A 121,896-nucleotide genomic window follows, 5' to 3' on the forward strand; every position below is an offset into this window, starting at 1 on the left:
CTTCAGCGGCAAAGGGGCACGGAATCTGATTGTGTGCCTTTTGGGTAGGGACGAGGTAAGTTAGTGGTGTTGGAATGTCGATGTCGCCTAGATGGTTTTCTTGTGTGGGTTACTTCATCTTACTCCGGTAGGAAACGAATGCATCCGGAAGATTGAGTCTGGATGCATTTGCTCCTCACTTCCTAAGAGAGCAAACATGGATATATTGCCGAGAATGTTGCGCGTGTTTGCTTCTACCCAACTTCCCATAGAGGAATTTTAAAGCATCATTTGCTCAGTGATTCTATTAAGATCCATTACCATTAATCCGAAATGAATATTTAAACAAGCTTTGCCTTTGATTCCCGCTGGGATGTTGCAAACCACAAACAGGTGTGCAATATCCATTGTTATGAAAGATGCTGCCACGTGCTCACAGCAACTCGCAGCCATGTGCTCGCAACCACGTCCGCGCCTATCACTTATATTGGTGTACCTCTACAATGAACCCGTTTTCGGGTAAATTTTCAAAATATGACAAAATATGAACTTTATTTGAGTTAATATCGACAAGGGATGTATTTTGAGGCTTAGATTTTATATAGATGCCTCATTGTGATTTTTCGGCAGGAGAGTTTCTGAGGATGATACCTGTTGACTTTTTGGGGCACACATTTGAGTCTTCACTCACCTATGTCTCACCCGGTATCAACAATACTATTAGTTTAAAAAAGTACTAATTGAGCACTTTTAAATGTTTGGGGATTCACCCCTAAACTCAACCAAATGGCGCCATTTACTACATGTAAAGGGATTTATAGATTACATGCTCTCACGAAATTTCGTGACAAACGGTTCAATCGTTTCCGAGTAAATTGAGTATAACAGACATCGAATCGATTTGAATAAGTTTTCACACAAAACCATTAAAAAGACGCTCCACACTTCAATTCATTTACTGAAATAGTCTTGCTAACAGGAATATTAATTACAATTTAATCTTGGAAAGAAATTATTATCAAAACGGATAACACTAAAGTACTGAAGAAGGGAGTAAGTAGCTCCCGAAGTATGTACCTATGTGTTTCTATTATACTGGGTGGATGCATATACAGTGAGCAAAAGTGAAATGCGGACACCGTCGTATGAAATACGTAAGTAATCAGTAAGGGGCTAAAGCGAGTTGTACGTGTTTTATTTTTTTACAAGCACATTACGTACAGTCTGTTGGATACAATGTCAAAAAGTATCAATTAAAAAGAAAAAAAAAAACCCTTCCTGGTAGCCTTCGCGAAGGTAGAATTTGGAGCAAAAAATACTTGATAGAACGTGTTCTCGAATAATGGAGGACAATCCCAGCCGCATATACCCTACTTTTAGCTAAATCCATGCCACTGCCCACTGAAGGATGTATATAATGCTGAAATTCTCCATAAGAACTATTAACTAGTCATTTTTGAGTTTTTAATGTCATTATTACGGTTTTTTGGCACTGTCCGGATTTCAATTTTGCATTTGAAAATTTAGTTTCTTTTGTTTTTCGGCCTTAGGGAGGCTTATATTTTATCCTTTTTCGTTGATTCTTTTTGCATTGTATCCAACATACTGCACATAACGTTATTGAGAAAAAAACACATATAACTCCTTCTACCCCCTTTCTGAGCACTTATGTATTTTATACGCATTTTACATTTTAGTTTTATTTTTTTCGAATATCCCCAGTTCTGGTTGCCTAATTCACAGTATATCTAATAGGCAGTACCCACACTCAATGGACCGGACTTTTGAATGAATTGGGGAAGCTTATCCGTATACATCATAGGCCCTCAACACCTGGCAATATCTATCTCTGTGGTTTAGTGCATATGATGTGTACAGATAAGCTTTCCCTATACATTCGCAGGTCCGTTCCATAGAGTGTGGATACTACTTATTAGATGTACTGTGGCCTAATTGTCGAATCAAATACATGTTTTGGAACGACAACTGTCCGCTGTTTGTCAAATTTAGTTTTATTGGCATTAGTTTTGTGTGCTAAAGGTCTGTGAACATGTCGGAAGATAAAGAGCATTTTCGGCATATTGTGCTTTATTAGTTTAAGAAACGCAAACGATCTGCGAAGGCACATAGATAAAATAGAGGATAATGCCTTTAGAGAACGTTCTGCTCAGAAATGGTTTGCAAATTTCGGTCTGGAGAAATCCATCTCGATTTCTTTGTCAATCGTATCATAAAACCAATGCAGGGAACGCGTTTCAGCAATGTAGAGGAATTAGTTAAAAAATCGAAGATGGCTCTCTCTCTCTCGTTGGAGATTGGAGTACTATGAAAGGGACAATATCGATTTTGTTGAATAATCTTGTACTTTGAATTTTGTAAATTAATTTCAGGAAATTTCTAGACATGTGTAATATGACTAATCCAGTCCACACTTAATCAGTATTATTTATCCATATCCGTATATTTCATAATATATTAATTGAGTCCCATTGAAGATCCTTAAGAAAAAAATAGATTAAGAGTTATGGTATGGCCACGTAATTCGGGCTAATGAGAATTCACTCGCCAAGATTGGTCTGAACATCGAAGTCGATTCTAAGCTGGATGGAGATTTGGAAGCCTTGCGATTGGGCATTTGATAGAACCAAATGGCAAAATCACAAAAGATGAAGAAAAAAAAATTATTATTCATAAACTGTTTTACAGCAATTTGTAACCAAATGAGATATCATAACTTGATAAGTCCACTTAAAAGCTTCGTTCTAAACATCAATTTTTGAAACAGCAAAAGAATTGCAAAAAAAACAAATAAAATCGAACCTGGAAGCAAACAAATCATAAAATGGCAAAAGAAAGCTCATGGTATAGAAATGTGTAAAATTGTGTGTGTAAAATAACGAAATCAATTTTAATTGAATTAGTTTCCAATTCAAATCATGGAGCACGGCAAAATCGATAGTCCGTTTTTCAAAGAAATTTTATTCTTGCGAAAGTTTTAAGCGGCATTTTATTTATATTTTATTTATCTTCGCTAGAAGTCCATGAATGGATTCAATAACGAATAATGTGGGATGTTCTCAGAAATGTGGATTCACTTACTTTTATTCCATGGCCTCATGAAATGAAAATTTGATTTCAAATTATTGATTTTAGTAATAGACTATTCTAACTACTTCCAATTAAATTGATATAGCTTTCAATCTAGCCCATTATTATCAGTTTTCAGTAGTTGCACTCTGTTTACCAATAAATATCCCTTCCCCATTATTATAAGGAGTAGAAAAGAACATTTATTATTTTTTTCTTAAAGTCACCCTAGTTTTAGTCATATAAAGTCTGCCCACAAATAAAATTGTTCTTATTTTACGATAAAATGTGAAAGTTTCACTTTCTGTAACTTTGTTAGTAATAATTGGACTTCCTTCAAACTGGCCAAAGTTATACCTTATGTTATTTGAACTCATTGGAGCTTGTCGACTAAATTTCTAAAATATGGTAATATACTATTATTAACTTTATTTGTGCAGATATCGGAACGAGGCCTAGATTTCGTTTAGATACACCACTGTGATTTGCTTCAGATTTTTCGGTTCGACAGGTTCTGAAAAAGAGACCTGTTACACTTTTTGATAGTCATATTTTGAGCCTTCACTCCCTTACGTTTCACGCGATATCAAATATGGGATCAGTTTCGAAAAGTATTAATCAAGCCGTTTCATTTGATAGCCCACATGGCCATATTTTGTAAAAATTTTGCAATTTTTTTTTAAATGTTGCTTCTCAAATATGCTCAAAATATGCATTCAATATTGGTAGAATTTTCCCTCAAGTTGCAGAAACCTAGAATTCCTGGGCTCTCCAAATTATTGCCTAAGAAGGTGCGCATATTTCTGAAATCTGTCATAGTCCGTATCTAAAACAAGAGGTTTTAGCAGTAAAGTTCGTTCCCGTGCGAGGCACATCTGATGTCTCATTAGGAACCTAGCTTCAAATTTTACAGTCAAAGGGAAGAGTAATTTTATTGTTATTATAACAAGTATCATGCTTTTTATCCTTTCTTTTAGAAAAATACAGAAAAAATATTACCTAATCTGATTTCTACAATTTTTCGTAATGCAAGAAGTCGATTTTTTTCTCGTATAAGGCCGGCTTATGCACGTGAGATTAGAGTACTTTTATGAAAAAGATATGGGGCAAACTCGCAATATATTGACTCTGGTTGGGAAATATATGAGTAGATTCTATTTCAATTGTTATCGCAATGGCCACAATTTTTCAAAATTATCTAACAATACTATATTTGCTAAAAATTCAGGGAAATTCGATGACCAACTGTCGATAAGCATTGAATGAAAAATGTGCATATATATGTATATCTACGACTGTTGATTAAAAAGTAATGGTGATTGATATGTAAGTACAAAAATAAAATTATATAATTATTTTCTTTTTCTACATATTTTCCAACAGATCGATTCATATGGTTCATCCTTTTTTCCCATTTAACAAAATATATATACATAGTATAACATCTTTGTAATAGCGGTTCCATTGTTATTATTGCGAAACTGTTTTTTGAGGCGAGTAAACAGGTGAAAGTAGCTGGCGACTTCATATATATGTATATAAATGTACATATATTTGTACATACAAAAAATGCACTTTCAAGCTATCCTTACTCAAACAGTCAAATGAAAGCGAACAATACATTACTAACGAAAAATTGTAATCTTATAAGTAAACCTCTAAATTTTTAAGGTAATCTGTTATTTTTGTTTGAGCGGCTAGTTTCCGTCTTTTGTCAAACCAATTTCAAATTTTCTATTGGGTGTAAAGAATATTGATTCCACCCGGGAGAATCACTATTTGCTTGGGAGATTTCTTATCTGTCGGTATTTTTATTATCGTCATCAATCTGGACATAGTCCTGTAGCTGAGAACAATCGACATTATATCTAGTTTCTAATAGATTGTCAAATTGTTCCCGCTTTATTCTCGTTGTTTTCTGTTATGGATTGGAAAAAAGCAATGACAAAAAGTCGGTGTCATCGTAATCAAATTTCTCGAAACTTTTGAAACAATTTGCAATTATGGTAGATGTGGCGTCTTAAGGGCGGGCTAAAATCTTTTTGATTTTCCAACAGTTGCAGAACTTTCTTTAAACTGCGTTTCTGGTAACGCATTTTGAAGTTCTGAGTGCCCATTTCCCTTGGTTGAACTTTCTTGTTCTCACCGATGAGCCAACTTGTAAAACTATTTCTGTCATTCATATTCACGGTGGCAGATTATTTGTTCGACTTCAATTTCTTTGACTCAACCACGTTGGCTCCAATCAACAAAGTTACACTTTCTTGGCTATGCTTTCTGTCAAAATATTTATCTTTTTTTACGCCTAAAGTGAGGTTTGGTAAACATTTCATTTATGTCTTTGGCAGTCTAATTATAGGACAATATTGAAGCAAGTCCTTTGAGCCAGTCATCCACCGACATAGGCTCTGAAAGCAGGACAATTCAACCTTTTTATTAATTCTAACGCCTTTTCCTTCAATATTGGTCAGCCTTTGGTGGCTCTCACTAAACTGAGTCATTCGAAAACAGCTTTGTCAACTGTTTGGTATTCGCATGCTTTGCTCATTTCAACAGTCTTACACTAGCATTTCAACAACTCCTGCCTCACCCTAACAGGATATAAAGTACTAAAAAGAATTTGAAATTTAACGGCGGATTTTCCTCTTCTAGCACCTTTCAAAGTCAAAAGCATTTAAATCGCAAAAAACTAAAATTGCGATCGTGCATATGATACCATCGCTATAATATACGCAACATGTCCCAATAGACACCACATTTTTTAAACTTTATCGAGCATACGAATGCCAGCAGGATCAAAAGAGGAAGATACTTTCACAGAAGCTAATGTCCTTTAGAAACGCGAACGATATAGGACAGAAAATAAGAAACAGAAAATATATCAGACTTAGTCGTCGGAAGTTTTTACAGATGACGAATTGATTTTATGGAATATAGGATTAAACTACGCGACACCGGTCTTGAAGCTGAACGTCGGAGGCATGATTATAGACAACGAGGGAGCTGTTAGATATCTAGAAAAGGATGATCGAGACAAGACATGGTCTCGCGATAAAAACATTATCCAACAATACAGCAAAGGGGTAAATAAACAACACAGTAAGGAAGATCAGATCATTAAAAAAACTTAACCAGAAACCAGTGTTTTACCTCAAAGCAGATGAAGGTAACAAACTGGTAATACCAGACCGAACGACCTAGAAAGGCCTGGCTATCCAAAAATTAACTAACGGCAACTTCTTCAAGCTAAGAACTAATCTTCTACCAGACTTGATTAAAAGAGTGGAGAAAACACTAAGGGAATGTGTTGACATTGTTAAGAACATCGCCGCATTATGCATGCCTAATCCCTCTTTGCCTAGCTTCAGAATTCAACCCAAGGTACATAAAAATGGTAACGAAACACGAGAGATTATCGCGGACACTAATTCCCCTCCCTATAATACAAGAAGTCAACGGTATCGACGATTACTGTAGCAAATATACTGTAAAAACAACTTCTAAGTGGTCGAGAAACTGAAGGATGCTAAATTAGGTACCCGTCAAATAAGCCCAACACAATCTCGAAACGTGGCTTAACAAACACCGCACCCCAACCGAAGGAAAGAGGGAGAAACGCCAATATAAAAAGCTAGCATCAATATGTATGAGTGAAAACTACTTCGCCTTCTGGAACGAATATTACTAAAGTACCACAGGCACGGCAACGGGTAATCCACTTTTCCCTCTACTAAGCGCAATGTGTGTGGGAGGTCTCGAGGAACTAATGGAGCAGCGTGGGATAAGATCCACCTTATGGATTAGATATGTTGATGATGTACTAGCCATCGTGGACAAATCGCTGTTGAATGGATTGTTAGAAAAATTAATCAGATCCATAAAAATATAACATTCACACATAGAGACTGAACAAATGGGAGAAACACCATTCCTGGAAATCAAAATAAGTAGAAACGGGAAAAACGTTGAGTTCGATATTTTCAGGAAGCCCACAGTCACACAAAAAGTCATTCCTAACAGTTCTTTCCATTCGTACAGCGTAAATTTGCGGTTTCTCAGCATAATACACAGAATGCTAAACATTCCCTACACTAGATCAAGATATATTAAGGAACTGGCTTATATAAAAGATACCGTGAGAGAACGGAGAACGGCGACATTAAAGACACAACAATAAGGAAGAAACAAGTTGTCAATTACAGGAAAAAATTGACGTCGTTGCTAGGCAACAAGGACAAGAGAACCAAGAGATCCAGCATTACAAACACCTCGCCGTGGCCCAGGATCAGTAATACGCTTAAGGAATTTAAAATAGAGGCATGTGTAACATAAAACTCGACTTATGGGCGCAAAGGTTCCGAAATATAAGGAGGAAGAGAACGGGATTCATAAGATCACATACCCGGAATGCACCAGTATATATATAGACTAAGCGATTGGTAGAAATACGATTCGAAGAAGATACCAAAGAAGCGGAGCTAGCAGCAAAAAGCCATTACAGCAACCTGCAGTCGCAAAACACATAGTAGATAGCGTCCATAACATTTCCTGGGATAAAGTGGATATTATACAAAAAAAACATAAAGTCCACAAACTAGATGCCGCAGAAAGCCTGGAAATATTTAAACAGACTAATGCCACGTTGTTGAACACTGACATGGGCAACTGTTCATCTAGCTTGTTCCAGGTAATTAAGGAGACATTACAATTTCACATAATTAAATATTAGTTCGTTTTGAGAATGAAGGGGGTCCTAAGTCCGCATCAACTTAATGCAGGACCGGACCAATTGAGGAGCAACTTACTCCTTCTTTTCTGGTCCACGGACCCCTCGCAGGGCTTGCACCCAAACTTTTTTAAAAAAAGTCAAGCGACGACGGCTTTACGGTTTCTTACCAGGGCAGAGGCAAATCGTCAGACGCTGCCTCACCTCTGCCCTGGGAGCAGCGTGACCGTAGCGGCTCGCAGATGTTGAATGCTCCTTTATATAATTCGTAAAACACGACATGCCTACGAATTATATTGAGCGCAAATCCGCCTTGTTGACCAAAGCTGGCCAGGGCTGAAATATTCGTTTTGAGAATGAAGGGGGTCCTAAGTCCGCATCATGGTTCTGCCAAAGCGAAACTTCTCCATTTCCTCCGGAACCTAAACGTTTGACGATCTGCCAATCTCCAAATCCGCCACGATCCTCTCGAGACATCGTTGGTGCACTTTTTCAGGTTACTTCAAGCAATTGTAAAATCGGCCATGAACCGTAAAATGTTTCCATAAACACTAACTGTCGACTTGCCTTGCAGAAAACCTAACCAACTGACCAGCCCAGATCAAAGATAATGACACCAAAACAAAGCCTCGTTCACATCACTATTATCAGAGAGTACGGAGAACCTTCTCAAATTTAACCAAACTAGGCGCAATGGAACCAGCGAAAATGGGAATGACATTTTCAGCTGACCGATGACGTCACATGCAGTTTCTCCCCAAAGATTTTGAATTTAGAAGACGATGCTTGGTGGAACCTCAGCCAGCAGAACAGAAAACAGAGGAAACGAACCTTTTCGTTAAAAAATGAGAATTGTGGGGTCCTAAGTCTGTATCAACTTAATGCCGGACCGCTCTGGCCAAGCTTTGGTCAATAAGGCGGATTTGCGCTCAATATAATTCGTAGGCATGTCGTGTTTTACGAATTATATAAAGGAGCATTCAACACCTGCGAGCCGCTACGGTCACGCTGCTCCCAGGGCAGAGGTGAGGCAGCGTCTGACGATTTGCCTCTGCCCTGGTAAGAAACCGTAAAGCCGTCGTCGCTTGACTTTTTTTAAATATTAGTTATTAGGTTAATTGTTTGAATAGGTTAAGATATATAAGGCTATACAGTTATTCGAAACAAATTAGAACAGAACGAGCACTGAAGGACACATGTTGTGCCCGAAACACGTGTCTGCATTTTTTAAAAACCACAATAAACCTATAGTAAAACCGAAAAATTCAATGATCGTAATGAAAAGGCGAATACTTCATCAACTATTTCTTCATTTCACGTTTAAGTATTATTTCTTTACGTTGTTTTGTTCATTTCGATGTTCAGACCATTCTTGGCAAGTGAGTTCTCATCAGTGCGAATTACATGTCCATATCAACGAAGACGCTTCAGTGGCAATTTTCCCACGATGAGGGTGCGGATGTCCTTATATCTGACAATTCATCTTTCAACAAGTTGCTCGTGACGGGAGTGGTAATGCTTGCCATAGCCTCCGTCCATTTTTTCACAATTCCTTGATATTCGCATTGTGCAAAATTTCGAAGTTTTCTTTTTAAGGTTTTGTTTGCGAAACAAAAGCTTATTAAATTCGGTTCAATGTCTGTCTGTCTATCACACGCGTTTTTCACAGAAACGGCTATACCGATTAATAACTGTAAACACCCAGACATGCAGTGAATATCTTTCTACGTCGAAATTAAGGGGGGTCCCCTCACATGCAAAATGGGGGTATAAATTTGTTTACACCGAATATAGTCATGTTGGATATCAAATGAGAGGTCTCGATTAGTATTTTTTGATACCGGTTTTAGTTCTGACATTTGTTAGGAAGGCGGGAAGTGGGAGGAATGGAAAGTGATGATTTCTTCAACAGACCCATTCTCGGAAACTTCCCAAGCGAAAAATCTGAAAAAAACACGAAGCTGCCTCTATATGGTGCCCAGGCCTCAAAACACTCTCCATATCGATAGCTGCTCAAATTAAATTAATAATAGTACATTACCGTAAATAAACACAAACATTTTCGAGATCTCTTTTCGTTTTCGAAATATAGAAGGTTGAAGTTATTGAATTGGGCCATAGTTGAAATATGTACTTCGTCACGGTTCCGGTGGCCGCGAAATTACCTTCTCATTAGTTTGAAGTAATGATCAAAATAGCTTTGGGACACATATTTATTTTTAGCCCTTAATTTCATACGAGGAACATTTCTTCCGTCGAACCAAATAGGCAAATCTATGTAAGAGCGCTGACCCCTTTCAAAACCACTAATAAAATTTCCATTACCAAATATTAATGTCTTCCCAACCGTAGCCACCTGTCATATTTAAATACTCAATCAAAATAACTTTTCATAAATTTCCAAAAGACAGACTGTCTTTCATCAGCCACGAAAGTTTCGTTTTCTCATTCATTTTGTATTAATTCAAAATGCAGATCACCCACGACGAGCTAAATGGTTAAAAATAGATGGGTCAGTTCGAATGGCTACAGCTAGTATCAATGAAGCTGATAACAATCTAAAACGAATGCAAAAATTAATGGAAATGTGATCAGGTGCGACAGCTGGCCGGTGATATTGTTTATTATGTAAAAATGCAAAACTTAATTAGCGACTGCGTGTACGGTGCTGGTGTTGGGCGTGGGGCCGATAACGTGGTGATACGGAATATTGATATAAAGTGGTTCCGGATAATTAATTAATGAGCTGCGCAGTAATTACAAGCTAAGCATGATGATGTTAGTGCAACAATTACGATATGCGAATTAGATTTGGGGTGACATGGCCCCATTCGGCCAATCTACTCACTGTTCTTTTTGCCTGTTTGTAAACGACGTCGATAAGGGCCGTACGCTCAGTTTGAGCGCACTTTGGGACACTTTTAGCACTTGGCCTACAGAACTCATTGTAATTAGCTTATGTACCACTTTAGCAACACAAACTAGAAGAATCGTGAAGAGTTTAAACGTCCACCTTGCCTGGTTTAAGAAATGAACTGTGTTGGATTTCCGCGATATTAAGCCAACACCGCTCTAGCGATTGCGACCCGAATATGGATGAGAATGACCTTCATGAGCACACACGCTTTCAAAAATTTAGAAGTCACGATAAGAGGCGCTAGGCTCCCCCAAGGTTGTGTTGAGCTTCACAAGGCCATCAATTCTGACAGTTCTAGCAGGTCATGAATCGCCGCCACTCATAACAAACAGATAAACTCGGGAAATCCTCCGTCATACAAATCATCTGTCAACTGCCTCCCGGCGACTTTGCCACGACAGTGTACTCGAAACAGCTGACATACTATCAACAACTTCCATAGCATCAACTCGATTGAATTGGAATAAGATAAGGTTTGAGATGTTCCTAATCACAGAGATTCCAATAGGAATGATTTAAGGGTCTATACATTTGACTCTATTTTCATCGGTTGCACAGTAGCGTACACAAACATTATTTAAACTTACACGCGGGCATGATTACGATTTCCGTGGAAATTCGATTTGATGATTGATTTCGTTGAAATGAGTTAAAATAAGATGAAAAGAATAAACAATACTTTTCTATCTTTCCTAGCTTTCGAGAAATCGAGGGTTGGAATTTTAGACATATTTTTCTTTAGCCTTTGTTCTGTTCGCAAGCAAGGTCGGCTCGCCGTGATCGGTTGCTCTATCAAAGGCCTGACGGCCGAGTAGAGTTCTAATAACCAAATAAAAATTTAAAACGTGATTTTTTTGTCGACATGCACCTTTACTGAAAGTCAGGCTATTAATCACCATTACTAGCTTCATGTTATTGCGAAACTCCATTAAAAAAATAAGGTGAAAAGGATCCGAATTGTGGAAGGGCAAGTCATGGATTCTGTATCAAGAAAGTGCACCGACTCATTATAGTACAGAGTCCTAGTGTTAGACCATTCGCCTTATTCGCTGAATTCTGCACCGTGCGAATTCTGTCTGTTTCTAATATGAAATCTGGAGAAACACCGTGAAAAACATCGCCCTCTTTACATTGCATTTTCTGGATCTAGAGAAAGCATTTGACCGCGTGCCACACGAACTCATCTGGTATGCTTTAAGACAACACTTAGTGCCAGAAGAACTCGTGCGCTGGGTTCAATTGCTCTACCACGATCCGAAAACTAAAGTTCGAAGTATGGCGGGTGAATCAAAATTGCTTTATGTCTCTGTTTGGGTTCATAAAGGAAGCGCCCTCTCACCAATCCTCTTTGTTCTTGTTATGGACACCATCACACGGGGCATCCAACGTCCAGCGCCCTACACACTGGTTTATATAGATGATGTTTTCCTAGCATCTAATAGCAAAAATGATCTCGAGCAACTTGTCCAAAAATGGAATGACCGCCTCATACAACACGGTCTCAGATTGAATCTGAATAAAATTGAATTTTTGACAACCGATCCCCATGAAACAGGCACAATCACTGTTAATGGCAGCACCCAGAACTGAGTGACTTAAATATCTCGGATCAATGATATCAGCCAAAGGAGGACTGCGTTATGAAATTGCTTCATTGGCGCAACCTGGATGAAGTGGCATTCCATAACTGGTGTTCTTTGTGATCGGCGTATCAACCAATTTTTAAATCTAAAATTTACCGCAGTATTGTCCGCACTGTCGCCTCTATCATTCTGAGTTTTGTCTGCTTATACAAGACAATGAACAGCATCTTACGGTAATGGAGACGAAGATGTTGCGTTGGACTAGTGGCGTCACACGTTTTGATCACATCCAAAATGAGGATATCCACGATCGATATGGGGTTGCTCCTATCGTGGAAAAATTACGAGAGAGGCGTCTTCAATGGTATGGTCACGCAATTCGTGCTAACGATAATTCACTTGCCAAGATTGGTCTGAACATCGAATTCGATGGTAAGCAAAAGGCAGGCCGAAACAACGGTGGCCTGATAAGCTGGATTCGTATTTAAAAGCCTCTAAATTGCACCCAGGTCAGGCATTGGGTAGAGCCAAATGGCGAAACCAATTACGACGAGCCGACCCCGTTGTGGACAGGACAATGGCTGAAGAAAAAAAGAAGATTAAAGGGAAAATACCGGTTCCTAAAGCAAAAATCGTGTGTACTTTTCCATTCTTTATATAATTTTGCAGATGGCGTTGAAATGTAGCCGTCGAAAATTACATCACCACATGGTGCAGAGATAATCTCAGAATTGGCAAGTCTAAAACAGAAAATTCAAAAAGTTTTTCAAAGATGTTACGCCGATATAATTTTCCTGACCGCTTTTGAGGTGAATATTCGGACGCTACATGGTTGGAGAATTGGTTTTCGAAAGGGAAAAAAAGAAAGAAGAAGAAGAGAAGTGGGAGTCATATGAGGCACGTTTGCGTGAGTGGATGGAAAAAGTAGATGATGGAGTGAAAAAAAAGGAAAAAGAGATGTTTGAAAAAGAAATTGGTGAAAAGTGTAGAGTTCTCAATGCCGCCTTTCAAACCCCTACCAACATGGCACTCGTATAAGATCCGTGCACGCACATTTCTTCCATGGAATCTACAGCATTTGCTCTTGGCTGAAGTTGTTCAAAGTGCACAATAAAGGACTACAGTTGAAGGAGCTGCACACTTATATGATGGGTCCTTAATTTCAATTCATTTTGTTTGATGACCTGCTCCATCTTCATTCATCCCATGGAGACGGTAATAATCGGTAATAATCTTTGAATTCGTATTACTTCTATCAAGCAGCCACGGGGGGTACCATATCATCTGGCCCCCATCAAGAAGAAAGGAAGACGGGGGCCGCTTGTCGCGTAGATGTTCGAGTAGTTTACCCCGGGTGGGTTTAGTTTTGTTGACTCCTGAGTCAAGACACGTGATTAAATCTCTGTGTCCTGGCGGGGAGATAATATGTGAGAACCAAGAACCCCGGCCCACACCTCGCTGAACTGCTAGCATTCGGGCTAGCTCCAACACGTACCGTCCGGTATCATATATTATCTGGCGTAGTTGGTGTTCCCTGTTAGGGGAGTTTGGTTGGTTAGCAACCTTGGTGCCAAGGTAATGCAACGCTGGACTCTCATCGTAACAGACTTGGCGCCCACCGTGAAGCCATAGTTGTTGCGTACGTAACAAAGAGGAAGGGATCTTATAACAAACTGCCTCTTCAACGTCGAAAACACGCACGCGCTTAATCTGTTGTAAATTTCTTAACTTTTCGAATTTCTCTATAAAAATTTAGGAGATGATTTCTGAAAGTATAAGAAATCAAAATATGTATTCTTTTAAATTATAACCGGTACTAGTCCCCTAAAAAGAACAAGGTCCGAGTCCGTTCAAGATATGAAAAATGGCAACACGCGTCCTTAAGGAGCGTTGTAGGTCTAGAGCATGGATATATATTTAAGGTAATAATAAGTAAATATATACGAAATTAAAATAAAATGTTTTACAGTGTCTGTCTCATTATTTATTTATTTATACATTTTATATATTCTAATACATATTTTAAGTTAAAAAACATCTCTCTTTGCCATTTCTTCAGAGAATTGTTTTCAAATGACGAACAAGGCTTCCCTATTCTTGGGGAAATTGATTTGACTTCTGCACGAGAATCAATATCACCTGTGTGAAGTCCCAATGGGTATCGAAAATGTTACTCATAAAGAATTAGGATGAATGGAAAGGTATACTTTAAAAGCATTGAAGAAAAAGAGTTCCGTTTGTAGCCGTAGAAGTGTTTTTTGCATATATTTTTAGTTTGCATTTAAAAATTAATAAAAAAAAGCAAGCGGAAACTGCGACCATGCATTGTGTGTTAATTTATTAATATTACGAATAGGCACCGATAGCGCAAAACAATAGGAAGGCGCTGAATAAATGTTTGGCCCAGTACTATCCATTTCGACACCAATCATAGTATCGACGACATGCATTGAAGAATCAAATCCGGTCAATGCCATCAATGATTTATATTTAACATGAAGTTAATAATAAAACTAGCATATATATGGTCATAATTGCAGACGTTCAAAGAACGAAATATATTGAAAATCTGTCATTTCAATCTTCGATATCTCGGAAACAATGTGCAGCCCTGGGGAGATCGAAATCTCCCCTAGGCACATTTTACAAATTAAATTAAAAGCACTTACTAGAAAAAGTGGAGAACAATTAGAAACCACTTGCAAATTATAATACAAACTAAGAATTGGAATAATTTTATTTTTTACTGTAAATCAACTTTACGTTCAAATTACATGAGTTCATATTTTCCAAATAAATTATCATTCCAGGTATAATTTTGAATTTTATCTACCAATATCTAGGATAAAAATTGGGAGAAAAGTGGAGGAAGGAAGGCTGCTAATCTTCGCGGTTCAATGACCATTTTCTCCAGTTGAAGAGGCTTAGAAACGAACTGGCGTCCTCGTCCATTGAGCCCTGCCTACGTGGCGGAAGTCTAGTCTGTTTTTCTGAAATTCTACAAATAATGGAGTCAATGGGACGGTAAAAGCTCCAGGTCTCGGAATATCTCTAGAATGAGAGTGTTTCTTAGTTCATCACGGTAAAATTTGAATTTGGCGGTAGCCTCGGAAGGGGAGGGAGTGGTATTGGTATACAGGACGAAGAGGGAGAGATCCCCCGCTCTCTAATCCTTAACCTAGTCGAAATGCCCTAACTACGCTATCAAACGCCGCCTTGAAGTCAATGAAAGAATGGTGCAATTAATGGCCCTATTTCAGCAGTTTTTCCATTGACTGCTGGAAGGCGAAAATCTGGTCTGTTGCTGATTTGCCTTGCCCGATGCGACTGATTTGCCTTGGCAAGGGTCGATGATGTTCTGTGCATATGGGGCTATCAGGCCTAGTAAGATAGTGGAAAATATTTTATAGGTGATATCCGACAACGCGATATAATTGCTGCATTGAATGCGATGGATAATACATCAGGAATTGATTATATTAACGAATGCAGCAGAGAAGAACTTCCTACGTCAGATAAAGTGTCACAAGACAGTTCAGATAGTTTTTATATACAGGGTGCGGCAGCATATCTTCCTTTTTTCAAAACTCAATAAAAACTATTGTATGCATCGGAAAATATTTATTTATTTTTTATAATGTAGGTACAGGTCTAAAGTTTTTATTTACATTGTTTTGAAGATCAAATCTGTTAGGTGACGTCCCCCATTCTCCATATATTGCGTAAACCGATTTCTGGCGTTTGTCATGACTCTTGTTAGCATAGCAGGTGTTACGTTGGCAATTTCTTCTTGGATGTTGGTCTTTAAATCTTGTAACCGACCCACACAAATGAAAATGGGCTTTATCGCTAAAAAAAAACAATAGCACCCTCGGGAACGACATCAAGAAGAAGCTCACAAGCGTTCATCCGAGAATTGAAGTCACGTTCTGAAAGTTTCTGCACTATCGCCATCTTATAGGGATGAAAATGAAGATCATCACGAAGAATTCTTCTCACAGAACGATCGGATAGTCCAAGGGCAGATGCGTGTTTGCGCGCAGAACGCCGTGGCGATCGCAACATTGACGCTCTCACTGCTTCAATGTTCTCAGGTAATCTAACGGGCCGAGGGACTCCAGTTCTTCCTTTTGTCGCATTTGCAGTTTGCCTGAATGTAGTGACCCATGTAATAATTGATTTGCGGTCTGGGACGGGAGCCAACGGGGCTAAATTAAAGCGACTTCGAAATGCATGCTGTGTTGCAATAACCGAACATCCGCTTGAAAAGTAAACCTCAACGGCAAAAGCACGTTCCTCACTATTCCAACGTATGATGGCGACTGAACCGTGTCGGGACAAAACTTTACAGTATCCCCTCTTGAACCAGACCGCTAGCGCTTCGCTATGACATCAACTAACTGAGTGGCGCGCATTTTAAAAAAGGAAGTTATGCTGCCGCACCCTGTATAATTGTAATTATATACATTTCAGAGGGCTATGTCCATTTTAACTGGAATTCAACTGTTTGCGTCACAGTTATACCAGGATTGTATTGCATGTATGTTGAAATGATATATTGGCTAAGTTCGCTTCTGAAATTATCAAGAGTTCTAAGGGAACGTTTGCTTTTTTATAAGCATCTGATTTGAGCGTATTTACGGTATAAATCTTTTCTTCTGCTTCGATTATGGACCCATATTGTTCCTTTAACTTTATCATTTTCCCTAATTTTTTTCCATTTATTTTCGTTTTAAGGCAAGAATACAGCGACAACAATTTGAGTTGGATACCGAAGGCACTGTAGCAAAGTCGAGGTCAACTATGATGACAATATCAGTGTTAAAGAAAAAAAGCAGGGATAAACAACGGTCAAAGGTTCTCCTCATCAAGCCGAAAGAAGGGAGATCTTCGGCGAAAGTTTTTTGAGAACTTCGCAACAACGCCAAATCAGAAGACATCAAATCTATAGGCTGCCATCTTACCCCATCATTTATGTTTGAACATTTCGCAATTAACAGGTATTTGCAACGTGGATGAGATTTGGCAGGACGCCAGTTTGGGCTATTCAGATGCCCGGTGATCGATTGAAAAACGATTCGCTTTCCGGCCGGCCGTAAAGGAGATAAGGCAAATCGGTACGGTACGTGTCATACAAAGGTTGGAAAGGACGAATCCTGGTTGGCGGTGATTTTAATGCCAGGGCTCTTGAATGGGGCATGCCTCAATCAGACTCCAGAGGGAAACGGATTCTGGAAATGGCGGCGAGAACCGGGCTCGTAATTTTAAACACCGGATTCACGCCAACGTTTCGGCGCCCAGGTTGTGAAGGAAGCATTCCTGACATCACTTTTGCGTCGGAATCTCTGACATCATCGGTGGACGGGTGGCGAGTCCTAGAAGGCTTCTCGGCAAGTGATCATCAGTACATTGCGTTCGAAGTGTTTGACGCTACTTGCCGGCGAGCGCCAACACGACGTTTCCCCTGCGTGTGGAATGTCGCGAGGGTGAACATCCGAAGGTTCGTCGAAGCTCTTGGAGCAGGTAGGGCCGCGCTGGGGGGCACTCCGGGGGTGGTGGTGTCGCAGCTGACACCGTCGTAAATTCAGTGATGAATCTGATAACGATGGCGTGTGAGGCTTCCATGCCCCGGAGAGGTCCCAGGCGCGCAAAGCCTCCTATGTACTGGTGGACGGCAGAAATTGCCGACCTACGGAAGGAGTGTCATAAGCTCCGCTGTTTGGCACAACGTTTTTACGCCAACGAGGAGGCAGGTGCCATAAAGGCACAATATAGATCAGCAAAAAGGAGACTCCGCAGCGCTATAAATAAAAGCAAAGTTTGGGGCTGGCAAAATCTTGTTAATGAGGTGAATGATGACCCGTGGGGACTTGGCTATAAGCTTGTCACTCGGAAAATCAGGGCTCTGCGAAAGCCCTGCATATTGAGCACCGACCAGATGGACCGCATTGTGCGGGCATTGTTCCCCAGGCACCCTGTACGGGTTGATGTAAATAGCGCGGAAAGCGTCGTGGATTGCCCCCTTTTCACAATGGGAGAACTCGAAGAAGCGGTTCTCACTATGAAAAACAGGAAGGCGCCAGGTCCTGATGGCATCCCGGCGGAAGTTTTCAAACTGGTTTTTCGCCAACGGCCAGAATTGCTGCTGGAAGCGTTCAATGCGTGCTTGAAGGAGGGCATTTTTCCTTGTCGCTGGAAAGTGGCCAGACTCGCGTTGATCAGTAAGGGCAAAGGAGACCCGGAGCTCCCGTCTGCATACCGACCGCTATGTATGCTTGACACGGCCGGAAAACTGCTCGAGAAGCTCATCAGGGGTAGACTCGCTGAAGCGATCCGTGCTGCCGGGGACTTATCCGCAAGGCAGTTCGGGTTTAGAACAGGGAAATCTACAGTGGATGTTGTTATGGAGGTCGTAGATGCGTTTAATCGAGCCGGGGCACACAGCCGCCGATCTCGACGGATAGTGCTCCTCATAACGCTTGATGTTAGAAATGCCTTCAATTCCGTAAGATGGACAGATATGCTAGGCACACTAGAGAACTCCTTTCACGTGCCAAGCTATCTCTTGTGGATATTGAGGGATTATCTGAAAGACCGCTCCCTGTTCTATGAGACGCTAGAAGGCCAGAGGAGGATGGAAATCACGTCGGGAGTAGCGCAGGGATCCATCCTAGGGCCGGACCTCTGGAACGCTTCCTACGATAGTCTGCTGAGACTCGATATGCCCGAAGAGTCGCGCCTGGTCGCTTATGCAGACGACGTTGCGGCACTTGTTGCCGGACGCACTGTTGAACAGGCGCAAAGCAGACTTGGCATATTGATGCGACGGGTAAGCGGATGGATGACTGCTCACGGTTTCAACCTTGCGCTGGAAAAAAAACCGAAGTAGTCATCCTGACCAGAAGGAGAATCCCGACCTTGCGTCCCGTATCGATCGGCGAGTTGACTATAGAGTCAAAACCAGCGATTAAATACCTTGGTTTAATGCTCGACTCGAAGATGAGCTTCTTCGAGCAAATCAAAGCAGCCGCGGACAGGGCTGCAGCAGGAGTCGCGGCCTTGAGTCGGCTAATGGCGAATGTCGGCGGCCCTATATCAACTAGGAGACGTCTCCTCATGGGAGCAACGCAGTCCGTCCTTCTCTATGGTGCGGAGGTATGGGCTAATGCCCTTGACAAGGAGGTCCATCGTAAACGCCTCGCTCAAGTGCAGAGGCGGGGAGCTTTGCGAGTGGCGTCTGCTTATCGCACCGTCTCCGAACCGGCTGTGATGGTGATTGCGGGAGTGATCCCCGTTGCCCTCCTTGCCAAGGAGCGCAAAGCTATCTATCGCCGTAAGGGCGAAAACTTAAGAGAAGTGGTTGCCCGTGAAGAACGTCAACGCACCCTTAACGAGTGGCAACTTTCTTGGCAGAATGAGCCAAGGGGCAAGTGGACTGCGCGGCTCATCGACAAATTAGACCCATGGTTGAACAGAAAGCACGGTGAGATTGATTACTTCCTTACCCAACTTCTAAGTGGGCATGGAGGTTTTCAGTCTTACCTGCACAGGGTTGGGAAGGCGCGATCTCCTGATTGTGTGTTCTGCAATAGAGTGGCGGATGACGCTGAACACACCTTTTTCTCTTGCGAGAGGTGGGTCGACCTCCGCCAGCAGCTTTATGCAGACACAGGGGGGCTCTCTCCAGACAACATTGTCAGAGAGATGCTGAAGAGCGCTGGCAGGTGGAATCGTATTGCGCATTATGTTCGGGCTCTTCTTACTACGAAGAAGATTGAACTCGACCGGTAGAGGGATCGGACGGTAAGGGGTTCCCTGAACTAACAACTCCTTCCTCCCCTCCCCTCAGTTGGTGAAAGAAATTCCCTGACTTGAAGGCTCCCAAAGCCGGGAGAGCGGGAGGGCTAGCCCGAAGTAATGTGTCAAACGGTTACAGGCTAGTTCCCTGATGACAGGGAGGTGTTCAGTTGGTAGTTCGCCAGCGTGCTGTTGCGGGAGTCCAACACTTTGTGCATAAACGCATTCACCTACCCTACTCCCAAAAAAAAAAGGATGTTTAGGCATTGAGCGAGAATTCGATGTTTATCTTCATCGGTAGCAAACATTTTCTTTTAAATTCTCAAATTTGCGTCTCAACGTCTTTCGCGGCCAGAGTTGAATACATGGTGTCATCCGGCTTGCAGGATGGATGATATTTTTAGTCCAACAGGGTGCCAGATGGGGTGTGGACTGTTCAGGCACGACTGACAAGCATGCTTGATAGTGGCTGGCCAGTGGATGGCAGATATTGACTGCATCGAAGCACTTTCTCGTCCTGCTGGTTTAACGAAAACCACCACCGGAGAAATCCAAGCGCCTTGCGACTTTTCAACGACCTCCATTTCCAGTTTGTCAACTTTAGCTTACAAAAGCTTCTCCACAGCTGGCGATATCAGACAGTGACGCTGTTTTATCGGTTTGGTATCTCCTACATCAATGTGATACGATGCCAACCATGTGCCTCCCAGACCTGGCTTATGGAAAGAGGGAAGAATGGACATCGCAGCTTGCAGCTGAAGCTCCTGCACTGCGACAGAATATTCTTCTGGCCATAGGTGTCATCGGCAGTCTCCAAAGCCCTCGAACCTCGCGAAGACGAAATACCGTTTGTCAGAAAAAGGCCAGGTGCTTTCAATTTAGCAAAAAAATAAACAAAATCAACTCTCAAATACAAGTTTTGACTTTGGCCGGGGACGATCCAGGGCTTCAGGTCAGCTGTAGATCCCCTAAACGGGACCGTAGCATAAACCTTTCCTAGGGTGGAATGAGGAGTCCCATATGCTGTCTTTAAAGTGGGGCGTAATTTTCATATGGGACCTAATTTTTCAGGCAGGATTTGCTCAGCCAGTTCAGCGGAGGTACAACTAATCGAAGCTCCGGTGTCTACTAAGCCCAGCACATCTTTAGCCCAGAGGGTGATGTTCGCATATGGTCGTAAGTCCCCCCTTCGGCTTGTCCGCTAACACTACTGACGAAAGGAATTGATGACAAGCAGTGCAGTCAGCTTTGTAAGAGTAGCAAAATACCTTACGGTAAAATAGCCTCGAGCTTGTTATCAACCTTCTCGGGGCTGGAAGGTTGAAATTCCGAATCACTGGAGATCTCGCTCCCAATAGGTTCGAGAGCTGGACGAGAGGAAGGATGGAGTGAATTGTTCGATCTCCGAGAATTTTCAAATCTTCCCTTTCATCGCTTTTCCCTATCCAGAAACTCTAGTTCTCCAGGTGAATGCCCATTCCTACTTGCAAGTACATCGAGCAGTTCGTCGCTGGCTAGAGGCCTAGAATGGCCTGGGGATACTCGTCGAAAGGCTCGCCTTCTCTCAGAAAGCGGCTGATAATGACCCTCCGGATATCTCCATCGAAGGCACGCTGACCGAACCGCCCTAGCCTTTCGCGGCACAGTAGATCCCACGGCAAAGGACCAGCCTCCGGCGACAACGCTAATACCATTCCAGTGCAGGTCCTGCTAACAACAGGTGGATATGGCGACTAAGGTATTTTCCGTCAGCCTTGCTACCCATTCTAGGAATCACAAATAAGTTACTACAGCTTTAGCCTATGTACATTGTGTGCTTTATCTTGGAAGCATGTGCAAAGGTTGAACCCTGACAGTAAATGACTAATCTTTTCTGAAATGTAAAATCAGTTCCCGATGTTAAAGACAAGTGAATGAGTGAGTTAATTTAGCTGAAAGATGAAAACAACCCCGTGCTTTTGTGAATAACACTTTGAATTCTAAGGAAATATAACCGCATTGCCTGCTCGTTCATAGTATCGTCAATTCAATAAAACCAAAAATCGATAAGAACACTCCCGAAATAGATTGAATGTGAAATAGATTGCCGTAATGATTCCGACCAATAGCTTGCGATTGATATTTCATATTACAAAGAGTTTATCTCTTACGTGTATCTTTTTTATTTCTCCAAGACATCATCGCACAAGCTACTTTATCATATCCTCCCTGCATAGTAGAAGCATTCAACCTACGCGCTAATCATCTTTCAAAGTTTTCTTAAATTGATAAAGCAATTTATCCAATTTATCCGAAATGAGAGTATCAATTTTGTTGTTATCTCTAGGTTCTGGCCGGAATGTTGAATTCTCTCATTCCACAGGCAAACTCTTACTTTTTCACTTGTCTTGTTTTGCTATATTTCTGCTGACTATTTCCATAGGGCTTCCTAAAAATGTACACAGCGTACATACGTAGATTGTCTAGCGGAGAAGAAAACAGCTTCTTTGCCGCCATTAACCGCGGGTGATACCAAACTTAGCTTGATAGCATTAAAAAACAACTTGCAGTCTCTATGCCCACTGCCGATGAAGGATATGTCTATGCCCACATGGAAACATGAGTATCGATAGCACGAAAAAGTTGTAATAATAATCAAAAGAAAATCTAATAATTTTCAACTTAACAACAAGCCAAGCCGAGTACGAAAACAAATGGGAGCGAGAATGTAAACGAATGATCATCTTCAATGGCTGATAATTATTATAATTTGCGAACGCGAAGCCAATTATGGGTGTCCTGCTGCTTTATCATTGGAACACATTGAGGAAGCCTTGCATGTTATCAGGGTGGCTGAGACAGTGAATTAACATGGTTTTGTGACGTTTCATTTTCTTGTTTGCTTGGTGCTATGGACTAGAGGGTATGCTTTGAACAATAAAGTCGTAAGGATTTTAATGAGAAAAACTATAAGCAAATAAGGATGATTTACAAATATGGTTATTTGCATCATATATGCACAAAGAACTTGCTACTTAAAAATTTCAACGGTATACGATCTCTAAATGTATAACATTTTTAATTTCATGGAAAAGCTCAATTTTCCTGTATCAACCAGGCTTTTGAACTCGAGTCCAAGCTTAGAGTTTTCATTAACGTTCACTGTCTCTCTGTCTGTCTATCTGTCAGTGTTCTTTTTATGGAGGTGGAAATCTTCAAAAGAAAACGGCCTGGACCAGTTGTGGGATTTGTACCCACTAAAACTAAATTAAACCTATATAGGTATTGTCGGTATCCACCATGGCCAGTGAAAAACTGGGTGAGATTATAATTGATTTTCACATGTTTTCTCTCCAGCCACTCCCTGATGTGATCAACTTGCCTGTCCTAAGACCCTCGTTTGAGTGGTCTCATCTATGTTGTCATTTAATTACAGATTTCTCTCTTTCGGCTTTTTTCGCTTTCGATAAAGGAGAGAAACTCCGCCATGCTGTTAACATAGTATGCTGGTCCCATGCCCAGGTAAAATAGGAGGGTTTGAGGCAACGTACTCTGTACTATCCTCAGTAAAACAAAAATAAAATGCTCAGATCAGGGAAAGAGATAAATAGAGTATAGTTGGAGTTATTTTACTATGCTAAATCCTACCTGATCTCTCTTGGTAACAGGGCCCGCGACAGGTCGACCAAGAAAATGCATACAATGTCGTTACAAACATGGTGACCGGATTGAGTCACAAGCCTCGGAGAAATGCTAGGGCGTCCACCTCAGTCGAGGCGGCAGGACGGGCCCTGGTCCTGTTGAGAAATGGGCAAGGGTTCTTGACGCATGTACGGCGTCAGGACGTAAGCAAGTTAATCCGCACACAACGAACAAAACAAATACGTGTCTGCACGCTAAATGTTGGAAAGACGGAGAAACTCGCAAGAGTCCTTCGGAAAAGGTGCATTGACATCTGCGCTCTGCAAGAAACCCGATGGTCTGGTGCCAAAAGTTGAGACATTGAACGCGAACGCGGTAAAAATGGCTACAAACTTCTCTATTTTGGTAATCCACACACTCAATATGGTGTTGGCATTGCGATCTCAGAGGGTTTCCGTGATGCCATTAAAGAAGTCGAATGATTTGATGATCGGCTGATGAAGCTCACCATTATATCAGCTGATCGCACTATTCACTTCTTCACCGCGTATGCACCACAGACAGGTCGACCTGATGCCGAAAAAGATGCCTTCTGGCAACTTCTCGATGAAAAGACTTGTCGCGTGCCTGCTGACGACTACATAATCATTGCCGGCGACCTTAATGGTCATGTGGGTGAAAAGGCAGACGGTAACATGTGCCATGGGGCAAAGGGGTTCGGAGCGCGCAATGAAGGTGGCGAGCGTATAATCGATTTTGCGGACACCCATGACCTTGTACTTATGAATACATGGTCCATCAAACGATTGTCTCATCTTCCCACATTTTATAGTGGAGACAATAAAACGCAAATCGACTATATTCTCATAAGACGCCAACATTTTACCACTGTCACTGATTGCAAAGTCGTTCCCCATGAGACCATCGCACCTCAACATCGGCGATTGCCGTCCTGCGAATTAAGCCACCGATAAAACAGTGTGAGGAACGCACTGACCCGCCGCACATTAAATGGTGGCGATTTGGTGAGAAGAAAGAAGAAACGGTCTCACTCATACGATTGCCAACCATTACGAATGTGGAAGAATCATGGAACCAAATGAAAGACACGATCCACAAAGTGGCTTCTGCAACCCTCGGGGTCACCAAGCCGGGTAAGCGGTACATCAACCGAGATACTTGGCTTTGGAATGATGATGTTGAAATGAAGGTCCGTGAAAAGAAACGCTTCTACCACAAATTTCTCGACGATAAAACGCCTGCTAATTGGCAAATTTATAAGAATGCCAACCGGGAAGCAAAGAAAGCGGTCGCTGTCACCCGAGCGAACCATTTCAAAAATCTTTACGATAAACTGGACACTCGGGATGGCGAGAGAGATCTGTATCGACTTGCTAAAAGCCGTGATGAACGCACAGCGGATATCGAACATTTCTGTTGTGTTAATGACAAGAACGGTACTTTGCTTACCAACCGTCGAACCGCAACGGATAGATGGCGAGAATACTTCGAGCAGGTTTCAACTGAAGAATTTGCTCATCCTCCACTTCCACAATCATTGCCGACATTTGGAGCAGTTCCACCAGTCAGCGCAACTGAAGTCGAGGAGGCAATAAAACAAATGAAATCGGGGAAAGCAACAGGACCTGACGACATCGCATCTGGGCTCTGGAAAGCGAAGAGTTGGGACCCAACACTGTGGCTCAGTGAATTCTTTAACCGGGTTATTCAGGAAGGAAGAACACCATCTGACTGGCAAGAAAGTACCACTGTTCCAATATGGAAAAAGAAAGGTAGCCCAGCAGAATGTTCAAATTACCGTCTGATCCGGTTACTTTCCCATACCATCAAGATTTTTGAACGCATTCTTGACAACCGTATTCGCGAAATCGTTGAAATAACCGTGAATCAAGCCGGATTTGTCAAGAACTGCGGAACTACTGACGCAATACACACTGCGCGGTTACTCATGGAGAAACACCGTGAGAAGCATCGCCCTCTTTACATTGCCTTTCTGGTTCTAGAGAAAGCGTTTGACCGTGTACCACACGAACTCATCTGGTATGCTTTACGACAACACTTCGTGCCAGAAGAACTCGTGCACTGGGTTCAATTGCTCTACCACGATCCGAAAAGTAAAGTTCGAAGTATGGCGGGTGTATCAAAACCGCTTCGTGTCTCTGTTGGAGTTCATCAAGGAAGTGCCCTCTCACCACTTCTCTTTGTCCTTGTTATGGACACCGTCACACGGGATATCCAACGTCTAGCGCCCTACACACTGCTTTATGCAGATGATGTTTTCCTAGCATCTGATAGCAAAAATGATCTCGACCAACTTGTTCAAAAATGGAATGATCGCCTCATGCAACACGGTCTCAGATTGAATTTAAACAAAACTGAATTTTTGACGACCGATCCCCATGAAACAGGCACAATCACTGTCAGCGGCAGTGATCTGCCCAAAACTGAGCGATTTAAATACTTCGGGTCAACGCTATCAGCCAATGGAGAGCTGCGTCATAAAATTGCTTCACGCATTAACGCAACCTGGATGAAGTGGCGCTCCACAACTGGTGTTCTTGGTGATCGACGTATCAACGAACGTTTCAAATCTAAAATTTATCACAATGTCGTCCGTCTAGTCGCTCTCTATGGTTCTGAGTGTTGGCCGACCATAAAAGACAATGAACGGCGTCTTGCGGTAATGGAGACAAAGATGCTACGTTGGACTAGTGGCGTCACACGTTTAGATCACATCCGAAATGAGGATATCCGCGATCGTTATGGGGTTGCACCGATCGTGGAAAAGTTGCGAGAGAGGCGTCCTCGATGGTAAGCTCACGTAATTCGTGTAAACGAGAATTCACTTGCCAAGATTGGTCTGAACATCGAAGTCGATGGTAAACGACCAAAAGGCAGACCTAAGCAACGGTGGCTTGATACGCTGGATGGGGATTTGAAAGCCTCGAGATTGCACCCAGATCAGGCATTCGATAGAGCCAAATGGCGAAGCCGATCACGACGAGCCGACACCGCTTGCGAACGGGACAAAGGCTGAAGAAAGAGAAGAAGTCTAGTTCTTAGCGCGTTCACGTGTTTTTTTTTCAAAAATAGCGTATTTTTCTGTCTCAAAAACTAGAGTGAATATAGTAAAGGACACTCACGCGATAAATGACGAGAGAAAACCACTTTGCTCAGGCGATGGAATTCATGAATGACAAAATTTGGAATATATACTGGATCTGAGAAATTAATGAAATATAAAGTTCTCTCACAGGCCCATGGAAATATGGTAGCCTGGCCTCGAAAGTCAAAAAATCACTAAGGTTAATTTACAATTAACGATTTATTTATTATAAAACCATTTCATACGCTTTGATAATGGTGAGGCATGATAAGAAAGGGTGGAATAGGGGGGCGGGGATATTCTCATAGGCCAGGAGTCGTCTCGATGACCCGAGATAGAAATTTCAATGAAAAATGGAGAACCGAGCTCAATTTTTTCGTATAATTTTCACCCCGGGATCCGGGTCTGCTGTCTACTCCAAATATCTGATAATGAAATTACCTAGGCCTGATTCACAGGAACACTGTGGATATAAGGAGTTGTTAGATGGAAATAAGTTGAATAAAATGCAAATTAAGTCATTTGACCTTCATGAAGATGCTGTAGAAAACCCTATCTATTGAAAGTTTTTCATTCTAAAAATTGAAATTTTTCATTCTAAAACGTACATATGTGCTTACTTCTATGATATATGTGTTTATTTAATGCATGAATATTCTAAGATTGATTCCGAAACTAAAAAAAACCCACAACAATGTATTAATAGGTTAATCTGCGTTAACTACGTAGCTTGATTATTTAGATATTCTACAGGTTTGGAACGAATTGAAACATGCGTATTTTTTCAATCACTGTATTATCGTATTTACGCATGATTATCTCCTTCACTTTCATTTCAAACTTCCACTCCACAAAAAAATTTCACGTGAACTTTGGAATTCCTTCGGATCATCAACTTTTCGTTGTGATTCAATTATTAAAAAGAGAATAAAAAGCAACGAAATAAACGTGGTAAATGAAACTTCTTTGATGAGTTTATTATCTGAGTAAATTAAAGATTTGCTACCTTTGAGATCAGATGAAATCTAATTCTGTTAAAATTAGTCTTTTTCATTCCATCACAGATACGTATCTATCGGCACCATCGCTCGGTCTGGCAATAGAAAAGTAAAAATTAAAGTAAGTTGACGCTTAAATTGGGAGCATGGACAGGCCAGAAATATTAAAAAAATTTCATCAGACGAATTCAAAGAATTGTAATTATACTTGGAAAGTAGATTTTTCCTAGAATTTTTTCGCTTTAAATGACACAAATTAAATCATATGAAAAATGAAAAAAAGTCATGTGAAATTTCGTGACAACCATAAGCTTTCAAACAAGCAAGTTGACTGAAAAACGTGCTGCTCATTCTAATTTAAATTTTTACCAATTCTTTCCACCTAAGGAGTTCAAAGAACTTCGGAAGTAACTGACCATGAACAATTCTGCAGAAATTTGGAGGAAAAATTCATGAATCCTCCATTTCTCGGTAAAGTGTTCACAGGATGATTTTATATTAATTTATATTTGAAAATAAACCAAAAGAGAGCAGAAATTAGAAATCCCCTGGGGAGTATATGCATATGATTTGTTGGGAATAGCTTTTGAGCCTAGCAATTCCGATTACCGATGGATTCTGTCTACGTGGAAAACGAACATATTTAATTCCGATATCCAAGAAGCATATTTTTGGGTTATTCAGACAAATGTTATTACAGGATGTCTTCAACATTGGGTATGTAATTAATTCAGAGAAAATTAAATTAATTGCAAATGAGGAAAATATTACATGTTGTGTGTCGGTAGAAATCTTAGAATGGACAAAAAATCTCAGATATTTTTATTTAAGAGAATTCAGGTTTTTTTTTTGTACTCAAACTCAGATTTTCATCTAAAACAATTACTGCATTAGGCTGTCTACATTAGATATCAGTCTGCCAAGTGTAGCAACTTGTTGCGTACGTAACAGAGTTTTGCGCTCAACATCGGGTCCGAAACGGGGCATTCTCGCTATCTTTTCGGGTTTACAGCCACCGGGCTTATTTGAATTAGGATCAGAGCTCCCTTTGCTTGCAAATACTCTGAAATTTAAAGGAACTTAGAAGGATTTTGTTCACCACATCCAACACAACATCCTCTTGTAAGTTCGAGCTTAACACTTAAAACAGGGCTCTTCAGCGGATTCCTCTGCATAGCCGCTGAAATTATTGCCAAGGTGCCTAAGCGGAGGATGTAGAAAGAAGTAGAACGAACTTTGTCCATTCACTTGTTCATCTGAAACTCACAAGCTCTACCTTTTAAATGTTTGCCAAGGAATTAGCCCAAATTATTGACTCAACATATATCAAAAAATAAGACATAAGATTGGAAAGGTAGCCCGAGTCACCTTTTCAGCGCCTTCAGTGGATCTATCATCAAGCGCTGACTTAAAAACACTTCTCATGCCCTCTCGGCAAATAAATACCGCACGTAACATACACACAGAACGATCCTCTGTGTTCGTCCATCAGATTGAGCGGTTACGGGAGCAGATCTGGAAGCTTAGGTTACCACCGGAGCATCGCACGGTTCGCTCTTCGGCAACCGTATCAAATGAGGACTCGCCGTACCGTAATTCCTCTACTGGAGCTGGAGCATCGCATTTGCCATCTACGAATTCGGGTCGAAGAACAATTACCGACCTGAACAGATTCTCCAGAGGAGGCGAGTACCCAGACGACCGCGTAAGTAAGATATTGTCAGGATGGGGCCTGAAGTTCTGTGGAGTCCCTGACTCGATGCCGAAATACAGTTTCCTGGATCGGGTGGTAATGCTGACGAAAGATACCCTGGGAGGGCAGTTTCACCCCCTGAGTCGGCATCTTCACCTGTTGTTATTGGGATCTGCACTGGAATGTATTGGAATCCTCCGCGCAACAATCTGCTAGAGCGGTTCGGCCACCCTGCCTCCGCTGGAGATATCTTATGAGCAGCCGATTTCAGGGAGGGGGCGAGTACCTCTAGGCCATCCTACAGCTGAAGTGCCCTTAGCCAGCAACGAACTGCTCTGTATGATGCGAGCAGGGATGAGCATTCCGCTTCGGAGAGAAACGTTTTAGCACTGTAGCTCAGCTTCGTCGGGTTTCTGAGTGTAATTATGCGGTGTTTCCAACGATTAATTATCTGAAATAATAAAAAAATTGTTGTTTTTTTTTCGTTGGTGTAGATATTTATTCTTGGAAATACGGGTATTTTGGCAACCACTTGTTTCCTTCATTAATGCTAACAAGTTTGGTGGGCAGCTGGAGAACTGGAGTTCCTGGATAGGAAGAAGCGATGGAGGGGAAGGTTTGGAATTTCTCGGAGACCAAACCCTTTACTCCATCCCTCCTCTCGTCCCACTCTCAAACCCATCGTGAGCGAGGTCTCCAACCATTCGGAATTTCCACTTTTGAGCGTCGAAAAGGTTGAGAACTAGCTGGAAGCTATTTTTCCAGCTGCACTGTGCTGAAATTGCCGAGAGCCGGGCCGTCGCTGGGATATGTGGTATTTTGCTACGGATGTGGCGCGCCGGGGGTAGGTAGGTAGGTATCAGTGGCCGCTCCGAGGAGCCCAATTAGTGCTTTGGTGCGCCGTTTTGATGCCACAAACTCCTAAGACCGTGACTGTTGTTATAGGGACAGGGAAGCGGAGTCCAGCTGGCTCGGATCTTCAGAGCCAGCCCGTAGCATTCACGAAGGAAAGCAGCTCTCCGACCCTGTAACCAGAAATCTTACTGAGGTCCCCAAAGAATGGTTTACCCAGTGTCCGCAGCCTGACTCGAGCCAGAGCCGGGCAATCGCAGAGAAAGTGCATGAGGGTTTCCCTTCCTTCTCCGCAGCTTCGGCAATGCGAGTTGTAGGGTAAGCCGAGCCTAGCGGCATAGTCCCCTATGGGCCAGTGCCCCGTGCAGACCGCCGTAATCTTGAATGCATTTGCGCGCGTCTGGCACAGGAGCTCTCGTAATCGGGCTATGTTATAAGCGGGCCAAATTCTCCTTGATTTGGCACAGCTTGTAAGCTTTCGCCATCTCAGGCCCGCGGCTGCTAGGTAGTGCGAGTAGACTCGGCCCCCGACAGCCGCCAGCGGAACACCGACTGTGTTCCCCGAGGGACTGCCAAGAGCAGAGCCTTGCCTGGCCAATCCGTCAGCCCGCTCATTCCCCTCTATGTTCCTATGCCCGGGAACCCAGAGGAGAGTGATCTTGAGCGTGCCGCCCAGATGGTTGAGCGTGTCTCTGCATTGCCCCACCAACCAGGAAGATGTCGTCGTTGAGTACAAGGCCTTGATGGCCGCTTGGCTGTCGGTCAGAATGGCTATGTTACGCTTGGGGCTCGAATCACGCTCCAGCCATCGACAGACTTCCAATATCGCCAGTACTTCCGCCTGGAATACACTGGTGAAACCTGGGAGACCATATGACTTGGATACACTGTGTGTATTCGAAAAACCCCCGCGCCGACTCCATAGGCCATCTTTGATCCGTCCGTAAAGAATACCGTGTCATAGTCTTGCAACACGCCGCCGGTCTTCCACTTTGCCCTGGTTGGAAGGTCCACAGCAAAGTTTCTCGTGAAGTTCAGCTTGCGTGTGACATAGTCCGTGGGGGATGCCCAGATTTCTCGAGGTATTTCATCTAGAATGTTGCTGTGGAAGTAGGACTTCGCTGCCCAGCATCCGGACTCACGTAGTCTGACGGCACTGCACGTTGCAACATATTTGATGTGGAGGTCAAGGGGGAGGAGATGCAGGAGTACATTGAGAGCATCTGCCGGGCAAGACTGCAGAGCCCCCGTAGCACCTGCACACGCGGTTCTTTGAATCCTATTAAGCTTCGTTCTATTTTATTTCTTCTTCAAAGCCTGCCACCATACAATAGATCCGTACGTCAGGATCGGACGCACTACAGCGGTGTACATCCAGAGAACCATCCTCGGCCGGAGACCCCATTTCTTGGCAAAGGTTCTCTTACAGGCATAGAAGGCTATACAGGCCTTCTTAACCCTCAGTTCTATGTTCAACCTCCAATTTAGCTTAGGATCCAGGATTATACCCAGATACTTCACATTAGAGGAAAGAACCAGTCTTTGTTCATTCAGCCGTGGTAGATGGAATTCAGGTATCCTTGTCTTGGTGGTGAATAGCATCAGTTGCGTTTTGGTTGGGTTTATGCTGAGTCCGCATCTTGCGGCCCACAGGCACACTTATAAACCTGATTGCACTGGGGTGGAGGGGGGGATTCCTCCGGGCCCGGAATGGAAATTTCAATGATAAAAATGGGATAATATGGGGTCTCGCATAGTTTTCACTCCAGACTCGTATAATTTTTGCACATATGTAATTCGATAATCGGCGAATACTGAAGAAACGACATTGCAGATAGCATTCGAACTGCTTGATAATGGTGGAAACAGTGAGCAACTTCAGACTGTAGGAATAGTAACGTGTCTCTTTATATGGCTTCGAAAAATCGTCGATGATTTCAACCTTGTGTAATGCACACTTTGTGCTGAGGAACGGGCTATTCTACTTCGCTCCTGTCAATGTTAAAAGTCCACGCTTTTGTTTGAATGATGCGTGACTTTACGTGCCGTAAATGTTGGACGTGTTGACTACGGTTATCGGAAGACACGAAAATATCGTCAAAGTAAAACTTGGCGAAATGAATAGAATAAATGAACTGAGCGGTATTGCGAATTCCCCTCGATGATCAGGAAAACTTAAACGAGGTGGAATGGGCTGGAACATTGACTCGGAGGTGGACAAATGATGCCTTGGTGGCTTCGTCGCAAGGACCGACGAGACCCCGTGGATCGTCGGAGGTTTATAGAAGAGCCAGCTCTATGGTTTGGTTGTCTTGTCTTGAAAACTGACTTTTAGCAACAGGAAAGAGTAACGATGTGTGAGCTCCTCCTCCTCTCAAAATCATGAAAATGCACAAAACCGTTGAGGCGCGGTAACGAGTTGACCACTTTCCGCCTTGGATTTCGATGATACTGGGAGAAGGAGGTAGCTCCGATAACAGCTGATCTGTTGGTACCAACACCAACTTGAGGTAGTCGCTAGATAATTGAGGCGGCTCCTTTGTCCACTATATGCCCTCCACTGCCCAGCTAATTAGTCCAACTGGCTACGTTGGGTTTTATCGCTGTCATTTCAATCGCAATTAGGTTAAATCCTGATGGGCAAAGATGGTAGGGCCCAGCTGGCACATATCGACAACTGTGGCGGAAACATTTGGGGAGTCGGGTTTGGTTACAAAATTGCTCTGCTCGTTTGGGTCCGGAATTTTCACGGGAGCCTGAAATAGAAATTTTAGTGAAGAGAAGGGATAATAGGTGTGCCCGCATAATTTTTTCCTTAGATCTGTAAAATTTTTACCCCGGGTCCCATTTTTCATAATTTTGACCACGGTCCAGATTTTTTCTCTACGGGCTAGGGTTATTTCATGGAAATGTTATTAAGAGATGTGGTAACTTAGCAAAAAAAAAATGGAGACAGGCCACATGGTGGTATAATATACCTCTAGGATCTGAGTGCTCAGAGGCTTTACCTACCCCACCTCATACACACACGCCACATAGTAATTTTGCAAAATCTAAGTTCCAATAAAATTTGTGGGTTGGCGTTTACGACCCTGGAAAGCGGTTACAATTTCTTGTAGTTATTTTGAGCACATGACCCACGGACCTTAAGGTTTTGGCTACTGTTTGAAAATGTACCGACATGTTGAACTTCAGTCGACTTTCGCTCAGTGCTCGGACTCTCATACTTTAGTCTGAGTATTTAGATTTACTAAGTAATCTAGCGATTTTACCAAATTGGTTTGATAAATCACCGCAAATATCACAGTCCAAATTGTAAGATCAAACTAGGCTATCCAAAGGCGGTGCCCTAAAACTAATAGAGTTCACGCTGCAGACTGGTAAGTTTTGTAGCTAATTTCACCAGCTTAAGGTAAATTTGCATAATCCTATAAACTACCTTAAGGGCAAGTTAGGACTACTGTCTTTCAACTAAATTCTGGTGGGATGAAAGGAGAGAGCTTATGTTTTTGCTCCGAGCATCTTCATGGCAATCTTGTATTTAGTACCTCGTGGTCATTGAATCGTTGCGCATTTATTATATTCCTGCTTACGGTATCGACTTGCATTCTGACATATGTATCTCCTGGGTTTATTTGATGGCGGAGTCCCATGAGGTAAGCTTTACTATGTTCGATTTGCAGGAGCTTCCTTGTATGCTGTTCGTAGAATCCCTGTGGACAATTTCAATGTTGTGCGAGATAAATTGGTGTTCACCCCCCTTAATTATAGTGGCATATCTGTCGCCAAGCTATGTTTTTGTTATTCTGTTCAATAATCCTTTCTGCCTCGGTTTTTTTAAAACCAGTTGGAAGTAACTTCCGCTTCAATCGTGAGTGGATCGAGATCCCGTATCTATATTGTCGATGTAGAATTGGCGATAGATACTTCTGAAAAATTTTTCAGCATTTTAATGAGTTTAGTAAAGTTGGGTTTTGCTTTCTGGCCTTTTTCAAGCTCAAAAACGGTATTCCCGTTCTGATTTTCCGGATCCCATGCAGCTCTCCTATAGCTTCTGTTTCTGCGATCGTAACTAGACTTTCCGAGACTTTTGTGTAGCTGAACTCTGTCACTAGTTTGAAAACTACGACGTCTTTTCGCCATTTGGTCTTGCTTTCACTTTTGAGTTTTCGCTTCTGATTTACCTTTTTGAACGATTGCATAGCGGGTGTCTCTTTTTAAGGTTTTGTGTGAAACAAAACATTGTTAAAATCGGTTTACTGTCTCCCTGTCTGTTACTCGCATTTTTTTTAGAAATGATTATGCCGATTCGCACCAAATTTTATGAGAACGTGGAAACTGTGAACGCACATGCATATAGTGAGTTACATCATTCTACGTCTTATTTATGCAAAGGGGTGTAAAATTTTTTTCACAAAAAATATAGCCATGTGGGATATCAAATGAAAGGTATCGATTAGTACTTTTCAAAACTGGTCTCAGTGCTGAAGGTGCGAAACACCTCTTCTATTTTTCTTTATTGGTTTTGTAGCCTACTTTTAATGTAGTCATTTTGATTGACTCCACCCGTCTCGATTTATCTTTGACCAGTTTTGTCTGTAAACTCCCACAATGTCGAATAACTGATCCAATTCTGACATAGGAAGATCACTCCGTATTAAATACGTCGATAGGAAGAGAGACAGAGGAGAAACTTTAACAATATTAGATCAATTGTGCAATTTCCGGAAAGAGGCGCATTCCAGCCGAGGTTTGTCCTCCTTACAACCTTGATGCATATTGATCGTCACCTTTTACATGAATATGTTTTGTACATTTTATTAGAGCCCTATCTTCCACGTGGATTTGGGTTTCACGAGTTCCTGATAATGGGGTCGCTACTACGTGAGACTACCACCACTCTTTGTTTTGTGGTGCTGTTCATAGGAGATAAATGAGTTTTTTGGCTTTCTGCCTTCTCTTCCATATTGTCGGTAGTTTTATTCCGTTCGATACTTTTTTGGATTCGTTCCGAAGTATGATTGACAACGTATGGTAAGGAGGGCGTCGTTGCTCTCCACATAGTCCACAGTGTTTGCCACCACCGTCTTGATTAATGTTATGGATAGATATTTGTAACTCAAATAAATCATCCACTTAATCGTCCCTGTTTGGATTTTTAAGAGTGTCTTTCCCAAGGACGTTTTTCCAGAACCGTCATATCGCCTTTCTCGTTGATTCATTATCAAATGGTTGTCCGAGGTAAGAGTTGAATTGGTTCTTAGATTTAGTATCTGGGCAGGCATATACTTACTTACTTATACAAGTATAGCCAGAAAGACGGTGCGGAGTTGCTAAATCTCCCATCAGGCGCGTCCCTTCGTGCGGATAAGGGAATGCTCGGCGAATGTGTCATGGGCATGCACATGCACGCATCCGGAGATGTGCGTGTATGGGCATGCTTATGCGCAGGCCGGGTAGGTGAGAAGTAAACGCCCACCCGTGGATAAAAATTGGCTATGGGAAGGACACCCAGAAATTAAACCAAATATGGAACAGGAGAAAAGTAGTTTTTTTATGGTGCAGGGCTTCGGAAACCCAGTGCCGGCGGTTTTTGGGAGTGAGCAAGTGGGCTCCCGGCCGTCGATATCCAACTACCGCAGTGCCTCAGTAGTGGGAAACTTGGCTACTGTGGCATCTAATGCTACAAGAGATAATGGTGGAGTGGAAATTAGGTCCACAACGGATCCTTTTAGGAGGAGTTCGAAGCTTGGGAGATCACCACCGAGAACAATGGTTCTTTTTGGTAGTCGAGATTCGTCGCGGGACTCTGAAAGAAACACGAATAGTCCCTTAATCGATATCATTCCTTGTGGCGCAAGGCGCGAAAGCAAACGGGAACATACCGGAATGACGTTCGTTACACTCAGGGAACGAATAAATGAACTGTGCGAGTTCATCAAGGAGAGGCGGAATATCCACCAAAATATTCGAGCCTTGATGAGAGGCATTAAATTGTCTTATATCAAGGCACTCGCAGAAAAGAATCCCCAAGCGTCAGTTGGCAAGGTCACAAGGGAAACGCGGGTGACGCCTCCCCATGATAAGGCAGGCGGGAAGACAGGAAAACGGGCTAGACGGTACCAGCGAGCCTCTTGGACCACAGCAAGTCCCGAAGAAGAAAAAAGCCTCTTCACCAAAGAAGGCGGAGCCAGCGAGAGTACCCGCGAAAGTCGGTAATCTCACGATTGCAGCCACAACACCTGCAAAAGTGGAAGAAACCAACGCCCGGAGGCCCGAACAATGGACTAAGGTGAGCAACAAGAGGAAAAAGGACAAAAAGAAGCTCCGCCCGGAGATAATAATTATTTCCAAGAAGGGAAATATGTCCTATGCCGACATCCTCCGAAAGGTGAAGTCAGACCCGGAATTGAAGGATTTGGGGGATAGTGTGAGCGATATCAGGCGAACACAGAGAGGGGATCTGATGCTGGAGTTAAGTAGATCCGCCGACAAGTCGGCCGATAACTTCCGCGGGAAGGTGGAAAGTGTACTAGGAGAGGAAGCTGAGGTAAGAGCTCGGAAACAGGAGATAGTGGTTGAATCCAAGGATCTAGATGAGGTCACCTCACGGGAGGACATCTGTGCTGCGCTAAAGCAACAGTTCAACCTTAGCGATATAGACCAGAGTGCCGTAAAAAGGATGAAGAAGGCATATAGCGGCACACAGACCGCTATTATTAGTTTGCCGGCGGAATCAGCTATTAAGTTAATTACCGCGGGCAAAATAAGAGTAGGTTGAGTCGTGTGCAGGCTCAGGGAGCAAATATCTCTAAAGAGATGCTTCAGATGCCTCGATTTCGGCCATTTTGCGGCGGCATGCACTAGCCAGCATGATAGGTCGAGGAGTTGCAGGAAATGTGGGAAAGAGGGCCACCTCATCAAAGATTGCACCGGAGATCCACGGTGTATGCTATGTAGTGGGAAAGAGGGCGTGGACGACCGGCATGTTGCGGGAAGCAGCAGATGTCCGGTATATAGGAGGGAGCTGAACCGCACAGGCAAATGAGATTGATACAAATCAATCTCAATCACTGTGAGGCAGCTCAGGACCTGCTCTCGCAAACCATTGGAGAGTCGAATGTGGATGTCGCGGTTATTTGCGGGCCGTACAGAAACCACGGCGGTGCGACTTGGGCGGTGGATGCGTCTTGCAACGCCGCAATCTAGGTGTGCGGAAAACAGGCCATTCAGGAAGTCATGGCCCCCCCGGCAGTCGGTTTTATAAGGGCGAAGGTCAACAGTGTCCATATTTACAGCTGCTACGCTCCTCCTAGTGCAACCTTAGCACAATATGAGGAGATGTTAGACAGTCTGGTGTTGGACGCTAGAGACCGCAGCCCTAAAATCATTGCGGGCGATTTCAACGCGTGGGCCCTGGAGTGGGGAAGCCGATCGACGAAAACCAGAGGTCAAATTCTGTTGGAGCCATTTGCGGAGCTGGACATCGTGCTGGCCAACGTTGGATGCGCGCCCACCTTTTGAGGAAGAGGGTCGGGTTCGATCGTTGACTTGACATTTGTTGGCACTTCACTGGTGAGGGAGATGGCTTGGCAAGTGAGTGAGCACTACACCCACAGTGACCACCAGGCCATCTTCCTCCGCATTGGGAACCGGGGAAGCAGTCAACGACGCTCTGGAGGTGGAAAGGCTAAGGCGGTTGGCTGGTCTATCGGAGCTTTCGACGAGGAGACATTCCTGGCCGCATTGGAGGAAGCCCATGATCCGGATGGAACAGCGGTGGAAAGGGTCACACAGCTGTCTCAGCGTGTAACCGAAGCATGCGACGCTACGATGCCACGACGACGTTTGCACCACAGCAAGAGGCCAAACTACTGGTGGAACACGGAGATCGTTGCCTTGAGATCCTCTTGTCTCCGAGCGAGGAGACTTTCCCACAGGACAAGGGGAAGGCCGCAGCACCAGGAGCGTGAGGAGGAATACAGGGATCTGCGAAGCAACCTTAAGAAGGCCATTCAGACAAGCAAGCGGGAATGCTACCAGAAGCTCTGCATGGAGGCTAATACGAATCCGTGGGGTACAGCCTACCAAGTTGTAATGAAGAAGATCCGCGGGCGAAAATCACCTCAAGTGACATGCCCACGGCTCTTGTTCCAAATAATTACAACTCTTTTCCCGCAGCAGGAGCAGGACGAAAGAGAACCCCAACTGGCAGCTCAGCAGGACGTCTTCTCGATCCCTGATGTTACCGAAGGGGAACTTTGGGAAATCTGCAGACGTATTGGGGACAGTAAGGCTCCGGGATTGGACGGAATTCCCAACAAGGCCCTGAAGGTGGCGGTCAAGGCCAGACCAAGGTGGTTCGCAAGCACATTCGAATCGTGCATGGCGGAAAGAGTGTTTTCCGCTCAGTGGAAGAGGCAGAAGCTGGTGTTGCTACCGAAGCCCCGGAAACCACCCGGCGTGCCCTCTTCATATCGCTCTATGTGCCTCTTAGACACCATGGGGAAGATGTTGGAGAGGGTGATATACAACAGGCTGCTCCCGTTCATCGAGCTTGCGGGTGGTCTTTCGGAGTGGCAATGGGTTTCGGCGAGCCCGTTCTACGGTCGATGCAGTAGCAAAGGTGGAATTGGCTCGAAATGCAATGGCCATGGGCAAATGTTGTGCTCTGGTGACACTGGACGTCAAAAATGCTTTTAACTCAGCCAATTGGGGTGGATTAAGAGCGCTTTGCCCAAACTGGGTGTTCCTAGCTACTTGGCTCGGCTCATCGAGAGTTACTTTTCGGACAGACTTCTCTGGTTCGAGACGGACGACGGGCCGAAGGAGTATATTGTGATAGTAGGTGTGCCTCAAGGTTCTGTATTGGGACCGCTGCTGTGGAACATAATGTACGGCGGAGTGCTTGGCCTTCGCGTGCCGGAGGAGACAACGCTGATTGGTTTTGCCGACGACCTGGCGGTAGTTGCGATTGCAAAGCATCCCGAGGACGTGGAGCTTTACGCAAATGAAGCCATTCATACCATCAAGTCATGGTTACGAATGGCCGAGCTGGACCTGGCGGACGAAAAGACGGAGGCGGTTCTCATTACCAACCGTAGGAAGAACAACACGGTTACCATCCGGGTTGGTAATCGTGAGGTCGTCTCAAAATCGGTTGTCAAACTGAGTTTCAAGGGACACTTGGATTATGCGCGAGAGAAAGCAGTAAATGCCAGCTTATCCCTTGCAAGGATGATGCCTAACGTGGGAGGGCCGAAGTATAGTCGCAGGTTACTCATCGCGGGAGTGGTGAAGTCGATCCTGTTATACGCGGCTCTGTCTGGGCGGGAGCGTTGAACCACGCTGTCAACCGGAGGAGGGTAAGTTCGGCATACCGGCCAATTGCGCTAAGGGTGTGCAGCGCATTTAGGACGGCGTCGACGGAGGCAGTGTGTGTCATCGCAGGAATTATCCCTATAGATCTTCTAGTGAGCGAGGCACACTGGCTCTACGAAAAACGGAAGGCAAATCCAGCCGAGGTGAATGCGGATTTTCGAAAAGCCATCAGGAGAGAGTTGTGTGGCAAGTGGCAACAACGATGGGATAACTCCGGGGGGCCGGTGGACCCATACATTTATTTATTTATTTATTTATTTATTTATTTATTTATTTATTTAATGGGGACAATACACAGAAAGCAAATTTCTTATTACATATTGTCCTCAGAGGGAGGAGCAAGTAAATGGCATATTTTGCGCTTAAAGCTAGAGAGGGACATAGAGTCAAATGAACCAAGCTGTAGGGCATTGTAGGACCGGCAAAACCTCGGGATCGGAGAGTGAAAGTAAATCTCGAGCTCGGCGAAGGGCACATCAAAAATGTCCGCATTACGTGTGTCATGAGACGAGGCGATACGGAGAGTAATATCCGAGTTGGCGGAGCAGTCAATCAGACCATTGCAGAGTTTGAAAAGAGTACACATATCAAGGAAAATACGGCGTTGCTGTAGGGAGGGGAGATTGAGGGTGCGGAGTCGTGACGGATAATCAACCTGTGGAAGGTTCTTTTTGTAAAAGAGGGTCCGGGTGAATTTGCGTTGTACAGCTTTAAGAGCGCGGCCGTCACGGATGCGGTAGGGGGACCAGACTACAAAGCAGTATTCAAGGATGTTTTTGGCAAGGGAATTGAAGAGTTTTAAGGAGGGCTGGATTGAGGTAAAGTCGGACGAGGAACGTAGGATAAAACCAAACATTTTGGAAGCTTTATTGATGATGTCAACGAAGTGGGAATTGAAACGAAGTTTATCGTCGAATATTACACCCAGGTCTTTGAAGGAGGTCAGTAGTGAAAGGGGTTGACCACTGAGAGAATAGGAAAAGGATGATGGGGAGGGTTTTAGGGAATAGCGCATCCAGTGGCATTTGTTGACATTCAGTGTTAGCTTGTTGATCGAACACCAACGGGCTAAATTATCAAGGTTGGATTGTAAGAGAGCACAGTCCAATGGAGATGAAACAGAGGCAAACCATTTAAGGTCGTCTGCGTAAAGCAAATACGGACAGGTGAGGATGGATGCGAGGTCATTGATAAAAAACAGGAAGAGTAGCGGGCCAAGTATAGAGCCTTGGGGAACACCAGAGGAAGGAGAGAAGGAACGAGATGAGTGACCATGAAAAGAAACTTTGCAGGAACGGTATGAGAGATAGGAGGAAAGCCAGGAGATGACTGAGGGAGGGAAGTCTAACGAAGAAAGTTTAGAGAGGAGAATGCTGGTCAACCAGTCGTTGACGTATCTTTCTAGGATTTTGGAGCAAGAGGAGAGAAGGGAAATGGGGCGGTAGTTCACAGCAAGGGAAGGGTCTCCGCTCTTGAGGATAGGAATGATAAGAGCCTCTTTCCAGAGACGGGGAAAGTAGCATTCGTCTAGACTTTTGTTGTAGATTATACACAGGGGGAGGGAAATGTATTTTCTACAGTTAAGGAGGAAGAGATTAGGAAGCCCATCGGGGCCAGGTCCGACATTGGGGTCAAGGTTACCAATGAGGAACTCAACCAAGGAAGGCGTAAGGAGAGGAAAGGCTAGTGATTCGGAGGAGTCTGTGGTTATGAAAGGTGTAGAGGGTGAAGGGCTCGAGGGAGAAAACACTGAAGAGAAGTAGGTGCAGAGAAGGTCGCAGGATTGTTGTGGGGAGTTGGCAGTGGAGTCAGCGAAGCTGATAGAGGAAGGGACAGAATGAGTTGGATTACGAGAGTTGCGAGCGTGAGATCAAAAGAGTTTTAAGTTACCGCGGGCAAGGGCGGCTTCGACGCTCAATAGGTACCTTTTACGCGCCTTTCTGACCATTGACTTCACAGTAGATCGTATAGCTTAAAGTGAGCAAGGTCGGCGTCATTTTTAGAAGCCCGAAACTTCTTCCTCAGTGTATGTTTCAAGCGCATGTTAATATAAAGTTCCGTTGTGAACCAAGTTGGGAAAGAACGTAGGCAGGGAGGGGAAGAAGGGACATAACAGGAGAGGAGATCAGAGAGGATATTGTAGAAGGTGTTAAGAGCTTGATCACACGATGAATTACTTAATATATGTACCCAGTTGAAAGACGCTAAAGCTGAGTTCAGACCGTCAAAATTGGTTTTGCGGAAGTTGAACTTAGTGGGTTTACGCTTGGTTTTGGGTTTTGAACGAGGGAGCTCCGCTTCAAATTCAACCGCGGGATGGGGAGCGTCGGTTTTTACATATGGGGATGTGCCAGGAAATAAAGAGAGGTGGCGCTCGGGGAGGTTGGAAAGGAAGAGATCGAGAGTGCGGCCCAAGGAGTTTTTGGTGGTGTTGAAATTCAGGGCAGAGCAAGTATACATAAAGGAAGAAAGTGGGAGGGAAGAATGGGAGAGGTTGTTGGAAGGAATTGGAAGACTAGGATGATTAGGCCAGTTGAGCATGGGGAGGTTTAAATCTCCACAAAGGAGGAAAGGGAGGGAAGGGAATCTGACGGTAAGGAGTTCAGACAAACTGTCAAACAATTCTTCATACAGGTGAGAAGGGCTAGCACAGGGGACATAAACACAAGAAACAATGAACGGGAGGAAGTTGGGCGGGGAGACACGAAGAGCAACACAATCAAAAGGAAAGCCAGAGGAGGAAAAGACGAATTCAGCGGGGAGTGAATCTTTTATAGCAATTAGGACTCCACCGCCAGTGGACTTACGAGAAGCATCCCGGTCCCTGTCACAACGGAAAGTGGAGTACCCTTCGGGGAGCTCGGAGCATAATATGGCATCGTCTAGCCAGGTTTCGGAGATACAGATGGCATGGTGTTGCTGAGCCAGCGCGGATAAATTGAAGGCCCCCAGCTTGGTTCTTAAACCCCTGACGTTCTGATAAAACATACGGACAGTGAACATGGATCCAGTTATATAGCTCGGCGAGGCAGGCGGGTTGCCCTGAAATTTACCCGCGAATTGGGGCGCTTATACGGCTTTATGAATACACCTTCAGGCCAGAAAGAAGGGTTGCCGAGGACATCAACTTCGTGTGGGTAAGTAACCTTGAAAGATGCAATGACCCGGTCGGTGTTGTCGTCTTTTGTGAGTTTAATACAGGACAGAGGAGAAAGTCCCCGTGTATCGAGAAATGGGTCAACCAAAAGCACGGAGAATTGAATTACCACCTGACACAGTTCCTTACGGGACACGGTGGCTATAGGAAGTACTTGCATCGCTTCGAGTTGGACGAGTCTCCCAACTGTCCTGAATGCGGTGCTACACCCGAGGACCCGGAGCACGTTACGTTCCATTGTCCCAGATTTTTGCAGCAGAAAAGGAGGTTGAATAGCATCTAAGGGCGGACATCGAGCCCTCGAACTTGGTGGAAGTGATGCTGAAGTCGGAGGAAAACTGAATGGCGGTAAATGAGGCAGTAGCCGTGGTGCAGACAAAACTCCTGGAGTTGGATCGAGCTCGGAAGGCGGCGCGACGGAGACGTGACATGGACGAGCTGGTATAGCAAACCAGAGCCTCCCCCGCGAAGTAATACTTCATGGTGGTCCCGCGGGGAGGGGCGCAAGAGTGGGGGTGGTTTTAGTGGGTGCGAATCCCACACATTGCTGCAAACTGACGCAGCAGCGTCTTTCTAAGATTTCCATCTCAATCCATAAAAAAAAACCCGAGAAAAACGGTTGTAGTATTATATGAACAGGGGCGCTCGGTATGTCCTAATATTTAAAAATGCAAAATTTCAAAAAAGTCGCAAAAAAATTTATCCAGCTTATTTTAGACACTCAATTGAATTTCAAAGTATACTTGATTCCTAAGTTTATTTTAGTGAATTTCTAAATATACATTTATTGATAATTGACCGGCCTGATATCTGTATAACAGATTACATATATATAACTATAGCCGCTTCGAATAACTTTTAGAAAGACTTAAACAAGCCAGTGGGGTTTAACTCATTCGAAGGGATATAAACCATGCGATCAATCCAGACTAATTTTCTGTATTATATCCTTCCCTATAAATGCATCATATACGTATGTCTATACTAAGTACGATGCCATTTGGTTTTTGCGATTCAGAATAAATTTTATTTAGTCATTTGCCTGACTTTTCTACTCAATTATTAAGAATTATTCAGCACAGAGAGCGCCTGCTGAGTGGCGTCTTTTAGTCTATAACCTTGACTTATTCAAAATGTAGGAGCGCCGTACCTGATGCTCTGTCCAAAGTCAAGGAAACTGAAGTGAAATCTAGAAAGCTCGGTCTGTCAAGAATTCCCATTTATTTTGAATTCCATTTAAATTTTGAAATGCCACTTCTCAATATTGCGCAGATTTTGAGACTACCTTTTACGCATTTTCTGACCCACTCTAGCGAAAGATCTTGGAAAGCCATATACAGTGCTCAATTCGCGTAAAATCACCATCCACTTAATGAAGGATTCAAGGACAGTAGAAGTTGAAATTATTTTGATGCCGGCACTTTTTCTAAATGTTTCCGGCCTAAGTGGAAAATTAATCAATTGTAAACTCCAAATTTTTACAAAAAATCCGGCAGATTCAGCTGGATATGCGACATGCACTGCTAAAGAAGGCAAGACTTTTAATTTGTTATGTGTACATAAGGTACTAAAACGGTGATTGGGGTTGTGTATGCTTCAAAATTCAAAATAGTAAGACTACAACAATAATCCAGAAGGAATAAGAAAAGCTATCCAGGTCGTGTTTTTAATGTTTACTTCCTAGATACATACATCTGTTCCTGCATCTATTTGAGACAATACTTACTCTTACTATATTCACTGTGAAGTTTTAATTTTGAATTCAACGGCTTGTAGGTGGCTACTCCATGCTGGAGACATACCACTCCACGTTTGTACGAACATACTATAAATGTACAGTGTACTATCTTCAGGTTTAAATTTTTTGTAAAGATGTGAAACATCTTGAATACCATTTTCATCACTTATTCGGTTCGGTTCCTACTCGATCTGAAATTCTGATTGGTAAGTTTCTTAGACGATCATACTACTAAAGCACTAGGTGTCCCAAGTCCAAAGTGCTGTCATACCTTCATACATGTACATATATGTCCGTATGTACGCCTTAAAAGTACGCTTCAATAAAACTTTGCATGCAATTGCGTAAGATGACGAAATGAATCAAGTATGAGTTGTATAATCCATCTCCAGCCTGAGTGTTGCGCATGAGAATTCCTAGGAACCTCCATGAGATTACTATGCAGAATGCGAAACACAAGAATTCGGGATTTTCGCTGGTAACTATTCGATGTTACAATTACCAACTTTTTGTTTCCCAGAAATCTCTCACTTGGTCCAGACCATTGCGAGAATTTCACTGACCGGTATTCACTTACACAGGCGAGTGTACATTTGATAATTTAAGGGTATCCCTAATGAATCAAAATAGAGTCTTGCTTACGATTTGATATTTTATAATAATATACCTATACGAGTAGCACTTGAGAAGTTCGTGACCTAAGGTATTTAATGAATGGAAAGTATGGTTTTATATTATAGTGCCTTTATGCCTACGAAAAAACATTTTTTAGATATCTTTTCAAAATGGTTTTCCACACCGGGTTCATCTCACTATCGGCCCCAAAATTTGGTCCCCGTACTTCCTTTTTAAAATTTGAAAAAAGGGCGAAACCCACTGTTAGTCAAGACTGCAGGGTAGGGTAGGTAGGTAGGTAGGTATCAGTGGCCGCTCCGCTTTGGTGCGCCGTTTTGATGCCACAAACTCCTAAGACCGTGACTGTTGTTATAGGAACAGGGAAGCGGAGTCCAGCTGGCTCGGATCTTCAGAGCCAGCCCGTAGCATTCACGAAGGAAAGCAGCTCTCCGACCCTGTAACTAGAAATCTCACTGAGGTCCCCAAAGAATGGTTTACCCAGTGTCCGCAGCCTGACTCGAGCCAGAGCCGGGCAATCGCAGAGACAGTGCATGAGGGTTTCCCTTCCTTCTCCGCAGCTTCGGCAATGCGAGTTGTAGGGTAAGCCGAGCCTAGCGGCATGGTCCCCTATGGGCCAGTGCCCCGTGCAGACCGCCGTAATCTTGAATGCATTTGCACGCGTCTGGCACAGGAGCTCTCGTAATTGGGCTATGTTATAAGCGGGTCAAATTTTCCTCGACTTAGCACAGCTTGTAAGCCTTCGCCATCTCAGGCCCGCGGCTGCTAGGTAGTGCGAGTAGACTCGGCCCCCGACAGCCGCCAGCGGAACACCGACTGTATTCCCCGAGGGACTGCCAAGAACAGAGCCTTGCCTGGCCAATCCGTCAGCCCGCTCATTCCCCTCTATGTTCTTATGCCCGGGAACCCAGAGGAGAGTGATCTTGAGCTTGCCCCACCAACCAGGAAGACGTCGTCGTTGAGTACAAGGCCTTGATGGCCGCTTGGCTGTCGGTCAGAATGGCTATGTTACGCTTGGGGCTCGAATCACGCTCCAACCACCGACAGACTTCCAATATCGCCAGTATTTCCGCCTGGAATACACTGGTGAAACCTGGGAGACCATACGACTTGGATACACCGTGTGTATTCGAGAAAACCCCCGCGCCGACTCCATACGCCATCTTTGATCCGTCCGTAAAGAATACCGTGTCATAGTCTTGCAACACGCCGCCGGTCTTCCACTTTGCCTTGGTTGGAAGGTCCACAGCAAAGTTTCTCGTGAAGTTCAGCTTGCGTCTGATATAGTCCGTGGCGGATGCCCAGATTTCTCGAGGTATTTCATTTAGAATGTTGCTGTGGCCGTAGGACTTCGCTGCCCAGCATCCGGACTCACGTAGTCTGACGGCACTGCACGCTGCAACATGATGTGGAGGTCAAGGGGGAGGAGATGCAGGAGTACATTGAGAGCATTTGCCGAGCAGGACTGCAGAGCCCCCGTAGCACCTGCACACGCAGTTCTTTGAATCCTATTAAGCTTCGTTCTATTGTATTTCTTCTTCAAAGCCTGCCACCATACAATAGATCCGTACGTCAGGATCGGACGCACTACAGCGGTGTACATCCAGAGAACCATTCTCGGCCGGAGACCCCATTTCTTGGCAAAGGTTCTCTTACAGGCATAGAAGGCTATACAGGCCTTCTTAACCCTCAGTTCTATGTTCAACCTCCAATTTAGCTTAGGATCCAGGATTACACCCAGATACTTCACATTAGAGGAAAGAACCAATCTTTGTTCATTTAGCCGTGGTAGATGGAATTCAGGTATCCTTGTCTTGGTGGTGAATAGCATTAGTTGCGTTTTGGTTGGGTTTATGCTGAGTCCGCATCTTGCGGCCCACAGGCACACCATTCGCAACGCTCCTTCCATGATGTCGCTCATAATGGACAGAAACATCCCTGATACTAATATCACCAAGTCGTCGGCATACGCCACCACCTTCACCCCGCTGCTGTTTAATGTACATAAAATTTTGTCCATTACTATTAACCAGAGCACCGGTGAGATAGCATCACCCTGGGGCGTGCCTCTGTTCACAGCTCTGGTCAAGTGGTTGCATCCCAGATCGGACTGGATTATCCTGGTACTCAGCATGGATATAATCCAATGCGTGAGATACCCCTCCAATCCAATATCGGTCAAGGCTTCCTTGATGGCGTTGGCACTGACGTTGTTGAAAGCTCCTTCTATATCTAAGAAGGCAGCAAGGGTATACTGCTTGTACTGCAGCGACCGCTCAACCGTGCCAATTACCTCGTGGAGGGCGGTTTCTGTGGATTTTCCTTTGAGGTAGGCATGCTGGGACTTAGAGAAAGGCGTTCTCTCCATAATCGTCCTTAAGTGAATGTCCAGGACACGTTCTAGGGTCTTCAGCACGAAAGAGGTCAGGCTGATTGGCCGAAAGTCCTTCGCGGACTCATGACCGCGCCTGCCCGCTTTCGGTATGAAAACTACCCGTGCGCGCCTCCAGGACTGCGGTACGTATCCTAAAGTGATGCAGCTCCGGTAAATCTCAACAAGCCATGGCACAACCCTTTCCTGCTGCTTCTGTAGCATGACTGGCATTATGCCATCTGGGCCTGGAGATTTGTATGCGGAGAAGCTGTTTATAGCCCAGCGGATCCTATCCCCGGTAATTACCGATTTGATAGTCTCGCACAGCTGGGGTTGCCGCAAACCCTCCAAGCGAGGTTCTGACTCACAGTCCTCCTCACTGGAGGGGAAGTGACTGCAGGGTAGGTTGTCAATTTCTGTGAAACCTGTAGCTTTCAAAGTATCTCTCGTAACTCGCAGAATGGAGGGTTGGATGGAGTCAAAATCCGAGGATGAGGGTAGTATAAAGCTTGACTTGGAGGCAGTGGGTATTGAAGCGGAGCTTTTTGTCGAAAGTGTTTCCGAGGTCTTGATTGCTAAGGCATATTCGTCAAGAGATTCGGAAAAGGAGTGACACTTTCAAAGTACCAGTGAACTGGAGAGTCTAGGTTTGACTGTCGAGAGATACAGTCCATAGGCGACGATAAACCGTAAAATAGCTTAAGGTCGTCAGGAAAAAGCCAACAGGGACAAGCAAAGGTGAGGGCGAGATTGTTGATAAAGAATAAAAATAATAAAAGGCCCAGGATAGAGCCTTAAAGGACACCGGAGGAGGGGGAAGAGCAACGGAATCCGTAGTTGTTAAAAAGGACGCGGCAGGATCAGTTGGAAAGGTAAGAGGCAAGCCATGTTACAAGTGATATGGGAACAGCGAGATATATGAGTTTGGATAAAATGTTATATACAGTGTCGAAGACTTTAGCGAGATTAGCGTAGATATTATGCGCTCACTGCTGTGAATTTAGACATTTGGCTACAAACTTGGTGAAGTTGAATAGGTTACATGAAATGCACCCAGGTTTAATGGAGCCTTGCTGCACTTTCACTATAAGTGGGCAGAAGTGAGCGGGCAACCTGTCGTTGACATATCTTTCCAAGATTTTGAAACAGGAGGAGAGGAGCGAAATAATTTAGGAGTGAAGGGAGACGGACTGACCAGTTTTAATCAAAAGGTTGCTAATGAGCTGCACGACAAGGAAAGGGGTAAGACGCAAAATGGCAAAAGATACAAAGAAGAGGAGGGGGGGGGGGGGTTGCATGCAGTCGTGGGAGAAAAGAAAAGGGAGGAGAGGAAGCATAGACTGAGTAAATGTAACGGTAGAGTAGGTCACAAAATAATTAGGAGGAGTTAGCAGAGGGGCCAGAGAATTTAATAAAAGCAGGAGATTGCTGAACGGGATTGTGGGAGTTGCGAATGTGAGACCAAATTGGTTTTAAGTTTCCGCGCTCGAGAAAGGCTACAATACTCACCAGATTGCACTGGCCTTAAGGATTAGAGTTTTGACCGAGGAATGGCGAGTTTTGAAAAAAAAACGAAGTCCACATGGTTTCCAGACGAAAGAAACGTTTCCAAGAAGTAAGTTTTGATAAAGTAGTTTGTGGACTTCAGTGATGAAATAGACTGGGAAAAAGTGCTGGGACGAAGATACGTTGAATGGTACAGAAGGTGTTTAGTACGACTGCTTCACGTATCTGAACCTGTAAATTATAATATTGGTATAGTGATTCATATTAAAACCTATATTATGAACCTGGGATGAACTTAAGGGGGGCTCGCAGTAAACTTCCAAAATATATTAATACAGTATTATTAATTTAATTTTTGAAGCTATTGCAACGGAGAGTACTTCGGAGCCTGGATACTACGAAATATACACAAACCACCCTGAATTATTTTTTTTTCAGATTTTTCAGCTGGGTGGTTTTCGAGAATGGGTCCCTCAAGTAACTGACTCCTTTCCGACGCCCTCACTCTACCTTTTTGCAGCCAATGTGCTTCTACAATTGTCATTTGATACCCTACATCGCCATATTCGTTGAAAAAAATATGTGCACCCGTCTTTTGGGTGAATGGAAGCGCTCCCCTTGAGCCAACGTTCAGCAATGTAATTCACCACGGCGTGGCGCTTCACAGTTCCTACCTTCCTACCAAATTTGGTGTCAATAGGTGTAATCATTTCAGAGAAAAATGCGTATAATCGACAGATAGATAGTTAAACGGGCAGATAGACAGTAAATCGTTCTTCTGGAGTCTTCAATTCTGACTTCCACCACTGAACACCCCTCTCGGGTAGGCCGATGGTACAAACAGCATGACATGAAACACATGAAATTGTCAATCTTTAAAAGTTTGGAAGTTACGGAAGCATTCATTGTTGACAAAACCTTCAAGACACTTGCTAGAAACTTCAAATCAATCAATGAAAAACAGTGGTATTATATCCGAGAAACCAAAGCTGTAGCGCTTCGAAGAAGAAGAACTCAGATCAGATATTGTTTAAGAAGCATTTTGGTGCCAGAATTTCAAATAGGGCCACCATCATGCCTTTTCCTGTTCAGTCTTTGATCAAGAAATTTTCCAGGCAATATCTGCGAGCCGCTTCGGTCACGCTGCTCCTAGCAGGCAGGTAGCATCTGACGACTTGCCTCTGCCCCGGTAAGAAACCGTAAAGCCGGCTTCGCCTAAGAATTCTGGTAATTACTTGTAGTTTTTTTTTCCATTATAGCACAGCATTCCCATATCTTCTATAATCCTTTCTTTTTCCGAACTTTATATGTTTTCTTACTAGTACATAGTTGAAAACGTCTTGCATAAGCCAGGCTAGTTGAAACCAATGTACGGGCATGTGTGATCTACCAAGTGTGGTACCATTTTATATGTATATGTAGGGAGTCCGCTCTCGGGAAAACGGGATTTCCTTTTTTCCTTCAATGGATTTGTGCACGAGGTAGGAGGTCTAAGAACCAACATGAGGCCTGGCTTATCAGCACCACATTATTTGTATTTCTAAAACCTGGCTGGACGATACGATTTTGGATTCTAAGCTTACCGCAGGTTACTCGGGCTGAGATCGTGCAGCTTTGAGTAGGGCCACAGGCTGAGGCAACCTAATCGCTGTAAAGTCTCCCTTACGTGCCGAACCCAACTTTTTCTCATACTATGCTGCTTACGACTGTATTATATCTTCTTCAGGATTTCCATAAGGTTCGATTCTCGGTCCGCCAGCGTTTATATTTTTCGTCATTCCTCTGTCTTCACTGTCCATTGTTTCCTTTCTGCCGATGGCCTTAAGTTTTCATCGACTGTGGCTTCCCCTGTGTTCCTTCAGTTGAACTTAGACGTTCTGGTTTTCTGGTGTTCTACAAATAAATTAGCACTGAACGCTGGAAATGCAAGGGACTCTCAAATTCTCCGCAAACCTCTTCTCCTACTTTCCATTATCTTATTGTAGCTTTGTGTAAGACCTCAGTACAACTTACGACTACAAACTCCACCACTACAGCCACTGAATGGCTGGCTTCGTTCCTCCTTTGACTTCAACTCGGTCTAGCCCTTCCAGCCCGTTTCCCGTTCTTGACTATCGCTCCGTCATCTGGTCTCTTTACCGCAACCGTGTTTATCAAATAATATCAGGCGAACAAGGAAATGTACTCGAACAACATTTTAGTGATCGTAAGAACAACCACAGTAAATTTGCTAGTCTGCCCAATATATAAAGATATTAAAAAAATGAAAATAAGGACCCCACCCAAAACAAATATAAATCTTTATTCATCAAGTCCAATTAGTAGAAGAGAAATAGATAACCTAGAAAAGTGTGGTAGAAAGATACCTTGGACTGAGGAGGACAATAATATGTTCCCAAAATATCGATGTTTGTTGAAAATTAATACCATTCTAACGAAAGATAAGTTATTGTTTTATTATCCCTGATAGAAAGTGTCGCCGTAGGACAACTTTTTGCAGACCTAGTCGTTGCTAGGTACTGCACGAAAATATGACATTTTCGTTCCTATCGAGTCGTGTCTTTTTACATATTATCTGACACGGAGTGGGTCAGACAAAGCAATTACACTACCCAGTAAATTCGAAGTTTTTGTTTTGTTACATAAGAAAAGTACATACAATTTAAATCACGAAGTAATTAAACCACTTATGTATATAGTCTGAGATCCTTTTTTCCTTAAAAAAAAACTACATTCCGAATTTCGAGATATTTCTTCTGGAATTTATTAATTTGAGGGCTTCTTCAAAATTTTTCGTCTGGACGAAACCTCAATGTTTAATAGTTGCTTGGCGAATACATTCATACGAGGGTCGTCTCAAAAATACAATTCCCAACACTGTAACTTTGCCACACCTAGGTGAAATCTGGCAACACCGCCTTGTTCGCCGGTTCCCCCACCACCGATTACAATAACAATCGCCCGTCTGCGACGGTCAGTACCGGCCCAACAACCATCCGCGGTGGATCTCGTCGTCGCCGTCACCGCCAGGTGCGAAATTCGTGCGGTCATCCGGTTTTTGCACACAGAAAAGGGGGAAACGTTTATAAGCATTCAACATATCCGCAAATGGTATGGGGAGTCCGCTGTCGCCGGCATGGACATCCACGATGAACAACGGACATCTTGTAACAAACGCAGGACTTAATCAAGGGATTTGGCTGGGAAGTCATTACCAATGTCCCTTATAGCCCTGACATTGCACCCCACAAGATGAGATTTTCAGGTTTCTCAACGAGTTAGCCGCGGACTTCTTTGCGCCGGAAATACGGAAATGAATGAATGAATGAATGAATGAACTATGTTGAAAAATAGTTAAAAGAGAGGAAAAATCTTCTCAATTTGTTTTTTTTTTGCATAAAAAATAACCTCTAAAATTTATCTAATCTAAATGTGATCTTAAGATGTCTGCTTTCAAATAATATGTTATATTGCACCAGGATGAAATGTTCCACAATTCTGTTTGTTTGGGATATGAGGGATCCTAAACCGCTTGATTTTGGACCGGACCAAATGATGAGAAACTTACTCCCACGTCTTTTGGTCCATGACCCCTCGTTTGAGGCTTAGCACCCAAGTATACAAAAAGAAAGAATACCGGTTTCATCCTGGGCAGAGACAACTCATCGGACGCTGCCTTACCTCTGCCCTGAGAGCAACGGGACCAAAAGTGGCAACAGGTGGAAAACGCTCCCTTCATATCCCAAACAAAAATCTAACTTTAGCCTAGCTTACATTAAAACTATTTGCGGTTTAATCATCATCATCAACGGGGCAACAACCGGTATCCGGTCTAGGCCTGCCTTAATAAGGAACTCCAGACATCCCGGTTTTGCGCCGAGGTCCACCAATTCGATAGCCCTAAAAGCTGTCTGACGTCCTGACCTATGCCATCGCTTCATTTCAGGCAGGGTCTGCCTCGTCTTATTTTTCTACCATAGATATTGCCTTTATAGACTTTCCGGGCTGGATTATCCTCATCCATATAGATTAAGTGACCCGCCCACCCTATCCTATTGACAGATGAAACAGCGTCTGATGAGTTGCCTCTGCCCTAGACGTTTTCATCAATTGATTTCACAAAGTTGTTCACTGTTATATGTAATGATGAAAGCAAGATGAAATATAACAAGTCGGGAAACCGGAAGCTGGACGCTTCAGGTACGAAAGGTTTTGTGTATTTCTTAGTACGCAGCACGTAATATATGCATATATAATATTATGTGGGAATATCCACTTTCGGATGATATTGACATTTATAGTCTTGAATTTGCGAAGAAGTGACAACTTTGACGTATTATAACTTTGTTAGTAATAGTGCGATTTCCACCAAACTTGGTAAAATCATGCTCTATATTATACCCTATATTGTTGCGTGGTCCTAGCATGAATTTAAGGGGGGTTCTTCAGCGAATTACTAAAAATTATAGTAATATAATATTATTAACTTTATTTATGCAGATATCAGTATGGAAGGTATTTCGGAGCCCAGGCACTATATAGTGGCAGCCTCTCAATTTTTTTCAGATTTTTCGGTTGGGTAGTTTCTGAGAATGGCCCCCGTAAAGGAATGGTCACTTTCAACCACCCGCACTCCCCACCTTTCCAACAAATGTAAAAACTAAGACCAGCTTCGAAAAGTACTGGCCGAGACCTTTATTTTGATACCCCACATGACTATATTTGATGAAAAAAAAATTTACATCCTCCTTTTGCATGTATGGGGACCCCCCCCCCTTAAATTCGTTGTAAAAGGATGTAATTCACTGTATGCGTGAGCGTTCACAGTTCCCAGCTTTCCACCAAATTTGGTGTCAATCGCTGCAACCGTCTCCGAGAAAAATGCGTGTGACGGACAGACAGACAGACAGACAGACAGACAGACAGACAGACGGACAGACAGACAGACAGACAGACAGACAGACAGTAAACCGATTTTAATAAGGTTTTGTGTTTACACAAAACCTTAAAAATTGTTCGACTTGAAATGAACATCTCTATTAAGACCATCAAAAGGACTACGACTAACTGCTTTAGTGATAGCGAAATTGTTATTATTCGCGGCAGTTTCTGCTTCTTTGACAAACAAAATACTGGAGTCTTGTTTGTTACAACGTTCGCTGCGCTAATCTTTTCGCTCTATCACGTTACCTTCATCCTTGCTCGTAGTCCTCGATAGAATCCTCAGTACGCTCATCGACCCACCTCCTCGTTTTTGTAATTAGCTAGGTAACGTTAAAGTCTGATAAACATACTTTTAAAGGTAGTTCAGGCCTCTCACGAGCTATCTGTTCCTCTGCTAGCAGACGCAGTAGAGACACGCAAGTCAAGGGAGAAAACCATCAAATGATGGTGCCGTTCGAGGCTGATGTCAACACTTCTTTTGTTACGCACATTCAGAAGAAAACTCCTAAATTTATTGGTGATCGCGATTTGTTCGATCTGAGTCGCTGTTCATTGTCGGCCTGTCGAACTCTGTTCTGCTCGAAGAGTTTGCCGTTGATGATGAGATGACTAGTTGCAGAAATCTATACCGTTGTTGTTAAGGCCACCGAGATCACGTTAGGTCCCCACTTTCTCAATCAGATCCCCATCAACATCACCTTTAGGAAGCTTCTACTGCTCATAGAAAACATTCATCTTCTCCAAAAATACTCTTTATCATGGACCGGAATCTGACAGTTAAGATCCTCTCATAAATCGTCTCCCAGGTCATAAGATTGTAGCAGCCGGTAGCAACAGTCCAACACTGGATTCGCGTCTACTGCTACTGAGTTCGAGTACGAAACACAGTACCCCAATAAAGAGGAGGCTACTCTCCAGAGTCATTTCGTTTAGGCCGCGATTCTTCAGCTTGTACCGCAGGGATTCCTGCTTAAGCTGGGGAAAGCGGACATTTTGAGATCCTCGATATTATCGTTAGGTATCACTCAGCGCATTCTAAGAGCAAATCATAAACTGCTTTCGATAGCCAAAGGTCGCAGTTTTGAGGCTCTACCCTATCCAAGGCATGGTTGAGTTTCGGTAGCAAGCCAGTTTCGACATTAGCACTTTGGTAAACCATAAATTTCAAGAAATCTGTGAGCTTGAAAGCACCAACAAGTCGGCAGGATGAGGTATTATACACCTCGACGCTCATCCTGCCGAGACAAATAGGGAAATCTGATTTCCCACAGAATGGGCATATTGGAGCGAGGAGTTGAGTATTTTGATGAACTGCTCAGCAATAAGAATACCGGCGAGTTGGAGGTCCCGCCAACTGAAGACGAAGTACAAATACTGCTATAGAAGAAAGAGTCCGCCAGGAGCCGATGGAATTACAGTCGAATTGGTAAAATATGAAGGCAATCAAGTACACCAAGTGGTTCATCAACTTATGCTCAAGGTGTGGGACAGCGAATCAATGCCTGACGATTGGCAACGAGACACTACCTGTCCCATACATAAGAAGGGAGATATCATGTAGTACAGTAATTATAAAGGTATCACGTTGCTGAGTACCAGCTATAAGATATTCTCCGCTATCTTTCTAGGGTGGATAGCCCCCTACGTCCAGAACATCATCGGCCTATACCGAAGAAGCTGTTAGAATATGGCCATCAGTTGTACCACCTTTTTACCGACTTCAAGGCCGCCTATGATAGCATAGCCAAGGTAAAACTGTACACGGCCATGAGAGAATTCGGTATCCCGACGAAATTGGTAAGACCCACTAGACTGACCTTAATCATTGTTCGAAGTCAGATAAAAACAGCAGGAGGACTCTTGAGACCATTCGACACCGACAACGGTCTGAGATGAGGGGATGCTCTATCGTACATCATTTTTAACCTGGCTCCCGAAATGTACCAACTGCCTTTATCTTGATCGAGCAGGCGGCGCAAGGTCTTGGGCTGGGCATTAATGATAGTAAGACGAAGTACATGGTGATAACGTTAGCACCAAGGAACAAAGAAGCGACAACATCGAATCGCATTGGCCAGATGAGAACAATAAAGATAGGAGATTACAAATTTGAGACCGTTGATAATTTCTCCTGTTTAGGGGCGAAAATTATAACCGATAACAGCTATGACGATGAAATCCGCTCACGGTTGCTGACTGCCAACAGAACTTATTTCAGCTTACGAAAACTGTTTCGCTCGAAACGTCTCACCATAGGCCGTGTTCGAGAGAAGAATCCTCCGAAGAATTTTTGGCCTTCTACATGAGGAGTTTTTTCGGCATCGCGAATCACTTTCTCAAGGGCCAGGTTAAGGAGGGCGCATGATAGGGCATCCCCTTGTCGTAGACCGTTGTTGATGTCGAATGGTCTCGAGAGTGATCCTGCTGCTTTTATCTGGCCTCGCATATTGGTCAGGGTCAGCCTAGTCAGTCTTATCCATTTCGTGGGGATACCGATTCTCTCATGGCCGTGTATAGTTTAACCCTGGCTATGCTATCATAGGCGGCTTCAAAGTCGATGAAAAGATGGTGCAACTGATGTGCATATTCCAACAGTTTTTCCATCGGTTGTCGAAAAACGCATAGAGAAAATCTGATCTGTTGCTGATTTGCCTGGAGTGAAGCCTCGTTGGTATGGAGCAATGATGTTCTGGGCGTATGGGGTTATCCGGCCTAGCAATATAGCGGAGAATATCTTATAGATGGTAGTCAGCAACGTGATGCCTCTATAATTGCTGCACTGTGTGATATCCCCCTTTTTATTTATGAGACTGATAATGCTTCGTTGCCAGTTGTCAGGCACTGATTCGCTGTTCTATACTTTGAGCATCAAATGATGGGGATGGGTATGCAGCATTTTTCCGTTCCGTTGCTAGCTTACGTTCATCGTCGAACCAGCCGTTTCGACTCTTTTTGCGGCTGGGGCCAAATGCCTTTGTGAGCGTATTTATGATGACGTTCTTCCAGGATCTATGTTGACTGCGGTTGTTGCGGCATCCATTTCGCCCTTATAGGTGTTGCGGAGGGCTGTGGTGTGAATGGCTTCAGTGTTAATTCTCATCTGATTGTTAGAGGGGATTGTAGCACTATGCCAACGCGATAGTGGTCCGAGTCTATATTGGCCCCCCTATATGTTCTTACATTCATCAACGCTGGGAGGTAGCGGCGTTCGATCAACACGTGGTCCCGTCTGGAGAGGCCAACGCATGTTTGTGGACTGCTTTCCGCGCAAATCAGGTACTTCCAACAACCATTTCGTGCAATACTGCTAACTGAATAATCCGCAGTCCGTTATCATTGGTGTCCCTATATAAGCTATGGGAGCCAACGTATCGTCTGAACACGGGCTCCGCTCTACTTGACTCTTGAAATCTCCAAGTATGATTTCGATATCATACTTGGGAAAGGTTTCGAGGGTCCGCTCAACTGCCTCGTAGAAGGTATCCTTCTCCGACTCTGCACTCTTCTCTGGAGGGATGTGAACGTTTATGAGGCTTATATTTCTAAACTTTCCTCGCAAACGCAGAGTGCATAGCCGTTCGCTTATATTTTCAAAGCCGATAACAGCAGGTTTTTAGAAGCTTGTATTTAACAACGTTCAATACACAATTTCAAAAAAGTACTCCTATTATAATTCAGGGATATTAGAAATTATACTGATTTCCGTCCATAACTATTTTCTTTATGCACAAAACTCGTTCTTTTCACAATGACTGCCAACTATATTCTTAACTCTTTTTTCTTGTTATTATTTTTTATCTGACGTTTCTCGCCACCTACTCTGTTCCTCACTCTTGTAGCGAGGTCTGAACTGAGTGGAGGCCGGTGGCGTCATCTGTCCGCTGGTATTCGCGACATTCGCGCCACATCACTCCGTCCCCAAATGAAACCGAGGGGATTCAGTGACCGAATCCGGAACTGTGTTCCCCATCAGCCCTTGAAGCGAACGCGCCGTTGTTTAGGGTTGTACACGGGCTTCAGCCTGGACAGGGAGACCGCCTTTTTGTGTCCACCGATCTTGAGCTGGAAGAAATGTTCTCCCCGCTCGAGAACGCAGCACGGGCCTTCGTAAGGAGGCTGCAGCGGCTTCCGGACGGCATCCGTCCTGACCAGGACGTGCGTACACGTGTCCAGTTCCTTGGGCGCACAGACAGGTGCGGACGAGTGTTGGGTGGGACGAGTGGCCTTGATGCGTCGGAGATTGTCCCTCAGCAGACGCACCAACCCCGATTCTGTGAGACCCGATCTCTTGTCAAAGACCGGATCACTTGGGAGTCTCGGGTTCTCCCCGTATACCAGCTCCGCGGGGCTGGCAGCAAATTCCTCTCGGCGGGTTGTACATAGGTCGAGTAGGACGAGAGGGAAGACTTGGGTCCAGGACGGATCGTCGTGTGCCATAATGGCGGCTTTCAGCGTCCGGTGCCAACGTTCTAGCATCCCATTGGATTGCGGGTGGTATGCAGTAGTCCGCTGGCGTTTAAACCCTAGGAGTTTGCCTAACTCCGAGAAAAGGGTGGACTCAAATTGCATTCCCTGGTCAGTGATGACCACTGCAGGGACGCCAAAGCGAGGTATCCACTCTCGACAGAGAGCTTCGGCACAAGATTGCGCCGTAATGTCTTTCAGAGGTATTTCCTCAGGCCACTGCGTAAACCTGTCGATGATTGTGAGACAATAACTATAAACGTGCGAGTCTCGCAATGGCCCTACTATGTCGAAGTGTATTGTGTGGAACCGCTTGGTAGTGCAGGGGAATGAGCTCACTTCTTTCCTTACATGCTGACTAAGAAATCCGCAGTCCGTTATCATTTGTATTTTCATGTAAGCTATGGGAGCCAACGTATCGCCTGAATACGGACTCCTTCTCTACTTGGCTATTAAAATCCCCAAGTATGATTTTGATATCATAACTGGGACAGGTTGCGAGGGTTCGTTCTACTGCCTCGTAGAAGGTATCCTTCTCCGACTCTGCAGTCTTCTCTGTAGGGTCGTGAACGTTTATGAGGCTTATATTTCTAAACTTGCCTCGCAAGCGCAGAGTGCATAGCCGTTCGCTTATGTTTATATAACACCAGGTTTCATTTTTTGGCTGACTAAGAAACCTACTCCGAGCACATGGTTTACTGGATGGCCGGTAGAATATATGGTGTAGCGACTCTTCTCCAGGAAACTGGTCCCTGTCCATAGCATCTCCTGCAACTCTGTTACATCAGCCTTATATTCCATGAGAAAATGCGCAAATCGTTAATACGTTGTCGTTGCCGGATCCATCGTTGTGTTTTATCCATCCTGTCCGATGCTCCTTCCGTGGCTTCGTAACATCGGTTTTCCGTGTAGGATTGTCACCCCTACTGAACCCCTAACCTGGAGGACTAGTTGGTACATTTTCTCCCGTTTTTAGGCGCGGGAGACTCGCCTTCATCCTTCTCTGTCTGTAGTTTTTCATGAAGAAAGGACTCCCAGCGATCACCACGTGGAGGTGGAAATAGGGTGGTACCACCCTATGACCCCTGAAACAACTGCATTAAAATAATTCATAGACCGTTTTTGCGTTTTCTTGTAACAAAAATTCTTTTTACTAGGATTAAGTATTTTTAATAATTTCAAAAAATCGGATCTGGCCGGACATGACGCACATTTGGTAATGGGTTCACAGACTTCTTGAAAAAAGTAATTTGATCATAGCCGCTTTGTCCCGTACCGTATTTTTACGCATGGTGTTATGTCCTATAATATAAATCCAACAATGATTTGACATCTGAGTTATAGTATCATGACTCATCATAATATTACTCAAATCTAAATCCATCCTTCCGTGCCTTAGATTTATCAATCTTGAGGCCTAGTTTGAATGAAATCTAGTATCTGCCGTGCTCAATGGACCCAACTACTATGATATATTAAGACCAGCAATCAATGCACAATAGCATTTTAAAAAGGAAAATGTATTTTTTAGATTAAATATTTTGTAGATAGTTAAGGATGAATTAGATAAATGAACCACGTTAGCACCTGAGATTTGAGATGAGATTTTACTCGGACTTCTGACTAGATGGACTACCCTTAAGTCATTGTAAAATCTAAATTTCTTGCAATAGTTGAATACCTAGAACACAGATGAGTGTATCTTTTTTGTAAAGGGGCAAGTTACATACATTTTACAAATGTAGATGGTCAGTGGAAATAAAAGAGTTGGTCAATTAAATCACTGTCATACACTTATATTCTCTTGCCTTTGCTGGAATCAATTTGAATCGTTGTGAATAAGTAACAAGTTAGCATTCATCGAAATATAAAAGCAAAAAATAGCAAATAATAAGAAATAAGCCACGATACTTCACTGGAAGCCAATTGGCTTTTTATTAGCCTAATACCGAGGGTGGGGAAGATGAGAGCGGAAAGATTTGCGTGGGGAGTAGCGCGACCAGGATACCCAAAGATATTTCTCTGGATATATAAAAGCCGCTCCGTTGAGCTTTTGGTTATCATTACGTTCCGACAGGATACAAAAGAACATTAAGAAGCATCAAACTCGTACGTTTGTGAAGACCATTTCGAAAGCACAAAAATCGTTAACGGCTGCTTTCAGTTAAAAATATTTCGTTAACAAGTGATTTTTCTTGATTGAGTTAGGGAATAGTTTGTGATATATTATTCATCCTTAGACGTTTCGCGAGTTTATCATGCAAGATATAAGGATGAAGGTACGTGAAAGTGTGTTAGTACTTTGTTTGTTTTAGTTTTTAATTTCACCATGCGGATTATGTGCAGAAATAAATTAAAAAAAAAACTATCCAGCTGAAACGTTTGTGCCCGCTAAGTTCAGTTTTGCTCCTTATGAACATTAAAATCAGTTCTGTATCTGAATATATTCTAGTATCTTAAAAGTGAAAGGAAATGTGTACACTTTTTTGCATATTAAATCTTAATTTCCACTCACCGGTATAAACTTTGTTAATCAAAAGATCAGAAGCCCATTCTCAAATGTATCTTAAGTTTTAAATGAATCATGAATGAATAAGTTCTCAAAAATTTTACTCATATTTATTTTCACCACGAGTACCGAAATTATGTGCAGGTTTGACAAAATTTAAGTGGACGTAGGTCAGTGAGATACAATAATTTCGTCCAATTTTAATTTTTGGCTAATTCCCTTTGAATTTTGAAAAAAAAAAAAAATACTGAAAACATAATTTATGGTTTGAGTTAATTTTTAAATAGTTCACTCTTGTATTTTCCGGTCGTTAGATGCTCGTGAAAATTGTGAAAATTGTGTTTTTTCCTTCATTCAAATTCACCGTCGGATTAATTAAATAGAGAGACCTAGGGAGGATGTAATTAAGTTGGATTAAATTCAATTTTAAATAAATTCAAAATTAAAAAAGAAGATACACAAAAGTATCTTTGAACCAACCAATATATACTTCTGTATTGATTTTGCTTTCCTATTATACATATTTTCTACTTCTTCGATTTTATTGCGATACAATCAATGCAATATAGCCCGTAGTTCGGATATATTTAAAATTAAAAAGCTTATTGGGAAGAATTTATCTTTCGAAAAACAAAGGTGGTATAATCTATCTGATGTACTTTTTTTTTTGTTTTCAAATATCCCGAAAGATTATCTGCGGTACATGCATTCATTGCGAACTTGCCATCCTCGACTCAAGGTTGATTCATATTTTAAAAAAATTGTATTCATTTATTGTGTTAGCTAGCAGAAATACCAAAGCTCCTTTGGATTATATCCCCACAATTCTTAAAAAAATAACTTTCACTGGAATCCACTCGATGCAGTAGATAACTTTCCCTTTAATCATTTCCAAAAGTTCAAATACGTTTACATCGAGCGTCAAGGTACATATGGAAACCCATTCGCAATCCTTATTTTTTTTTGGTAAGTCTTAAAAAAGATCCATTTCATTATTTAATATTTCAAAGATTTATGAATCCCTTCCTCTGTTTTGCCACTGCATTCTAATGGAATAAAATACATAAAAAGCCAATTTAATTACCAAAAATGTTTTATTTGACAGGTTAGTCCTCTTTATGACATTTCATATTTAAGGATAATGTCCCTTAAATACCGTCCGCAAATAGCTTGCCCATAGTCCATTCTGTGGGTCAAATATTCAAGCCCTCTCCAGACCATATTGAATGGTATCCCTTTAACACCGCGTGTTCTATTTACTCTCAATAATATATCAATCGATTGTGGCTAGTAGTAGAACTAGTAATCCAAAGGTGTCAAATCAAAAGCATCCTTCCGCCTTTAAAAAAACAGTCAATTTATGCCGTCTACTCATAAACCGGATCAAACAGTGTATTTTCCGGATGAATTCATAGCTCTTGGATTGCTTCTGGCTACCCATCAGTCCAAATGTAACAACCTCATTTGTTGACGTATCCTTTCAGGCAAAACCGAGCTCCTTCGCTGAACACTTTTTTCGATAAAAAATTAGAACAATTCGGAGCTGCTCCACCGCCCATAGACCAAATTTACGGAGCAAACGAAGGGCAGATGGCTTCAACTCATATGAAAAACCTAATTCTTAGGAACGGCAATGAATCCATTGATTACGGTTTTTACATAAACGTCAAATTAGACCAGCTTCTATACACTCTAGTCGGTGGATGAAAGCCCAATAAAGTAAAACTGGAAAGAATTTCATTCATTGCTTCACGAATGTACACTATAAAATGGTTGAAGAGCACGAGAAGCCTTTTTCACTGGTCGCTGATTTTGAAGACAATTTGCCTCACTTCGTCAATACTGTAAGATGGACCTACGCCGACATGAAATTTGTCACGTCCTACGATGCCTATTGGAAAAAGTACCTCATACTGGATCACCCGATATTATATCATACTCGAATACGAGCAATTATGTGGATACTACAATAATTGTACTACTCATTGTTGGCATACCTCCTATTCTCGTTTAATTGAACTTTGTATGGTTTCCCAAAGTCCTTAAATGAGGCAAACTGTTTCAAGGACGACGCCGACTCATCGTTGTGGCTGACTCTTGACTTCATGTTTTATCTCCCTTTAGGATTCTCAATTGGTCGATGCCGTATAGCTCTGGGACGATATAGAAATATTTACCAATGAAAAGTTTATCTTCCTTGAGTGAAGTGAACTTTCTCTTCCATTTTAGAATTAGTTCCTCATTTTGAACTGTATAGGCCAAGAACAATTTTTTCAATGTTATAAACTTTCCAGAACAATTTGGACCTGCGGTAAGTTTATAAACAATTTTACTCAATTTCAAGAGCACCAAATCTACACTTTGATCCATCTGTATAGTTTTGACGTTCCGCCTGTCAATACATATGCGTAAGGGGTTTCGAAACCACGTTACTAACCGATGTAATTTAAACAAAATACTTAATTCATTAAGAAGTCAAGAACTGCAGATTGTCGAATTTCATCTTCACTGGCGTGGCATGCCAAATCGGCCCTTTGGCTCTAGGGTAGACTTCCTTCAGCCATGTCCATCCTTCGATAGCGTCCTCCAGTTGGAAAATTTCAACAGCTTTTTACTGGCCTCGTCTACTGAGTCCTCCCACCGTTTGTGTGGCTTTCTCACCGGGTGTCGTTGAATACCCTGTTTGGTATTTGCTGCTTGTTATCCATCCGTTCTACGCTACCGGTCCACTGCAATTTTCGTAGTTTTAGCACCACCACCTATATGATGACCTAGCAGCATCGGCCATCACACTTTTTACTTTTTATTAGGACTGAGTAGTATGATTTGTTGGTCATTATTATTCGTAACTAGACTTCGTCCTTTTCATTATTACCCTTCACTATGTTCATTCCTAGGTAAATAAAGTTGTCCACGTTTTCAAAATTAAAGTTGCTCATTGTTAGGTTTTTTTCGTATTGGTGCCTGTTTTCTTGATTGAGTCATGAATTCATTAATTCTTACGTCCACTTATTGCGTTGCTTCATTCAGTTGTAGGAACACTTTTTTGACGTCGAAAATTGAATGTGCCATGATGTGTATGTCGTCAGCGAATCGCACTATTTGCGAAGATTCGTAGAGCAATGCTCCCGTGGTACCTAACTCCAGCTTGCGGATAAAGTATTCAAGGGCAAGGTTGAAAAGTATGGGGGCGAGTTCATCTCCTTGCTTTAGTTCGCAGTTCATTTCGAAGCATTGCATTAGCTTGCCAGGCACCTATGCCAGCTCAGTTATTCGTTCCAGTTTTTTGGGTAGGCGGAACTCGCGTATGATACGATGTAGTGCTTCCCATTTGATGCTATCATACACTTGAAGAAAGTCGACGAAGAGATGATGCACATCGATATTGAACTCACGGGACTTTTCCAATAGTTGTTTGACCATGAAAATTTGGTCCATCGTGGATCGTCCTTTTTTGAAAACGACATTGGTATTCACCAATTAATTCGTCCTTATATGGCTTGGATGATTTTCGTCAGAATCTTGAAGGACGTGTATAACAATGAAATGCCTCTGTAGTTGTCACAGATAAATTTGTCTCCCTTTTTCCGTATAAGACAAATTACGCTCTTGTAGCAGTCGTCCAGTAATTTTTCATTTGTTCAAATTTAAATAAGTTTGTGGAGAAGATTATCCAAGCAATTTCCTCCCCTCTGTACAGTTCAACTGGAATACCATCGAATCCCGGGGCCTTGTTCAGTGTGTTTGGTCGCACAAGGCTGATTTCACCTCTTCAACAGAAGGAGGTTCGACTGGTGTGTTGTTGACAACTTCCAGGTTCATCAAAGTTGGCGCTTCCAATGGATCCAATGGGAGTCCTTTTATAAATATGGCGATGTGGGAAGCAGGTAGAGCTTACCGTCATGTTTTTACTGCTAGCGAAATCAATAAGACGTTGCGCGTTGTCATTGATATCTTCAGGGACGCTCTGCCTTCCAGTTGTTCGTTGATGAGAATCCTTTTGTCTAACCTGGGCGTTGAAATTCCCTAACACTATTTTTATGTCGTTAAAAGGCAGTGCGTCATAAACTCGTTTCATGGTATTCTAGAACTCGTCCTTGATCGCCTCGTCTTTTTCTTCTGTTGGTGCGTGGTAGTTCATTAGCCATGAGTTCAAAAATTTTGTTTTGATACGGATCGCACCCAGTCGTTCATTAATTGCTCTAAAGTCAATGACCCGTTCTTTGAATTTGTTGTCCACGATAAATGCCATTCCAAATTCTCTGCTTCCCGACTCTTTTCCGCTTGTGAATGCTGTGTGGAAGCGTATGTCGTCAAACTTGCATCTGAGCCATTTCGTTTCTTGGATTGCCAGGATGTTCATGCTGAATCCTGAAACTTCTTTGAGAAGTTCTCGCTGAGCTCCGATTCTGTATAGAGTGCGAACGTTCCAAGCTCCAAAAGAGTAAACCATACTCCATCGATGAAGTCATTGCCGTTGAATCCGTCTGCTCCGAGGCTGTTGCCCTCCTTGGGCGATGAAAGGATATTGTTAAGAGGGGTTCCCGACTTCTCGCTGGGAGATGAGAATATGCCGTCTCACACTCGGTACGACCGTCGTTCATGTTATCCAGCAGGCACCACGGAGAGGTGACGGCCCGGTTGTGCCAGCCACGTAATCAAATCATATCAAATCCTGGATGGTCTTTAGACCTTCCAGTATGAAATACACACATATGTATGTCACCCATTGCGCTGAAATGTAAGATAGCTGGATAATATACTACGTTGATCCTAGAGGTGGGCATCATGGTATTATTCATTGCCAAAAAAACAATTTTAAACGTATTCCTGCAATTGTTACATTCCATATTTCAGCAATCATTTCTGGCTTTGCTTCATTGGAAAGGCTTTCAATTTCCTATAATGTCAATTATGAGCACTTGTGTGCTCTACAAGAGCTGTATGGAACTGTTCTGCGTATAGAATTTGTAGACTTTCCTCTAAAACAGGATGACGTCTACAGTCCCTGTCACCATTTGCATCCCGAGAAAATTCGCGATTTTCATTTAAAAAATAAAAAAAAAATATTAGGTTATTGGGAAAGTAATTCCGTTCTATTTTCAGTGAAAATGAAGAACGATTTTTTAGTAGTAGTATATAAATATTTTATTGCATTATATACTCTATACTTCGGTTCAATACCTTTTGTATCTTTTTGGCAGAAGTTAAATTGACCCATCTGATTCTTGCTGTTAAAAAGCACATTTAAGTTCTTTTCGACGTCCTCATTTGGAGTAAAAATTTTGGCATCTAAAAAATTTGGTAGATATTTTTTTTGCGTAAATTTGGCCCTTTTTGTTTGGAGCTTATAGACGTTAAGAACGGATCCTATATTATATCAAAATTAAATTAGTCTAGGGAGCTTCTCGTGATCATAAACTCTCCCAATCATTCCACGGGTTCTTATTCGGATGTTTGTTTCGTTCAATACTTTTATTTTGTCTCAACTACAACTTACCTTGTAGAAGGTGGTGAATCTTCAGTATCAAATTCAGCAAAGCAATTTTGGCATTGGTTTTCTGTCACCTTCATTTTATCTATACAGATCGACTCTTTTTTCTTGCTTGGATAATTTTCTCAACCAAAAAAAAAAAACAAATTACAAGAGAATTTTCTTTGACTGCACAGTGGTCTACCCAAGGTATTAGGGAGAAATTATGGACACCGAATAGGAAAAGTCGGGCCCGAGGCGAAAAATATGCAAGCCCTCATATTATCCCTGCTTTTCATTGAAATTTCTACTTTGGACCCCCGAAAAAACTCCTGATCCGGGGAGAATCCCCCACCTTTTCCTTCCTTCTCGGAAGGTCTGAGTTTATCTGATTCAATGATTGACGGAAAAACCGCAAATCTTCCGTCGTTGATATTAGAGTCAGAGAGAGTGTTAAAGTTAAGTTTACTAATAATTTTCCAGTAAGGTGAAGATAAGAGTGAAGTAATAAAAAGGCTTACTTCAGTAGTGAATCAATCGCTGAATTTAGGATTAAAATGCCACCTGTTCCACCATATCTTTGCCATGAGATTACTGGAATTCTTTTCGATAATCAAAAATAGATCCTTTCTCGAACGTGCTTGACAGGCATTACAATAGAGCAACTATTTATCTTAATGATGTAAGCTGAACTGTGTCAATCCCGAAAGTTCCCAGACAAACTAAAAACATAAATCTTTTTGTCAATATATCACGCTTTCAAGGAGCATAAGAGCGGCCTTGATCGATCAGTGGCATCAACCTCCATTCACAACCAGCCAATTTTACCACACTAGACTGATAGACTTTATTGGAAAGTTTAAATAATTTATTTATGGTATTTTCGGTTTTTGCGAATTTTTCAAAAATAAATCTGTATTTTAATCGGAAACTTTCCTTTCTCTTTTAATAGTTTTATTTAAAGAACTATAAAAAACAAAGAAACTATTTTAAAAATGCTCCTCTTCGCTTCCACTTTCAATTTATCTCTGTAGTCTTGGTATACCTCTTTTGCAATGTCTTCCAGCTTCTTCATTGCATTTACCGTAATCTGGTCTTCAATCTTCTTCTCTTGATGAAACTTTTCAGTTTATAAAATAAAAGAAGAAACAATGGGGAGGGTCAAGTGAGTAAAGAAGGTAGAGAGGAATAGTAGCTGAAAGTTAGCCAGAAAGTTACGAGTACTTAGTGTAGAATGAAAAAACTAATCGCCCACCACTCCTCCTTATTTTCGGCCTTTTGCGAAAAATGATGTCAGTCATGCATTTCAGAACTTTAATGTACTAAGTTAGGTTCACTATGGAGCATTCGAGAATGTATTCGAAGAAAACAGCTGCCTCAGCATCAATTTGACATCGGATCGACCTTCACATTCACCCACTGATACAACTGGTTTTTTGCTTCAATGAAATAATCAAAAACCAACGATTCATCACTATCTTGACCCTTAGTAAAAAGTTTGCATCTTCTTCTAAGCAATCAAAAAGTTCCCGACAAACCTGAAGAGCGATGGCCTTTCTGTTATATATCATTAGGGGTGACACAAATTCCGCAGCAATGCGGTGAATGTTCGTCTTTTTTGGTCAAATTCTTGTAACAAAATTTGACTGATATCCAATACTCATCAGCAAACTCCTTAAAGGCTAGATGTAGATTTGTACACACCAGGGTCTTGATTTTGTCGACAAGCTTCCGCAAGTGAAATTTCTGAAATATCATATTTTCTCCACTCTGTGCAGTATATGTACGACGTCCACAGAGTCTTGCTTTATTGTTGCTATTTTCCGCTCATTTTCTTTTTAACGAGACTTCAGTTTTATTATACACACACTTAATGCTATGCAAACGATAAGCCCACAGAAACGAGACAAACACAAAGAGTGGTTTGAATCCAGGGTAAAAAGATGGAAAGACTAAAGCTGAACTCAACCGTCGCGCGGCCATAAAAATATGGCACCACCCAAACTATTCAAACACCATCCATGCCAAATAATAAAAATACGTCTTTTAACGACACGGCCAAAACAGTCGTCATCCAAGGAACCCCATTGAGGAATGGGATTTTGTACCCCCACAAGCTCTCTTCTGTTGACACGCCCCCTTTTTTACAACTTATACTCACTATTTCTTCTTCTTTCTCACTTTAAATTTGTAAAATTACTCGATCGAATTATTTTCTACTTTTTAGAATACCCGTATCTTTTTGGGGGAAGAACTTGTTTTTTGGCTTACTTTTGGAGGTCATATGTGCTTGCCAATAGGTCAACGAAAGGATCAAATTCAAACAGAATTTTGCTTTATTGGTTGATTTTTAACGTATCTGAAGATACCAGTACTGTATTTCAGGAACCAACTGCCTCCTCATCATGTGCTCTCTTCTTGTAATTTCAAATATAAACAAGTCGGGAAACCGGAAGTTAGACGCTTCAGGTATGAAAGGTTTTGTGTATTCCTTTTAGAAAAAAATTTGAGTGTGCATTTGTCCCATTAGCATGTAGCACGTAAAATATGCATATATTATGTGAAAATAGCCACTTTCAAGTGATATTGACATTCATAGTCTTGAATTTGCAGAGGAGCGACAGTTTTGACCTAGTATAATTTTGTTAGTAATAGCGCGATTTTCACCAAATTTGGCAGGATTATGCTCTATACTGTAGCCTATACTGCTGCAAAATTCTAGGCTTTTAGGGTGAACTTGAGGGGGGTTTTCCTGCCAATTACTAAAAATTATAGTAATATACTATTATTAACTTTATTTGAACAGGTATCGGTATGGAGGCACCATATAGTAGCAGCCCCCTGATTATTTTTCAGATTTTTCGGTTTGGTAGTTTCTGAGAATGGGTTCTTAAAAGAAAAGACCGCTTTCAACCCCCTGCACTCCCCACTATTTCAATAAAAATCAAAACTAAGACCGGCTTCGAAAAGTACTAACCGAGACCTTTAATTTGATACCTCACATGACTATATTTGATGAAAAAAAAATTTACACCCCACTTTTGCATGTATGGGGACCCCCCCTTAAATTCGTCGTAAAAGGATGTAACTTACTATATGCGTGAGCGTTCACAGTTCCCACCTCCGAGAAAAATGCGTGTGACGGACAGACAGGCAGACAGACAGACGGACAGACAGACAGACAGTAAACCGATTTTAATAGAAGAATAAAAAAAAGAATAACTTGTAAAGGAGAAGTCTTTCGAGATTTGTTTCTTCTGTTTTTACGTTTACTACCACCCAAGCCTTGTCTTCCTGTCCCAGCATAATTCTTATATCGTTATAAAATCCAAGCTTAGTTGGTCTCTGATAAGGTAGAATTACAAACTCTTAAGCGGTTCCAAAGTTTTTTGTTTTTTGGTTTATCCTGCCTCGCTAAATATATAATATCAGAAATGAGAGTCCTTCAAGGCTTTCGAATGGGATTCGCTATTATATTTCCATGCATACAAAATTTTGTTATTACCGTCAGCATATATAATTTTATCATACGGAATTTCGAAAGAAGTTTCAATTGACTAGAAATTGAATTCACCTAAGCTTTCACTGGAAACCCACGGATAACAAATATTGAGTTTCCAATCAAAGATATCAATATTTTTACGTACGTGACTTCGATATAAATAAAATTTGATAATTGAACCTCAATTGTACAATAGTGGGCGGGTAATGTTTAAACTAACGTAAACACAAGAGTACGCACCTATAACGTCATTCTGTTAGCGACAATGTGAAACATTCAAGTCCAAACGATCAAATCTATCTATTGCTGGAAAGTATCATACCTATAACAATAATTCACACCTTGTTAGATAGCGAATCATATGCACATATGTATGCCAACAAAGGAATGTGATTTTGATACTAGCACGTGCGATAAATGGATTCAAATTTCAGTTTTTGGGATTATTATCTCGTGTACTGCGAGCCATTCCACCCACCACTGTATCTGAAATACTACTCCGTCGGGTATCACAAAGAGAACTCGGCGACAAACAGAATACCGCCATTTTCTCTAAAATTACCTGAAGACAGAAAATACACAAATAGCTTGAAGTGAATATTTTATGAAATTGTACACCACAAACAACATCCTAAGGACAACTTTGTGTTTTGCTGATAAATTTCCTGGGCAACATGAATATGAATACTTTTCAGCTCCTTTTGCCCAGACTGTTGGTATGATATTCTTAATATAACGCACAAAGCTGTTATCCTTGGCAAAAATTATGAATTCTAAGAAATGACGGTCTTGCCTTTAATAGCTCTGGATAGAAAATTATGCATGAGCAATTGAATGATGGGCGAAAATAACAATTCTTCTAAATATCGTCCGAGACGGGTTAGGGATGTACTTAAAGTAACTTTACAAAACGTTTTATGGTTGTTCTGACCATAGTTTCTAAGATGTCTCTAGCCTAATTGCACCTTACCACTTTTCATCGCGTCGTAATTGAACCTCTAAAATGATTTATTTTGACTGCTACTATGGATGTCTTCGAATTGTGACGAAAAACGCTAAACGGCGAAAAAACGCGAACAGGCAACAATGAGGCCTGAGGAGAAGGAGAAACAAGGGCATGATTCCTTTCGGGACCGGATTCGTCTCATGGGCCGGAATAAATACTGCAACAGGACTACAAAGGTTTACAAAATGATAACATTGATACGAACGCAAAATGTTCAGAACTGGGGTAGAACGTAACTAACGAACGACCACTTCTGAAATGAACCCAACCACAACCTTTGCAATACCGCATGCATCCGAATTAGGCTGGCAAAGTACTGTATAAGTGTGGGTTACCGAAAAGAAGGATCTAGACCTGTTACATACGCAACAACTATTGCTCCACGCTGGGCCTCAACTCTGTTACGATGAAAGGACAGCGTTGCATCATCTTGGCAACAACATGGTCACCAAGGCTGTCAGTCAACCAAACTCCCCTAACAGGTTTGCCGGCCGTGAACACCGATTGCCCGAAGAAATATATGGAACCGCACGGCACGTGCTGGCGCTAACTTAAATGCCAGCAGTTCGGCGAGAAGAGAGCCAGAGTTCTTGGTTCCGAAATATTATCTACCTGTCAGGACACAAAGATTTTACTCGCGTGGCTAGACTCAATAGTCAAAAAAACTAAACCCGTCGGGGGTAAATTACTCTAATAGAGACGTGAAGTCTCGAAGCGGGTTGATACTACCGAAAATTTCAATACAAAAGGGGAGAACCTGCCAAGCAGCCTAATAAAGGAGCGGACAAAATCATAAAGAAAACTAACGCGTACGGAATGTACGGCGAAGGACTTGTTTTGAGCCGATTCTGGCACCTACGCAACGAGTGGCCACCGTCTTTCTTTTCTCTTCATGAGGGGCCAGATGACATGGTAGCCCTGCGGCCGCCCACACCCACCTAATTGTTCACTCTCTGCCGCTTTAATATAATAGGAGGAACCTTAAATAAGTGGGAGGACTGACGCCTTCCAGCAAAGCAACTTAGATTTTACGCATGACTATCATTAAAGCCAAATTGAGATTAATTAAACTACTGCAGTTGAGTGCCCCGAATGCCACTCACCGGAAAGATGTTGTGAAGTGCAGGAGCGCAGAAAAATTCGATTTCCTTCCACGCTTCACCTTCACTTTTCCAAAAAACCCGTAATCTCTCCCGAACTCCACTTTGACAAGCAAGCGATGTCTCCCCCCATCTCTTCTCCACCTGAAAAATACCAAGCCCTGTTTAGCGGCAAAGCGGTGCAGAGCAGCCACAACGATAGATTTTTCTTCCGTGACCGAAATTTGACGCCTCAAGTCCGAAATTTCAAATTTGAATTTTCAAACTTCAAATGCGGGCAAGAAAATTATATCGTTGTAGTTTTGAGACTGTTAACTCTGTGCCAAGGCACAACATATTTTGACATTTCAATGAGGACTATTTCCGTAACGACCACCGGACAAATTGGTTTTAACAAGAAGGGGAGATTGTTAGAAAGCTGGAGACCCAAAAATGTCCAGCTCAACCATCCAGTTGTGAAGACAGAAACTCGAAAGTTAGTTAGTTTAGTTAAATGGGGGGAGCCGCAGCTCCGAGCACTCAGGCCATTATTAGGCCCATTGTACTATCCCCGTAAGTTGCCTATTCAATGGCTTCCCGCCTACGGTGTTCGCAGGCTTTAGCGAATCTGAGAACATTCTCAAGAATCAGAGAGTGTGCAGATTCTTCATTGAAGAAAACCTTGCCAAGGTGTCTTGGTCTAAGATCTGAGGATGCCGGGCAGCTGCATAAAAAGTGTAGGGCTGTCTCCTCCTCCTGCTCACATTGGCTGCACACAGCCGAAATCACTACCCCAATCTTTTCCATATGGTAGTTTAAGGGGCAGTGTCCCGTCAAAAGCCCTACTAGGGTTTTCATGTCCCACTTCTTAAGGGACAACAAAAATGCCACTCTAGTGGCCCTAGGCTCTTTCACAAGGATTTTCGCTTGCCAGCAAGAGTTCAAATTTCTCCACTCGGTTGCGTGAATCCTTACAATTTCACCCTTCAGAATAGATTTGACAGTAGATGGTCGTATTCCAAGAGCTGGTTCTGGCCCCACCATTGTGGATCCAGACCCTCGGCGAGCCAGTCTATTAGCGCCCTCATCAGAAACTCGCAAAGTAGAAAGTAGAAAGTGGATCATAATCATCATAAAATTTGCTATAAGAGAAGTAAGGTTTTCATTAGCAATAAGAATCACATTATCACTTTTATATCGGCAAGTATGCGAAAGTAACGTTAGGAACAACGTTAAATTTTAAACATCTCCTCTATTATTCTCATTACAAAACATCCAACGGCAATATGGCTCAGGCAGTGAAGATGCTGAACACAGGAAGTTTGCGGTATAATGGAAGGTTGCTGATACGAGGAGTGGAGAATGAGAATGATTTTTTTTAAAGATAAATTGAGTCAGAAAGGTCTACTTCACACGAGATTAGAGATTATTCCATGTGAAGTGGTCTCGCTCTTTCAAATCGGCCTCGTGACAGGTTGCGCCCTCTTCCAGTGCGCCCGGTATCGCTCCACCACGGCAATCAAAAATCAATTGAGCCTGCAAGGCTAACTTCACACGACAACGATTACTCCGTGTGAAGTAGTCCCGCTCTTACAAATCAGCTTCATGGCAAGGTTGCGCCTTCTTCCAGGGTGTTCGGTATCTCTCCGCCCTTAACCGAGACCCAGGAGTTTCAGCGAGAGAATTCGTGGCGAAGTTACTCGGTTACGGTCGACTCGCGGGCGTCAAAACGAACGTTGCGCTCTCGCTTTTTTCTAGTGCTTCCTGGAAGAGAAGCTTCAGCCTGTCCAAGGATATCCTCTTGGGCTTGACATTAACGTCCAAATTGAACGAGTGTTTCCCACGTTCAAGTACCATATAGAGGCCCTCCTATGGTGGCTGTAGCGGCCCAGATGGTGGGTACAAACTTCAAGTTCTCCAGGGTTGTGGACCGTCACCCAGCTGCGACGAGGTGACGGAGGTGGCTTTAATTTGGGCACGGCCTCTCGTAGTAGGCGCAACAATCCAATCTCTCCAAGGCTGTCTTTTTTGTGGAGGATCACGTAACCAGGAAGTCGAGTCCCCCGTACCCCAGCTATGTAGGGCTGGCAGCAAACTTTTCGTTGACGACTCTACGGAGGCTAAGCAAAATGAAAGACAACATCTGCGACTAGGACGTCTTGTCGTGCGGCATAATAGCTGCCCTCAGTGTCCGGTGCCAACATTCTAGCATCTCGTTGGATTTCGATGGCATGTAATTGTTCGCTTCTAATATTTTTAATTAATTTATTAGCAACTATAAAATTAAATTTAAAGAGTCCTAAGAGAGAAGCTCCTCACTCATTCAATTCAATTTTTTCCAAAACTTTTTTTTTTAATCAATTGAGCCAGCAAGGCATACTTCACACAACAACGACTTCTCCATGTGAAGTGATACCGCTCTTTCAAATCGGCCTCGTGGCAGGTTGCGCCCTTTTGTGCCCCGCATCGCTCCGCCACAAACAAAGAATTTAGGGGCCTAGAATAGATATATACAATAAAATAACTAAAGTTAAAACCAGTGAAGATAGAGGGACCCGTATAATTTTCACCTTACATCCGGATTTTGTTTCTACAACCCTGGCTATAATTGTATCTATCATACTATTCAATAATAGCCCATTGAGAAAACAGAACCGAGCTATTTTGCATCCTATTTCTCATTTATAGCACTAATAGATGGCTTTATCCAAATGTAAAACCATTTAATGTATACTATCAGGAAGGAAAGAAACGGGAGGATTCCTATGACTGCTATGAATGTATTTTCAGGGGTAATAATAAAGGAGCTGTAAACATTTTTACTATCGGTTTTTTAAGTCTTTTGTCGACATTTAAAAAGTATTTATACAAATTCGACAAACAAAGGAACTTCCAAAATTTAAGAAAATGAAGGTCGGCGTTGATATTAAAGGTGCGCAAAATATTGCCTTAGTAGGTAATATGATATCATATCACTTTTTGAAAAAGGTGATAATACAAAGTGATATCACAAACATCACCATCCGTAGATACTTGTATGATGTTATATCAGCAGCATTAAATATTAACGTTCGGCAGCCCATAGAGCCAAATTTTACCTATTATCATACTAGAATAATTTATTACATTCAAACGTAAAGTATACAACAGCGCCAAATAAGTATTATTGAAGAAGTAATGAATCTTTCATGTAAGAGGAGATAGAAAAAAACAAAAGGTCCCATAAGGATATACGATAATAGACAGAACAATATTTTCACATGCAAAGAATAGGGAATCGTGATTTTTGCGATCAATGCGTGTTCACGACGTTTCTAGCAAAAAGGTTTAAGGAATTAAAACTCACCACCGTCTCCGTTGCTAGTAGCGATTTTTTATTCGACGTATATCAATATTTTGGGAACAACTTGTTCCCTTCTTCAGTGCCGAGTATATATACACTTACGCGAATAAAAAATCACTATTAACAACAGAGATGGTTCTGAGTTTTAATTTCTTAGAGTATTACCTTACTTAGATGTTATCTTTGCTTGGCATAATCAAAGTTTGCCTATCACACACAAAACCAAAATCACTTTTTCATATCAAAGTTGGCCGAGGGAACAGATTCGCAACTGATAGTCGATTTCGATAATATTAAGTATACCATCGCCATACAGTAGCTGACATTTATTCTAATCCATATCATTACAATCAATAGCTTAAAGCCAAGAATCAGCATATGCACATGTATTCGAAATCATTTTCTAGCCCAATGCAGCCCGAAAGTAGTCCAAAAGCTAACCTGAAACGAGCCCGAAGCCAACCTAAAGCAAACCAAAAGCCAGTACGAAAGAAATCCAAAAGCCAATCCGAAGCCAACCCAAAACCCGCCCCAACCCAACCTAAAGCAAACCCAAAGTCAATTCGAAACCAGTCCAAAAGTTAGCCCAAATCCAGGCCAAAGCCAGCCGGAACCCAACCTAAAGGAAACCCAAAGCTAGGCTGAAACTAGTTCAAAAGCCAGCCCAAGACCAGCCAGATACCACCGCGATTTGTACTACGAAGAACGCTAATGTTGGGAGATGTTATATTTTGGCATCCTCTTTGTAAGGCAATAATGGTTGGTAAATTTCTCGGTAATCTGAAACAACAAATTTTTGGTAAATTCTTAAAGCGCTAGGATGCCACTTTCCGCGGACATTTTGGTTTTGAAAATTTTATAAAAGCAATAAAAAATATTTAAAAAATTCTCGTTAAACTAATTCTGAATATTTTAAGAAACTCGTTGCAAAATTTCAAATAAATCGGTTCAGTAGAATTTTGGATATCATGTCAACGGTTTTAACAAGCACATTTTCGAGAAAAACACGTTAAATTTTTCGAGTCTTGTTTTGCAGCTAAAACACTGAGAAAACTTCTTTCTTTTTCCATGGAATCAAGGTTGCAGGGCTTTTCTTTTTTTGCCTACTAGGACGAGAAGTACTTCTTTCTTTTACTTTTTCTATACATTTTGAAGGCAAATTTGAACACAACACTATAAAAATGATTATTGAAAATTACACTGTAAACGCAAAAGAAAGAGTTAGGTTATCCGATAGAAAATCAGTCTGGTGATATTGTATAGATTGGAAGACAAGACAGATATGACGGATGATATTTAGAACCTTGCTTCATTAAACTTCAACAATCTTCCGAATAGATTACTAATAGCCTTCGCTAATTGCATTATCTTCTCGGAAATTCATAAAACTTCCTTAAAATATTGATGCCGCATAATTTGTTCGTCAAAATCAATATTAACGTTTGTTCAAGGCTGAAATGTTCGTCATTGAAAACTTTCTTTTTCGTAGAAAAGATATTTTATAGTATCACTATTTTGGAAAACCTTGTCTACACAATATAAGTCGCTGGTGGTTTGAATTTTTAATCTTGTCTTAAACTTTGTTCGGTAAGAATATTTTTAGAAACATGCGTAATTGTGCAAATATGAACATTCATTATCAAATTCTACTAAAAGAGGCGTACATGCGTTCGTTACCCCAATCATGGATTGAATACTGTCCTCATTTTTTTCGAAGGAGTCCACCCGAACGAAACGACTTTTGAGAAGAAAGTCTATGTAAAGATTGCGTATTGTTCATTTTTCTTAATTGTTTTACTTTATCGTTAAGAACCAGAGCAATGTTCGAGTATTAGAATTTTTTACAGCTGATTACATATGCATATGTGCTTGCTATAAGAAATTGGGTTTTTGTAACACAAGAGAGAGAAATTTAAGGTACACCAAAATTTGAAACCAGTATTTGAACCGCTCCAACATTAGTGAGGACGAACTTGCAATATATGCCCCTTTGAAGTTATTTATTAGCCGCAATACGTGCTATCAAGTGGCCTTCTCCATGTCGTTCCGCTTGATCTTTAAATTACAATTCTGAATCCATTGCGATTGATTAGTTCTGTAGACCTATCAACACCAAACTTCAAACTAGAGTTCAGCTGAAACTGTTTCCAGAAGACTCTCGAGTTGACATCCCTCTTGCGCGCTCTCGACTTTATCAACGTCAACTAAAGTCATGCATCAGCCGATGAACTATGAATGGCAGACCCCTTTAGATTAACATCAAACATATGCAATCAGATACCAAGAAATATGATGAAAAATCTTACCAATGTGATACAGTAAGTATTGTCAAATCTTCTTGTCAGGCTTCTCATATCGGCCCAGGTCCGTAGAATTGGCCATTCTCTGGAATCTGTCTAGAGTTAAACACTTCAAACATATTCGCTCTACTTTTACGATGAGGTTGTCAAATACAAGATACCATTTTAATTTTCGCCTATAATTCACAAAATTAAAATGTTAGAAATCTTAATTTGCCTGGTTGGCGCGACAAGTCAAGGGTACTTTTCTGACTATCTTTAGCAAAGTTATCTCTACATGATTGGTAATGTTAAATTAAAGTTGTATTTGATCGAAATAGGACTCTTCAGCGTTAAAAAATGCCTCGAATGTTTTTTTGAAAAATCTTTTCATTTCAAGCAAAGTTGGAGTAACCCCTTTGTTGCATGTTTGTTAGGCTCCTGATTTGAGACTAACGGGTACCGATTCCGTAGCCTACACAATGACGAAATCTATGAGCGATACCATGACCGTCCGGTTGTGGATAAAATCCGGCTCAATAGGTTACGGTGGGAGGGTCACTTAATCCGTATGGATGAAGATGATCCCACCCGGAAAGTCTATAAGGGCAATATCTATGGTAGGAAAAGAAGACGAGGCAGACCCTGCCTAAGATGGAGCGATGGCGTGGGCCAGGACGCCAGACAGCTTTTAGGGATATCGAATTGGTGGACCTCGGCGCAAAACCGGGATGTCTGGAGTTCCTTATTAAGGCAGGCCTAGACCGGATACCGGTTGTTGCGCCGTTGATGATGATGGGTACCTGCACTTTGAAACTAATTCTGAACAGACAAAAGCGTCCTATTGTAATCATTTTACTGACACTGCAGTCTACAGACAAAAATGTGTCTAATTGTTTCTCCACGGTCTTTGTGAGCCATTCACGCCATTCTTGTCCCCTTAGCTGGGGTACCAAAGAAGGGTCTAAAATTTTTCCACCGAATATGTGAGGTACTAAATGAAATAACTTGAATAGAATTTTCTGAAGTAGGTTTTAATTTAGACGTACGTTTTAAGAAGGGGAGTGTGGGTTAAAATATAGCCACTTACTTGCGGGACTCATTCTCAGAATTTGCTTCGCTGCATAGTTTGAATTTTATGACTTGTATTCCTCAAAATATTTCCCATCCCGTTATCTACTCAAATAAAGTTAATAATAAAGTAAATTACTCTATTTTGGAAACTTACTACACACTCCGCCCCTTTAATTTTGTCGAAGTATCATAACATTTTACTATACTATTGGCAGTGATATGAAGAATCATACAGAAAAGTTTGGTTGGCATCGAAATATTATCAACAAAGTTTTGACAGCTCAAATTTGCCTCTTTCATATGAAGTCACTGTACCTTAGGACATAAAATACCAGTATCTCATTGAACTGAACAATTGGACGTAGGTAGGTCGGTAGGGTAGGTGAATGCGTTTACGTACAGAGTGTTGGAGTCCCCTCTCGGTACGTTGTTGGACTACCAAGTAAATACCTAGAGAGCTAACCTAGCACCGTTTGTCACATTACTTCGGGCTAGCCCCCGTGCTCTAACGCATTACGGCACCTTCAAATCAGGGAATTACTTTTGCAAATGGGAGGGGCGAGGAGAAAGGGAACTGTTAGTATAAGGAACCCCCTACCATTCGAACCCTCCACTGGTCGAGTTCTATCTTTTTTCCAACGAGAAGAACCCAAAGGTAATGGGCAACATGGCTCCACTAGTTAGCGCTATTGGTATTAGAGAGGTTAGAGAGAAGAACGAAATATAAGAGGTAGAATTGTCATATCGGGTGAAACATAATTTAGCTCTGGTCGGATTCTAGTAGATAGCAAAATCATTTGATGTATGATTCCTATATACTTGTTGGTTAAAAAGTAACGAATTATCAAACTATAATACATTTGGAAAATACTAGATCTTTTCCTTCATCCTCACTTAAGATATGAATCCATATCTAAATTCACCCATTCCTTAATGTCGTTTTTATCTAAACTTTCAATCCGAAATTTATTCCAAGTTAATTTTCCGGAGACATATTGTAATGTCTCCTATATCACTAAATCGTTTAATTTGTTTCGCGTGATATTTGAGACAAGTGGTTTAGTCTTTGGCTCTTTTTATTGAACAAATCAAAGCCAGATATTTCTGACGCAAATTTATATCCATCCGGTCAAATACATAACATAACAACATTGTACAGCAATGCTGCTTTGTTTAGATTTAAAGATGTGGTTGTAGATAAAATATGGGTCAATTTGATTAAGAAAGGGATCATCATTTATTGCCAAAGACCGAACTTTTGGAATCAAGGTTTCAGTCCTTTTGTTTTAATTTATATTATGAGATACTCATTAGTGAGAATATTCCACTAAATCTTTAGGTTGCTGTACAGGGTCTATTGCGGTCATATCCTCAAGGAGGTTTTTTCGGTTTACTACTCTTTCGGCGGATACCACATGCTATACCTGAGCTTCACCCAAAAACCTAGATGTAGCCCTCGATGATAAGCTCTGCTTCGACAATCGTGCTCCTTTCAACCCTCTTTTAATACTTAGGAATTCCCTCGTTCGAAGCATCTTTGACCATTGATCTTGCCCCATACCTCAAATTACGCAGAATCATCCTCGGCATGTGTATTTTCTTAAAACTCTCTCTGCTTAATAAACTGCCCTTCACGGAGCTCACACTATATTTTCACTCTCCGATTCCTAGGCTATGCCAGTGTTACGACGCATTACAGCCCGATCCGTAAAATCCGCTCCCTCTCCCATTTCTACTGCCTCGTCCTCTTGAGGACAATAGTTAATTGAATTCTCTCGGTATACTTTTCCCTTTATAAATGTAGATAAATAAGGGAATAAATGAGTAATTTATGGAAGAAAGCTCTTTGGACGCACGGAGATAGTTTCTTTGTCTTCAATGTTACTATGGCTGTAGGGCTTCGCTGTCTAAAGCCCGACATCCAGATTCACAGAATCTAACAGCATTGCACGATAAAGTGTATACAATGTGGAGGTACAGGACATCAGAGCCCTAGTAGAACCTCCACATGTTATTTTTTTAATTTTATTAAGTTTGATTTACGGGCCACCGCACAATAGAACTGTACGTAAGGGTTGGGCGAACCACGCCCCCGTATATTCGAAGAACTCCCGTCGGTTAGAGACCTTATCAATATATACATCCCTTTTTAACCATCAGTTCTATGTTTAGTCTCCAATTTAACTTGAGATCCGGGATCATACTAAGATATTTTTCGTTGGAGGAAAATGCCGATCTTTGCCCATTTAACTGCGACTTGGGGACTCCGGGTACCGTTGTTTTGGTAGTTAATAGCATCAGCTCGGTTTTGGTTGAATTTACGCCGTGTCCGTATCTTGCAGCCCTCAGTCACATCTTTTTCAACGTGCCCTCCATAACCTTACTTATAACGAAAGGAAGCATTCCTAAGACCAATATCACCAAGTTGTTGGCATACGTCACCACATTCACTCCTGCCCTGCGCAATATCCGAAGAATTTCATTCATCGCTATCAGCCAAAGTACGGAATAGTTGACACCACCCTCGAGCGTCCTCCATTCACAGCTTTGATGAAATGACTAGCTATCAGATCAGATTGGATTATCGTAGTTCTTAGCATGGATACTATCCACTGCGTCTGACATCCTTTTAATCCTACTCTGGTGAGAACCTCCTTTATGGTTTTGACACGTTGTGGAATGTTCCTTCTATATCCAGGAAGGCAGCTAAGTATTACGATCCAATCGTGCTAATTGCCTCGTGTGAACAGAGGTCTGTGGATTTAACTTCGAGGTAGACCTGTTGAGATTTTCGGGACGATACTGATCGACCACTACTACTACCCATATTTTCAATTTGTCATTAAAAATAGCTCGCAGGGATTAGTTACTTTTTTCAATTACGGCGGAACAATGCAAACTGGAGTGTCATTATGTATCTTTGGACCAGGGTCGAGGTGGCTAACCGGCGCGTGAGCCATGTGGTTAATGCATTGCTGTGTCGGTGTGTCGATGGTGCTTACATAGTTTTCTGGTGTATGTTTTCCCAGCAGTGACAAGCAGCCGCCCGTTTGCAACCACATGGGCGTACCTCAATGTACTGGACTAACAGCAGACCTTATGCGCGAACTTTTTTTCGCACATTTACCGTCGAGCGTTAAACTTGTGCAATGATTTTTCCCCATCGAATAATGCACAGCGAGTTGAATCTCTTGTATATAGCCTTCTTGCTGAAATTGACAAATTTGCACATGTACATAAACATGTTCAGGTGGCTTTAGAAATTCATACAATTTATTTTACTTATGAATATATTAATGATTGTACAATTGGATTTAATCTAATCTGAAAAGGCGAAAGGGATTTTCATTAACAGGCCATTTAATGAAAGAACAAGCGATAGTGTCCTACGAATGACTGTGATCAGGAAAACCATGAAAGTTGGCTGAGAAAGACGGAAAAGACACGGAATTCGCCAAATTACTATTTCTTCAGAAAAGGTGGTCTACCTTGCTATCAACAACTTCAAAAATCGTTAGAGAAAATGATCTAAATATTGAGCAACATCAGCGAAATCGGTCTTAATTACAAAATGCTTTTACGAAAAATCTTGCTTCTAGACAGGACAAGGATGTGACTGGATATAAGCACTGTAAAGAAGGAATTAGTAAGTATCATTTGTTATGATAGGAAGCCTTTAAATATCTGGATTCGCGGTCCTTTCAGTTCACCATTGCGCTATTTAAAGTAGTGTTTATATCTGTGGTTTCCGCACATTTAAAACCGACAAATTTTCCGCAAAAAGTTTTTTTTTATTGAATTGCTTGAAAAGAAAATATCGGAGCTTTCTGGAACTTATTTGCCAGATTGCTGCGGGAGTGATTTTTACAGTGGTTTGGATGTCTTCCATGAAGCCGAATGGTTGCTTGTTTATGGTTCCTTTGAAGTGGGGGAAGCAAAAGAACAAAAGTCAATGAAGCCATGCTTAGGTTTGGGGAAACGGGAGATGGAAGCTGAGGCAAAGTGACAACGCTATACCGAACCAGCATGTTAAACATTGCGGACGACTTGCTTTTTATACTCTTAAAATTGTTAGGACAATCTTCGGGCACAGGTTGCTCATTGTAAATTTTTTTTCAATAATGGTTTCAACAGTGCCGTAGGGAAGGCTTAACTCTATACTAACCAGGTGAAACAATAACCAACGACTAGAGTCCAGAAGTTGTTTCATTTTTGTCACATTTGACGACTGGTTGATGTTGACGAGTGACCGGAGCGTTTGTCTTCCTCTATGTCCTCCCTCTTTTCCCAGAATAACTTGCGGTACTCAAAATCTCTCACTCATGTCAATCTCCTTAAACATATCGAACGCTTCCTTCCTTCCTTACCGAAGCCTGCAATGCAGTAAAAATATTTCAACTGGGACTCGTTCTTTCCTAATATCATATTACTCCGGCATAGATAAATAGATCTTCAGATTGTTGCCTAACTCCAACATTTCGCTATTGAATAATATATTGCCAAGGACACTTTCGAACAATTACGGAAATTTCCTACCGGCGAAGGAAGTAATAACTACCCAAGAGAATGCTTTCAAAATTATTACTTAATGAAATAAAATTGCCATTGCCGTGATAAGTATAATACTAATTATATGTAATTGTAGCCATCCTTTTGCGATATCAACATTACTGACCTTGTTACGATATCGGCGAAATTTATCTATCCAACGGTCATGTTCATTTGCCACAAGTAGTGGAGTGGATTCAATCTATTCCTGCATACATGCATCTATGTACGTAAGATGCCAATCGTAAAATGCATGTCTGAATATATCCACGTACATTCATTTAAGAAAATTGTCGTTTGACAAATTTATTTCGCATGCAATTCAATTATTTAACAATGAGATTACATCAGCATCTGAACGCAGCTGTTCTTCATATGTAAAAAGTATCTCCACATGCATTTGTACTTGTCTCACTTTCCAAGAAGATTATGGCAATTGTATCTTATCCTGATCACCGAAATAGATAAGCACTACAATGTTGCTGGGCAAGAAACCGCACAATAGGTACAGCCATCTGAATGAACGTATGCAGGCAGAAACCCTAGGTTTCCAAGTGACACTAGCTAAGTGGAGAATATTAAGTGATCCCAACTGTTGCTAGGAGAAATAGTTTTTATGATTTTTTATGTCCAATTATCTCTGTATCTTCTAGCGTGCTACTGAACTTTGCTCACGTTTTTTTGGGCCCATTGTACATACATATCACCTGATTGGAATATGACCACTTAGTTACACAGTTTATTTTATCTACCAATATCTTGAAGCCCAGTTGAAGCAAGAAACGGAAACATGATACCCAGCGGGTGTTCACCAGCAGTTTCCCCAGAACCTAGGTTGAAAGCTTGCAAGAATCAGAATCGAACGATTTCATTCAGATATCTCCACTTCATTCCAATAATTTTATGTGAATCACGCTACTAAATACATAGAAGTTAGAAGTGTAACAAAAAATGAAATTTTTGTATCTACCGCCGTTCCTGGAAAGATATTCTCCGTAGTAGGAAAGATAACAATAAGTGGGAAGTCATATATTCGTTGGCAATTCCGATATCGGTGAAGATCAAAGAGGGATGTGGAGTGGTGCCAGCTGAATTTGCGATCAGACCACGAATTCAGGAGGCTCGTGGGCGTGTTACGCAATTCACCTCAGCAGTCTTCGTTAATGGATTTACGCAAGTCATTCGACTCTGGATATTTATCGACAAAATTCATCGTACATACCCATCATTTACAAGAGTATTTGATTAATGTTAACAAAGTTTCTGGAGTCATCGCTGCCTTTTATGCGGTCATGATGATGCGTGTAAGTTTGTCATATGATTAATTATGATTACGTAACATAGAAGTTAAGGAAATTTGATTTCTGTACACATAGCTTGAGGGTATCAACTTAAATCAACAACAGAGATGTTATTTATCACCTACAGGGGATAGAAAAAGGGTTGTTTATTAAATAATTGAACACTTAGTTTTCTTGTCAGACTATGGTTAACCGTGGGGGCAGAGTATCTCAGAAGCCTGAAAAATGGGACCCGGGGTGAGAAGAAAATTATGCAGGCCCACTTATTATTCCTTTTTTCATATAGATTTCTTTTTCGGGCCCCCAAGACCCCCCGGACTTGCCTCTCGTCAGCCATGCATGTACAAAACTTCACGTTCCTTAAATATTTACATAGTGCTTTAGGATTACACTAGAAATAGAAAACTTGAGGAAATCAACGAAAAGTTCCTCCAAACGAACACGAGGGTGAAATTGGAACGAAAAAAGGAAAAGGAAAAAAAATAACGGTGGAACGACGGCCGTGGAGCTGTAACATACGTCTTATTTGCCATAATCGAGAATAGAAGATCTATGATAAGTCGCATCCTCATATGATGCTTCTTCTGCCTCAGATGTCGATGAGACGTGACCTATGGGGATGTCCTTTTCTCAAAACCAAGGAGAAATCATTTGTATTTGTAGTGCACCAAAATGCCAGACACAGTTATTCTGATATGAAGGAAAAAATAAAATAAAAGTTATGTAGGAGTTGCATTCACTTAACTGCAACTACTCAAATTATTTGAGCCAGAAAATACCCACGCCCAGAAACTTAGAGAGGAAAACCGGGCCCGAGGTGACAGTTATGGGGAAATCTGGTCCTGAAACGAAAATGTTGTGGGTCCTGCTATTAGCCTTTTTTATTAAAATGTATACTCTGAGACTTCGAGAAAACTCCGAGCTCGGTGATGATTCCTCCTTGGCCTTCCTCGTTACGAGATTTATACAGCTTCTTAAACACGACCAGAACAATGGTTACAGTTTGCTCTTGTATATAACACTTTTATGAAAAGAGTGCTAAAAGAAAATTGCTTCATTGAAATATTGTATCGAGTTAATCCTGAAACATTTACAAGAACAACGTCCACGTGCTTGGACTTTTCTGTGTAACTATAGAGTCAGAACTTGAGTGTGTTCATGGGAATTTCACATTGACAGCTACTTCCTCCATAACCAGATTTCAAATGCTTCCCAGCGATTAGCGACCTGCGGCACAACAAGTCAGCTACGGACGGCATGGCGAACAGACTAATTGCTCTGACCCTAAAGAGTCGGCGCAGGACAAAATCAAAACAAACAATATTTTGTGAAACTACCAACCTTCGTACTAATAACAGCCCTCATGCTTTCATAGCAGCGCTTAATCATATCCTTGATATCGTTTTTATTTTCCCAGATATCGGCAATTTTAGCTTTGAGCACGTTTACAGTGGGATTATGAGAGGAGTAATTTTTCGATTTCCCTAATCTCCAAACATTTTCTATGGGGATAAGATCGGGGGAATGGCCAGGCCAAGTAAGAATCGGGACATTGCAGCCATTTAACAAAATAAGGGAGGATCTGGGGCAATGTATCATCCTGCATATACAGGGTAGAAAATTCGCAGTGTCTAAGTGACCGTCCGGTATTGGCGGGCGTACATTGCTCCTTGCTCGAAATATACGGGTCCAGGTGCATGGACGCAGGTATGTGGCCACAGTGTCGTTACTGGTGGATTTTTTATCGTTACCGTGACGCAACCTTCATTGTATCGGTCTTCTTCAAATATATTGGCGACTCTTTATAACCGCCTGCAGCCTACATTTGCCGCTAAAAGCTACCTAAATGAAACCAAAGAAGAACCTTTTTTTTTAAATACTTCTCTGAAGAGGAAAATATAATCAATATTCAAATCAAAAGATAATTACCTTTTTCCAGTCTTCAACGGTATAATTCCGATAACGCCTTGCAAACTCCAGCCTGGGTATCTTCATTTTGGTGGTTAGCTTTCGCTTTTTTGCCGGTCTTCTCGACCTTAAAATTTCCTTCCTAATGCCTTCTCCTTGTTGTAATTTCCGAAATGTTAATTGCTTCTTCTTGAAGTTCCTGGTGCAGAGTCCTTAAAGTGGAAAACGCTCATCACAAGCCTGTGTAATGATTCTGCGATCCATCCGAGGAGTTGTTTTCCTTTTACCATGGCAATTTTGCCATTTATTGCGGACTTGCCCTTCGTTATTAAGGTCCATCCTACTCTTTGTTTGATGAGAAACCTTTTCTCTCCTTACGATATCTCGAAAGGAAACATGTTGGTCCTTAATAAAGCTACTATCGCTCTCCTTTCTTCATGGCTAATGTCTTTGCACCTCCCATATTGAAATTTTACCGAATTATACAAAAGATTTTGCAAATCTAACTTTTTTCTTTAAAACCACAACTTTTCTGCATCTCCAAACAACTTCACACAACAGATAAAATTTTCAGAGAATGGTGAAATAATTTGACTATTCTAATTCAATAAACAGGGACTGTACATATGTTTTGTTAGGCAGCATCTTCCAGAAGACACCAGTTTCGTCTGCGTTAAAAATAGCGTCGAGAGAAAGTTGATGGCGTCAACCAGATGATCTTTAAATCGTTCGACTAATTCCACAATTGCAGAAAGTGTTTCCCCGGATATTTGTAAAAGTGGTACTTATCTTTTTTTAAATTTCGAAAACCAACCTCCGCTAGCAAGGAATCATCATCATCATCAACGGCGCAACTACCGGTATCTGGTCTAGACCTGCCTTAAAAAGGAATTCCAGACATCCCGGTTTTGCGCCGAGGTCCACCAATTCGATATCCCTAAAACCTGTCTCTGGCGTCCTGACCTACGCCATCGCTCCATCTCAAGCAGGGTCTGCTTCGCCTTGTTTTTCTAACGGGGATATTGCCCTTATAGACTTAACGGGTTGGATGATCCTCATCCATACGGATTAAGTGGCCCGCCCACCGTAACCTGTTGGGCCGGATTTTGTGCACAACCTGACGGTCGTGGTATCGCTCATAGATTACGTCGTTATGTAGGCTACGGAATCATCCATCATCATGTAGAGGGCCAAAGATTCTTCGGAGGATTCTTCTCTCGAACGCGGCCAAGAGTTCGCAATTTCACTCCAAGAGCCTCCGAGAAATACATAAGTACTGGCAAGATCATTGTCTTTTGTACAGTAAGAACTTTGACCCTATAGTGACACGTTTCGAGCGAAACAGTTTTTGTAAGCTGGAATAGGCTCTCTTGACTGCCAACAACCGTGCGCGGATTTCATCGTCATAGCTGTTATCGGTTGTGATTTTCGACCCTAGGTAGGAAAAATTATCAACAGTCTCAAAATTGTAGTCTCCTATCTTTATTCTTCCGGTTCACATATACTTGCCGTTTCTCGTCGGAGTCTGGGATTCCTCTAGATCGTTAGCAGATCCTTATACCTTTACGTGTCGCATTTTTTTTCCACCACCCTTGGTCGATGATTTCTTGGTTCCTTTTTGGGGCTTTACCTCTCCTTAGTCGATTTGAGCCGGTGCGGCTGTTTTTACGATTTTGGTCACTTTGGACAAAATTTGGCAGTACTATAAGGGGCACATTTTATGTGAATTTCGTGCATTCTAAAAGAGTATGACGTCATCATAACATCAATTCTTCAATACCATACCAAAGCGAGCTCATATGAATGGCGACAGGTGGTAATGGCCCCATTTATATATAATCGTAAACACGACATAACTGGAAATTATATTGAAGTGAAATACATCGTATGTTCAGACCGAAATTAGGCCGAAGTGAACTTTTTGTTGAAGATGCTGGGAGTCCTGAGTCCGCATCCCTTTGATGACCGACCCGACCACTTGGAAAGCAACTTACTTCCTCTTTAGTGGCCCACGGATGCCTCTTTTTAAGTTAAACAGGCAAGTTTTTAAAAACTTTTCGGTTGAGGGTTTCGTTCAGTGATCCGGTATGTCATCAAAATGGTGGTTGCTATCAATGATTCAGACAACCATGGTGGGATGCCCTAAGATTGTTCATTGCTCACCGAATCCTTGAAAATCAGAGATCATTGTCTTGTACAGTAAGAGCTTTGACCCTATAGTGAGACGTTTCGAGCGAAACAGTTTTTGTAAGCTGAAATAGGCTCTGTTTTCTGTCAACCATCGTGCGCGGATTTCATCGTCATAGCTGTTATCGGTTGTGATTTTCGACCCTAGAAATTATCAACGGTCTCAAAGTTGTAGTCTCGTATCTTCATTATTTTCGTTTGACCAGTGCGATTCGATGTTGTTCGTTCTTTTGGTTTTGGCGCTGACATTGCCTCTATGTACTTCGTCTTGCCTTCATTAATGTGTAGCCCAAGATCTCTCGCCTGCTCGATCTGGATGAATTTAGACTGTACATCTCGGGATGGTCTTCCTATGACGTCGATATTGTCAGCGTAGGCCAGTAGTTAGGTGGACTTGAAGCGGATGGTGCTTCTCGCATTTCCTTCGGCATCTCCAGGGCACGGTTGAAGAGGACGCATGATAGGGAATCCCCTTTTCGTAGACCGGTGTTTATGTTATATGGTCTCGAGAGTGATCCTGCTGTTTTTATCTGGCCTCGCGCATTGGTCAGGGTCAGCCTAGTCAGTCCTATCAATCAGCAGCTAGCAAGGAACGATTTCTCATAAAACTTCTTGTGCAGCTTTTGCTGCTGATAGACTGTCCCTTTTATTTTTGGAAACTCTGCATTCTTTAGGGCAAATCTGTTCTTTAAGCTGGCTTTTACCATTTCACTCAATATTTGATTCCTCTGAGAGTTGATAGTACATATGGTGGACTTGGATAACCTGTACTTGTCAGAAGGAATTTTTCAAGGTGTTCCATTCTTACACTCATCTTCTTTACTATATTTTCTAACGAAATTCGTTTTCGCTCAGCACCCATTTTGACACATGATATAAAACCAAAAACGATCACCACCAACTACCTTACGGACCTAAGCACGCGAAACTTTGTATTGGAAGGGAAAATTCCAAGAACAAGAACTCAGAACAAGAGTAAGTGATCAACAGCTATGCACCAATTTGAAACAAGCACAATTTCACGATGTTTCTTAAGGGGGTCATCCCGTGTGAAGGCAGTTTTTTTTGTCTTTTTTTGAAAAATTATTTTGAAGGACTGGATAAAGATAGAAACGTGATTTTTTCACCATATGTTTATTGATATCTCTAGTATATGTGATAAATTTTTCAGTTTGATATCATAGCTAGTTTTCGGAATACTTGTCAATTTATGCACCCATCTCCAAAAAAAGGTGTTTTTCTGCTGCCACGTTGGAGGGCGCTGTGTTCATCTGAGAAAAAAAACTAAACGGCATTTTAATGTGGACAATATTCCACAGTCCGCAAACTAGGATAATTAGAAAATATTAAAAGGTAAATTTTTGGTGGGCTTTTAAACTTAATTTTTTGGATTTTGGTGTTTTTTTACGGCTTTTTTTATGAATAAAAAAAATGACCGTAGAAATATGTATTAAAGAAGTCGTGAAAATTTCAAAAGAATTTGGTTGGATAGATTTTGAGCTATGGTGGCACCCAATTTTCAAGATGCAGTTTCGAGAAAAACGCATTTGAAAATTTAAATGTGATTATCAACAGTAAAATTTTAACTCACCATTAATCTGCTATACCTGGTCCATAGAGAGCACCCTCCGTTTCTTCAGAAAAGTCTTGTAAGGCCGATTGTTGCTCTCTGGTTTCAATTTTGGCTCTTTTAGCGAGGTCAATCGATCGTCGTTCGGATCGCCAAATTCGCGCTTCATTATGGCGGTCGGCATAAACCTGACATATATGACCAACTTGACATCCCATTCTCACTAAGATTTTGAGAATGCCATTGACTCCTTCATTGAAAGTAATTGCAGCCAGAAAAGTGGCTACTTCTAGGGCCTTGGCCCCAGAATGAAGGTGTTTAGGAGCGAAAGTTCAGATCAATGCATTTAACGACTCATTGTTATTCCGGGTCTCTGCTCCTAAACATCTGTTCAACAGATCATCTCGTGACAAATCTTCATAGATTGGTTTGATGACTGTTTGAACTTCTTCAGTCAAAGGTGCCTTCTCGTGGTGGAAACTATCCAGTTCTCCTTTAGTTTCGGCTTTGCGCCATTTGCACCAACTGTTCTCGCCTGCTGGACAATTTTGATGCTGAGAATTTTCGTCTGTAGAACATTTATGGAAGAAAGTTGCCCAAATTTCTTGCTTTATTCCTTCTATCGAACTTGCGTGTCGACGAATAGCTAGTCTAAAAAATGTAGTGTAGTAAGTTTTCCGGCCCCTTTTCCACCAATGCCTTTGTGATTCTTCTTTGCATTTCTAAGCCGCGTTCCCATTCTTTTCTCGACATGTCCTATGCATTCCGTTTTTACTACTACGTATAATTTATTATTTGCAGAAATATCGGAGAAAACTCCAGCAAAATCCAATATACAATATACAAAACTTGTCGCAATTGGAACATCATGCTTGCTAAAAGTTTCTTTGCTGATGTTGATGCGAAGTCCTTTTTCTTCTCTGATAAGTATCGATTCCCATGAAATACTCGTTTTCTAGTGCGAGCATGACGTTGAACGTTAAAGCGATCTCCCTTCGTACGATCCATTTAAAAAAATCACTGAACACACAAACAGCACAATACTTACAACAAAATATAACTGAGTATAGCTTGAAAGCCTTTCAGTGCCCACTCTAGACTGGATTATCCTTTTCATTCCAAACAGCAAATAAGTTTAGACAATTGATTGGTTTTTTATCTTTTTATATTTATACCTGTGTTCAAATTTATAAGGCTCAGGTAAAACACTAACAGGTAAACAAAGATTCGATGCTCTTTCTCATCGAGTACTTTAGCCGCGGCTGCAAACTCCTTACCTGTAATTTCCTGTAATTTACCCTGTAATTTCTGAACGACTCGGAATATCGGAAAATCCCTTTGCCCACATATTCTCCACTATATATAGATACAATTGATGCAAAAAAATCGATTTCTCCAACCCGACACACGGGGTGACCCCCTTAAATAGAATGGCAAACAAGATCGACAAAATTTTCCATTCGTTACATTGGAAATTCGTTAAATCGGGGATTCATTACATTGGACGTCTACTGTATTTTCAAGACAAGAGAAATTGTGTTAATTAAATATTCCCTACTGATTTAGGTCTTACCGATATTTCCTAATAGGTATGCCTCATGCCCTTTAAAAGCGAATTTCATAAACTCCAATTGTCATGCAACAACCACTTACATAGTCAACGAAAGCAATTCAACAACGAGGTGTCCAAATACTTTCTTGAAACACAGTACATACCAATCAAACATTCCCGAAATCACGTGCGCAGTATGATTCTGACGATGTGTGATCATTGATCACGTCAAGACGAGCCCCCTAGACCAGTTTCAATTTCGATCCGAGGCCACTTGAGTCACTTCATCAAGATCATGTTTTTCTTTGAATAGCACATCTTCTCTTGAGACTGCACTGTTCCATTCATAAATCCACTTATGTGTATATAACTATATTTCATTATAGTGAATTCCGTTCGTACTCGCTACGGAGCGTAAAAACGATCGTTTGAACATGGATGGGAATACCTTCATTCGTAGAAAGCATTTGTGATTTTCATTCACAGCGGCTTATATGAATTACGTCCACACATGGTGAGATACGTTCTGGCCAGTGTAAAACTCCCTCACATGTAATGACTCCTGAAATGTTGGTAAAAATTAAGGATCTATTTCTAAAGCGTTAAATGAACTTCGCGTAATTAGTCCAAGCATAATTTCTCCTTGGCGGTCTCCTCAATGATGGGGGTGTGGAATTTATCTGGCACTGCATATGGTAAAGATAAAAGTCATGAATTGCGGCACTACAGGAACTAATCTCGGTTCTCGGTCCAAAACCCATTTCTGTACTTCCTCGGAAAATGCTTTCATTAATTTCTCCAATTTCCACAATGCATAGACCCGACCCGTTGCTCTTCCAAAGTGACGCTCTTACATAATTCTTTGCCACTTGACGGTTCAGTCGTGGCTGATGCAATCTAATAGACCCTCGGAGTCAACCTGCAAAGCAAGCAGGAAATACCCGTGTTGAACTATGTGTGTAATATGAACACACTTCTCACTTCTGGGAAATGCGATCACCGGCTGCACGTCTACTTCAAATGAAACTCGCCGGGGATTCTTCAAAGGGAATTCCAGACGTGCACGAAGTCGTGTTGCCTCCGAGTCCGATTTCTATCCTAGTTTCCACGTATCTGAGTGGAATGAATGCGTGAGCCTGATCAGACCATTCTCAGGCCTTTGGAATGCATCTGCCTTCAGAGAAGTTATCGATTGTTGAACTATGAGTTGCCTTTCATCGGGGCCACGTACGTGACAAAGTAAGCGTAAAACTGAGATGCATCTCGCTTGGTAACTGTCTCTATGATCTCCAATTCATTAAGAAACATGTCATTCTAATTTGGTCAATTAACTATTAAAAATTGACGTACTTTAGTGAAGTAGTGGCGCAGGCACAGCTGCAGCCAAGTCATGAGAGTTTCTGAGTGAAATTCTGTTTCAATGTGTAAAGGTCCGGCTATAGTCATGCGCCACTGCTTTCTTATTGGGTGGTGGTTGGGTAGGCTCGAAGTACGTCAATCTTCCTCACACTAGATCGGGGCATGCACATACGGTTGTCTCGATTTGTAAAAGATTGGAAGATTGCCAGCATTGGCCGTTTTCATGGGACATCTCATACAAATTCTTATAAAATTTTTCATAAACCGAAGTATTTCCGTTCCTGGCGATATCGCCTTTCAATTAAGTGTGGTATCCCTCAGTTCGGTATGTCTTTTATATAGAGTTTTTTGAAAAGGATGTTTTTCAATATTTTTTTTATACATCTTCGCTTCCGGTACCTTTTTTTCAAAATTATTTTACTGTAATAATTTGGATATAACCATGGCTCCTATTAACATATACGTATCTTCAAATAATAAATTAAATGAGGTCGAGAAGAGCTAGAATATTTACATTTATGTTTGCCTTTTGTTTGTTGCAGACTTCGCTTAAATTAGATACTTCGAACCACATGTAAATATCTAGATCAGTCAAATATTGAGCATCTGTAGAAACTTTCGGTAGTTCTTGGTCTCAACAGTCTTCAGTTTTTTTTGGGAAAGTAAAGAAAAACATATTTTAGGTCGTAACTTAAGGAAGATACAAGTATCTCGATACTTGACCAGTCAAACTTGTAATTAACGTATTAATTTTTGGCTTTGAGGAATCTTGAGAAATAAACTAAGTGGAACTCGCTTGAAAATAATTCCACTTTAATCACCAGAGTCAAGACGAATGTTGAAAAGCTGGAGTAATTATTACTATCGAGGGAGGGTCTAAGCTTCAAAATGGTATATATGTAGGTTGAGGGGTCTGGGTGCCAGGAAAACTGCTGAAATTTGGAGGAATCTTGGGAAAGACTTTAAACGCTTATATTCCGAGAAAAGGAGCTTAATTCGTTATCGCTACTACTGGGAGAGGATCTGAGCTTCAAAATGATATATAAGTTGGAATGTTAACCCATTTGGAAAAAGAAGAAATTGCATGGAAAATTTTTCGACTATATTTGTCGCCATTTGAGGGAATTTGAGGCTCTTTGGACAGGATTCGATTCTGTTCATAATCAAGTTATAGTGACTATATAAGCTACTTATCCACATCTTATACAAAAAATATATGAAGAAACTCGAAGGCTGGCTTGCAAATCAATCACTTCGATAATCAGTATTTTTGCTACATCGATTTCTGAATCATTGAAATTAACCAAAATGGTTTAATGTCTAGCAAGTATCAATAATGAATCTGCCAAAGCTCCCACTTATAAAAATACTTAGGTTTGGCGGTGATTTGAAAGAATAGAAATCTTTCGTACATATCTTATGTGAAGAAGATTCAGGTTTGCATTGTGGGTCATGTAAAATATCATCCCTATCGGTGCCCCTTTTCATTTACATTAAATTTACAACACATTTGATAGGATCATGATTGATGTTGATGTACTTCCTAATTAAATTTACTTAAAAGTTAAATGAGACTAAGAAGTGCTTTCCATAAATAGATCGATCCATTAAATATAGAGTATCTGCAGAAACTTTCAATCAAGTTTCAACACTTTTTTGGTGGAAGTCAGACAGTTATATTTTTTGGTCTCAAGGAATTGAGCAATATTTCCAGTGGAACTTGCTTGATAAGAAGTTAAGCTAGAAAAGAAATCCGGGCCTAGATAGTCTATTAAGGAAATTGAACGGCTGTCAGTCAGTTTGCAAAGGGATGTATAAATTACCGTTTTCTCTAATAAAAGAAAAACACAAGTTTTCCTCCTACAAAATTCAACTTACTCCTTTAGCTCTAAGCTAAGCTACTCAAAGAGCGACTAAGTATTTTCCAAAATACATATCTATCTAGCCTATATTGCTGCTTTTGTGATTCTAGGATGAACTTAAGGGGAGTCCTGGACACCTTATAGAGGCAGCTCCATGATTTTTAAGGTTTTGTGTAAACACAAAACCTTATTAAAATCGGTTTACTGTCTGTCTGTCTGTCCGTCACACGCATTTTTCTCGGAGCGGTTATAGCGATTGACACCAAATTTGGTAGAAAGGTGGGAACTGTAAACGCTCACGCATACAGTGAATTATATCCTTTTACGTAGAATTTAAGGGGGGGGGGGGGGTCCCCATACATGCAAAAGGGGGGTGTAAAATTTTTTCTCATCAAATATATTATAGTCATGTGGGGTATACAATTAAAGGTCTTGATCAGTACTTTTCAAAGCCGACCTTAGTTTTGACATTCGTTGGAAGGGTGGAGAGCGCGGGGGGTTGAAAGTGATCACTTCTTTAAGGGGGCCACTCTCAGAAACTACCAAACCGAAAATTCTGAAAAAAATCAGCAGGCTGCCACTATATGGTGCCTGGGCTCCGAAATACCTTCCATGCCGATATCTGTTTAAATAAAGTTAATAATAGTATTTTACTACAATTTTTTGTAATTGGTTAGAAATCATCCTAGTACCATGAAATTTTGCAGTGATATAGGCTATAATATAGAGCATGATCTTACTAAGTTTGGTGGAAATTGCACTATTACTAACAAAGTTATAATACCTCAAATTTGTTGCTTCTTTGGAAATTGAAGACTATGAATGTCAATATCACCCGAAAGTGGATACTCTCACATAATATATGGATATATTACGTGCTACGTACTAAGAAATACACAAAACCTTTCGTACCTGAAGCGCCCAGCTTCCGGTTTCCCGACTTGTTTCAGATTTTCCGGTTGGGTAGTTTCTGAGAATGGTTTCATTAAAGTAATCACCACTTTCCACCAACTTTCTAACAAATCTCAAAACTAAGACCGGCTTCGAAAAATAATAACTGAGACCTTTAATTTGATACCCCACGTGACTATATTTGATGAAAAAAAAAATTTACACCCCCCTTTTGCATGTACTCCCCTTAAATTCGACGTAAAAGTTTGTCATTCACTAAATGCGTGAGCGTTCACAGTTCCCACCTTTCTACCAAATTTGGTGTCAATCGCTATAACCATCTCCGAGAAAAATGCGTGTGACGGACAGATAGACAGACAGTAAACCGATTTTAATAAGGTTTTGCGTTTTGTGGGAATCCACTTTGAGGGAGGCCACTTTCCTCCTTAGCATCTCCGAAAGTTGCATCTACATCTTTTTTGAAATAGCATCAGAGGCCTACAACTAGGATCATAAGGTATTAAGGATTCGAACCCAGCAAAATATCAATAATGAATCTACTAAAGCTTCCGCTTATTTTATACCCCAGAAAGAATGGAAGTCTTTCATCGATAATCTTTCCGGTACCGCCGGTAATAATCAATTCATTTCTGACGTAACGAAGACGCAGAATCTTCTATATCACCTTCAGGGTAATGCGAAGGAGCTAATAGATCACTCATAAATCAGCTATAGCAAATGTGCAAATGTCATACGTTACTTGTGCTTATTAAAGCCAGGCATAATCATAAGTGGATTATAACCACATACATTAGCACAATCCTTAATGCACATCGCACTGGATATTGAAATACCAAAAAATTATGGTCTTAAGTTTAATGAAAGGATTCCTCCTGGGATTAAACTGTTTGGGTTGAACATTGCCGAATGAAATTTAGTCTTTCTTTGCATCAAAATGAAGAAGCTATTATAGATATATGAACCCTACGGTTGTTCGAAGAAAGTCCAATAAATGTTCCATTAATGCCGCTGTTGCCTCAATTTTTGAAGAAATGTCATTAGGTCCTGGAAAGCATCAAAGATATCATACCATACCAACAGTAGAAGTGCTAAAAACGTTTCTATATTTCCTAAACTGATACAAAACTATGCAGCAGGCCATAGTACAGCTCTTTTTCACTTAATGTAGTAGGGATCTTTTGCTGCTCAAATGTGAGGACTTGAAATCAATGAAGCCATAAGAACGCGAAATACGAATGTATTTGTTGCTAAAGGAAGTATTTGCATTAACCGCCTTGACTTTGACAAATCCAAATCCATTACTGCAAAGAACACGCGACGAAACCTTGCGGGCACGCTACCTCCTACGGTCATAGCCAATATCGCAAACAGTTAGGTTTTCAATGGGTTTCGCAGAGTGCTCGTTAGTCCTGGCAAGCAACTTTCCTTGAAAACGGAGCAGGCAATTCAGAAAGCGGTGAATTTGCGAAAGTACAAAACTTGTGCAACTCCAAATAAATCTTCTAGAACCCGAAGAGTCAAATTAACAAGCGCCCCTGTTCCTTCTGGCATCCTTCAGAATGATCAACATAACATTATGACAACAACTTGTTTCTACTGGATTCAACTTTTAATATATCTGATGCAAATGTCCTCTGAATCGACATTTACACTGGCATAATTTCGGACGATCTATTTGGAAGGTAACCAGTTGGGCAAAACACTTAGTCAAGTCAGATTATATAGCATCTGGTGTTTAGTAGCCTATTTTCCTGGCAGTTTTGGGTAATCGACGAGATTGATATAGGAAGGTCTTCAAATTGAATCAGCGAAGAACTAATATCATCTGTGTAGAATACCTCAAGTCAAGTAGGCGTAGTACATCCTACTACGCCTACTTGACTTGAGGTATTCGTTTCCTACTTCTCGGGGATACGAGAGAAAGGTTAAGGTAATCAAAATCAGAAGCCCTAGCTTGACTTTCACAAATCGGAAAGAAGTTAATTAAGAGCCCATCCTTAAGGACGAAATACAACTCCTTTCTACGGTAGAGCCAATACTTGGAGCTCATGATACATGTTGAACCGCTTGCAGTGAATTGATGATAACACAATAACGGAAATACATAAGGTTTTTGATAGTTTTTCGAAAATAGATTCTGGATTAGGGTCTATGATCTCATTCGGTCTCGAAGAAGAAATCACCCTACGAGGAAGAAAAAATCATCAGGCGATGTGAAAATGATGGCCCCCTCCGGCACAGGGTTCCCTCTTCTCCATTTCCCTTGTCTGGACAGACCTGCGAGAGGCTGTTTAAACGAGTCCACGTCATCGACGGGTATTTTCAACAAGTTCTTCGACAAAAGGATGTTACATAGTAGATCAAAGAATTTCCATAAAATTGGTTGGCGATGAAGGGGAATTTAACACAGTTTTGATGGACGATATGTTAACCAGAAACGACACTAAAAGCACTCTATTTTCTTTGCCCAGTTTGGTTTGGTTGACCCTGTTTGCCTCTTCTCCCTCAGTCGTATGCTTGCTACTAGAGGAGTCGAGAGGTTCTTATTTCGCCATTGTTGTTTTGGCCAATTTTGGGATGTTAACTGTGCTCTAGTTTTATTCGTGATGTGTCCGGATGGCTCAAGTGGTTACAGCGCTGCGCTGCCGTAGCGGAAATCTCACTGGTGCCAGAGAGATTTTTTATCATGACTGGATATCAGATACCGGTCGATTCAGTTGTGAATGACTACCTGAGTCAAATCAGGGCAATAATCTCGAACTAGCGTAATGCTGACCACATTGCCTCCTACAGTGTACTGTAGTGTACCGTTACGGTCTTGAATGAAATGCTCTAACACCCTTCAAGGCCCCGATCCAATGTGGATTTTTACGACAACGATTATTATTATTATTCAGTTTTATTAACATCAGACTTTATGCTGATCAAGTGATAAGTGTACAGGACGAATATGAAAACAAACATCCAAGACCACCGAGATTCGATCCCAGGGTAACGAGATAGCTGCTCGTTGAGCTGGTACTCAACCATCACGATCATCGCACCCACCAAATGTGTATAGATTGCCTTAAACTCAGGTTATGGAAAATGCAATCTTGCTCTAAAGAAGGACGGAAATCAACTTTAGTGATCAGAAAATGAGTTTCCACCGATTTGGCGAAACAGGAAACCGCAAGTAATAGTCTCTCGGGCTTAAACCCAACTTGATTGCCACCACGGTTACAAAGCACGCTCTCAATACAAGATCGCATTAATATTTGATTCATTGCTATGGCTTGCTTCAATAACTAAGGCTTCAAAGCTAACAATACAGGAAATTTGGAAGACGGGTATTAAGTGGGACGAACAACCTCGATCAAACATTATCGAATCATGAAAACAAATAGAGTTGCAATCCACAAAGTGTTGCGGTTCTTCTTTTTACCATAAGAAATCCAAATTAAACTGACAAATAGGTTCGAAATAAAGTTAAGACTGGAATTAGAATGTGTCATCAGGGAAATATGAGTCGACAGCAGAAGTACCATGCTGTTCCAACTCACTTAAATAATGGCTCAAATCTGAAGCAGCTGTTTGTTTGGATCAGGGGTTATTAGTACTAAAAGATTCCAATCCCTAAACAGGATTAAACTCTGTGAGATGTCAGTCACTTCGGTTAAGGTAAATATAGCGTTGATGAAGCTCTATAAAATGAACAAAATTCCATAAAGTAAACAAACCCTGAATATGTCCAATAGTTATAGAGCCTGTGTTATCATATGGATCCTAAGTGTGTTATTGTGCAAATTAGCAAATATGGTAGGCACGTTTGTGCGGTATATTATATCGATAAACCTAGGTTCAGTAGTGAAAAGCCTCGGTACACCCAACATAAGAACCATAAGAATACAACGCAAGCAATGGGTGGACAATACCCGTAGACTTGTTGATGGACAAGCAGAACTGGCAGTGGATAGGTCACATGCTAAGAAAGGTCAACATTTTCATTGTTCCACTAGTCCAGGATTTGATATTCACCTCTTCATTACTCGAAGCTATTTGCATTAAAACAAACAAAACCAAAAGATTCAGCATTAGCAGATTTTTCTCCGACTTTCGCAACATCATTTTCTGTTTCAAACCGTGGTTTCCCCAACGATTTCGACTTAATGACGGCATCCACCATTTCCTTTAGATTTTCCCTGAATGGGGGCATTGGAACATTCGTAACTTTATCGTATTAAAGGCTTTTAGGTCTTCATTTATATATTGTTCAACTCTACACTATTTTGTGATTCATCGTCCTTTCAAAATGCACCAAGGATTTTTCCTAACATCTTACTTTCAACCGCGTTTAGCAACTTTTGTGGGAACCCGATTTAAAGTCCAAATTTTTCTGCCGTTCCATAGCACAGATTTGATAGTTGTTTCATAGAACGAAATGTCGTGTCCCCGTGGAAAAATTTCCACTTTATGACGGAGAGGACTGGATAATTCCATTTAGTGCAAATTGTGTACTCTTTTTTATTAAGGTTTTGTGTGAAACAAAACCTTATTAGAATCGATTCGATGTCTGTCTGTCCGTCTGTCTGTCTGTCTGTCTGTCTGTCTGTCTGTCTGTCTGTCTGTCTGTCTGTCTGTCCGTCTGTCTGTCTGTCTGTCTGTCACAACCGATTTATTCGGAAACGGCTGAACCGATTGTCACGAAAATTGGTAGGAGTATGTGATCAGCCGTTCCCTTTACATGCAGCGACTGGCGCCATTTTGTGTTAAGTTTAAGGGGGGGCTCCCCGTACATGTGAAAGGAGAGTGCAAAATTTTTTTTCATAAAATGTGGCCATGTGGGGTATCAAATGAAAGGTCTCCATTAGTACTTTTCGAAACTGGTTCAATATTTGATATTGGGTGAAACATAGGGGAGTGAGGGCTCAAAATATGACCCCCAAAAAGTGTAACAGGTCTCGTTCTCAGAACCTATCCAACCGAAAAATCAGAAAAAAATCTCAATAGTGCATCTCTACGAAATCTAGGCCTCAAAATATATCCGGTTCCGATATCTGCACAAATAAAGTTAATAATAGTATATTTCCACATTTTGGAAATTTACCCGGCAACCCCCTTATGTTCGTCCCAGAAGTACAAAATTTGGCAAGCGTATAATGAAGAATATAGTGCACAATTTGGTCAAGTTTGAAGAAAATCCAACTATTATTAACAAAGTTATAGGGGGTGAAACTTTACAATTTTTTGTGAATTTCGTGCACTCTAAAACCTGATGACGTCATCATCACATGTCAATTCGTCAATACCACACGGAGTAAGTTCGTATGAATTGGGTGGAAAAGAATTATTTTGTTTTAGTTCTTTAATCATTTGGATATGAATATCAATTATTCCAACGAGACATGTGTGTATGTAGGTATATAGTATATGCGTGCTAATGAACTTTCAGATAGATATAAGAAGTAAATCGGAAATATGGGTACCATCAATTTATATACGTGCCTATATGTGTACAGTATTCGAAAATAGGCAGTTTGTTTGTTTAGGGTGAACGTAACATCTACGGCTGTAATATGTACGTATGTCTCGTAGTTTTGTAGCTGTATACGGGTAGAAAAATTTGCGTTGAAATTGCTTAGATAAGATGAACACAAAACCTTTATACCCGATGCACGAGCTTCCGGTATTCCGACTTGTTTCTTATACAATACTTCTATTGCGTCGACAACGTTAGAAAACTTACTCCTCAAAAATATAAAATTGTCTGCGTTCTCCAACTTGTAGCGTGCTTTTAATATTAAGAGGAATTTTTCAGACTTAGTTTCATCGAATCATTGTTTCGTCTTTATGTATCCTTTCAATCACTATTACCACCTGTGTTCAGATTTAAGGTAACTTTTGCTCAAGAAGATTACACAATGGAAACTTGTCTCCTCTTGCGTTATTTGAAATTATATGGTGTAAAAAGATCATTGCGCATTTTCGATCTTCTACGGTACGTGCTTGGTAAAAATTCCTCGGTCTGGTATTAGTGTCGTGTATGCGAAGCAGCGCATTGGAGGCCGGCCACGTGGTTGCGAGCACATTGCTACGATTATGTGGCATTGTATAACTATTTATGGCTTGGCACACGGGATCGGGAAACATACACAAGAGAACCATCTACACACCACATGAACCACAAGGACCACGGGTCAATTAGCTACGTCATTCCTAACCCACGACACTAAGTCTAGACACTTGGTTCGCTCCTCCTGCATTTAGTCTTCTTGCTCTGGCGATAATGCCTGACATTAAGTTATAAAATGAAATCGGGGAAGTTCACTACTACCCCTTATTAGCTAAACCCTTTAATTGTTATATCTACTTTTTATATAAAATCATATTCCAGCGAAAGGTGATCTGCGCGGGAAAATCAATTCATGAAACATTCATTCATATAATATTATATATATCAGAACGACTCTATTGATACATTTATCCACTACTGGCATTACCAAAAACGATATTTATTTGATTATTAAGATTCTATTAAAATTATTAAGTTACTTGATATCGTAGCATACTTTCTAATTTTCTAGAGTAAAAAAAGCAAAAAAGAGCAAAGAATCTTTTAAATCAACCGATTAATCTTCATTTACGTAAAAACTAACAAAACAAAATAAAAACAGCGACTACGCAAGATAATTTAAAATAAGGGAGGAAATACACGGTATTTGTTCCTTAATTAAAAAAAACCAAAACAATCTTTTAATTCCAAGATCGGCCGAACCAATAAATTACAAATCTTTAATTACACAATAAATTTCGCTTGAATGTAGCCTCGGTACATTTTTCTGTATGTACGCATCTATGCGAAGTGAACCTTGAACTTTAGTGATATGTAAAAAGGAAAACCCCGAGGATGAGTTATTAATTAACAAATTATTAAACTATTTGTCACGGTTATTCGCCAATTAAATCTTTCATTCCACTTTAATTTCAATTTCATGTTGGAATCACGATTTCCTATTACGTAGTCATATAAATAATTAGTTTTATAGGAATCCATAGCTATTATCTGCTCCATAATAGATTGTAGTTAATTCAACCATTTGTTCTTGCTTCTAAAGATTCCGCCGATATAATTTTTTCTGTGATTCAATTTCCAGAGAATACGGATGCAAGTAGCGATACCAATTTGATTTAGAAGCTTGTGGATTCAATTCTCATCAATTTGTGAATCTTATTAATGAATGGGTAAATTGAAAATATTGTGAGTCCCTTTCTCACGTACTGTGCATCACATATCGTGTGACGCTGATATTAATTGAGCCAGTTCGCCCAAGCAGGAAAATAAAAGGGAAATGTTCCACTGGTTACTGCTGGCCAACCATTCGCAGATCCTAAGACCGCAGTGGCACGAGAAAGAGCCGTGTTGGCCTTCATGTGACTTTGAAATATAACACATTATTTCAGTAATATCTGCGGGTCTCAGTCAGAGTCAGATTTCATATGTCCAAGCTGGAGATGCTAACCAACATTGGCCAGATGCTACAAGTCATAGAGGAAATTTGGGTTTGTGCTTAATATTGCCGAGAATCCAACTATCATATATGCGGCAATCTATACAAATTTCTACACACATCCATATATCTACGAGATACAATTTTTGCTGAACATGGTTGCATTTATTCCCATTAATACGCCCATAAATCAGGCAAATTAATATCAAATTTAAACCACTTTGATCCGACTCACTTCTAGACTCTTTGGAGTCTAAAAGCAATATATGTAAATATTTAGATATTATATCTGCATATATGTGATGCTGCGCGGAAGTGTACATATTCATATGCATATACCTAACTTTTGCATTGTAGGTTGTTGCGGCTAAAATATTGCGTAATACAATCAGGCTTTGAGTTTGCTAACAGGTTTCCAAATGAGTTTATTAAGTAGCAAAAACTGTGGTCAGATTCACACATGATACATCATCTTTTTTAGATGCATATGTACATACTGTCGTAGGAATTTATGGAGCAGTTTAACCAAAAAGCCTTATGTTATTGCATTGTATCTTTGCGCAATATGAATATATTGATAGGGATACGAGTATACATGGATACATTAAGATGCAACGTTTTCTCAGAACTAATCTATGTATAAGACCCTTTGACCATCTTCAAGGTGAAGCAAATTGCGTTTAATTTTAGGAAGGATATGAGGATATGTATCTGAAGCCGGCTGAACATGCGGAAGTTTTTGTTAGTAGAAGATAGTTTATCCAGTATATGGTAGGGCGTCAATCCGGATATGATTAACTTTATTAGAGGTAATGGTTAATCGGCTTGGCAGTATTTTGCTATATGCATAATGAAAACTATGAATAACTTATAGAGATCAGGAGATCAGTTTTTCAGTATGGACAATAATCGACGGATTTTCGCATGTTCGCTATTTGAAATTTTCCGGGAAAAAGGACGAACTTTTTATTAAATTAAATATATATTATTCTAGCAAAAACACATTTTTATCGCGTCTTCAATTTTAATAGCGTCTGTCAAATTTTTGGATAGTGAAGCAAAATACTAGATAGATTGTCTCCCTGCAGATTGCCTGCATCTACCCCAAGTATGTTATAAAAAGGAAGCATTATTGCATATTATATCAATGTCCAATTAATCGAAAACAAGATTGAAGCGTCTCTTCAAGTACAATTGTCAAACATGCCTGTTTATTTAGGGATCGTGAACAAAAAATAAAACGTGGATATCTCTAGCTTCGAGACGCTACATTCACATGCGATTTTATAATCTACAGATATATCAAAACAGATACGAAGAGTGTGCAAACTTGGTAGACCTTGTTTTGGTTAGTGTTCATATTTTCCGGGTATCATTTGAAGAGTACCGAAAAAGAAAGTCCCTGCCTCTTACCAGGCGTACTTTTAGGTCATTAAGGGACTTGAAAAAAGACGGCGCCACCATTTATTTTTCACAAATACCGCACCAAAGCGAATAGTATAGCATGCACTTTTGATGGATGGGGATGGAGGTTGGCGGTTGTAGTCATAGGGGAGGTGCTCAGAGATGGCGGCGAGGAAGATGGGGCGGCAACCCTATCGGCCAAACCAAAACCAAGTGGTCGAGGAGAACCTCCATAGTGGTGGCACCGGGAGACGCTGTAATCACTTTGGTTTGCCGGCAGTGATTCAGTAGGCGAATGCTCCAAAGGCCTAATCAGGGCGATCAGACCCGAGTCTGCACGGGGACTCATCTGAAGTGACAAATTGACCACGAAACCTTACCAGGGGTATACTGGTACCATGGAAACCGGGAAAGCCCTTGGACTCACATACTTCTGGTGAACTCCTGTTGTATGTGAGGACAGCTCGGTTATTTGCGGTTGGCCCCCCTAGTGGGAGTTTCATGGTGGTTGTGGTTGTGCTCAAGCGAGAAGAGACCTTCGGGCCTTGACGTGGTGCTGCGTATCAACACGGTGCCGTACTCCATAGTTCGGTAGAGATTTAGGTAATTCTTGCATCCGCCAGTATGAATGCTAAGCCATGCACTTGGTATAGACTGGTACCGTTGTTGCTTGTCTCAGCGGGGCTCTGATTGTGGTAACAAAATCAATCCGTGTCTTAAGAGGACCGTAGGATTAAGTCTCACGACAGGTGCCTACGTAAAACACTATGGGCTTCACTGTAGTCATAGGGGACTGGCTCCAAAAAGTGAAACACCGGTTGTTATCAGGACCAGCTGAAAAATCTGAATAAATCACAGTTGTGACTGATATAAAATCTTGCCCCGAAAATATAGCCCATTCCGATATATCTTCACATAAAATTCTTGAAAGTATTTCGAAAATTTTCATAATATTCAATTACTTCGTGTAGGAACACATATGGCTTAAATTTTGAGTTCGTTCTCATTAACATTCTCCAGTGAATTACACAGGACTTTTGTCAGCCGCAGGATTTACCACTTTTTTCAATCAAAGACTTGGTCCGAGGGGACTCGAGAAGTTCTCACATCACCATCTAGGATATCAAGGCATCGTTGTTTCGGTCGGCCTTTGGATCACTTCCCCTTGACAACGATATTCAGGCAAATCTTAGTTAGTGATTGACCATAAAATGAAGAGCAATTTTTTGAAATTTTTCCACGGTAGGTTTAACCTCATATCGTTCGCGGATATCCTCAGTTACAAAGCAATGTCTATGTATCCATGACAGCGAGGTGGTGTCCTTTGCATTTTGTAGTCGTCCTTTGGTAATCGGTTTATCTTAACATTGATGCTTATCAACCACCACTCGAAATCGACTTCTATGTCAACCGATCCATACGACAACGGATACGTGAGGAATTAAAATTCAACTTTTAGAGTGCCAATTTCTTAGCTCTAAATAAGCTTCCTTCCTCAGTTGATTGAACCACAGCCTTCCAAAATGTATCTTACAGTCAACTATATCAGTGTTTTATGACTTCGTCGAAAAACACTTTGTTTTGTTCTCACTTCATGCCATAAGCTGCGCAGATACCCGGTTTGGTTCTCAAAAGATATTAATGATGCCGGTATCGGCTTGAATTTCTTTACATAGGTGTGCAGTTGACCGATTCACCGTTAAACAACCATGTTCGCCCAGATTGAGCTTAATTATAAAGGCTTATTCTAAATAATTATCAAATATTGCAAATTATTTCGAACGACAGAAATTTAAGCCCGTCTCGTGACCAAAGATTGGGGTCTTCGATTGATCCACTGACATCATAAAATTCGAGCTTCTGCGAAAGTATTTCTCATCCGTTTGACACTTAACATCCTTCCTATCTCCCTTCCGATGAATTCCGATAAATTTGAATTCTTTCATTCTATCCTTTCCATTCCTCTTCTGACCGCCACCATTGTTCAATTTCCCACAGACAGTATTGATATCAATGGTGGTTGTGGTTCTGGCGGTCTTCCAAATTTTTTTTTTTAATGTAAACAGCTAATTTCTCTCCATGTTTGTTAATTTTCAACCAAAGTTCATCAGCAAGTGGATGAAGGCGGGCTACATCCCCGTACACAAAAATGTTGATACCTCATGTCACTTCTTTATAATAATAATAATAATCGTTGGCGCAACAATCCATGCTGGATCAGGGCGTTGAAGTGTGAAGCTTCTTTGCTTTTGTCTAAAATTTTGAGAAAGATGTCAAAGATCTCCTTTCATCACTGCGGAGAAGCACTATGGGTTTCAAAGGAGGTGCTCGAATATAACTAAATTATTGAAGTTTAAAAACTTTGTCTTCACTCCTCTCAATTCCAAAGTTTTTGACTCCATTGACCATACCCTCTTTTAAGAAACTGCTCTCTCCTGGTTGAGGTTTTAATTTTTTAAGCAAGCTTCGGTTTCATCATCACTATGATGACATTTTCAGTTCAACTTACAGGATGCATTCATGCATGCAATTTACACTGACTTATTCTAAGCCTTTGAGTCCATTGGCCATACCCTGCTGCGAAGCTTGGTTGGCATCTTAACTTCTTTGTTATCTCATTTGACGTCCTCCAGGGTTCCATCGTTGGTCCGATTTTCTAAGGTTTTCGAGTGATAGTGCTGATGTCATTAGAGTTAGTTGAGTCCGGGTTGCATGAGGCGATCACTTCACTTTTGATTGAGATAATCTTTGTTATGAGACTCTCAGAAGACATCAACGGCATTGAGCAATGTGTAAGGCCCTGAAAGTTTTTAAGGATGCGCCAAAAATTTTAGTGTTTTAGGATAACGATCGAATTTGAACATTGCTCCGAGCAGCCTTCCCTTTCCGTATTGCGACGGTTGTGCTTTCTTACCAATCAGATGGTGTTCTATTCTCTCTCCACAATAACGCGATTGGTAAACTCACTAGCCAGAAATCGCAGCAGCAAATGCCACTTTGTAACCACTTCGGTCACGCTGCTCCCAGGGCAAGAGTGAGGCAGCGTCTGATGAATTCCCTCTGCCCTGGACAAAATCGTAAGTCATATTCTTCACTACATTTTATGGATCAAAATGGCTTACATTCGCTGGCTCCATATGCTTCAATTAAAAATGCGTACCTATCGAAATGGGAGAGAGACCCACTTATCCCGTACCTTCAACGGTGTTTGCATTCCATGATAATAATTTGAATTGCAACTACATACATATGTACGTACCGAAAAGGATAAGGCCGTGATTCTATGTAGTTTCCACTCTGTGTAACCTGAATCAACAAAAACATTGTATTACTTTCTCTCTGTCCGTTCTGCGATAATTTCACCCGAAGGCGAAAAATTTGACCTTTCATAATTTTATTGATAATGGTATGCTTTCCATCAAACTTTCCAGTATAATGCTTCACATTATGGCCTATGTTACTGACGGTTCTAGGATGATCTTAAGGGGGGTTTGCAATAAACTTGTAAAAAGTAATAATGGAATGGAGAGCATTTGGAGACTAGGATATCACAAAAAAACACCAACATTATTTTTTTCAAATTTTTCGGTTAAAAAAATTAAGATTTTTGTTTCACATAAAGCTTTATAAGTGGTCTAGGTTTTGCATGATCACAAAAAATATAAGTCTGTAACCGAACTTACTCACGAACTGGACTGAAGATTTCGTAGGCTAACATAGAAAAAAACATTTTGTTTTTGATAAAATTTGATTTTATTATTTAATATATGAAGTCGCCTTGGAGGGCGTTAGAACGATTATAGTGGTTATACAATTTTTTTATCCCATTTTCATAGTACGATTCGTCTTTAGCCTCAAAATAGGTCTCAGTTTCAGCGATTACTTTTTCATCGGTGCAAATTTTCTTTCCAGCGAGCATTCTTTAGAGGTCTGACAACAGAAAAAAATCGCTGGGGGCCTGAACTAGTGAATACGGTGGATGCGGAAGCAATTCGAAGCCCTATTCATGCATTTTGCCATCGTTGTGTGCCATTGATTTGAGACACCGTGCATTGTCTTGATGAAACAAATAGGACCCTTTTTCCGCGATTTCTTCTTTGAAGTGCTCCAATAACGTTATGTTGATGGTTTTTCTCTTCTCAAGATAGTCGATGAATATTATATCATGCGCATCCCGAAATACTGATGCCGTAGCCTTACTAACCCATTGTTGCGTCTTTGCACGCTTTGGAGTCGGTTCACCACGTGCAGTCTACTCAGATAACGCTGGTTTTGATTCTGGTGTGAAATAATGGAGCCATGTTTCGTCCATTGTCACATATCGACTCACAAATTCCTGCTTTTATGGAGGATGAGCTTCAAACACTGCTCAACATCGAAAACTCGATGTTGGTTTCAGTCGATTGTGAGCTCGTGCGGCACCCACTTTGAACAGAGCTTTCGCATACCCAAATATTCATGCACGATACATCCAACACGATCCTTTGATATCTTTAGAGCCTCAGTTATCTCGATCAACTTCGTTTTGCGGTCATCCAAAATCATTCTGGGGACTTTTTATGGTTTTGTGTGAAACAAAACCTTATTAGAATCAATTCCATGTCTGTCTGTCCGACTGTCTGTCTATCTGTCTGTTTGTCACACCCGATTTACTCAGAAATGGCTAAACCAATTGCCATGAAATTTTGTAAGCACATGTGGTCTGTGAATCCCTTTACATATAGCAAGTGATGGGATTTGTTTAACGGGGGTTCCCCATACATGTGTAAGTAGGGTCAAATTTTTTTGCTACAGAATATGGTCGTCTGGGGTATCAAATCAAAGGATTTGATGAGTGTAAGATAGATCGATAGATGATATTTTTGATACTGGGTAAAAAATAGTAGAGTGGGGGCTCAAAATCTGTGCCTCAAAAAGTGTAACAGGTCTTGTTCTCAGAACCTATTCAGCCAAAATCACGGTGGTTCATCCATACAAAATTTAGGTCGCAAAGTACATCTCATTCTGATATCTGCTTGAATAAAGTTAATAATAGCATATTACCATATTTCAGGTCAATACACTGTTGAATATGTAGCCTTAGTCGAATAGTTTCCAGGGATACCAATATCTGACACTGAAAAAGCAGTCATATTGCTGCATTGACATCTCATTAACAATGATGAGACACGAAAGCAGGGAACAGTATCGTATTCAAATATTAATAGAATTCAAATTGAGAATTTTTTTCTTCTCTCATTGACTATTTAACTATGCCCAAAAATCTTACGGAATTCACAGGAAACTCAGAGAAAAATATTGTCAATCCTCCCTATGTAACAAAAAATGATTATATTATAATAAACATATATTTTTGTGGTTACCGATAAAATTCTCATCCATGTGCTATTGTACAAGCACACTTGTAAAAGTTTCTTGATTTTATCCGATACATTCATGTGGTTAGATAATAGAAAAAAACTTCACGATCGCCATACGATCATATGTATGTGAACCCAGACTATTGAGCATTGAACTCTACGTGCAGATACCATTGACAAAGTTAGTTAAATTGTCTGATGCAATGAGTTACAATATCCTTATCATAAATATTTTTTATAACAGTATTACACGTGAATGTATCTAATAAACCTTGATTACCCGGTAACCTTATTCTCTCAAAATTTGAGCACGTGTTAAAACAGAGAGTCTGTCCCATAATTTCGGAGCGAATTTCTAAACATATGGCAACACAAAGACCTGTGAGAAGTGTCTCTGATCTTGTCTATCAGAGTTTCTATCTTTTGGATTCCGAGCTATTTGTCTTATTTCAATCCCATACATACGCACTATATCTTTTTCTAGCGTCTTCCACCCTCACTGTTCTCCGTTCTAAGAAAGTTCTCAGGCATACTGGGTGTGTATTATCTTTCTCCCGTTCGATATGGGAGAATGCACAACCTAGATATACGAATGAGTAACCTGGAATATTCATAAGTTAAATACATACTATATCTACAGATTGTAGATATACAGACTGACATACAAATCTACTGTACATATTTCTTTTGAGATTAGACCGGCGGTAGACAGGTCAATACCGCAAAGATGTCGTATGAGCGTATTTTCCCTTATCTCCGAGCATATAAATTCAACCGGCGGCACATTAGGAAAGACAGTGTCTTTACAGTATCTGACTGTAGAACAACAGATATAGATAGAGTTCTGAAGAGTTTTAGGTCTACTGATATCAGTATCATTGAAAGAAAGTCTTTTTTTCTCTTAATAATCAAAAAATAGTGGATTCTATCGTTTTAAATATTTTGAATAGTGATCGTGTACGCACACAAATTGTTAATGTGTTTCAATAAAAATCGATTGACGTAATCTATACGACCGGAAGCGAAAATATAAATACAATTAAAAAAGAATATAAAATCTGAACTGTAGACAAAGTAATTTCTGTTCATTGGCTTAAATTCGGGAATAAATCAAAGGTTTTTTAATATAAATTTGATGATCGTTGTAAAAACATAAGCCCGTTGTGCTGCAGTTAATTCAAAAAGTTCTAAAATTTTAACTGAGAAAATCAATAAATATAAAAAAAATATAAAAATCTTTTTTTCAAGACTATTAAATTTATCGTCTGCGGGTTATCAAAAGTGTATGTTGCACTAATCGACTATTGCGAGAATATATATATACATGTGGATAGATATTGAAGTATATTTATACGTTTTATTTCGTGAAATACAGATAGACTTGGAATCGTGATTCAGTTACATATAAAGCTGAATAAATTTATTGAATGACATTCAATTGAGATTGTACGACAATAGACATTTCCTCATTTCTTTTAATATCAAGTGGACGCGGTGTATCTGCTATTAAGTAACAATTTAGAGTTATCTGCTCTGAAGATAAAAGACTATTTTCCAGAAATAAAAAAAAAATCGAATTAAAGGATAACCCGAAGTATTTAAATTACGAAAAAGTGTAGAACGACATATGAATAAATTTGATTGAACTCTGAATCCTTGATTTGACGCACGCTTTTATCCATTTTGATTTTGAATGTCCGAATGTACAAGTTGTTTCGACGGTTTACTACGATAAAAACTCTAGTTTCAAGTAAATTACTAATTGTTTTGGGGATCATTTCAAGTGGGATTGAGTTGTTGTGTGAATAAATTATCGTGATTTTCATAAAACAACTAAAGAAATCATCAAATATTACTATCCAAGTTTTTGAGAGACTTATGTCAGTTATAATTCAAAAAGATTTGAATTCTGACAAAAATATCTTTGCGTGTTCTGTAAATCATCATCTAAGCAGTAATATAACGTAACACTTGTTTTATCTGAAACATTGAGAGGTAAGTTTCATCCTTAATGGATTGATACTAGGTTTTTAGATAAAAATGTAGATATATAGTAGATGGTTTGATGAATGCGATATCATGGTTTACTTATTGGCATTTTTGAGGGGAATACTATACATCTATTAGATTGTTAGTAAAGCATTCATTACATTTCTTATTTGGATTGGAATAGGGGAATTTAAAACTATTGGTAGAAACGAAGCAAAAATAAACCATACCTAGTTCGTTACCAAATTACAAAGTCTCCATATATTTTTCGCCGTCGAGTTTGCCTATAATAAATGCACATTTTCCAGTAATTTAAAGTCAAAAAGATTTTTATTGCTTACAAGCTTATAGATCACATTTTACCATTTTTGTGGGGGGCTCGCCTTTTTGCAACCTACATTTGCCTAGTATTCAATTGGTCAAACTCAATTTGATTCATACCACAAACACCTCAGTTGAAAGTAAACAGCGAGTTAGTGCCAGGATGGTTCGTACCTACAATGTCTAAGTATTACAAATATGAATACTCCTCGACCTTCTCTGAGCTTGTGAAACAAAAGCAACTCATTGATATATACTCGTATTACCAAATGTGGGGAAACTACTCCTCATATGCTGATAGGGATGGTATCTATGTAAAGTACGTCGTTGAAGAGTATTTTTCGCATCAATACAATCGAAATCACGGTTAAAGAAGGTTATTCCTTAGAAAACTTTATACAATTAATACAACTCAGAATATCATAAATGCACCATTTCATAATGTACTTTAATTGCTTCACGTCATGGCACATGCACAAAATGAATTTCATGACTCAAGTCACGCGATGAAGACGTGAGTAGGGAGCTATTACCTTGGGAAATTTAATTTAAAAATAGACCAAAAATTTAATCCAAATATAAAATTTATAATTATCACCCCACAAAGCATGACTTTACTCTAAAATTAGATATCAAAGGCGAATTTCAGTTGAATTTCCTGTCAGGAAATTCCATCAAATATATACAATTTTTGATGATGTTATACCAATCTTGGCTCAATTAGAAAGGTATCTATTTTAATTTGTTTATTTATTTTGAAAATATGGCGCTAAATGTCTCTTTGAGCTAATGGCGCTTACTTTGGGGTAAAATTTGTATAAAAAATTATTTCATCGACTACTTTTAGCGGTAACTAGCTAATTTTCGGCAAAAAAATTTTGGAAATGAAATTTAGGGTATGACTTCAGTATCAGATGATTAGTAATAATAAATAATGATGGATGATCTTTTAAAATGTTCGCTCTTAAAAATGTTAAGTCAAAACTAAAAATATCTACTTAAAAAAAAATGATCAAGGAGCATGAGAGCTACAATAAAAGTAACAAGATTTTTGGATGAAAATGATTAATGATAATTATTTTTATATATATTTATTTGAGATAAAAGTAAGTCTAACATTTCTTACCATCTAAATTCTTTATTTTTACTCCCTTCTTTATGGGAAATCGACTTAAAGTGTCGTGGCCAAATTACTGATTGATCGCTAACAACTGACTAAGCTCTTTTCTTACGGAACAAAACGAATGATCATTTTTTTTAAGTTGCCTAAAATTCACATCATATGCTTTGAAAAAAGTCAATAAATTATTCGGACAGGTTGAAGATAGAATTAGTGTCACGTAGTCAAGAAGTCACGAGCTAGTTGTTACCAATAGTAAAAACGAGATCACTTAATTGGTTGATGTAATTTCATGTAAAATTTACGTTATATGGAAAGTCATGACAATGACTTGAATACTAAGTAAAAGACTAATGTAAACTGTTCGCATTCCTCGGTTTTCTGGTTCTTCTTTCATTCATATTTAACATTTCGTCATAATATGTAATTTTCCGGTATGGCTTAGACAAATTGTAAGAGGTAACAACCATGCTACTAATGGAGTAGAACATCTCCCACCTCTATTTTTTATAATATATGCATATATAATTTTTTTTTATCATCTACCACTCACCGATGTGATTTCCAATTGGTTTTTGAATGCGTCATCACGTGAAAAAAAAATTTGCGTCATTTTTTTTCCCTATAGCTTTTATGCTTTCTCACTTTTGTCGCTCACATGTATTTGAAAAAATTTATTTAAAATTGTTGGAATTTCTCAACACAGAATCAGTCGTCGTTTAGACTTTATAGGGTGTGAATAGGAAACTTGGCACACGCCAAATATTAGTAACTCGAAAAAAATTGTTATAATGATAAACTGGAATAGTGGAATTGGAAAGATAAATTGTCATTGTAATAATTATAATCCTGTTTGATAGTTATTTCACCTGCGGTTTGGTGGTATAAGAAGAGTGGTTTATTGGTATTTACTTTCGCGAAGTGCTTTTAGTGTTTTATATATTCATATCTGCTTGGAAAGTAAGTGAATTGATAGGAAAGACCTTGGACTTATATTGCATTTACATGTCAAAAGAAATGTCACTCATTATGGATATCACTTTAAAACAATTTCCCTTTTCATATCATATTCAATAATTTTTTTTCAATATTTGTTTCCAGTTTTCCCTTATTTTTTGAAATAAATAAATAAATAAATCAAATTAAAAAAAAATGATTTTTAGAAAAAACTTGTTTTTTTCTACCGTAATAATCCATTTTTGTAAAAAATTTGTTAATATAAAATATTTTTTTATTAATTTTTTCAATTAGAACAATCTGACAATTAAATTAAATCAATTTGACAATTAAATTAAAACAATTTGACAATTAAATTAAAACAATTCCTACAATCCATTTCTATCCAAATTTTTTTAGCATAAATTAACTTTTTTTTAATTCAAAACAATTCGAAGATTTTTCTCTTTTAAACTAAACTTGTCAATTTTAATGCATACACGGTATTTCCGGAACCATTTGATGCCATCTTCAGTACAAAATCTTGCACTAATATAGGGTATATGCATTGAAATTTAAAAAAGTTGGCCTAAATAGCGGAACATTTTCCAATTCCAAAGGAACATTCCTACTCCAAATAAAAGATTGGCTAACGAGCTATCCCTAATTCTAAAATTCTTAAAAATAATGTAATGAAACTCCAACATTTGGCTATATGTCTTCACGAAAATATTAGAGATGGAGAATTTAAGTTTGAAGATTGTTTGTAAGCCAGTGATTAAACAAAAAAAACCGATCTACGCGAGTTTTTCTTTGCTGTCTGAAATTATTTATTAGAAATCAAAAATACCATGTTTCGGAAACCAGCTGTCTCCTTCGCCAATGTTCATTCTTCTCAGGTATAAACGTTATTAAAGATACCTGACATTTTAGCTAATTTTTCCGGAGTACCTAAAATTTCCAAATTTTGTCAATTAAGTTCAACTAAAGCCCCTTCAATGACCAAAAACTCATCTTTCCAACAATTTTTCATTTTTAATTTTAAAAGATTCTCAAGTTCTTCTGTAATCTTTCTTCGCTCAATTAAATCTCTTTATTGCTATTCTGCAATTAAGATAGATCACGCGACTTTAAGATGTCATTATTCAAATTAAAATCGATTTGTAATACATAGATCTGTTAATACAAAAGCGGTCAGTATTCGTAGTTGATCGCTTACGTCTATGGAAATGTTATCAGAAAATATTGACCCTAGTCATCGAGTATGTCAAATTAAATGAATCGTTTAGTGATGGTATGTAATGAGTGGTCTGGATGCCGGGCGCAGATTGTATAGAATTAACAACGACGCGCAATAACCCCGATAAGGGCCATTTATAATTGAAGCATAAGTTGGCACTATTCAGCATTAAATTATAATTTATATTAATATTTCATACTAATATTGATAAGAATATGCTTCTCTCCCTATCTATAATGATTGGGTAATCTCCTTTAAGATGATGCCTTAGTTACTTGTACTTTTGAGCTACTATAATGATGGTTCATTAGCCTAGAAAATATGCTGATTAATAAGTTTATGAGTATTGACGACACGTTTAATTAATTTATTTCTTCTAATTCTATTTTCTAGGAAATGAAATCAATGATACTTGTGGGGTTGCTCCTTGTTCTCTCTATAGGGGAACATGAAGTGCATAGTCGGGCCATCGATGACATGGATAATTCGATACAGGGCGCCGGCAATGGATTCGAGGTGACGAATTGGGTTGAAATGGCCGAAAAACCACCAGCAACTTACAAACAACAGCCTGGAGAGCCAATTGAACTCGTATGTGAAGTATTAGGATCGCCAACACCATCTGTGCAATGGATTCATGGTTCAATGCCGCTTAATGGGGTAAGTTTTAATTAAAAAAGATTTTTTTTTTTTGCCTTCTACATAAATAAATAAATAAAATAATAATAAAAAAAAATAATAATAAAATAAATAAAATGGGCCAGTCTCCTCAATACTATCCTTTAAATTAAAATGGTAATAATTTCATATTTCCTTCTTCTTTTCCAGTTGAATGATTATAAAACTAACATCGTAAGCGAAGATAACCCCGCGTCCATCACACGAGTGCGATCAGTATTATATATCCCACGTGCAATTGCTGCAGATACAACTTTCACGTGTGTTGGACAATCAGGTGGCAAAACCGTTTTTGCATCTACATTAGTCAAACGTAGCATTCCAGCCCTACTAGCTCCTTATGATGCTATGGCTTCTGAGAAAAAAACCGTAAAGATTACTCATAGCTATCTGATTGCTTTTGACTTGATTGGATCTAACATTGTGCTCCCATGCCGAGCTTATGGCCATCCTCGTCCTGAAATTTATTGGACCGGCAAAAATGGAGTGATCAACGGACAGGATCCAAGAATGAAGGTTAGTTTTTATCTATTTTCTTAGAATCAAATATATTTATGAGGAAACAACTGGACCCCGCGAACACTATAATCCCATTTCTACCGGGTAACCAAGGCAAAAAGGAGAGACAGGGTGAGAACTGACGGTTTCCTCCAGCGTTGAGACTACTAATCAGACGCTTTCTCACCTCTGTTTTGGGAGCAACGGTACTAAAACTGATTGCCAAAGGTTCTTCGCTCCCATGGGTGACTTTGCACGATCAGTGTTTCATCAATCTGCCAAAAGTCAATCCATCAAAAATGGCCTGACAACTGCCTTACGCTCAACTTATCAGCAGTCCAGCCGGACTGACAGATTTTATTTAAAAATTAAAATTTTCATCAGTACATCAGTCATTGCCATAGAAATACCCTAGACGATCAGTTAGCCATAATTTTGTCATTCTTACCGACGTCAGATTGATGAAATACTGATCGTGTAAGGTCAGCCTTATAAACATTGACAAATGCGACGTAGTTGCGAATTATATTCCGGACGAAAACCTTCTGTTTCAGACTCAAGCCGAGCCAACCAGAACTAATTTTGCTTTCGGTTTAAGGGGGTTCTGAGCCGGCCCCCACTTGAGAAGGGGGCGGACCAATTGGTGAGAAATCGTCTGCCGCTTTTTTTGGTCTACGGATTCTAGATGCGAATTCAAGACCCCCTCAATACAGTAATGAAACAAAGAGATGATACCAATGAAAATATTTACATTAATTATCAGATATAAACAGTTCGTGTGAAGCGGATAACTTTTGTGAGCAACGCTTGTAGATTGAGCTATCTTTACTAAGGTGACATATTAATGACTTTCCTAACGAATAGGAAGCTTCCGGAAAATAATCAGATTTCAGACTTACAATCTTTACGTGACTCCATAAATGTATCGATAAACTATTATCTGCATGCTAGTGCCATTCACCGACCTTGAGTAATATACTATTGAAATATATCAAATCTATCTTTTCTAATTTGCTAGATAGATAAAGCGGCTTGCTCGCACAAAGAAGCTAATAAATTCGCATGTCAATCGTAGAGGATAGTGAGGAAGTACTTCTTAATGCGACTATATAATATTTCCGCGTCCATATTCTACAGCATTGGCATAGTCTATATACCCCTCATTAACTGGATACATTTTCTCAGATCACTGTAAAGCAGAAGTTTCTGTCTCCGTGTGGCGGTCTGTGACCACTTGATCTACATTTCTACGCCGCAGATATCACCTCAATCGCGCTAACCGCATTATCATATTTCTAATTATCATTCAAATAAATCTTATACGCATGCTCGGAACACACCCTCCACGACACATATAGGAGCCTGACCCCCGTCAATTCAAACGATCTTAACGTCTACGATCAGGCGATCGCGTATACCAACAACGAAATTATATCAACCATAAAATGCGTATAAACTTAGCAATTTAGCATTTGTTAATAGCTATTGTGTTTTTGTTCGCTACGATCAGTGAAATATATTTAATAATATTAAGAGTCCAATCAGTGATTGCGTTTTCGCTTATCAATCGAGTCAAAGAAAATTGCCGGTTTTTCTTTTACAAGTTTTTTTTTCTGTATCAATTGAAACGTACTGCTTACGTCTTTTCTTATTCCGCAATTATCATTTTTCGAGACACTTCGCCTCTGCAGCACAACTTATCGGAACAGAATTAATTATATTTTTAACAATCAAATCATAACCTTTTGGCCTTACTGATTTATTATCTATAATTACTGCATTGTATATGTAGAATTCTTGTAAAGAATAGAAGCGATAAAAGACGGGTCTTTAACGTCTATTCAATCAATATTATATCATGCGAGTGGTCATGTATAAAATGAAATCAAGAACCAATCAGTCATGGAAGCTCATCCTCAGCAAGCCATGCATTGCTTTCTGTCCTCATTCTCGACCCTTGCATAATGCGATAATCTAAAATGATTTATTCAACTTTCCTCTGACATTGATTCTGTGGTATTTCTTGCTGGTATTCACGTGCTTCCTTATTCTTCTTTCCAGGTGATGCCAAGTGGCGAGCTGTTAATAACTGACCTTAAATGGGAGGATATGGGAAATTACAAATGCGTAGCCCAAAACTCCTATGGAAACGACAGCGTAGAGACGTTCGTCTATCCAGTACTTGTAAGTATCTTATGGCAAACTTTCTCACATTTCTCCCACTCCTTCCCCATCTAACCCAATCCACCTAATAAGCCCCATAGTGTAAATCTTGTTTGACACCAAAACTCTCTCCGTTTTCCGCAGAAAGAAGAGTAAAAGAGCAACGTATACGACTCTCAGTGGAGATGCTTTCTTCAATTAACTGCCTAGGCCTAAAGTACCAAATAACAACACACATATAAACTCTAGTGCTATCAATCAACGAACATCAGTGTTAACATTGCTTTCCCTGGGACTTATGCCAATTCCAAAGAAGGAATCTAAAATACTTAGCATTACTATAATAAAAACGAACACAAAGATTAAAATGACATTATTGTAAAGCATTCTATTATTTAAAATACATTACATTTCATTGCAACATAAATAGATAGTTATTTATAATTCGCTTCATTGATTTCAACATAAGTTCGCACAATTGTCTTTGTTTTGTCTTTTTTTTTTATTCTTTTATCTTTTATACTTGTCGAGTTCCCGGATGGGACTAAAGTGGACTGGCTTATTACTCTGTGTAAATATTTGAACAACAATTTGGTTCCTAAATATCTTTTATACGACACTGAAAGTTTGTGAAACGAAAAGTACACACACATTGAGAGAAATAAGCATAATTACCATTAGATTTAAACAGCAGTGCAAAGTTACTTAATTTTTTAAAATGTTTCCCATTTTTTTATTACCATTATTTATATCTGTATGTATTATGAATGTAGAAAACATATTTTCTATCAAGCCATTATTATAATTGTATTTAATTATAACTGAACGTCGTATTTAAATATAAATATGAACTGATATTTATAGCCTATCTACCAATCTTATTTAAAATACAAAAATCAATAAATCTATTTGTTGTTTGTTTTATCATTTACGTTCACAGGACTGTCAGATGGGTGTGACAATTTCATTTTTTAAACCATTGCTTTCAATTACATTAACATTAACTCAAGCGGATTTTTTATGAGAGTAGTAGAGAGAGTAGAGTGGTTAAAATTTCCATCCAGATTCACTATGGTGAAGTCAGAGCTCTCAGCTGAAGTGCTTCATCGGCACACGCTTGTATGCAACATGTCTCGTGTTGTGATCGGAACAGATTCTGAAATTTCAAATTAGGAGAATATTACGAAAAGTTTCTGAAAAGCGAAATCTATGGAGCCGGGAATCTCGAGGTCGGGGTGGAGCAATCGAGAGGGGGAAGATACGCGACAGATTAATCGCATTTCCATCTGATGTTTCGGCGTTATAAGGCGTGGCCTATGAATTCCACCCCCCCATATCTTTCGGCTATCAACTGCCCTGCCCTGCCCTTTTAAAAGTGTAATTCTCATGAGGAGTGAGCGGAGAGCGGAGGCTCAGCTCGCCTAGATCAAATATGCTAATATGTTTGGTTCGGGTGGAGTCGAAAGACTCTCAAATCACCATCAAGTATATCAAGTTATAGCTGTTTCTGTAGGTTTTTCGGTCGCTTCTCATTGGCTCAATGTTCACGTCAATCTTAGCTAGAGAGTTCTCGTCAACGCAAATTACTTCACCATATCATTGAAGACACCGCACGCTATAAATCCATGGATTTAACCTCAAAACCATCGCAGATACTCATTTCAGATGAGATAATAACATCTTATGCTACCGATCTAACGTCTAACCTAATCTTCAACATCATGAGATGACACTTGGCGTCTTTTGCAGTCGGTCTCCACTCGGAGCCATTTAAAGGAACAGCGCGAACGACAATGCGGTAATTTTCAGATTTTTTACGTTTATTTACACTTTTGTCACAAATAATGCCAGTTGTAAAATGTGACTTTATCCATGATGCTTGGAGGAATTTCATAGCGTAGGTCACTGTTGGCTGGTTGTATTGATCCGAAGTACATAAATTGTTCAGTTCTGGGTAGTCGCTGTCACTGACACCAATAACGTGACACTATCTATGACAAGAACGAGGAAGTAGGGTAGAAAGGTGCTTGATGAAAACCGAGGGCAGATATATACTAGTTTCGGTATAGAGTAGGTAGAGTAAGTTAACCCTACGCAAGAGTTCTTCTGGCACTAAGTGTTGTCCTAGTTGTAGCGTAATAGATTAGTTTGTGAACTGTGCAGTCAAACACCTTCTCTAGATCCAGAAAGGAGGGATCCTCTTCGCCGATGACATCATCCTATATGCGAGTGGTCTCAGGCCCTCAATAGCCTCCCTCTCTCTCAATATCCTAACCAATAGGGTCATCGCTTATTTCAACCGGTGGGCCCTCACCGTTAATTCCCTTAAGTCTGAGGTTATTTGCTTCAGAAACCCCAGTGGGAAGTGCCACTGGCGCACAGTTCCAGAAAGCAAAAACCTGCAGTTACGCATTGCTAACCACACTCTCAAGCCGAAATCAAATATTAAATACCTGGAAATCTCCCTCAACAACAAACTCAAATCCAACCCCCACGTCAGATCCGCTATCGCCAAGGCCTCTAAGGCCTCAGCTGCCCCAAAAAACCTCCTCTCATCCCGGGCCCTGTACCCTGCGACCAAAACCCTTTTATACAAGACTCTCATTCGTCCAATCCTGACCTACGGTTTCCCAGCATGGGCTACCATGTCTCCGAGCGT

At 40.8% G+C, this 121,896-nt stretch overlaps 2 protein-coding genes across 4 annotated transcripts in view; one reads left to right on the forward strand and one right to left on the reverse strand.

Moving 5' to 3' along the window:
* LOC119649094 (sulfide:quinone oxidoreductase, mitochondrial) overlaps window positions 1-11,073 on the reverse strand; it is a 13,688-nt gene extending 2,615 nt beyond the window's left edge. Inside the window, exon 1 of the mRNA XM_038051096.1 lies at window positions 10,641-11,073. Coding sequence (XP_037907024.1) covers window positions 10,641-10,738 — 98 coding nt within the window. The 5' untranslated portion in view covers window positions 10,739-11,073. The remainder of the gene's footprint in view (window positions 1-10,640) is intronic.
* Window positions 11,074-60,654: 49,581 nt separating this feature from the next.
* Window positions 60,655-119,581, forward strand: LOC119648081 (neural/ectodermal development factor IMP-L2). Of its 3 annotated transcripts, none has more exons than XM_038049567.1 (5): window positions 60,655-60,856; window positions 116,292-116,558; window positions 116,727-117,092; window positions 119,136-119,258; window positions 119,382-119,581. In XM_038049567.1, exons 1-5 carry the CDS (start codon window positions 60,836-60,838, stop codon window positions 119,391-119,393), a joined length of 789 nt encoding a protein of 262 aa, XP_037905495.1. In that variant the 5' UTR covers window positions 60,655-60,835; the 3' UTR covers window positions 119,394-119,581. The 3 variants fall into 3 exon arrangements, with proteins under 3 accessions (XP_037905495.1, XP_037905496.1, XP_037905497.1); XM_038049568.1 differs by lacking the exon at window positions 60,655-60,856 and adding an exon at window positions 111,086-112,287; XM_038049569.1 differs by lacking the exon at window positions 60,655-60,856 and adding an exon at window positions 114,442-114,682.
* The last annotated feature ends 2,315 nt before the right edge of the window (window positions 119,582-121,896 follow it).

Source organism: Hermetia illucens, chromosome 2 (genome assembly GCF_905115235.1).
Source record: "Hermetia illucens chromosome 2, iHerIll2.2.curated.20191125, whole genome shotgun sequence".
Classification (NCBI taxonomy): Eukaryota; Metazoa; Arthropoda; class Insecta; order Diptera; family Stratiomyidae; genus Hermetia; species Hermetia illucens.

Coding starts and splice junctions, on each gene's coding strand:
- LOC119648081 (XM_038049567.1), top strand. CDS start 60,836: ATGCAAGATATAAGGATGAAG. Junction 60,857..116,291: donor TGCAAGATATAAGGATGAAG/GTACGTGAAAGT, acceptor TCTATTTTCTAG/GAAATGAAATCAATGATACT. Junction 117,093..119,135: donor GACAGGATCCAAGAATGAAG/GTTAGTTTTTAT, acceptor TCTTCTTTCCAG/GTGATGCCAAGTGGCGAGCT.